Below are 115,567 nucleotides of genomic sequence, written 5' to 3'. Positions count from 1 at the left end.
ATAAGTAGATAGAAAGACAAAGCTTAGAAACATGCCATGCTCCCACAAATTTATTAAGATGCACTATCATATGTGCAGTCTGACACACCATTAAAAGAAAGTTTATGAAGAGCAATTGTGACTTAAGGAACTCTGTCAAAGTAAAAGATGATGTTAAATAGCATGGTTTATCTGCTACTTGCTTTCAAGAGACCTTTGATGCTAGTACATCTAATCCTAACATTGTTCCCTCTACTTTGAGCTTTCCTAGAAGAAAATAGACATTGGATTTCAAAATAATCTTTCCTGCTTCACTTGCCATCTTCTTTCCAATGCTCCAAGTTTCTTGCCCTCCACTGGCTCCAGTTTGCCCTGTGATTTTCTCTGCAATTCAGAACTAAGCAACTCTGATTTTAAACCAGCAGTTTCCACATTGCTGGATGCACACAAGAAAGACTACCTCTAACACACCCCATGCAGGATATATACAACTCTAGAGCGCCTTTCCACAGGCACACACAGTGCCATCAGTTCAAAAAGAAATGAGGAGACTGTTATCCTATGTAAACAATATTTTACTTAGAATCAACCATTAAATGATCTTAGATTTTATAATGGCATTAGCAGAACACTGAAAGAAAGCCAATTTATGTGGCTAAATAATGGTATTTAGTTCATTGTCTATTTCTTTGATATTTAGTAGACCCATCCTGCAATTTTGCAGGAAAAACTTTATATCAACGCACTGAACCACTCAGCAGCGTATATTCTTTTTAAGCCAAAGGAAAAAAAAAATCTCAATACAAATGCTATTTTCCTTCCCTTTTAAAACAGATTAACATCCTTCACAGGATGGATAAAGGTGCTTAAATGTTATGAGCTTTACTGAATTCACAGGTTTGCTAGTCAGAAGGAACATTGACCACGTCATTTTCTGCTGCTTTCTTCATCGGGAGTTCATACTGCAGAGAAGAAAAAAGATGATAATAAAAATAATTTCAGAAGTTTATACAAACATTCATTGCTTAAGGAACAAAACTCTAGAGATCCTAGTGGCACATTCAGATTCAGCTTTAAATTCTCAATCACCCACCCTGGAACAAGGAGCTGCAGGATAAGTAGCTCCCATATGATACGACTGCTCCTTCCTCAACTCAGGCCATCTTTAAAGGAGTCCATCAGGAGCACCTCTGGTAAAAGAAACAACTGAGCATTCATAATGGAAAATTTTCTCTATAGAAAGGCTCAGTATTCCAGCTTTCAGAGCTGAAAGAAACAGGACCCTGGTTTTTAAGCACCTTTTCCAAAAATCCCAGGCCCAGTTTACTGTAGTAACCACAGTCATGGTTGTTCCTTCAACACAGGTAGCTTTCTTTAGCCCCGTGCAGTGCAAACACATGGAAGCGCACCTAGAGTAGTCCATCAGTCTTATTGCAGGAATGCTAAGCCACAAAACTCCTCAGGCCTGCTTTTAAAAAGCATAACAGCAACAGCAGCAAAAATATACAGATCTCACGGAGTAGACAAGATGGAAACTAAGCAGTGTATCAAAGTTAGAGTATTCAGCTTAATCTACAAATTAAAACAAGTGCATAAGCTAGTGATTAGGCTCTGAAGAGTTTAGGAATTTAAGCAGATTCCTGGGATACAAGGTAAATGAATAAACCTGTTTTTCTGAAATCAAATTTGGGGGCATTAAGGCTAGATGTTGCCAGATACAAAATGCAGATGAAAGAAAGCATGCAACATGATGTTAGGTTGCAAAGCTCCTCACCACAGGATATCAAGGATGCACAACTCCAAGGGCAAGTAGGACAAAGTGACAGAAGAGAACTCATTAAGGATTACTAACTACAACAGAAACCAGACTCTGGATGAAGGAATCCCTGAGATATGAACCCAGGAGAAACATCACTACCTGATCGTCTTTGACCTTACCTTCTCTCTTAGGCAAGTGCCCATAGCAGGGCAAACATCACTTCCTCAATGCTTTCCATGCATCAGGACCAGGGGTCTCACAAACAAGAAGCCCCACAGATCAGCTAACCAAAGGTTTCCCATCCCATGACTTAAGTTTCATTTTCTCATTTTCAACAGTTATCAGTCAGGCTGCAGCTCAGAGTCCACCACGTGGACAGAGCTGCTCACTTACTACACGTACCGTTGTATTCTGGAAAGTATCTGCAACACTTGCTGTTTCACCCAGGGCTGAGTCAGAATTAATTCTGGAAGAAAAGTGAGCTTGGCTAGTTTGCCTACAAAGCATTAGCGCGTACTGATGAAAGTTGAACTGATATATTTACCAATAAAAATGAACATGAGCATTATCCCTTTCACAGATTTTTGCCCAGCATTTGCACCAACAGCATCTTTTATATAGGAAATGATTGCCTCCTTCCACCTCCTCTGCCCCTTACAGATATGACCAAAGAGTACACCTTGTTCCAGATTCTGGTACAGGTGTCACACAGCTTCCCATGCAGAGTCCCTCATTGCACCTTAGTCCCAATTCAAAACCCTTACGAGGTAGTGAAAGCTCCATCAATGGACACCAAGTAGAGATGCCATACTGGCATTAGAACGCTTCCCAATACACCATCTAGAATGCCATCATCCTAACTCGTGTCCTCTGATCATTAGAAATCGTGAGCATGCAGGACGGGTGGTGGAGACGTACCTTTGCTTTTGCTGGTTGCAGAAAGAATTCAGTTTGAGCAACTGCACGTTCCAGAAGTCCTAAAAAGAGCCCCAAAGAAATTATTTGAATTATTCCCATTATTTGGGTAGGGGTAGCTCCATGGGGTGGCACACGAAAAGTCATACAAACCACTGCATCTTTTTCCATGTTTGTCAGCATTTGGGTTTCCTTCTCAAGACTGGCAAGCTCTTCAACAACAATCTTGTGGAAGGCCTCCAGCTTATTCAGCCTAGTGGTGGAAAACAAACGAGTTAGGCACTTCAAGGTGCAGTAGCAGAAAGATGACAACCCCTTGAGCACCAAACCTGCCTTTAGGCAGAAGCAAACATCCTTGCTGAAATACATGAGGCAGTTTTGTTCTCAGGTTCCTCACAGAGCACATGAATAGCTGTACCAGGTCACACTGAAGATGACTTTAGCTACATAGCCGTCTAAAATGGCAGCCAGTAACTGAGGCCCAGGGCTGAAGGTGCAACGTGGTTCCCAGTGCAATACTTGCTCTGCATAGTCTCCCAGCCTCCAGGAATTTCAGCAGAGATTTCCCAAGCTGAAGAGAGCATTTTGGCACAAAACCTTTGATGGGTTTTCCTATCATGGGTTTGATACACATGTACAGTGTTACCACATGATGCCAGTGATTTCTAAACCTTAACTAGCGACACATTCGATTGTGTTTGCCACCTTTCCCTTGGAAGTGGGATACCAAGTCTTCATCTGATGGTGACTTTAGAAACTACCCTTCTGGGGTAGGACAGATTTGGCACAGCTCTGTTCCTGCTATCCTGTAGCTCTGGTTGGCTCCAGATTGCTTAGTCAATAACATCAAAGCACGGTAGCAGTTCATCAGCATCAAGTATTTTCCACCCCAAAATCATTCCTTGATTTTGTTTTTTGGAACACAAACTTCCCCATTAACTTTAACAACAAGCAAATTCTGCTCATAGATATCCTTTTGATACCAGGGATTTTGTACTTTAAAGATTATTTAATAGTACACATAATCTAAATCTTGCAAACCAAATGTACAGTATATACAGAGGCCTGATAGGCAATCATATTGGTGGCTGTGCTTGTGATTTGCATGCAACAAATACATAAATATTACAAATATAAACGTGAAAACCTGTAAAGCAAAAGGACCTTCTTAATGTCCCGTATTGTGAGTCCCAGCAGAGTCCACTGACACTAGCTGACACTTAGTTCATGCACATGGAAACAATATACAGAAATGAGTCTATAATATGCCCCTCAATTTTCTTCTCCTCCATTTCATTAATTAAATTGGACTCCGGCTTCTTTCTTAAAAAAAAGTAAAACCAGAACCTACTAAGTTTAACAAGGATTTTTAAACACTGATGACAAGCAGAAGATGGTCTAAGGACTGCATCATCAGCTACTCCTAACTCAAGCTTGTTTTGCTTTAGTTAATCCATCTTCTCTCCTCTTAAAAGAGAAGCAGGATAAGTCACAGAAGCTACACTTACAAAACTCTGCTACAGAAAAGCAAGACTCAAAAGCTGTTTTGCCTTACGAACCAGAAGTACAGTGGCTTACTGTCAGGTTTGCTTACAAAGAGGCATTGCTTTTCATATCAATCAGAACTTACAAAAAGCTGAAGCTGTTTTCAACCAGCAGCAGACAACTTACCTGCACTCGTGTATCTGGTTCAGCAGGGTAGACACATTCTTCTCGGAAGTCCTCAGAGCATTCTCTGCACTGGTCTCCATCCTTTGGTACCGGGACTAGCAAGAGGACACACCATTAGGGATGGTCAATGGCCTAAGCCAAAACTCAGAAGTCTAGTTTGCAAAGCCTTTCCCTGGAATGTAAATCCCTCAGTAAGCTGCCCTTCATCTTAGCAGAAATCATCCTAAGTTAAATTTAAACTGAAGTTTGATGACACATAGGCAGGGTACTGCAAAAATGAACTTTTTTCGTTTAGTCTGACTAGTTATGCCAACACACCTGTGTATGACCCATGCAGCTTCAGGTCATGCTATCCAGCCAGCAAAGAAGAGAACCCACAGTCCATCATACTTAACTGCACAAAAATAGGTCTCCGTTAGCATTGTTTTAATGCTGATCTGAAGCAATCTGTGCACATTTTAAATCATAGCTGACTTGTAAGTGCAACCACTTCCAAGCTTGATTCAAGGGCTTAGTGCTGTAAGTTTAGTGTGAACACCTACCATAAGCTTAAAAAAAATAATCACGATTGCACAATACAATGTGCTGATCCAATATGTCTGCTCTGCAGCATCTGCTTTGTTCAAAGCTTTTAAATGCTACAAGACTTTCAGATACTGTCCTCTCATAATAAACTTTATTTAATGCCCACATTACTTTTTGTGGCTAAATCAACAGTAGCACTTGTTTTCTTACACTGCATCTCAAGTACATCTGTACAGTTGAGTGAACCAAGAATACACAGCTTATATACTACAACTTGTGCAACCAGCACTTCCAGATACCGTTAATTTCAGATACCAGCACGTCCTTATGGATCTACACGTATTCTAGTCAATGGGGGAAGCCTGTATTGCTTTGGTTTACCTTATGAAAAAGTTGCAGTCTTACATCACAGTGAAACTGCTCTGTTCTCCAAGATGGAGTTACTGTATTTCAGATGTGCCCATGAGAACAATGACCTACAGCCACTACATTGGAATACATTTCAAAAACCTTTGATGCCTTCCCTCTGAGGAAAGCATTTGAAATGCCTAACCAAATCTGATGTTCCAACATACAAATAAGACAAAAAAAATTTAAAAAAAAGAAAAAATTAAAACTTCCTTTATGCATTTCTGTAATACTTTGCAGAGCATACAGGTTATGCAAAATATTTCTAAGAGCCCCAGGCTAACAGATGCTGCAACCAAAACCCTGCTCTTGCGCACAAAACACAGACAGATATTTGCACCAACTCCCCTGGTGATAGAGGTAATTTCATGCACTATGAGAAAACACCACACACTATGCACATGTTAAGAGACTGCACATTACCCAGAACAATTTCTTTAGTTGACCAATAAAGCTCTCAAATGCAGTAATCACCCCAGATTCAGTGAAGTCTTCACGCAGCATCTTGGAAGAAAACGCATCATCCACACTATCATGCATTTCCTGACCTAAGAGGAAGCGTATGCCCAGTTAGTACCATGCTGGAAAACATAAGCCCTCCTGCTAAAGGAGGGTTAGTTGTTCACGTGAACAACCGTTTGTTGAAGAACTGGAATTTGAGATTTGCTTTTCTATAAGTCACAAGTAGGAAGGAAAATTGCCACAAAATGCATCAAGAAAGACTAATTAAAAAGCAGAATGCAAGAAGAGACATGATACTAAGAAAACAGAGAGCAATATATCTGCAGGTAATGAGGCAAAAGCACAGCACAAAGAAAGAGTTAGGCCAGTGTTTTCCTGTATTATTCTTGACTGCCAAGAAAACCTACCCCTGCTTCTGTTCAGAGTTAGCCATGTTTTGCAGTTACTTTGTCCATTATCTGCATGCTTTTTTCAGTTTCTTTTTTTTTATTGCTCTGGAAAATTACTATTCAGAAAGACTATGAAGTGCGGACATCACTGAATGGCTTCCCAAGTGGATTGTGGATAGAGGACCTGAATTTCCTTACTCACACCTCTACACAGGTGGCAGTGCACCAATACATGCCTTTTGACTTTTGGAAAAGATATCCTCCCTACAGATATCGCTTTTCAAGCTTCTACATGACTGATTTCTACCATCAAAAAAAGAAAAGCTGAAAGCATTTATACATTCCACCTTAACTGCTGACCTGACTTTACCTGTTTGGAGCTCCATTTCCTTCTCTACTGAATCAAGAGGTTTGCTTGGTTTATAGGAAGTGTCAGAGGACAAATTATTTGTTTCCCCACTGGAAAATTTAGGCTTTTTTATGATAGTGCCACTCAATATATCTGGAAGGAGAAGAGAAAATGTTTCAGAACAGATCTGGGTTTTTTTGCATGAGGTACATGGCAGTTCCTACTGCTACTCAAGCGAAAACCACCACTGGAATTACCAATCCTGCAGAAAAGCATGTAATTTTATTTTATGGTCTGGCATAAACTTACAGGACAGTACAATACTTCACAGCAAGTTTCTTCCCTAACAAAAGTGGTCACCTAGATTACCTACTGTCATGTAGATAACCGGAAAACTACTGTATCTTCACCTTAAAGACAACTCAATTTCTTGGCCCACTATGCTAACCAGAGAGAAAACTCTTGTCTGTTTTTTTCCCCTTCTCTTTTCCAGCCCATTCTCGCAATCTGTTTATGCTCATTCGTTCCTGAGTTAATTTGAGCTGTTGCTTTTAAAAAAAATTGCACAAATACATACGAGAGAGAGAAAAAACAATTGTAACATCACTGCCATAACAGCTGCCTTTTCTGCAGCTTCTAGAACCATAGTTCTGCAACTAGAGTTGCCATACAATTACTTTTAATACAGGAAAACCCTCAGGGACACAGTGAGAGAGGCTGCAGCTCATACTTTAAGGAAAACTTGCCAAAAAAATCATCCCTTTGTCTCACTGTTTTCTGAGCTCACCAAGCTGTCTGACCAACCACCTCTCTGAAGCCTTCATAGGGCAGAAAGCAGGAAGGTGGTGGAGCACACTGGATGACAAAAGGGACAGCTGAGCCACAAGGAGCACGCTGAAGTAGATTTAGGGTTCACAGAGCAAGTATTCAAATGAAACAACAGATCATATCTGAATTTTCTGAACATAACCTTAATTTCTGCTTCACATGGTATCAACCCCTCTCCTAGTATAAGGCTGTACAGTAAGCAGTGATAAAAATTACGTCCTGAGCACATATCTTCCCCCAACATTAAGCAGATGTATTGGTGCAGTGAAGGCATATTCTGCAAACGCTAGACAGGTAAGAGACATATTGGAAATGCTAATGTAGCTAGCTCACAAAACAAAAAAAAGAAAAGGCGTGCCCTTATCTGAGACGAAAGCTACAGTGACTCTGTTCATAGTCAACAACAGCTTTAAGACAGTCTCTCTCAGATCTATATCAGCATCAGGAATATTAGGATGAACATAGCCTATTTCTGCTTGACGTTCTTGAAGTTTAGCTGTTTCCAGTCACAAAGGAACCGTGTTGCAGTTTTGAATCAGATTGTGCAAGTTCTGTTTCATTAAAAAATCTCCTTAAGTACCACTTACCTAAAAAAACCCTATAGCAGTAATAGAGATCATCATATACCAAATACTTATAAGGGTTTATGTCTATATTCTTAGGTATAAGAAAACCAACAATTTTCAGAGATGTTTATTTTTTAAAATGAAGTTGCCCTGCACTTTCAAGCCATTAAAAATTCGTCTGAACTACTACTTTCACTTATTTCATATAATAACTCTCTTAACTACACTAGTAGTTTCCCCATAATCAAGAACAGGATTTAAGAGTTAGTGATGAACTCAGGAATGCATATAAAGGCATCCTACTGGAGTCTATCATAATATACAGAACAGAGAAGTGGAAGATCTCATGCAAGAAGTATCCTTCAAATACCAAAAATGTCAGTGCCTACTTGTCTTTGAAAGAAAAATGGCAATTCCATCAACATGCCTTTCTACTTTTTAAACAGCTCTGCCCTATTATTGAGATGAGCAAACCTGCGTCCTTCCGCTTAGAACTTTCTTCTCTTGCCAAGTTGCTAGATACGTCAGGAAGACTCTAAGGGAAGAAAGAAAACACAATAAGAAGGTACTCACCATGCACTACAGGCAAGCTGTCTGGGCTTGTCTAGTTATAGGAAGCAAAGTGACGTGATGCATTGATTTTAGGTAAGTAGCCTGACAGTAAACTAGAAGGAATTCAAGTGCTGCATACTGCACCTGTGTGACCTTCTCCTCATCATTGGAATAGTCCTTGGCAGAGGCATCAAGTGCTAGTGGACCCCATTCAAGCTCCTCTGAGGACATTTCATCTGCATAAGGTATCAGCCAAATGGTATAGGCAAGAGATTGAATCCTGTGTTGACTAGAAATCTCAATTTAATGACATATGTAGAAAAAAAGAAAACACCAACCTCCTCTGTCTCTTCATGCAAAGAAAACGTAACAGTTTACACACAGTTCAGAGACTATATAACTTCTAAGCTGCGAGTGAATTTCATTCCTTCACCTCTGCAGCTAACGTTCTCCCAGCTCAAGAGGGTATCTACAAACAACACTCAGCCTTCATAGCCATTGCAAGAAATACCACAAGGCAGAACACATGAAAAAAGCATGAAAAGGGCAAAAATTAAAAAATATTACACACCACACGCAAAAAGCGCACACACACACACAGAGAACAACTTTTCTAATGTGCAAAGATGATTAAAAAAAAAATACCAGCATGATTCACTGCAGGTAAGTCCTCTGTCTTGGAGCTGGATATACTACTTTTCCTTAGCATCTCTTTTTGAGCTTTTTGCCTTGGTGCTCCCTGTTAATAGAAAGCCACGTCCACATATCTTATTTAAACATTACTACAGAAGTAGGTGGGTGGGTTGGTTTGTTTGGTTTTTTGAGGGGGAAAGAGGTTGTTTCTTTGGTTTGGTTTTTAAACACACGAAGGGCAGAGATACATTTGAAATACACCTAACATACTAGCGGCGCTTTCCAACACTGAAGATCTATGCCCTGAAGTTCAATGTATGCATAAGTTCTCCCTTAGCCATTACAGTTGTATAGTGGATGAGGCCTTTCATAAGCAGAATAAAAGCATTTTAGTCAAGAGCAAAAAGAAAAGCTTTTAATGCAACTACTGGTTGGAGTGAGCATAGGACTTGAAATAAAAGCCCTGAAAATTGCCAGCAAAACACAGAGGAGAACATTAACTTTCCCAAGGCATTGCCTAGCAGGACAGGGCAGAGGACATCATAGGGACACAATCTGGTAGGACCCAACTGAGATTTCTGCAGGTATTTGGGTAGGTACCCTCTAGCTCTTGACACACCCTCTAAAGCTGAATTCATTCCTGTTGGAGTAACACTTGTGTCAGCCAAGTCAGATGTCACACCAAGCATATCAATTCCTGCCCAATTTTCCATTTATCACAGGAAAATATTGCAGTTTTACGACAACTTGTTTAGGGCTCACGTGGTTGTTTCTTTGAAGTTTCATGTGCGTTCCTAAAAGCGCCATGTTTCCCCAGCCTCTAGCAGACCAGCACTGTCTCAGCAACATTTAGTAGGAAGATTTGCCCATCAGAATATTTGATAAGTTAAATAATATGAACTTAGTTAATTCAACTCATTTGTAAACATTTTGCATATGTTTTTACATCTGAGACACCTAAAGGGGACATCCCTCCTTACCTTCTTTTTCTCGTAATCACTGCTGCTACTTGCAGAAGACATGGGAAGCACTGTGGGGAAAAAAGCTTAGCTGGTTACTGACAATGTAACTGCATGCCTTACCCAGTTAAGGCTTGAATCACAGCTAGAAAATCTTGTTTTGAATTTAGATTTTTAAGTGTCTACAAGAGAAAAATTTCACAGCGCTTGTATTAAGCTTCAAATCCCCTTTCTAACAAAGCTGTTAAACAATGCAAATGTATGCAACTCACTGTATCTAGAGCAGCTACCAAAAAAGAGGCAGGCTCAGCAGCTCATCTGATGGTCCCCAAGCCCCTGCTGGGGTACACAGCCTGGCAATGGAGTGAGAACAATTCCCAGGGAGACACAGTATAAAGCATAACTTCTTCCTCAACTTTTTTCTGCTTTTTCATCCCTACAGAAAGTAACAGCTACCCAAGCGAGGCTTATCTTCCATGCGATGGACAGAAATATTCCAACTCTTTCAGTACAAGTTAGTTTGAATTTGGAGGTCCTGGAAGGTGGCACAGGCATGGGGAATGGCCATGGGGAATGTTAGCTGTTTAGGCCTAAGCCATCCAGAGGTTATCAGGTCTCCTTCTGTAAATCAGAGGACATTCGGTCAGTCAGTATATAAACAGAGGATCAGGGTGCCATGGTCTCTAAATTGCAGAGGTTTTCATGGTTTACTCGCCACATGAACTGTATTTCTGGAGAGACAAAGAACAGAATACTGTAGGGAGGAAGTATAGCAGTTCCAGAGAGATCATCATCCTCTTGCATTCAAGAGCACCGACAGAGCCATCAGCTCAGCACCCATGGGCTCTTCAGCTCCTTTACACAGAGGGCTGCACCCACAGAGACATTTTCATGCCCAGTTTCTACCTGGATATTAAAATTCCAGTACTTTAACTGAAGGGAAGGGGATGGGACTCTAGTTCTTCAAGCACAAGAGTGCACAATGCGCCTCCACCACAGGGCACTGCTGGCCTCGAGAGCCTGTTCTTGCCTACTCAGTTCAGGACTCAGCCAAATCCTTCATCTCAAATCATCATGAGCCTTTTCCTTATCTTCAGTATCGTGTGCCACACATAGCAAAGCATCAACAGGGACCAAGCTTACCTTTTAATCTCCTTCTCACTCTCTGTCTTTTTCTGGTATAGTCAAGAGATTTTGGCAGTGACTGTTTCTGAGAGTCAAGGATCCAGCTCTTCTCACTCTGACCAGGGCTTGTTTCATTGTTGCTTTCAGAGAAAAGATGTTTCCTGTAACTGGACTAAAGACACTATTAAGAATAAGTCCGGCTCCATCAGCTCCCTCTGTCCCCACAGAACCTCCCCAGCTGCTTCCCTTTATTTACTACTAGATTATTCTGTTTCTTCCTCCCTGCAGTGCAAGACCTGAGGTATTTTAAGTTGTGAAATCTGCCAAAATAGCAACGGTTAACTATCAAACCAGCAGCATAAACACGCTAAGAGGCGGGTGCTTGCCCTTTGCAAACTCAGGTTTTACAGCATCCTCTGTCCTCATCTCCCCTTCCTTCCTGCATTCAGATTAAATCGCTTTCACAAGGAGGAAAGGCTTGGAATGCCCAAGTTGCAGCCAAGAGCACAGTAAGGAAAAAAAACTGAACACAGACATTCACTCATTGGTCTGGCAGTCCTGGTAAACCCTGCTTTTTGTAACAACAAGAAGGCCATTTCGAGGCTGTCAGGCTCATCATATTGCTCCACCCCAAGCTGGACAAGCCTTAAACTTCAGCCTTTTTAAGGGTGCAACAAATTTGTACAGGTGAATACACAGAACAAACAAAGATGACATGACCTACCAGCCTTCTCTCAAGCTTGTTTGATTCCTCCTTCTTGTTTGATTCCTCCTCCTTGTTTGATTCCTCCTCCTTGTTTTCCGTTCCTTGGTTGCTGCTAAATAACCCATAAATACCTGAATTAGATGAGCAGATGCTGCAACAGCACATCGCAGTAGAGCAGAAGGTGCATAGCCAAATAGCAATGGCAGGGCTTCTTAACAGCAGGAGGACCTAACTATTAATGCACAGTTATTAGCTAAGTTTCTCATCATTGGTTGTTTTCTGAAAGTAGCAAATCAGAGATACCTGAAATTCAGCACCCTTTAAAAGAAAGGTTAGGCTACGTACTGAGAGGTGGCAAGCCCCTGGCAGCTTGCTGTAGCTGGAGAAGGCCAAGGGAAGGTGGAGGCTTTAAGCATTTTCTCAAAATTAAGTCAGTCATTTAGGCATATGATTAGGGAATAAGGATGCTTAAGAGTTAATCTTGTTATTGCCAGAGTGAACATGAGTTATTCTCTCTAGTAACTTAGATTCTCGTGTACTGTTTAAATATTAGCGCCGATAGCTTTCACAGACAGCGTGGCAGCTATGAAAGGAACTACTTTATTAGAAACACCACACCACACAGCCTTTTTGATCCCAAAACAGTTTAACTGAGACAATTCATTCCTCTTTCACACAGTAAAAAGTTCATAAATGGTGCATGTATAATCCTCTACCTCTGATTTTGCGAAGAAACTTTTTGGCCAAGAATCTTTTCTTTGGCTTCAGCAACCTAAAACAGAAGCAGGTATTTGCCTCAAAGTTCAATTACTCAGTAAAATAATCCACAAAATGAAAACATATTTGGATTCAAGAGGGCTAAAGAAGGAACGGATTACAAATCCAGTATGGAAAATCAACCTTTTAATGGAGTGGGATTTGTAATTTGAAATAGCATCATAAATTATAACAGAAAAACATTTATCATTTTAAATGGCGTTGCTTTCTCTTTTCTTTGCTTTATGAATAATGCTGATTTTAAGCAAGAGCGTCATAAGAAACGCGATTTTAAGCACTAACACCACTACCAGTATGCACAGCACCCGTACTGCTTTTCGACAGGGCTGCTAGAATACTGGGCAGGGTACCATGAAGCAGGGGTTTATGCTGACACCCAGTGGCAGTAGCAAGGACTGGACAGTGTCTGGTTATAACAGACATTTGGGGACGTTTGGTTAAGCACCCACCGTCTCTGTATTAACAGGCAGCAGTAACGGTACCTTCACCAGGGAAAAGGCTGAAAGCCAAAGGGTTTCTTATAGAGGTAGCCATCAGGAGCTAATTTTCAGCTTCCTGGGGAAACCCACACTGGTAAAGTTGCAAAGCAGAGTGACTAGTTTTCATTTAAATTCTCTAACAGTCTGCAAAATATAAGTCAAGTTGAATTTCCAACAAAAGTTTTGCAATGACTGGCTTTAACTAGGGATTCTCAATATGCTAAGCATGGCTTGAGATGGATTTCAGCCTCTTCTGGTATAAAGGAGTATAAACAGAAAGCAATTTGCTTTCAATATTTGGCAAAATGCAAACAAAACTTGAACGTCAATCACAAAACTGAAGTTCACACAGCCTCGCTCAAGCAATCGCTCAGATTCCTATGTTTTATCACACAATACCCACCCACAAGATTCAAGAAGTGATGAGCACTCTCCCCACTCAAAAAAAACATTTCCATGTATCGCACAGTACAGAAATACAGGAACCTCAGATTACCAGTTGTCTGCTTTGCTATAACAGTGCATCCATCTTAACTGCGTTCCTGCCGTACGAGATATCCCCTGCTTCAAGTTACTGTTCTTAGCTGCTGAGCTAGGACCTTAGTACATCTCCTAATAGCTTCTGCCATGACTTTACCTTTTCATGACTTGCAGAGTCTGAGTTTTCAAAGTCATAGATTTCCTTCCTACAAGACAACATTTATGTGGCAGTGACATACAATCGCAAAGAATCTCCCTCTAGAACTTCCCTGAGAAAATAGGGCATAAAAAGGGAGGGCAGGGTGGAAATCATGAGCTCTGCTATACAGTAAATATTCAAATATTTTATACGTCTAAAAAAAGCTGTTTTCTCAGCTTCTAAAAAAAACCTGGTTGTTGTCTGTCTTAAAATTAAAAATTTACACTCGGGAGAAAGTGTAAGAGTTAAGAGAAACATTCAGAAGATAAGCACGTTAGTCGGTCCCTTCTCATGTAGTTGATATTTTGTTCCCACATTACCAATAACTGTAGATGGTAGAACAACTATTAATGAAATTATAATTTCAGACATACTTAAGAGAAAACAATCCATTTATATCCCTTTTGAAAATTCTAATCATGTCTCTGTATGCATGTAGGTTTTGTTTTCTTGTCTTTCAACTTTTAAAAATAACCTTTATTTCTTTCTCTAAATCGTAACTACTAAAAAAAAAATCCTACAGTTATTGCTCAACATACAGTACACGCTCCCCTTCTTAATAGGGAAACAGGAAAACAGAAGAACTGAGCTTTTCTCTTTAAAGCTCCCAGAAGGGAAAAAAAACGCTCCTTTTCAGATGAAGCACTAGAGGGAGCAGAACGACAGAACAAAGAACTTTTCTCCCTCTACACTTCTGTTTCACAACCAGTATTTGCGGCATCCAGTCATTTGATCTTAAAAGCCAGAGCCTGTAATAATGATGAAATTCTGCATTAATTTTCCCCAATTTTACCTACAAGCAATCCAAACAAAACAAAAAAAAAATCAATCGTCTAAACATTCTGTGGTTTTTTAAGCTAAGAGGTATTAGACTGAAGCTGAACACCCAAGGAATCCCTGCAACAGCCAGAACCACAGCAGAAATGCTCGCCTAGAGTTAGTTTGCTCCCCTTTCCAGCAGCAGACATTGACTGCACACAACACCTGGCAGAGAGCTCAGGAGAGTGCAGCAAGACAGGCTTCTAGTGCCGCACACTGCCTGTAGTCCTCAAACCCTTGAGTGCTTCTGCCCACAGTGCCACTAGTTTTGAATGCAGGCAGGCTAACACATGAGAGTGAGGGAAGGGAACAAATGGAGAAAGCCTGTCTTGAAACTCTAGGACACAGATTGTCAAAAATCTGGAACAATATCCCAAAAAGCTTCAGTACCTGTGAATGAAGCTACCACTCATAACTCACTAGAGGGACTACAGCTGGCAGAGGAAAAAATGGTAAAGCCAGCATGGCATAGTATCACAGAAGGTAACAGCATTTTTGGAAGACTAGAATTAGCTTCTGAAATCTTTATTGCTTTGAGGACCCACAGGTTATGACTTTGATACTCTCCTGCTGGTTTTGCTCTCTGTTCTGTTCACATAGCCCACCCCAACAGGCACCCCCTGCCTCCACTGGTGCTAGAAATAGTCTAAATTCATCTGGTACCCTAGTCCCTGCACAGGCAAAGGGCTTGTATGTCATACCTGCCTTCAGTCCTCTGCTTGGTCAAACCTGTTTTTCTGTTTCTCTTTCCCCGGGTAGCATCCTTCTGAAAAGAAAATGGTTACAGGATCTGAAACTGTGATATGCAAAGTCATGTTCTTACCCTAGAGCCTGTTTAAAGCAGAAACTAGGAATGCCAGTAAACATCATTCCTCCTATCACAACAATCATCCATCTCCATTCCCTGCTGTTCTTTCCTACCAGAAATTACGGGAGTCCTGGAGCTGAAATTGGGGAGTGAAGGGGGTGAGGATAGAGAAGGTAGTTCAGAAGCTTTGATTTCATTGTGCAGTGGACAAGTATTACGAAACCTTTGAACTGTCAGTTTAAAAATACTTAAAATCTAAACCTAGTACCTAGAAACATAAACCCAAGAACAACTCTAAAACATTATTTCTTATACAAACTAAGTACCCATTCCAAATTAAAGTTATAGCTTTGGAAATCCAATTTCTCTTGTGCAATGCATATGTATTTTTTATGTACCTAGATGCATTAACAGAAGTTTAAGTGCTCAAGTTACCTAAAGGAATGCAACTACAGATGACTCCCAGTTATTGGCTAAGGTATGCAGGTTGCAAGCTCCTACGCCAGGAGTACAGAGACAATCCAGCACTGGAGGGTCAGGTACAAAAATGAATAAACACATCTTTAAGTTTCCAAGACTCGCTTCCCTTCAGAAAGTAAATCTTTGCACTTGCAGACTGCACATGGGTCTTGTGACATGTGAATGTGTTCCACACAGAGCCAAGCTGGTTCCCACATGCTGTGCTCCTGGACACAGGCACAGCACCGCCAAGGGATATGTACACTGAATAAACTCGTTCAAATTACTTGGTTGGACTGCATTAGAATGAGGTTGGCAGTTGTTGCTTCCACAACATAAGAGCATCTCTTCCCTGCCTCATGTCTCCTCACTCAGGCTCCAAGGCAAACATACCTTTGGTGTTGACCCCTTCATAGATTCTTCTTCTAGGGACTTCTCACTGGGGACAAAGGGACACATGAGGGGAATGTAGTGCTGAAAGGCTGTTCATTTAAAGCCCAAAATATCAGTTTGTGAGGTAATAAGAAGTTGCACCTATTAGCATCAAATCAATGGTTTCAAACATGCATAGTAGCTCTACAAAAGTCCAACTCATTAACTATAAGAAACATTGTCCTGAAAAGTACTGAAAAAGGGTATAAGTAACACAAGGTGAACTCAAATTCACATGCGTTTTCACAAAAGTCACAGCCCTCATTACAGACAGCTACATATCTCGTAAGCTCCAGTTACACAGCTGAAATTAAACTCTAATAAAATTGCATGTTCATATTGTTTCAGATTAAATTGATGAGAGAGTAAAGTCAAAGTAGCATTCAAGCCAGTAATCAAACATCCCCATTCTGCAGCTCCAAAGTGCTGTAACTCTGGGCAATCAGCCTTGCTAGCCAGGATGGCAAAAGAGAATGTTTTTTCCATTTAATAATTGATGGAATAAATCTCACTGACAGGCATTAAAACACCACAGAATGGAAAACAAAAAAAAAAGCAAATCCAGGAAAAAAACCCCAAACAAACAATTCAAGGTTTTGTCCGAAATACTTACCTAGGCTTAACTTTTGCCCCAGGAGACGGAGTTGTGGATTTTTTTGCTGAAGGAGGCAAGGAAACTACAGTTTCACCCTCTGGAGCTATTACTAAACACTAGCTGCTTTTTCTGTAAGGCCCACAAAAGCAGGCTCTTCACCATGTCACCTGGGTGACAACTGGGTTGGACTTAGGAAACTGAAGGGAGTCATGCCTGACCTGAGCCTTGGTTAGCATCTTCCACATCAGTCTGCTGACTCATTGTAATCATGGTGACATCAGAGTTAACCACGTCCTGCTCAGAGACATGAAACCATGAACAGAGCATGCATATGACCAATAAAGAAACAGAGTTTAAGTAACAGAATTTCACTGCTAACCTACAGCAAAAGCTGCATGAGAGATTCATCATTAGCCACATAAAAACATTTTAGGTTGCATGTAAGGGGCTACATACTATCAGCTTCTCACTATCTCGTTATAAGTGGGAGTAAAACATCTTCTGCATTTTAAAGCAGTTTTGCCAGAAGTACAGCTCTGGAGGCAAGGGTTCAGACTGACTTCCCACCCATATTAGGTGAAGTCTGAAAACATTGTCTGACCTGGGTACAAACTAGTTTTCTTTGAAAACAGGTTTAACCACACCTATAAAAAAGCAGGCTTGAGGAGGGAGGAAGAGAGGCATAAGGGCTGTTTCACCATACGCCAATCACTTACTGTTACAGTGTCTGTTAACTGCTGGTTCTGCTGAGACGCTAAACTGCCTGATAGAGCTTCCATGTTTTCAGAGTTTGAAGGATCTTTCCTCCTCTGTGGGTCACTGGACTCTGATATCACTGCAGAACAGCAACAGTGAGAGAACGTCATTACAGTCACTGAATACACACTCCTCTCTTTCTGTTCTCACACAGTTGCATAAAAGCATAACAGTACAACTTATTAGGCAGAAACATCTCTAGTTCATGTTTAATTAAAAAAAAAAAAACAAATCACAAATTACCTAGTGCAGATCTGCAATGCTAAATTAACCGCATCTTGAGTCTACCCATTTCTAAGCCCCTCATACTGAATGAAGATGTAGAAGTTTATAAGCTTGACTACCTTGACTCTTAGCTCTGCAAAAGATGGAGTGACCCTCTGTGTCTGGCTTAAGCAACAGACCAGAAAGACCTTCTACCACCTGTTTCCTTGCATTGAATCTCTACAGACCACTGCAAAAGCTGTTTCACTGAAAATAAACTACCTTTTGCCCTTCGCACTCCTAGATTCTCCAAGTAGTAATGCATGCTTTGTACTTCTGTGTATCCTTCACAGTAGACACTACTGAAGGAACTTCTCCTTCACCTGCACCTCCATAATCTGAAGGACTTCAATCCTAGCTCATTTTGGGCTGCAACTAGGAGGAAATGGGAGGCACTACTGCAGAAGTTACTGTCTCAGGTATCCAGAGCTGGAAGTAGCTCTTTGGGATACTTACCTTGAAGGAACTTGAAATGCACAGTAACTAAAAGCAAAGTAGAAATTTGCTTTTAACACATGTACTGAAAGAATGCTATCTAACCTAAAGGCTCTTCAAACTTGTGATTCCTTTTCTGAGATGCTTAGTGTAACACTAGAAAGAGTTGTAAGTGTATTGTCTTAACAGATCTTTCCAGGTCTTTAAGTAAGTTACACCAAGAAATAACCCACACAAAAAAATGATCGCTAAAAAAAAAAATAATAAGTACAGCCAATTTTGCAGCAAGGGCATATCCCAGCCTTCAAAGAGAAAAGACCATATAGAGAAAAAGCTACCTCCTAAATAATTTGATACTGAAGTTGAGCCCAGGAAGCATTACATGTTTACAAACATTTTTCCATCATGCTGGCCTCTTACTTTTCTCAGCAGTTTTTTGTAAAAATCTGGGTCACAGCCTTGGTGGATATTTAGAGAAGAACTTCAGAGCAGTGTAGAGGAAAAGGAGGGGGCAACTTTCTCTACCCCTTGGACAAATGCTGGGCTTGGACTTCCATCTTGGGTTGGGTACCCAAGCATCACACCTGTACTTTAAACTCTGTGTTCCCTCGACATCTATCATACTTGAAACAAAATTAAACTCAGCCCAACGAGCTTAGAAGTAGACATACTGGAGATATTCATTGGCAGTATGGAAATGACACCATTTGATTACAGAAAATTCAATGAGACAAATTCAAAGAAATTCAAAGCATTGACAGTAGGCTGGTAAGGAGATGTAAATAAAGGCTATTCTGGGTCCAGCTAATATCTTTTCCTGCCAGAAGGCACACAGCTACATTTGTATTTAGGGCAAACAAACAGCCCTATGGCAGGAGGTATTCATGGCAATGCCTACAATGTCCCCCCACACGGCAGCATGTCACCTCCTGAAGAGGAGACCTGTGCTGTTGCTTATCTCTCTCTGCATACAGCGACTGTGGGTAAGCATTTCTGCTCCCCTAGCTGAAATTCCATAACAGCCCCCAAAATCTACAGGGCATCATCTGCTCTGTGTGGGGTAACAAGGCCCAAGTACACCTTTTTCTATCATGTAACACTATTGAAAAGAAACAGAAGTCACCTCCCTGCAGGAAGCCTAGGTAGAGGCTGCATCACCACACGTGCATCCACTGTGCATAAGTGCACGTTAAATGCCAAGTTGGAAGCGCTACTCTGTCAGAGGACTTATGCTTCCATAGACACAGAAATGTCACTGCCCCTTCCTGCAGGATGTCTCTCATTGGCACATACATGGCACAGTGAAACCAGGAAGGGGCAAGCAAAGAGCAAGTGGAGAAACACTGCTACACACTTAGCACATCAGAAATCAGCCAACAGCTGAGATGTGCCTTGACAGCTACCTGCCAGTGCATCTATTCAGCACTGTGAGTGGTTCCCCTGCTCGTGCAATCTCGGCAGCACATGGCCATGGTGCCCCATCCTCACTCCCCAGGCTAGGGGGACTCAGCATTTACCATGAATACCAGTTACCAAACTCATGAGATAAGGACAATAGAGGATGGAGGTGCTGCTTTTTTCAAACGTGGTCAACTGCAAGCTGTAGGCTACAACTGAGGATACTAATATTCAAATTGAACAACTTAAATTTCATGAAATAAAATAATTAAAAACCCACCTGCTTCATTCTGCCTTGTTTGCTTCCCAGCATGGACAGACTCCTCTTCTTCCACATTTATCTGTTGATATGAATTAATCATATGCAAAAGTGACATTAAAAAACATAGACTCTTCATCTAGTAAACTCAGGCACTTAATAGCAAAAGTAACTTAATAGCAAAAGTTGTTAATCATCAGCCACAAATCACTGACAACTCATTGGATGCTAGTTGAACCAACCATTCAAAAATCTCTCAGCTCCTGCAAGCATAAGTGGCAGCCACGATACTGTAACTACTTACTGCCACATAAAGTTTTCTGCCCACTCCAATATCTATGGACAAAGCATGAATATAAACAACAAACCATATTAACATTTATGAAAAAGTGCACAAACCCCCATGTTTTTACATTAGCTTATAAAAAATATGGTTTTAAGAGTATTCTCTTTTTAATCTAGAAGTATTATCTACATAGTCAATCTAATATTTGTGATTTGCAGCACCCCCTTCCTCTTCTCCAGGCTCCCAGTTTGCTCATCTGTGCAAAACAACACTTTGAACTAACGTAAGAACATGCTTACATGTCACGTTATGCATTTAAATGTCAGACTATTTCCTACCTCATGAACTCAGGAAAAGTAACATTACACTGAATTGGTTAACAAACACATTTCCATTTCTAAACCATAAATTTGAGTCTCTTGAAATTTCTTTCCTAAAGTCTCTAATCTCTCTTCCAGGAAAAAGCTGAAAACATCTATACAGCAAGTCACAAATCCTCAAAGGGAAGACAAATATGTAATAAACAGACAAAGAACCCCCCAACCACCACTGAATGTTTTTTCCTATTGTATATCAAATAAAATATACCTTAGAAAGGAAAAAAAAAAACCATCCACATACACTAAGAGCTTACCATCATTTTTTCATCTCCCAGGACCTTTTTAAGTATACTTAAAATGTCAAACTCAGCACTGAAAGATATTTTTATTTTTGTTGCTTCTGTTTGGTTAAAAGCAGCTGGAATCTTCATATAAATTTTAACAATATTTTCTCCATCACTCTCTGTATAAAAACAGACAGTTAATTTTGTTTTAGAGCAAGACATTCAGTATGTTACTCCTAAAATACTTAGGTAAGTGTTTGGGGTTTTTCAAGCCAGACTCTCATGTCTTACCCATACATTTCCAATTACACTGTTCAGTCAATTCTTTCTCAATGGATCTAGATGATTATGCTATTCTCTAGCATATCTATGAAACGACCCCCTCAACTTCTTCTTGAGCAGCAAAGGTAGGTTATTGTGTTAGAAGGGCTCAGACAGTCCAATAGAGTTGGTGCAACCAATGAGCACAACGGCGGGGGGATGGGGGGATGGAGGTTGTGGGGGTGGAAGACACAGGAATTCTCGTGATGGTGAGATTCTAGGTTGGTCCCACATCTTGTGGGCCCACAGGCAATAAGAGGATAACACTAGTCAGACAACCTTACCCTTCAGGCTGTAACTGCTGACTGCTTCTTTCGACAACTTCACAGAGTCCCAAAGAGCACCCTTTGAAAACAAAAGTTGCCACATCAGAAGGGCTGAGCGTGTGCCTGCTCTGTTAGACAGCTAAACCCGAGGCTGTCTGGGCTTTGCCGTTACCTCATCACTGTCTACATAGAACGTCACACTCTGGCTGCCGGTGTTGAAGTCAATCCAGAACTCCTCCAGCCTCTCATCCGACGGCTTCCTCACCTATGGAAGCACAATAGCAGCACTACTGTTCACAGAAAGAAAACCCCATAACTACTATCTCATTCTGCGTTTTCTTTATCAAGGCAACGCCGAAAAAAGTTGCCCTACGTAAGGGTGTACACAATATGCCAGTATACTGCTCACGTGTTTGTGGCAGGAAAGTCTGTGAAAGTTTTGTGTTTCTGAGCACTTGAAATGAACAAAAGCAGTGACAACTAACTTCCATTGACTTTTTTTTTTATTTGATACAACTGTCAGGAATTGTGCCACAAACACCTTTACTTGAAGGCCAGTAAAGGAACCTGCCAGATCTATAACTGTGACTGTGACCTCTCCTACCCAGGCATTAGGCTAATCTTGTTTTCTGGCAGTCTGGGAGCAGCTCTGCTGCAGGAATCAGTATTCCTGTCGTCCTGTTTCTTTTTAGAGATCTCTCTTCTGTCATCACCATGAAGGTAAGTGCTGCCTCTATCATTTGGCTGATACAAAAGCAAAGTCAGCAGCAGTAAGCTGAGAGCTAAGCAACAAACAAACAAACTTCCCAACTAGACTAGAAGGTTACACTTTACACTCCAGAAAATTAAGCCCTTCCATGAAAAAAAAAAAAAAAACATATCACAGGAAGAAACATTTTAACAGCAGTAACACTGTAGGGAAGATATCACAGCGTTAAGGACTTTTACCTCATTCATGTCCGCAAAAGCAGATATGCAAGGAAGTGAATAGACTCTGGAAGAAAAGCAGACTTCACATGACATACAGCATCAGAGTCCAACTTAATAAAAGGTCAAATCATTAAGATTAGTTACTAATCTTATTCTTCAAAAAAAAAAAGGAAAAAAAAAGTTAATAAATTCCTAGAAGTAAATTAAGCTTGGAGAAGCTTGCAGAATATTTTACGTGATGCATCGTCTTCATTGATTCTGCTTTCAATAGAACCACCATTAAAATGAGCAAAATCTTTAAGAACTTAATCATTCAGGTGACATAAATAATACTTCTTTTAGTAACATAACCCAAGTCACTTTATAATCCTAGCTTTTCCTCTCTGCAGTACTGAGAGCACCAGTTTAGTCTGTTGGTTCACAGCTTACCTTCTTCCACTATTCCCAAGCCTTTCATTTAGCCGGTTAAGAAATTTTCTGCAGTCCTTCAAGACAAATGACATCTTATTAAAAAACAGGCTACTCTTCCTTTGCAAAGAGTTATTCTATTGGATTGTGTAACCTCTACTCCAGTTACAAGCTTTAAACTAGCCCGTGTGATGTAAAGGCCACTGGGGAAGAAACACTCAAGTTGCTACAAATGGCTTGACACAACTTGTGGCCTACAAGCCTCCAAACATAACACAAACAAGCAGTAACTTATGCTCGAGAAGTAAAACAACGTATTTTAACGATATGCCATTTTATAGTTGCCGGATTTAAAAAAAGCATCATCCACAGCTAGCTGAATAACTTTATGCATTCACAAAATCAGTAGGAACTACTGATTTTTTTTAAGTAGGGACTTCTTACAAGGACATGCTGGCTGAACTCAGTCCAAACTAGCCCCTATACAAAGTTGTCAAGTATGTTGTTTTCAAAACAAAGACCCTTACCGTCTCAAATTCTCTATCCTTGATCTCTTTGAAAGCTTCAGCAAGATAGCTATCTTCAAACCAGTGGTGAACAAGGTCATCCCTCCATTTTTTTGTCATTAACCTACAAAGTGCTTCTGAAAGGGCAACCTGAAGGTCATAATCTACATGGTAAAAGTAAGCACAGGATAAATATCCACCCGCCAGGCATAAAAGAGGGTTATAGCATTGCCATTCTTGAACTAACATACTATACAATTGTACCACTCGGCTAGCTTCAGTTTCACCTAGGAAAACAGCAAAGGACCACAGCTAAATGTTAGCTCCAGACATCCTCAGCTCTTCCTAGCTCAGCAAGATTGAGGTGCAGAGCACTGCTAAGCACAACACATGTGTATCGGTGTTCTAGGGGATCAGGGAGGAAACAAGAGCAAAGCCTCATCACTAACTCACTATGATCAAGTTACATTTCACATACCACAGTAACAGTCTATAAAGCGTTTTTGCTAGGAGAAATGCTTCAGTCAATAGGCTATAAATGTTAAGTAAAGTTTGTCCCCACTGTGGCCAAGTTGTTAAAATTTATTTTTTAAAGACTACAAGCCAGCATTAGCTTGTGAACATGTAAAGGTGATCTAATTACCTTCCCATATACATCAGTTAATCTTTCCTTATTAGTCAATACAAATTACTAACACTAACCAGAAAGAATATAGTTGCATCTAACAATTTTTTATTAATATTTTCTTAAAGTAACATCTGATTTTCCTTTCCAAAAACCAACTCTTGACAAGGAAGTAATTTAAATTATAATTCATCTATAATAAGTAAGCAGATGAAGTAAAGCTGGAGAAACCAAGATTCATAAGAATAACCACTTAAATAATTCTTACCACCAACCACCAGTATAGTTTTTGCAAGGTCTTTCCTGAAAGAACAGAATGCAATGAGTTAAAGTGGAAATAACTTTAACTCTTATCACAGGGAAGAAAGTGTACAGCTACAGGATTTGGAAGGAAAACCACTCACGTGAGCGAGCACATATCTTCAGACAGAGGAAATCTCTTTCTCTCCTCCCGTGGAACACCATCAAGTATAGAGTTGAGAGTTCTCAAAGCCTTTCCCCCCCCATAGAAGAAGGGGCAAGGAAAAAAAAAAAAGAAAATAATTCAGTAACATTTTTCCATTCAACTACACACTTCTGTGTGCACACATCTGCATTTTCTTATCCTAGCAGGAGTCTTACCTCCTGCCGCAGAGCGCAGCAAATATTTGCTTCTGTCACTAGATGCCCTAGTTCAGGTAAAAATGAATTCACAAGCTCTTTCTTCCCTAGAAAAAATGGTTCAAAAACGTTTACAGCTAGAAATGAGCTGGTCTCCATACAAAAGATGGTTGGAACAACTCCACTTTGTGGTATTGAAAGAATAAAAATAATCCAGCTGGGGATTCATTTGAAAACACAGCTTTCTACCATCTAATCCTAGACAGGAAAGGGAGCTGGTAACCTGCCTATAAAAAAAAAAATGCTCCAGTTATTTTAACTGCTATTCTGGGTAACTTTTTAAATAGGTACAGAAAGGAGAAGATACATTCTAACTGCAACAGATAAATCTGCAATATACACCTTTTGACAGGGTCAGCAAAGCAAACCACTAGAATATTAACCAGAACACACTCGTTCTGCTCCTACTAGAATAAGCTGTAAGGACAAACAAGCTCAAGTTACCCAGCACACAAGTGTAGTTCTTTGGGTTTATGACTTGTGAGCCTGAATGTCTGGGCACACAGATTCTTGCTTTTTCTGAAAGCACCTGCTCCCCTGTCCTAACGGACAGCCAGCTGCAGCCACAGACAAATTGTTGCTGCAGAAACGAATGAGACAGACTTCCCTCTGCTTACTTAGGATGGCAGAAAGAGTTACCATCTTACTCTGTGGAGGTGGTTGACTTCAAGAAAGGAATAATGTTTGAAGTCACTAGCAATAGATGTGCACGAGCAGACTGCCTAGTCTCAAGTCCTTTCAGAAGCACCACATGCTCTGACCAACTGGAATATGTAATGCTGACTATTTAAACAAGATACCACAGCTAGATTATTTTTTTCAGCATATTCAAAACAAACAGTAAAAATATCTATGCTCCAATGGAAATGTTAATGGACATTAACTGGAGGGAAGTTATCAGGAGGATTTAAAGAAAACTTTGCAGAAAGTAGATCGAGGAGATAGAGAGGTGAAGGGGAGAGGAGAAAGAGGATAGAGCTTAAGCAAAATTAAGAAGTGTGCTCCTGAGATGGAGATTCAGGATATCAAGGAATGAAAGGGGGAAAAATACTGACCTTCATTAGTACACTGGCAAATCAGCTGATGGAAAAAAAGTAAAGCAAACCTTCATTAAGACACCACAAGCCAAGAACAGCAGAAGTAAAAAAGCCAAGGTGGTTATGCCCCCACTGTAACACTTTTCAGGGGCTAAAATAGCATGAAAAAATGACTGCACCCTTATCGGAAAAGGTAGTGCCATCCGATAAAGCTACATCACATATGGTCACCCCAATCATACAGATTGGCATTATGCAGGAAGAGTAAAGGGAGCGAAGCACCCACTTCCCTTGGGGATTTCTGACACGGTCAATAGCGCAGTGTCCTCAGGTTCCCTGGAAAACCCACATTGTGGCATCACATTGTCACTTTGATTACACATATGGGCCTACGTAAAAACACATTTTATGTTTATACAATACAGTAGTAGATATTGTAACACTCTTTAGATACCATATGTTAAAGCCACTTGAGGAAAATTAAAATAAAATAAAAACTAAACCACAGCACAAAACCACACTTCACCCTCTACAGTCAAAATATATGGAAGAGAATGGCCAGAAAGAAAAGGCAATCAAATTCTGACAAATAAATAATTTACAGAATACTTCATAAAATTTCTGTGTGGTTAGTGTAGAAATAAAAAGATCTGATTTTGGTTGCTCAAATATCTTTTACTGAGTATTCTAAAAATCACGGAACGGTTGAGTTAGAAGGGACCTTAAAGATCACTTAGTTTCAAACTTCCTGCCATGGGCAGGGACACATTGACTGGATCCAGAAGATGTCATAGGTATTGAAATAAATTCCGACGCACGAAGTGAGAGCATGGGGGAAGAAGCTGAAGGCATTCTTCCTACTGAAAGTTCACATATTAGGCCTTCAACACCTTTGAAGTTATGAATATTTAGGACAGAAACCTGAACAAGACATGCAAGCAGCTCAGATGATTCTTTAAAAGTAAATCAGCTGTTTCAAACACAATAAGAACAAGCTGTCCCAACCATTGTGGTAAAAACAAAGCGTAGCTCAATGTTGCCACCAGCTTCTAGGATTTTCTGTTTTGGCTTTTGTTGTTGTTGCTGTTTGGTTGGTTGGGGTTTTTTTGGTTTTTTTTTTTTTTTTTGCATGTGCATGTGTTGATTTGTTGGTTTGTCTGGGGGGCTTGCGGGAGGGTGTTTTTGGGGGCTGGTTAGTTTGGGTTTGGCTTTGTTGTTGGTTTTGGGTGTTCTTTGGTTTTTTTTGGTCACCAAACTGCATCAGAGCTTTCTCTGCAAAAACAAACAGTTGGCCTTGTATAAATGCTGCAACTCTGTGCAGCCCCACAGTAGTTGCTCCCAGGTGCATCAAACCTCAGCCTAATGCCACATCAGAGCAGGCTCCTGGGCACTGCCCATCCCCACCACCTGAGCTTCATCCCAGGCTCAGTCCTAGAGCACAAAGTCTGCTTAAGTAGTACATTTTTAAGAGAAAAATGTTAAATTTTTTTTCTGTGAAAAATGACATTCTTATCTAATAAAGGGAATCATTCTGCCTTCTTGATGCGCATACATACCAATGCAGAGTCAAAGAAGTCTTCAAGAAGCGGCATCAGAAACTTATTCTCATTTGTGTCAATGATGATCGCAAAAGTTCTTGCCCTTTCAAACCAAGATACCAAGTAAAAGTTAAAAGAATTAGTTAAAACCTGGGAAGAAGAGCTAATAACCCTTAAACTAGATATATCTACAGGAAACCTGACAGATGCAAACAGATTTTTTTTTTATCCCTTGAACTTCAGACTTACATGCAGGGCCAAAAGCTAAACATCATTAAGGAGCTCAAATTCTGCTAGGAGGACATGAGAAGTGCAACTCTCACACCCACTTGGTGCTCAGGACCTCCTTGACATAATGCATGGTGCTAGTAGCATCATAATTCTCATAAAGTCTTCTAGAGGATGTTAACTTACAGTGAAGTGATGTTTTAAAAACTCATCAAGCTTTTTCAAAGTCATTATTTTAGTACTTTATGTTATTAAACATACTGCATAGCACCACACACCTATGGCTAACTAGAAATCTATGCTTCACTGGAAGAGAGAACTCAGATTGGTGAAACCTTATTAATAATCTCTCCATACAGGAACTTTGAGCAACTGTATCCCTGCAAAGCACAATTATGAGGACAGATTTAAACATTTTGGACTGAGGAGTCCTCACTTCTATTACTAAAATTGCATTTTGCTGGAGACCTTAAAGCGTATTTAGAATTCTACATCATTTCACAGATGGGATACACCAAAACTCACCCCCTCCTTCCATTTTCAGCTTAAAACCCACAAACCCTTTAAGTCAGGTAATAACTGAAGTTATGATGTTGGCCACTGTACTGACAACAATGCACTGAAAGTAAACCTTTTTCCCACTCAGCTCACGCAACATATTAAAGAAATACTTTGTTTCTATGTGGCTGACTAGCTATCCTCTAGCTTCCACTTCTTGGAGTTCTTTTCCTGATGCAAGCAACCTTAAACCACATTAGTAACTTGTATACAGCATTATACTCATCTTTTCTACCAGTCCTTGTTCAATAAACAAACTTGTTCCTCTGTGATGATCACTTTTTAAATAGACCTGAATACTTCTCAGCAGCAGGGAGACATTCTGGAATTCATTCTTGTCCAGCTCCTACAGAAACACAGAACACTGTGCTTCATTACTCTGATATCCATAGAGCTGGGCATTAAGATGATTAAGATTATTTATGGTACTCACCTTTCTCAATGCTTTGTCTAGCTGGTTGAAGAGAGACTCGCTGTATTTCTGGGAAGGCTCTATTTCTCTCTCTTGAAGCAGTTCACTTATTTTCTGAAATCCCTTCCCTTTAAAAGCATCAGTAAGAAGCGATTCAAGCTGCAGAGGAAGAAGAAGCAAACAACTAGCGAGTAAAATAAGAGGGCATTTGAATTATTGTGACACTGATTACTAGAAAATACTGGTAGTGCTACTCTAAAAATTGTAGGGTTTTTTTTTATTTGATTTTACTCAATTCTCTACTTTCATTTTGCTGTTACATCTGAAGGTAAACATCAGCCTTAATTTCTGAAAGAGATAGGGCCTTTGAAACTTACTACTCTTAAACGGATACTGAAAAAGGAAAAAAGCAACTCCTTTAGTACACTTAGTTTGCAATTCTTACCCTGTCCACAACCATTACAATCACTTCTTCCTACTTACTAATGAAAACACTAAGGATGTTGCGGCACTTCCTATGTTACTTTAAATTACTAAAACTCCAGGTCATGCTATTTCCATTTAGAATATTCACCTTCAAATATATATATATATGATTATTTGTAAGATAAATTCTGTGATTCTGTGATAAAGCCAAGGATGTACTTAATAGATATTTACATAGCCTTCTGTTCTGACTGCCACGTGTTCATTCATCTCTTTAATCTGTTCTTCAATTTTTTCTTCCTTTAAAAAGAAAGGGGGAAAAAAAAACACAGCATAAAGCAATTCTGCCAAGAAGACAAAAAACATTTTCTCGTCCCCTTTCTCCTAAAGGGCAGTTTTTCCTTCCTCATTTCTAAAGAGGGAAAAACCAGGAAAAGGTAACTGAGGAAAGTTTCAAATTTACGCCACAACTCCAAACCAGAAGTTTGTGGAAACCATGACCCCAAGAAGCCACAGCAACGCCTGGCAGCCATCCCCTGAGGGCCACCACGCTGTATGTCCATTGATCCACCCCATCCCTATCCCACAGCTGGTCCCCACCGCAAGGAGCAGGGTTTACCTCTACCATAGCACAGGAGCAGCAAGATGCTGGGGGTAAAAGGCTTCGGGCTGCTTCACCTACGACCCTTGCAAGAGCCACACAGCCAACTTCTGCTGGATAAACTTACGCTTGGGGTGAAGGGGAGACACTTGGCAGTGTTCCTCACCACTCCCAACACTCACCTTTCCTCACCAAACCTAACTGTATCCCTTAGCTCTAGTAGCAAGGGAAGGGAAGGAGAGAGAAAAGCCAGTTTTCTCACCCACAGTAAAAAGCTGCACCTGTGCAGTAGGCTGGGAAGGGCCCCTCTGCACACAGGTGATGGTATTTGACTCCCTGTCCGAGCAGGTGAGTGCAAAAGAGGAGCTCAAAGACCCCCACCAGGGCTGCTTTCTGTCAGGTGGGAGGGCACAGCTAGTGCTCTTAAGTGCGGGCTGTTTTTTATTTTGTAGAAGGGTAAAGTTCATTAAATTTTTAGAAGGAAGTGAATGAAAAAAAAAACAACTTCCAAATGGGTCGGATTATTTAAAGGATCATAGTAGCACTACATGTTCCACGATTCCCTATCTATTTTATAATGTATACTTTAGGGGGCTTTCTCTTTATTCAGAATCAGAGGAAGTCCTGAGTTGGAAGGGACCCACAAGGATTATCTAGTCCAACTCCTGTTCTGTGCACAGAACAACTCCAACATTCACATTGTGTGGCTGAGAGCATTGTCCAAATGTTTCTTGAATATTGTCAGCCTTGGTGAGAGAGCTAAAAGCAAAATTCGCACCTCCCCAGCCTCGTACACACACATACATATACACATCCCAAAGATCATCGGCTATTTCTTCCCAAAATAAGCTCACAGGAAACGTTACTAGTACTTTCCTAATGAACTAAAATACACTGATCAATAAAATAGCACTGACTCTAGCTTTGTATTTTAACCCTTAAGATGCAGAGCACAGCGTGAAGAGAGGACACGCTTAACAACACTTAATTTGTATCTAAATCTCAACAGCAGGTGTAGGTGTGCATTTAAGGAAAAGCAGGTTATTTGTACAGTCCCTTTGATTCCCTTCAGGGGCTTTTCAAGCCCGAATCTTGCTGGAAATTAAAAATTTAGGGGCACCCCCTGCCTTGCTGCTGCCGGATCAGACTTCCAGCCCGCTTAGGGGGCAGAACCCACCGGGATGGGGTGGTGCCTGCGGGGATGGCTGGGAGCTGCTCCCACCCGGGGACGTCCCTACCGCGTAGAAAAAGCAGGAGTCGAGGGCCACCACCGCGCCCCCCGCTATGAAGCTCACCTGGGATATCAACGACCCCAAGCTGCCGCAGGTACCGGGCAGGGTTGAGTGGCTGCTGGAGGGTGCGGTAGAAGATGCTGGGCCAGCTGGGTGGGATGCCAGGGGCAAGACCTTCCCTCTGAGGAAGGATGGTTTACTTTTCCTGCACCTTTTCAAATATAATTAGATGGATCTTGATGGGCTGTGAGTAGTCTTTACAAAATGACTTGTAATTAAAATATGGATTTGATACATAGCTTTGGCCAGCTGTGTGTGAGCTACTGAAACTATCTTCAGCTCTACTGTTCAGCTGGTTTTCTTCTCCCCTTTTCCTTATTTAAAGAAATGTCAAAAATAAGCTTGGATTGAATATTTTCTGCTAATATAACTAAAGCTACCTAAATATTTGGTCTGTTGATGTGACATTTGATTGTCAATGAGCATTCCACTCTTTTTTCTAGCTGTGAGCTTCAAATGCATTGTTAATTCACAACTTTTTTTTATCTTGGAGTTTATTTAATTTTACAGAGCCCGTCCAATTACAGAATGGCTTAACACTGTAAATGCTGGCAATTTACTTGATTTCAGGTAGATCTCAGAATTGCTCATAAATGAGTTTTGCAGGAACTTTCCCATGCACTATAAATATGTGGAGTTTAAAATCTTTGTAATTCTTTAATTGTTCTGTTACGTTTTGGTAAGGAACTCTAGAAAGCCAGCAACATCCCAAATTGGAATGTTCTTTCTCCAGACTACTATACATATATTGGAAGTATATTTGCAATGCCAATTTATTTTTATTTTTTGGTAGAAGCCTTATTCACCTTACATTAGATGAACTTTAAGATAATATTCCTTATTTAAAACTTCTAGTTTCCAGCCTGTAGATGCACGAACCCACAAGGAGAACTTAATAGCAAATATGTGCAGGGTGGCTTCTGTCCTGTCTGGGCACATTAATAGTAGACCACTCACTATGTTCTGGTAACTAGGCTGACCTTTTATGGCTGGATAGCTGGAAAGAGGCATCTGTGACAACAAACCATGTTATTATGGAACATGATGCAAAAGAGGAAAGGATCCCAACTTTCTTTTGAAACATGGAAGCTCAGACTGCTTTTCCCCTTTTATGGAACATTTCAGAATAAGCTATTCTGTCAATAATTATATTTTCTGCTGCTTGGGTGGTTACAGGAGAAGACCCTTTTTCCCCATTATGTATTTTGTAACAGGTCAAAACCATCAGGTTGCAATATCCTGCTAATATTGTCTTGCTCTCCTCCTTGCTGTCTTGCTCTCTCAATCCTGTTTGCCCTGCTGCAGGAGCCCAAGCACTTTGATGCCTTCCAGGAATGGCCCGATGGCTACGTGCGGTTCATCTACTCCAGCGAGGAAAAGAATGCGCAGAGACACCTCAGTGGTTGGGCCATGCGCAACACCAACAACCACAACTGCCAGATCCTCAAGAAGTCCTGTCTAGGCGTGGTGGTGTGCGCGAGGAGCTGCACTCTGCCTGGGGGAGCCAGGCTGCAGCTTCGCCCTGCCATATGTGACAAGGCTCGGCAAAAGCAACAAAGTGAGAGGGACCCTATTTCTTTCAGCTGGGCTTGATTTCTAAACTGGAATCACCCTCATGTGGCATGTAGACTAAGACATAATTGCAAAGAGTGTGATGAATATATTTAGTTCCAAATTTCATCAACATCTGTCTGTATGTACTTAAGGGGAAATAGATCTACAGTCCTTTAACTCATTAGCATTTACATCAAATATGCAGCTAAACTCCATGCCATGTAGTTCTGCTTTCTAGTCTATGTTGTTTCCTTGAACATCATATTTTAATGTGAATTTCAGTGAAGGCTGATTATATTGCTCTTGAGCTCTGTTTATTTTCAGAGGACGCTCTTGCTTTTAACCAGTGTCTGCAGTAGCTTCTTCATCTCTTCACAGAGAAAGCCTGCCCAAACTGTAACTCAGCCCTTGAGCTGATTCCTTGCCGAGGACACAGTGGCTATCCAGTCACTAACTTCTGGAGGCTTGAAGGCAAAGCAATATTTTTCCAGGTAAAAAGCATGCATACACATGCATGCACACACATATGATAATTATATCTATACAAAAAATTACATTTGTACAAAAAAAAGATACCTACATGTACATAGAGAGAGATTTCTTTCCTCCTTTCCTTTTTTCCTTTTTTGTTTTGTTTTGTTTCAGGCTATTTTGTAAAACACTGAGCATAGTGAGCATGATGGAGCTCTGGTCCATGACCGAATTCCTCTACAGTACAAACTTGGCAAGAACAAGTAAAAGGATAACAATTGTCTGTCTTTTAAAAAGAATTATTTGAGGATTAACTATATTAAATTATAGATATCTGAAATTCTCCTGTTTAGATTACACAAAACCAAACATAAACGCTGTCTGGCACCCTGGTGTGTCTGACAACTGCATCTCACCAAGCACCTAATGTTTATTTCCTATTAAAATAAATAAATGGAGAAAGGAAATCTCTACTTAAATTGCACAAGTTGAAATGTGAAAATTCTATTTCATGTGAAATTAACTTCTAAATTTTAAGATCATTTTAGAACTTGCAAGAAAAAAATAGAGAGCTAAAATTTGAAATTTCATGTTTATTCATTCTTATTTTGCAACATTAGAACAAAAAAATCACAAAAAGCTTCTATGAAATTATAGTCTCTGCTGGATGATTTATTTCTTTTTTCACCTGAACCTCACTGCAGTGAATCCTTTCTCCAGGTAGTAAATAGAAGGAAACTGGCCTCATTCCAGTAGTACTGGCAGTGGTATCCAGAAATTCTATTATAAACATGCAAAACTTTCTATGTGAAAAGGTGCAGGCTGTTTTCTATTTGAAAAGGGACAGCATTTCAAAAGTAATTTTAGGATCCACACGTTGTATTAGGGACTAAATGGGGGTCACATTTAGAGAAATGTAATGTCTAAGGACACGTAGAATTTATTGTTTTACCATATATCAATATAGCTTTGGATACATAGATCTGCATATCCACAGATGTTTCAATAGCAGAGTATCTTTGGATGCCTTTACAGGGAATACATTTTTTTTTCAAGGAAGTGTTTATTATTTTTAGAGTAGAGAATATTTGTCACCTGGTAGTGTGAAACATCTTTAAAACCTATTTACACTGGTTTTGTGATGGCTTTATAAAGCAGAACTGAGATCCTGGACTGCGGAAAATCAATGAACTAATACTTTTTTTCCTTGGTTCTAATCAGCTACTCCTGAATGTCACAAACATAGGTAACATCTTTGCTCCTTCATCATCCAGCCTTGCAACTCTGTAGTCCTTACCGACTTCTCCCTCACTTCTTTTTCTTCTAGCCACCTGTAAATCATTATTTATTTTATTTATTTTTAAATTTAACACCTTCTCGTTGTTTAATTTCTCCTCCCCTTTCTCTTGTCTCAAAACACAGATCATGCTGTGGCTACCTCTCACTCTACTATTGGATTTTCTGTTCTCTTGTCCCCTTCTAGTTCACATCTAATTGATTGTAAAACCTAATTTAGGCTAAAGGAGTCCATGACCACCCCAGGCCAGAAAGCAAACTGGAGGCAGAGGCAAGGCGAAGTGCAATTAAGAAGCAAATGTCCTTTTCTCACCATTCCCAGAAAAAGAGACCTCTAAGCTCAGAGGTAAGTCAAGAATCTTTTTTAGTCAATTAAGAAGGTTTTATAAGCACATACTAGGGATCCCAGGGCAAAACAAAGTTTTACACCACATTGCATCTCTTCATTTGAGGCTGAAATGAGCAATGTCACGAGTGTTGAGGCACAATTTGTATGGACAGTATCAGTTTCCGAATCTCAAAGATCTACTTGTCCTTGTCAGGCAGGAAGGTACCATGACAGCAGTGGTTACACCAATAGCCTACAGAATCTGCCCTGCATGGACAGCCCAGAAAGGGTTGGTATCATCACGGACACCAATTTTTCAATTCCAGCCCAGTCTTACCCTCCACTGCAAAATGCTGACCTCTACAAAGCATCTTATGATTCAGCCAACTTCCAAGAGGATCAGTTATCTCCATATCCAAAGTGTCCCAATCCAAGGATCTACATGCCCAGGCCATGCAGCTATGAGTTTGGAGTTCCTACTTTTATAAGCACCAGCCCTTACCCAGCATTTTATAAAGATCTTACAAGTCCTGCCATTGATGCCGACCCCCTTGGTTTAAATGGATCTCACTACAATGCTGTGACTTCCCATGATATGAGTTTTGACAACCCTGGCAGACCTTATGGACTGAAACCAGCTTGGGGGAAAACTGGCAGCGGAGACCAGAGTGACTATGGACAGATGCAAACAAGCGCTACCCACCCTTACTGTGGTGGAGACTACCCCTGCAGGTATGGTCCCAGCCCCTCTCCAATAGCCCCACCACTGCAAACAGTCATCACAACCACCACCAAGGTGTCCTACCAGGCCTACAAGCCATCCACACTGAAATACAGTGACAACCTCTGCAGTATGAAAAATCTTCAGAGCTACACACACATGGCAGAAAATGTCACAGGTGCTATCTATTCTGGGATGAAGATTCAGGAGGATTTTGGGATGATGAAGTCAGCATTGCTCTACCAGCATGACACAGTCCCCACAAAGTCTGAACCAACTGAAAGCGTGGAGACCTATCGGTATGGGCCACCGCTGGCGAACAGCTATGCTGAGCACGAAGGCGAGACTCTAAGGTTTGATAGTGTTGAGTATTGACTAGAAGTTGCATAAATGGTACATACACATAAAAAGGAAAATACATTTTTGTGCTGACCATGTGTGTGCTAAGCCCAGTTGTTTGTGATTTGAGGAGAGGTGAGGAAGCAGTATGCCACAATAGCTTATTCCCCAGAAGTGCCTTTCTGGGTTTGTGCTGAATGAAGCATATTCCATGGAAATTTTCAAATCAATCCTACCTAATGTCTAAAATGGCAAAAGGATCTGAGCCCTAGACATGCCTGGGAGAAGGCAACATGGAGGCACAGCACCTCTGGAAGTCAACAGCCTCCTCTGATGAAGGGTGTGATGTGCTTATAGTCAAAACTCCTGCCAGATGCATCCAGCTTTGAGAGAAAACACTCCACCTGTAAAAAGGAAAATGCTTGCCAAGTAATGCGAAAAAAAGATGGAGGAAGGTGGGTATTGATTATCATTAACTGAAAGAAATTACAGAAAATTAAGGAAATAAAAGAAATTTTAAAGGTACTTTGCAGAATAATTCACCTGAAGGGACCATTCACCTGCCGTGATCCATGTAATGAATGGAAAGACCAGCTAGATTTTGCCAAAATTGGAATTGAAAAACCTACACGCTAACTTCATGCTGCTCTTTGATCCCCTGCATCAAGAGTACAGGCTGTCCAGCCTGTCTGTGCAAAAGGGAAAGTCCAGGCACAGCAGCACCACCACCACGGGGAAACCAATCCCCTGCAACACTTGACCTGGAGGCAGGAAGGCTCAGGTGACCCCCACCAAGCATACCCAGCATCACACGGGTGTCAGGGTTGCATATATAGAATAATTGGCAGTGACACTTCTTTTTGTCTAAAGGGGTCCAGCAAGCTCATCAGACCACTATTGTGCAGACATTACTGCAGAAAGTTGCTTTGCTTATGAAAACAACTCCATCTGGTCTAAAAATGTAGCATCTTAGCTGCCCAGAAGTACAGGTCAGTGTTGAATAAGCATGACAGAATTCATTATCATCCTCATTATTAAGTAACAAGCATCTTTAACTTTTAGGACACTTGAGTATTTTTTAAAAATCTGGGGCTTGATTTTTGGTACGTTTTGAGTAATGGCATTCTACTATACCCTTTCAATAAACAAGAAATCAAGGTTAAAACCAAAGCACCATGTAAACTAACATGGGCAGCTGGCTAGTTGGCTTCAACACACAAAACTTTGTAATGCTATCATCAGACTGCTAAACAAATCTTACTTGCAAAGCATGGTGTATAAATACCAGATTTTAAAAAAATCTTCCTTTCCAGTGTAGAATATTTTTTTCTTTTTGTATTTTTATGAAAACAATGTGCACAATGTGATAAGTGAAACTGAGCCTACAGGACCTTCGCTAATAGCATCATGTTTCAGTAGTGGATTGTTCAGCATTTTAAAAATTCAAGCCACGAGAAGCTGGAATTTACAAAAAAAAGACTAAATCAATTAATTTGCAGCAAGCTCACCATGTCTTTTAGGGTTATTTGCTATATACCTCACTTGGCAATTCTGCTATCAGGTGTTTTTAATTACAGACAAAAACTGATTTAGGTGAGCAACATCAGTTTGGTAATTGGCCCATCTACTAACCTAAAAATAAATAAATAATTTTTTTTAAAAAAAAAAGACAAAACCCAAGACATCACCCAGAAAGACTGATGCAAAGTTTTAGAGTTTAGGAATTTGTAACACTATGACTGTTTACAGAATTGAGACTTCTTATCTGTACTCCAGATCATGTTATTGCGTTTGGCATGTAGAATAAAAATTAAGATTTCCAGCCTCCAAAGTGTAAAAGAAAAAGAAATGTATTGGAAGGGAATAAAGCCAAACAAAAAGACTGAAAATTCTGGATTCACAGCAGATGTGAAAGCCAAAGAAAATTTTAAAGTTGTAAATTGCTCCATTTTATATTAATTTTAGAGGAGTTAGATAACCACAACTCGGGCTTCGAGTATTAAAACATTAAGACAAGCTTTGGGAAGTTTGGGCTGTTAATATTACTGGTATTAAAGTTGTCATTGTAGCTGCCATTAAATCATTATGCAATGCTCTTAAACATAGCCTTTTAAGCAGAACTTTGTATATCAGTTAAGAAAATGCAGCCAGTTTTGTTAAGATGCTACTTTTTGGGTGTGGACTTATTTCTAATAAACATCACAGCTGTTCAAGCATGGTAAAAAGCTATGGTAGCAATTACCTCGCCACATCATCTGTAGCACTAGAACAAATAAAACCACTCTAGAGGCTATTGCAGTCTCTCTTTACCTTGCTTCCTTTCATACACAAGTATCTGGGACAAGATATCTGTATGTTACCTTTTTTTAATAAAAGATCAAATGGATAAAGTCTAGTGCTGTATGTAGTTTTCTTTCCAAAATATATAAATGTAAAGGCAATACACGCTTCTGTAACAAAAAGGCTGAAATGAAAAGCTTCCTTGCTGGTTTATATAGCTGCAGGATCGACTTTAAAAGCATGTTTCTCTAGCTACCAGCATCCTGAAGAAAGATGCGCTACCTTGGGTCCCTGAGTAAGCAGCTTCTTTTCCATTAATTACCCCCTTCAAGCACGGTTTGTGGTCCTGCCTCAAGCACATGAGAGCAGCCCCTCACCAGCCTGCATCCTGTACTGTGGCAGGTGTCTTCATCTAACAAATTCCAGTTGTTATAGCAAAGCTACAGAGGATGGTCGAAAAGATGCTTTCAAACCTTGGCCACCTGTGGCTCTGGCTTCATATGGACTACAAGGGCCCTACTGAGGTAAAGTACCATCTGTTCCCACGCTGAGGCTGCTCTTTGTACGAAATAGCAGTCTTTTAATGGCAAAGTTTAAAAGCCCAAGTGTGAAACGGATGCTTCCCAGACATAAGAGGTTGCTTGACAATGTTTTTCAACCCGCTGCATGTAGCTGTACATCATGTATCTGACAGGTGCACCTATACACGGGCATCATTTGTGGTCCTGCCAGGAGGAAAAAGCCTGCCATGCCAGTCCGTGCTGTAGCCATGTCTGTCCACCCAGTTCTGTCCAGAGACATGGTTTAGTGCCTGCTCTTCTTCTGAAAGCAGGTTACCTTTTGCCTTTTCAAGTACACTACATGGCATATACAGGGCATGAGGAAACTTGACTGTATTGCACCTACTGATCCTAAAGTAGTTGATATCCTTGTTTGGGGTACAGACTACTGTCTTTAAAGGCAGAGGCAAGCTTTTCTCCAAGCTCTATAGGTGGAACCCAGAGCTGCTCTATCAACACTGATGATGTCACAGAGCAGAGTATGATTTCTGAGCCTGTTTGTTGTTTTCTTTTTCCTGAGGGCTTTCTGGGATTTCTTTTTTTCCTGGATTTCTAGGGGTTTCCTTTGTGTCTTTTTAGGGGAAGCTATATAATACAACCAAGCTACTCTCATTTTCACAAAAGTGGATAGCACGTCCTGAGAGAGATCACTTAGCAGGATGCCCAATGCATTTCTAGAAATGCAGAAAGCCTTCTGAAGAGATGGATTACACATTTTGGAAAATTCAAATCTTCCCTACCCTTATTAATAGAAGTCACATGCAGATAATAAAGGGGAATTACTGGGACTTTCAATATTGAAGTAGTTCCTCTGATCACACAGGGTGAAAAATTAGTCCAGGCCTGTTAAAAGCCCACTGCCTAAGAAGTAATGAAATGAGTGTATGGTGGTGTCTGGAGAACTGCCTTAGGTGTTCTAGATGCGTAAAGTAAATACCTGCTTGGCACTCACAAGCAAAGGAAGGGTTAATCTGTAACTATTTAAGTAGTGCTACAGTTGGGATTGTGTAAAATAGAAAGTGCATTTCAACATGACACCTCCATGAGCTCACAAGAATCCATATGCAACATGAGGATTAGTAGGGTGATACAGGCGTGAATAAGTATCACACAGAAACATTGCTCGTTTGGATTAAACTCATTCAAACAAACAGAAACCAAGTGAAGTTTACACAACTCCTATTAGCTTCACCATGCCTGCTGGCACTTGTGATGGCATTTGGGAGAAGCCAGTTTCGGGTACTTATGCTGGCATTTGAGCAAAGCATTGAGGCCTTTAAAGACCACAGCCAAAGAGGGTTCTTTCAACAGAAAATTAACAGTGGGTCCACTCATTTTGTTGTGTAAGATGAGCAGGGAAGCAGGTGCATGAGGATGTTCTTGGAGGTCCTTTCACAAGGCCCACAAACATCACTGCAGCTCCTAGGCCTCTTTGTTCCAGCCTGTTGCTTTTCCTTCAGTTTCCTGTTTCATAGCAAGAGCAAGCATAGCACTTCTCTCCTGTCTTTATGATAAAATGAAGTGTTAAGTGACTGGGCTGCAGTGCTTGTCCTGCAATTCCACACCATACTGCAGTTTAGCTGAAGCACTGGCAAGTTCTGTCTACAGCCTTTCAGTCTTCATGCGTGTGAAATGTCAGGGAGCATTACAGAAAGTACCAACAATTGACAGACACAAGGTCCTGGTAATAGAATTCAGACTTAAGTGCTGCACCTCTGCAAATCTAATAGAATCATTGAGTCATTAAGGTTAGAGAAGACCTCTATGATCACCCAGTCCAACCACCAGCCAACACTACCATGCCCACTAAACCATGTCCCGAAGTGCCACATCTACACATTTTTTTAATACCTCCAAGGAAGGAGACTCTACTACTTCCCTGGGCAGCCTGTTCCAATGCTACACCACTCTTTTGGTAAATTATTTTTTTCTAAAATACGATCTAAACCTCCTCTAGTGCAACTTAAGATGATTTGCTCTCATCCTATCACTTGTCACTTGGGAGAAGAGACCAGCACCCAGCTCACTACAACCTTCTTTCAGGTAGTTGTAGAGAGCAAGACCTCCCCTCAGCCTCCTTTTCTCCAGTCTAAATAGCCCCAGTTCCCTCAGCTGCTCCTCATAAAACTTGTGCTCCAGACTCTTCACCAGCTTCATTGCCCTCCCCTGGACATGCTCTTGTCTTTCCTGTACTGAGAGGCCCAAAACTGAATGCAATATTCAAGGTGCAGCCCCACCAGCACCAAGTATAGGGACACAATCACTTCCCTGTTCCCAATAGCCACATCATTTCTGACACAAGCCAGGATGCTGTTGGTCTTCCTGGCCACCTGGGCACACTGCTGGCTCATGTTCATGTCCCGCCAGCTGTTGACCAGCAGTATTGAAACTATTGAAACACCAGACCCCTTGCTTGTACCAGATCTCTTATAAGTGACTGTAATCAGACTTGAAATGCCCCAGAAGCAACCAAGAACATTGTTCCAGGGACTTTCCAGATAAAAGCACTAAAGCAGCTGTAACTTCCTTTCCTTCCACAGTCTAATCTCTTTATTAAATGAATTTGTTTCACGAACCAGTCTTAAAGGCCACATCACAATCAGGCACACAAACACAGCAAGATTCCAGGGAGCCTGACATTAGCCCCACACCCCTTCAGGAGAAGACAGCTGAAAGGATATCTGTGGAAAATGGGTGGCAGCACCACAGGATGAGGAGGCAGCCCATCACTGGGAAGGAAGGGCAGCTGTGGGACAATGGTAAACCGAAGAGACAGAAAAGACATGAGCACAGGGAAGGAACATCACAGGGCAACTGCTGCACTGTTGTCACTGATGGCAGAGAAGTACTTAAACACACCTATTGTATACCTGTAATGGTGTTGAAACACACCCTTTCAGGTGAACCCATGGTTAAATGCTTCACTACGTATGGTCAGCTCCTGTTGAATCTTTGCCTGAATTCTGTCCAAATGGGTGAAGGTACCATCTCACATTCAAGTCTTGCCTTTGAACTTCACTTCACCCACCAGGCATCTCTGATGTTTTATTTCAATAACGGAAATGGGTGTATTCTGTTTCAGAAAGTAATGTGTTGTTTTCCTGTACTTTTATTTCAACACACTGTGTGTGAGTGGCCAAATCCTTCAGATTCCAGAAAACCGATTCCCATAGCTCCACGTTCCACACAGTTGACTTGAGGAAGAAGCAATTAATCTCTCAACAGCGCTTAAACCATCACAAAGTTACCACAACAGGTAATGAGGAATGGGGTGAGAGGAGGGGGGGGATATAATTAAGACATCTTCCCGTTTTCGCTTAGCAAGCCTGAGTGGCCAACTTGGTGAAGCAGATATAAATCTGAATTTCTACAACTATTTTCTGCCTTTCCCTGCATGGTGCCACCATCACCTACTGTGTTGAGAAGCTCTCCCCCTTTTCTTACCCTTCTTTCTCAAAATCATTACAAAATAGGAAGTTCAAACTAATGTTGAGAATTCAGCTTAAAATGACATCTCACTGGCAAAACTACTCCCTGACTCAGACACTAAATATGCAGTTTTTATTAACCATGTCTTCTGTACACAGTGGAGAAATGTGGGTCACAAAGGACGAAGAAGAAACTTCATTATTCTTTTTATAACAGAAATATATATTTTAGAATGCATATAGTAAAGTTTCCTCCTGCATCAATATTGGCAATGTGCATTTTAATAAATAGCTTAGAATAAACAATAAAAGAAAAACGTGACAGAAAAAAAACCTTAAGACTTCATTGAAGCCATGAATGTAGCAGACAGAATTTTCTGTAAAAATCCTAAGTACATGGTGGCTTAGCTGGTGACTTTATTTAACATCTAATTACCATTACCATTCACGATGATAGTAAAGGCACTCTCTAAGACGATCTCGTGTAACATGGTGCCACCTTCAGGAAACGTGTGACACGGCTCTGGTTGCCAGACAGAGCCTGTTTTATAGCACTTTCTCACAACGTTTTAGCTTCTCACCGTTTCCCATGCCAGTATTTGCTTATGGCCTGCTATCTTCTCTTCTGCTCTGCTCTGCAAATCCTCCCGAACAACACCTACACCCCAAGACATGTTTGTGTCATCTAGGTGTCCACAGGTGTGCACATGCACACCTCTCCACCCACACAGGCACACGTGTGTGCACACAAACACACCTGTCCACACACACTCCTGCATCCACACTTGCGTGCACATGCCCACCCCTGCATCCATGTGCATGCCAACTCCTGTTGCCCACGCATGCCCGTGCACCCATGCATACGAACACCCCTATGTCCATGCACACCCACCTCTGTGCCATGCACAACTGAGCACACAGACCTGTACCCACACACGCCCCTGCACCCCAGACATGCACATCTGTGCATGCAAACATCTCTGTGGGCATGCACACCCACCCCTGCACCCATGCATGCGCACGTGTGCCTGCAAACACCCCTATGCCCACGCAGGGCCCTGTACCAATGCATGCGCACCTGTGCATGCAAACACCCCTGTGCCCATGCACGCCCACCCCTGTGCCCATGCATACCCCTGCACCAATGCACCCCTGTGCAAAAACCCCTGTGCCCATGAACACCCACCCATGCGCACTCAAACATGCCTGCACCCATGCATGTATGTGTATGCATGCAGAAATCCCAGTGCCCATGCACACCCACCCTGTAGACACAAACACCCCTGAACCTATGCATGCACACTTGTGCATGCAAACTAACCTGATCTTCTATGACAAGGTGACTCACTTAATGGATGAAGGAAAGGCTATTGCTATAATGTACTTGGACTTCAGAAAAGCCTTTGACACCATTACTGACAGTATTCTGCCTGGACAGGCATACCCTCTGCTGGGTAAAAAAATGGTGGGATAGCCAGGCCCAAAAAGTTGTGGTAAAAATGGAGTTAAATCTAGTTGAAGGCTGGTAACAAGTGGCATCTCCCAGGACTCACTGCTGGGTCCAGTCCTGTTCAATGTCTTCATCAATGACCTGGATGAAGGGACTGAATGTACCCTTAGTAAGTTCGTGGATGACACCAAGCTGGGAGGAAGAGTTGATCTTCTTGAGGGTTGGGAGGCTCTGCAAAGGGATCTGAACAGGCTGGACCGCTGGGCTGAGTCCAGCGGCATGAGGTTTAACAAGGCCAAGTGCATTTGGGACACAACAACCCCATGCAGCGTTACAGGCTCGGAGAAGAGTGGCTGGAAAGCTGCCTGGAGAAGGGGTTGTTGGTTGACACCTGGGGGTGTTGGTTGACAGCCGACTGAACATGAGCCAGCAGTGTGCCCAGGTGGCCAAGAAGGCCAATGGCATCTTGGCTTGTATCAGAAACAGTGTGACCAGCAGGTCCAGGGAGGTTATTCTCTCTCTGTACTTGGCACTGGTGAGACCGCTCCTCGAATCCTGTGTTCAGTTCTGGGCCCCTCACCACAAGAAGGATGTTGAGGCTCTGGAGCGAGTCCAGAGAAGAACAATGAAGCTGGTGAAGGGGCTGGAGAACAGGCCTTATGAGGAACGGCTGAGAGAGCTGCGGTTGTTTAGCCTGGAGAAGAGGAGGCTGAGGGGAGACCTCATTGCTCTCTATAACTACCTGAAAGGAGGTTGTGGAGAGGAGGGAGCTGGGCTCTTCTTCCAGGTGACAGGGGACAGGACAAGAGGGAATGGCCTCAAGCTCCGCCAGGGCAGGTTCAGGCTGGACATCAGGAAAAAAATGTTCACGGAAAGGGTCACTGGGCAGTGGAACAGGCTGCCCCGGGAGGTGGTTGAGTCACCTTCCCTGGAGGTGTTTAAAGGACGGGTGGATGAGGTGCTGAGGGGCATGGTTTACTGGCCCCGCCCCGTGCCAGGCACGCCCCCCCCCCGGCGCCGCGCGAGCACGGGGCGCGCGGGGCGGTCCCAGCGTCAGCCCCTCCCGGCCCCGCGGCGTCGTCCCGGCGACCAGGCAGAGCGGCGGGCGGGGGCTCGGATGGAGGCGGCTGCGGCGCCGCAGTGAGTTGTGGGGGGGAGGGAGGCGGGGGGCGGCGGCGCTCGTGTGCCCAGGCCGTGCGGGGAAGGGGCGCTCCCGTCGGGATGGAGTTGCTGCTGGGGCTCGCGGAATCAGCGACACATAGGATGGTTTGGGCTGGAAGGGACCTTAAGGATCATCACGTTCCAACCCCCCTCCTGCCATGGGCAGGGACATGTCCCACTAGACCAGGCTGCCCAAGGCCCCATCCAACCTGGCCTTGAACACCCCCAGGGATGGGGCAGCCACAGCTTCCCTGGGCAACCTGTGCCAGTGCCTCACGACTCTCTTGGTGAAGAACTTCCTCCTTATGTCTAGTCTGAATCTACCCCTCTCCAGTTTATACCCATCGCCTCTAGTCCTATCACTACAAGCCTTTGCAAACAGCCCCTCCCCAGCTTTCTTGTAGCTCTTTCAGGTACTGGAAGGTCGCTATAAGATCTCCTCTGAGCCTTCTCCAGGCTGAACAACCCCAACTCTCTCAGCCTGTTCTCATAGGGAAGGTGCTCCACAGAATCACAGAATCACAGAACAACCAGGTTGGAAGAGACCCACCGGATCATCGAGTCCAACCGTTCCCATCAAACACTAAACCATATCCCTCAGCACCTCATCCACCCGTGCCTTAAACACCTCCAGGGAAGGTGACTCAACCACCTCCATGGGCAGCCTGTTCCAGTGCCCAATGACCCTTTCTGTAAAGAATTTTTTCCTAATGTCTAGCCTGAACCTCCCCTGGCAGAGCTTGAGGCCATTCCCTCTTGTCCTGTCCCCTGTCACTTGGGAGAAGAGGCCAGCACCCTCTTCTCTACAACGTCCTTTCAGGTAGTTGTAGAGAGCAATGAGGTCTCCCCTCAGCCTCCTCTTCTCCAGGCTAAACAACCCCAGCTCTCTCAGCCGCTCCTCATAAGGCCTGTTCTCCAGCCCTTTCACCAGCTTTGTTGCTCTTCTCTGGACTCGCTCCAGAGCCTCAACATCCTTCTTATGGTGAGGGGCCCAGAACTGAACACAGGATTCGAGGAGCGGTCTCACCAGTGCCGAGTACAGAGGGAGGATAACCTCCCTGGACCTGCTGGTCACGCCGTTTCTGATACAAGCCAAGATGCCATTGGCCTTCTTGGCCACCTGGGCACACTGCTGGCTCATGTTCAGTCGGCTGTCAACCAACACACCTCTCCTCCAGGCAGCTTTCTAGACAGACTTCTCCTAGTCTGTAGCACTGCATAGGGTTGTTGTGCCCCAAGTGCAGGACCCGGCATTTGGCCTTGTTAAACCTTATGCCATTGGACTCTGCCCAGCGGTCCAGCCTGTTCAGATCCCTTTGCAGAGCCTCCCGACCCTCCAGCAGATCGACACTTCCACCCAGCTTAGTGTCGTCCACAAACTTGCTAAGGGTGCACTCGATGCCTTCATCCAGGTCATTGATGAAGACATTGAACAGGACTGGACCCAGCACCGAGCCCTGGGGAACCCCACTTGTCACTGGCCTCCAGCTGGATTTCACACCATTTACCACCACTCTCTGGGCCCGGCCATCCAACCAGTTTTCCACCCAGGAGAGTGTGCGCCTGTCCAGGCCAGAGGCTGACAGTTTCTCAAGCAGAACACTGTGAGAAACTGTGTCAAAGGCTTTGCTGAAGTCCAGGAAGACCACATCCACAGCCTTTCCCTCATCCAGCAGCCGAGTCACTTTTTCATAGAAGGCGATCAGGTTAGTCTGGCAAGACCTGCCTTTTGTGAACCCATGTTGACTGGGCCTGATCACCTGGTTCTCTTGCATGTGCTTCATGATAGCACTCAAGATCACCTGCTCCATGACTTTCCCTGGCACTGAGGTCAGACTGACAGGCCTGTAGTTTCCTGGGTCCTCCCTGCGGCCCTTTTTGTAGATGGGCACAACATCAGCCAGCCTCCAGTCCAGTGGGACTTCCCCAGTCTTCCAGGACTGTTGGAAGATGATGGAAAGGGGTTTGGCCAGCACATCCGCCAGCTCCTTCAGTACCCTAGGGTGAATCCCATCCGGCCCCATAGACTTGTAGCTGTCCAGTCGGGCTAGCAAGGCTCTGACCACCTCCTCTTGGATCATGGGAGCCTCATTATGCTCCTCTAGTTCCTGGGTTAGTACACAGACGGAACGACCCTCCTTACGACTAAAGACTGAGGCAAAGAAGGCATTAAGTACCTCGGCCTTTTCCTTATCCCCTGTTACTGTTGTTCCTTCTGTGTCCAATAGGGACTGTATGGTCTCCCTAGTCCGCCTTTTATTATTTATATATTTGTAGAAAGATTTTTTGTTATCTTTCACTGACTTGGCCAATCCAATTTCTAGCTGAGCCTTAGCCCTTCTGATTTTTTCCCTACACAATCTCACTTCCCTCCTGTAGTCCACCCAAGAGGCCTGTCCCTTCTTCCAGAGGCCATAAACATTTCTCTTCTTCTTGATATCACTCAAGATCTCTCTATTCAACCAAGCTGGCTTTCTCCCCTGCTGGCTTTTTTTCCGGAACACGGGGATGGCTTTCTCCTGAGCTGCTAGGACAAGCAGCCCTCTGATCATCTTTGTAGCCCTCCTCTGGACTCATTCCAACAGCCCCATGTCCTTCTTATGTTGAGCATCCCAGAACTGGACACAATACTCCAGATGAGGTCTCAGAAGAGAGGAACAGAGAGTCAGAGTCACTTCTCTCAGCCTGCTGGCCAAGCTTCTTTTGATGCAGCTCAGGATATGGTTGGCCTTCTTGGGTTTTGAGTGCACATTGCTGGCTCATGCCAAGGTTTTCATGAACCAGCATCATCTGTCTCTGAGCGATATGCTCTCTGTCAGCCCCAAAGCTGCTTTGATCCTGGGATGGGTCCCTCAGGGTGCTTCCTTACACATAAAAGGAGCTCACTTGCTCTTCAGTACTGGGCTTGGGAGCAAGAGTTGTGTTTGGATCTGAGCGTATAGAGGTGGGGATCCTGCCTCCTTTGGCTCCAGTGAGGCAGGTTTGGGCCTTGGCAGCCTGGCATGGTCAGCGTTAATGCAAGGAGGAGAATCGTTATTAGAATCAGGGTGAAAATTCCAGGACAGGTGGTCCTGAGTTTCACAGATGGAATAAGTGAGAGGAGACTTGTGCTGCTTTTGCCACCATGAACATATATTAAAGAATGTAACCATGCACACCTGGGAGAGAACTTGGCACTTTATCAGGGGATGCAGTGATAGGAGAAGGGGTAACGGTTTTAAGCTGAAAGAGCGGAAATTTAGATTAGATGTTGGGAAGAAGTTGTTTACTGTGAGGCTCTAGAATGGGTTGCCCAGGTAAGCTGTTGGTGCCCTATCCCTGGAGCTGTTTGAAGACCAGGTTGGACGGGGCCTTGGGCAGCCTGGGCTGGTGGGAGGTGTCACTGCCCATGGCAGAGGGGTTGGAACTGGATGATATTTAAGGTCTCTTCTAACCAGAACCATTCTATAATTCCATGATAAGTGAATGTTGCCCTGTGAAACTAAAATTGGGATGAGAACATGCATTTATTGGATCTTGCAGCAGTGTGGAGGTATTGATAGGTAGTCTGTGTTCGCTCTGGACATGGCCCAAGGTTGGAGACTTGAAAGCCCAGCAGCAGGTCTCACTGAAACCTTTGCTGTCCTGAAACTTGTTCTGCTGCTCATTGCATCTTGGGAAGAGGTTTAGCAGGGGTGGGAAGACCAAAGGTGACTGGCATTGGGCAGCAGCACCCAGGCAGGTCAGTGTTGAAACATCCTGGAAAAGGTTGTGTGGATCATTTTGGTTTGAAAGCAAAGATGGTTTGGAACAAAATGACGGAAACTATTTCCAGCTAATTGGAGTTTCTGCTTTTTCATGTGCTTTGTCCTGAGTGCTCGATACAAATAAGTGAAAAACTTACTAGACCCTTGAAGTGTTGGGTTTTTTTTTTAAAAAAAGAGAAAAAATAATTATTTGAGGCAGTATATTTAAAAGTGTGAAATATTTCTTATCTATGTTATTAACTTCTTGCTTGCAAATGAGCAGTCATGCTTTTAAATAACTGCTGGTCTTTGATTAGAGTAATGGATTTGTAGTTAATCTCCAGAACTGGATCCACCTGTCATGGGATGTGATTACTGTCAGCTTTAGTAATATACAATCAGGACAAAGGAGGTTCTTGTAGCAACAATTTGTCTCTTGGTTTGTGGTTGTTCGTTAACTTCTAAAATATGTGTCAGCAAAATGCTGCCAGTTTTAATTGTTGAGTGTAGTGCCATGCTCTGTGAACAGTTTGGGGGATTTCAGCAGTTACTGTAAACAGGTTGGTGCAATTTTGCTTTATCTGTGTGGGAGGTCTTTATTGGGTCACCTATTCTAGTTGGCATTTAAATTTGTGAGTAGCTTGTTTAGCATGCAAATTTCAAACTTTTGGTAACGTGTAATACTTGTACAGCAGAAATGTAAACGATTTGCTCTAATTCATTACGTTTTGAAACATAATTCAGACATTTCAAATAATTTAAGGTTGTTTCTAGTGCTTGAAATAAAACAGCAGTAATATAGTAAAAGCGAAATGTTGCTTAAATTATGTAATACTTGTTTGGATTTTCTAAATTTATGCAAATAACTAGGTTATTTCAAGTTACTGTATTTTGTCCTCTATTTGTCCCCTGCTTTAATCCTTTAATTCCGTGTGAAGAGATTATGGGCAGTATGTCATTAAGCATATAAAGCAAGCTGTTGTTTACAGTAAGATTTCTCCTTTCAGTTTGGAAACTGACATGACAGTTTTATGTTTTAGAGCCTCATATAACTGAGGAAATAATATCACATAAACTTCATGATGGGAAGGGCCTTTTCAGAGGCTTGTGTTAACCAAAAAAGCTAGATTGAGCCCTTGCTTTTCCCCAGATTGGTACATAAGAGAAAACTGAACTGTAAATTTGAAAAAAATTAGAGACCACAGAAAAAAATTGCACACCTGAGCTGGCTGCTTGTGGTGCAAAGTATGAAATGTGCAAAAGTCTGTTGTGGTAAAATGTGAATCTCCAGAGCATTTATGTTCTACCTCATCATGCTCTGTAATTGCAGTAAGAGCAAAAGAAGCTGCTGACCCTGATACATCATGCTGATAAATGCAAGGACTTGGCAGCCGTGTTTATTCTAATACGGGTGGACGGTAGTAGTTAAGAGTCTTGCAGGATCCAGTGCTGCACTTCTTGATCACGACACACTGTCATCCTCCAGCATTTCTTGCGGACTGCTGCATGCCATAGTGTTGCTGTAAAATGACTGTTCAGTTGTCCACAGAACACTCTAAATTTTTTTAGATACTTCTGTGTGAAGGAGGAATTCTCTGAAAAACTGAAGAAGAGCTTAAAGTCAAGTGTGATATGTGCAGTCCTTTGTTTTCACTGCATTTGATTACTCTTCAGTTGGTTATGTCTCACTATGAGTTCCCTTGTTTGCCTCTTTTGTTAGCTTTGATGTTGACCAAGACGACTCTTTCATGGCATTAGTGGAATGGCCTGGCATGCATCATTGTGGTGGTGAATGTATGCAGTATGTATGGTGGTACATAAATATTGTTGTCAAGGTGTGTAGTTTTCGCACCTGGTTTTATGCATTTCCATAGAACAGTTTTGACAGTCCCATTTGATTATTGAGAGAATGTGCTGACATTTCTGTACTTTACTTGATTAAGTGTTTTCATACCCTAAGAAACACAATGTACAGCAGAAGAGGAGTAAGGCAATAAAATATTTTGCAGAACAGGCAAAATGCACAATTATGTCTGTCATGTGTTACATTACATTGAATTTCTGGAGGGAAAAAACACTTCGTGATGCAGTTTCAAGTGCATGTGCTAAAATAATATAATTGGACAAAAGGAATAATTGCAAAAGTGTGATTAATTTATACTCCAAAAACTACTTAGAAAGCTAAAAGGACCAAGACACTAAAATTAGAGGACCTGAAGTCAAAACTTGAGATTTGAGTCTAGATTTGGGTCTGTTTGTTGCCCGTACAGAGGGGTTTATCTTGATATTTTGATTCACTTCATTAAGAAATCAAAAGGTCAGGTATGAAATGCATGCAAGTTCTCAAATTTTTTTGTGTGGAACTCCCAAGAATTCAGGCTAGGGCCACCTTTGGCAGATACTGCTGAATGCTCCCCCAAAAAAAACATGTCTTCAACAACGTACAATGATATTTGTTGAAACAGAGAAATGCAGGCAACCAAATCCTGTTACACTGAACTTCACTTCATGTTTTATCTCTATATATACACCTATACATAAAATGCCTACACGGTTTATTGTTGCTAGTGGTTTAGATGCATTGCTAGCGGTTTAGATGCTGTTTTAAACTGTGCATTAGAATACTTTCAGGAAATGTTTGTTTGTTTTTTATATATATATATATAAAACTAACAATTGAAAACTTACAAGATATGAGTAGCTAGTATGTATCTTAGCTTGGTGTACACGCTTGATCATTTGCTTGTTACTGGAGTCAACAAATAGCCTCGTTTAAGAAAGGCATTATTCAAGGTATTAGAGGTTAGAGAGCATGCAGGCATTTTGGCAATAAGATATAAAACTGAATTCTGAGGGGAAAAAAGAGGCTTAAATATGTGAATGTCCAATTTAAAGCCTAAAATTAATTTGAATTGTCTGTGACTTACTTTTTGTTAAATCTGGCTTATAGTTTTGTTATAGCTTTGCTATTAATCAGTGATCTTATTTTCCTGTAGCAATGGCTTGGAGGGGGGATGGATAAAAAACTACTTTATATTTCTCACTGTTAAACTGGTGGTTGTATGGTGCAAAGACTAAAAATTGAGATGTCCACTTGGTCACTTGTTGCTGACATCTTGACAGCTGATGCAAGATTCCTCCCTCATAACAGAAGCAACAGTGAGTTACAGGCTGCACATTACACCTTCTACAAGGAAGCAGCATTTCAAGTAATAACAGCTTAAATATGTTGGTGTATTGTCCAGGCAGATGTCTCCTTGATACAGCTGGCTGCTGTACTCAGGAATGCTACCTTCACACTCTTAATAAGAGGCCAATTTTATTGTTGAATTTTGCCAGGTTGTTTTCCAAGTGGCAATTTGGATGTAGTTTCCCGTACCAATGCAGGTGAGTTCTGTACTTCTCTGTGCAGGCCTTGTAAAACTGAAGAATAAATATAAATCTTCAGCTGTTACTGTGCCTAATTCTGCTGCTATAGAATAAGAGTCATGTCAGACCAAGATATCCAAGTACATTCGTAACAACTCCGTTTACCTTGGCGAAGGATGCAGGGTTTATCTCGCTTCTTCGTATCTCTTCCTCACTAACTTTAAACACGGCCAGCCTGCTTGCACTGCCAATCCAAATCACAGCATTCAGACTCTGAGTTTACTATAGCACCCTGTGCAAAATTTAGTTTCTTCTGTTTTACCAAACTTCAGCCCAGCATTCTTTAGAGATTAGGAGCCTGCTGCTGTCAGCAAATTAGGAATAAGGAGTTCCGTGAGAGGACGCCATCCCTAAACATGCTTCTTGGGTTCTAGGGAATTATGACTGTAATCTTGATTTTCCGGTCCATGCTTCCTCTAACCCTAATCCGAGGCTAGGCACCCTCTGTGGTTTGAAGGATTTAAAGGAACCAGTTGTATTGGAGTGTTCTATTTAGAGAACACATACAAATCTGAGGTTTGTTATTGTTAGGTACAAATAATACGAATCCCTTTTCTTAAAACACTGTAAAATTACATGTCTCTCTCTGTAATTTTTTTTTAAGGATCTATCTGACAATGACCACGTTCTCTGTCTCTCAGACTTTTTGTGTGGATCTCAAAGTAGCTGTAATTTGCATGAGACTAGTGAATATCCTCCTATGAGAAGACATTCACTGACATACAACAGCCTGGAAGAAGTTTTAAGGAAGTCAACAAGCATAGAATTCTTTAATAAAACAGAAGACTTTTAGAATTTCACAAACTTTTGGCTATCTGGGTCTTAAAAAAAAAATAAAAATGAACCGTTACACAATAATGAAACAACTAGGTGACGGCACCTACGGCAGCGTGTTGATGGGAAAGAGCAATGAGTCAGGAGAACTTGTGGCTATTAAAAGGTATGTAATGTCTACATTCAGTAGTAAAGGTACTTGCAAAAGCTTGAAGATTTTCACTTTTAACTGTATTGTTGTCTGTCATCTGTGTAGAATAGAAAAAAGGTCCCTTTTATTAACAACAATTTTTTTTTAATTAAGTTGATTAACAGGGCGATCGTGGATCAGACTTCTGCTAACAGATCAATAGGGGCATGGTTTAGTGTTTGATAGGAATGGTTGGACTCGATGATCCGGTGTGTCTCGTCCAGCCTGGTTATTCTATGATTCTATCATTCTATGAATAGTCAGATCAATATGTCAGTCTGTATAAGTTCCTGATTTCTCTTGGCTTATAAAATTGCATGCTGCTTTTGTTAAGTTTGAACATGCTTCTTTGTAAATATGCTAGGCTAAAAACCAAGGAAAAGCAAGGTGAATGTACAATTGATTAATTAGGGTTTTTTTTTTATTTGTATGAATTGTAAGAATACCTATCTTAAGGCGTAGATTTGGAATACCTTCCAAATCCTGCAAATCTTTTTAGGTACAATGATAAATACCAGGCAGCAGTGTGGTAAGGTAAATAAATTGTATCTAATAAAGTTGTGTTGTGCATAATCATTACTGTTGTTGTACTTGCCTAAAATTGTTAAAAAACAATAAGAAATTGTACTAGAGGAGTGGGGAAATTTCCCTTCTATTCCTACAGTATTGCAAGCAGGATATAAAACGTGAGATACCAGAAATTGTGTGTTGCTGAGATTTTTTTTCCTACATTTATGGCTTTACTGCAGAAAGATAATTGTAATATAATTGACTAACTTTTGTTTTAAGAATTTTTAAGAATTTCAGGTTTCTCCATATATTGCTAGACAAAAGGAACAATATTTTGTGGGAAGTGTTTCATTCTCATGATTTCAGGGTATTTGTGTGATTTTTAAGTTGGGGGGGCAGTTTTGTTGAGATGCGTTTATTTTTAAACTAAAATCTTGGGTTTAAATCGCCTCCCTCTAGGTGCTAGAACTTTACAGAAACACAGCAAATAACATGGCATTCACAACCCTGTCCCAAGATCTAAGCAACACCAAATAGTCATGTTTGTATCCATGCAAGACTTAAAAATACATTTATTACACTGTTCTATATAACAAATAGCTTAGAGACTATTGTATATACGTGAGTATTGCCTGAAAAAAAGGAACCCATTTTGTTAACTGTTTAATACCTTGGAAAAGGCTTGTGAAAGTGACTGATTAAGTCAGATGATTGACTATAATGTTAAACAGTTAAGATGCTTTGCAGGTTCCAAAAATGTAAATTTCTTGTTTTCCTAGAATGTCCAATTTAATCACAAAGAGGTGATTTCTCCGATTTCAGATATCCTTGTTCTATGTGCAGTGTTGCTGCCCTTGTTATTAAGGGCATAATTCAAATGATAAACAAGATTTTGTGTCCATGTTGTTTTTAGAAATACCTTGTATTATCATGGCTGTCTGGCTACTACTCCTCTAAAAATATGTTTGCCGTGACTACTCATCAAACATCTAAATTTCTAGCAAATTTAAGAGTTGAGAGTAGTTTTATGTTACTGATGGGTATTCTAGAACATTTTAAATTTAGTTCAAAATACAGCTAATGCTATCCTTGGAAAATAACATGTTTAGAGGCTTGTTCTAGAAGCATTCTGTACTGCTCACTGAAAATACTTTATCTTGTATTTTCATTTCAGAATGAAAAGAAAGTTCTATTCATGGGATGAGTGTATGAATTTGAGAGAAGTCAAGGTAAAGTGATGAACATGTCACACTTGGAAATAAGCGTCTAGTTAGGTTTTCGTGCAGGAAAATTGCATCTGCAATGTCCAAGCATAAGGCCAAACTCTGTGAACTCTTTACGTGGGGGTGACAGGTTCCAAAAAACCATGGGTTGTTGGAACTCCTAAAGTTGTTTCTGCTTTGTGGAATATCTCACTGTTCTCAAGCGATGACCATACCTCATGGCCAAGCCTTGCGCCTTTGAGAGAAGATGGAGACATTTATTTTGTATGTGTGTGTTTCTGTGTTTTATCAGTGTACTCCTGCATTTTACTGGCAGATTTCTAGGTGGATACCTAGTCATATCCTGCATTTGGGGTATTTGTAGAAAGCACTGGGAGTTTTGGCCAGCCAAATGATAGAATTAACATTTGAAAACCTGGGCATAAATTGCAAGTCATTCCATGTTTTGGATGCCTTATTTTCTGTATAAGCAAAGCTCTCTGAAGAAAAGGTTATCCATAATTTAGGTTTAACTTAATGGAGATTGCACTTAATCAGTATTTCCAAAAAGAAGACATTTAAGAGTGTGTCCTTGTTCATGAAAATTTCATAACAAAAAATCGCTGGAGTTTCTTATTCAGTTCTGTGAGCAAGAGCTGTTTACTGCTTCAGAACTGTCTTTCATTATAGGGAATTAGGTTTTTGTGTCAATCTTCGCCCAGCTGTGACATAACCTCTAGAAATAGAAGGTTTAAATGGCTATTAATATCTTTGCTACTTTTATTTTGACGCTAATTTAAAATGATATTTTATTATTCTTAGAAACAGATTACAAGATAAATAGAGATGATAAGATGGACGTGTTTTGTAAATTCTCTGCTAGAAACTTTTACGTGTTAAAAATTTAGCTCTGGTAAGGAATTAAAGTCACCGTTGAGTTATCTGAAACTGTATTTTGCTATTTTACAGTCTCTGAAGAAGCTAAATCATGCCAATGTAATAAAATTGAAAGAAGTCATACGAGAAAATGACCACCTTTACTTTGTATTTGAATACATGAAGGAAAATCTCTATCAGTTAATGAAGGACAGGTATGTCTTTTTCGCAGAACAAAGTGTGCCATCATGCTTTATTTAATGATTCTTACACTATCTTGGCAAACACATTGAACTTTCTGGTTTTGGCTCTTCTTGCAGCCCTGCTGATGTGAACAGGAGTTGCTGCACCTGCTTATCTGAGGGTAGAATTCTGCATTGCTCTGCATTATAATATTGCATATTGTAGTACTTTTGGAAATAACAGATTGTTCAGTTGTTAACACGGTAGTTTGCATGTCTGGTGTGTGTAAAGCCATAAGAAATTCCAAATAATTTTTTTATTAATTTTCACTTTAATATATGAAGGATTGGATAAACACTGTTCATTCTGCTTTTGCTCATGGACGTGGCTTAAGGTGGAGATAGTCATCTGCATATACATGCATGCTTATAAGAAAGACTTGTATGGACTAACTCTGTGATGCTGCAATCTTGGACAAACAATACATACCAAGATTTACACAATGGACTTTGTAATAGGACGTGCCTTTTTTACTAACATTTGTCTTTGCTGAATTCTTTCGCTTTTAATGCGTGCTTCCTTCAGACGTTGTCATGCACATTTATCTCCTAATGTGCAAAAGTTTTATGTTTGCATCCTGAGATAGTTGCTAGCAATATTAGCACAATGTTACCCTACAGCTGAGAAGCATTTCTCTCAATCAGGGTTCTCTTAGGGGTACCACTGGGTAGCACACCTACCACAATACTATGCTGTGCCTTCTCTTCCTTGTTACGTTACTGTTCACTCCATGTTCATCTGGACAAGCACTCTACTAGCCAACCAGCTTCTACAGAGAGATAGGATCATGAACGTCTCTGCAGAGAAGTCCCTCTGCAGCAGTTACTGACTGAAATTAAGGCCTGACAGCAAGCTAGTTTTGAGATGAGGGCCAATCACATATCTCTTACTTTGTGCACAAGGCTTGATGGGTCTGTCTTCATCTGTTCATGATGTTTTACGCAAAATGAAAAAATATATATGTTGTGAAAAAACATTTTTTTTTAATTACATGAAGTTGTTAATCTCTTTCTTCACAGAAACAAGTTGTTCCCCGAGTCAGTGATCAGAAACATGATGTATCAGATATTACAAGGGCTAGCTTTTATCCATAAACATGGTAGGTAACTAGAGCTTAACCATGTAGCACTCTTAGAAAATAAGATAATGCACCATAATATCATGAATAAAAATATCTAGCAAAGGCTTTTATCTCTAATAAAACTTATTCTTATTTGCTTCAAATATGGTGTACTTTTAAGCCATATCTGAAATTACACCTTGTTGTTCTATAATCAAATATTCCTCTTTGTGAAAGCATTGGATAATTTTCATATCCTGTTCAATACTACTTTTCCACCATCATTACCAGACGAAGAAACAAACAAAGAAACCTGTATGCTGTTCTGTATTGTGCATTTCCATTTCCTCAAAAAGTTCTACTTAAGGAACATTGATACTTTACAGATGGCAGTTTCTGTTGTCTTGAGATACTATAACTAATATGATACCCTCCATGTGAAAAAAAAAAAACCATAACCAACTGAAATAACTCCTTCACTAAGAAATTCAATCTCCTTATCAAATGCAAACTTGATTTAAGTACTTAGAGATAAGACTTTTCTAGCAATTACAAGCACAGTCTATATAAGAGGTGTTGTGTTCACAACAATAACAACAAAAGGTTTCACAGCATTTACAAGCTTTTTAATTCTCATGTTTAATATCTGTCTGCAAACTGTTGTAATTTACTGTCTTGCTCCGCTCTCTGATTTTGTACTTGCCCTTGACATCACATTGATGTCCCTAAAACTTTCCAAATGTGAGAATATCTTAGCGGAAAATGAAGTAAACAATGTTCCCAGTGATCTCTGGCTTTCAAGGAAGGCCTCTTGAGGAATTCAAATAATTTGTTGTAGTCAGTATTCAAATATCTCAAAATAGCCATTTTATGTCTTTTCTGCTCAAGAACACATACTGTTCTTTGTTTATTGGCATCCACTTTTCCTCCTTCATTTTTACATGAAATAAATCAGAAAATTAGCATTTAAGAAAACTTGCCATTTCTAAGTTACAGTATTAATATTTGGTTTTGACTGTGAGTATCTGAGAATGAAGGGTATGATAAAATTCAACATTTATGTTCAACTAATAATTTCAAACAATTTCTTAGAGTGGTTGTTGGTTTCTGCATGCAGAAATTGCTTTATTGTAGCAAGTGAATTCCAATCAAATTGATTTATATTGTAACAAATTGTGTAGGCCAGTTAAATAGCAGAACTGATTTACTTAGCGACTTAACCACTGTCTAGGTATACAGGTGATCAAGCCAACAGTAAGCATTAAAGCAACTTTGTTTCTATATTACTAATATTAGCATTCCTGAGTGGAATTTTGGTATCCTTTATATATCTTATTTTGTCACAATGATAAATAAACTAGTTAAATTGTTCAAGAAATTTTATAAATCAGGTCTCAGATGCTCAATTTTCAAATATCCAAAACTGACAGATGAGTTGGAGTTTACGCAGAAGATTTCACTCTGAAATTGGTTTGCTATATGATACTGCTGCAATAGTCAGTTCAGTTTCCTTAGCGTGACAATGATAGTTTACATTTTTTAATTTAAGAACACTTGGTGTAATAATCACTAGAGGGAAATTGAAGCCTCTCCCAACAAGCACACACCATTCATTTATTTTGAATTTAATCGAAAAATGAAATAAAAATTTAAGGAAAAAAAACCCCAACAATATCCTATATAGACTTGAGGTTGTTCAGCCTGGAGAAGAGAAGGCTCCAAGGAGACCTTATAGCGACCTTCCAGTAACTGAAGGGGCTACAAGAAAGCTGGGGAGGGACTGTTTACAAAGTCTTGTAGTGATAGGACTAGGGGCAACTAGGGTATAAACTGGAGAGAGGCAGATTTAGACTAGGCATAAGGAAGAATTTCTTCACCATGAGAGTGGTGAGGAACAGGTTGCCTACGGAAGCTGTGGATGCCCCATCCCTGGAGGTGTTAAAGGCCGGGTTGGATGGGACCTTGGGCAGCCTGATATAGTGGGAGGTGTCCCTGCCCATGGCAGGAGGGGGGTTGGAACTGGATGGTCTTTAAGGTCCCTTCCAACCCAAACTATTCTATGATTCTACGTTCTTCCAAAACATCCCAAAGTAAGTTTTGGATTACTGTATTAGAGGTTGCTGTTTAAGAAGTGGTGACACAATAACTTCCCATTCTTTTCTTTCTGGTATTCTATAGGTTTTTTTCATAGGGATATGAAGCCTGAAAACCTTCTCTGTATTGGACCAGAACTTGTGAAAATAGCAGATTTTGGTTTGGCTAGAGAACTAAGATCTCAGCCGCCTTACACAGATTATGTTTCTACCAGGTGGTAAGTATATTAAAAAATTAATACATTATCTTAACTAGTTACCTTTTTCATACTATTTAAATTTATCTACTGTTTCTTTTCATCCTTATAGGTACCGAGCTCCTGAAGTTTTGCTAAGATCGTCTATTTATAGTTCACCTATTGATATGTGGGCAGTTGGCAGCATAATGGCTGAGTTGTATACACTAAGGCCTCTTTTCCCAGGCACAAGTGAAGTAGATGAAATCTTCAAAATTTGCCAAGTATTAGGGACTCCGAAGAAGGTAAGGCTTCTAGAAAAAAATTACACCATGGTATTTAAAAAAAAAAGGAAATAAAATTGTAAACCCATTGAATTTTATCTCCCTTTCAGAATATACATATAAATCACTACTTTAGTAAGTTTCCAGCAGACTTAAGGTTTTCTCAATTGTATTTCTTTTAAGCTCTCATTAAGCATGTAATGCTAGTCTTCTGCTGTATATTAGCATGCATTGTATATCATACCGTTATGAGTAGACTTGCTGTCCTCTGATGAAAGCCAGACAAAATTGTTTACTTCAGTTATTCAAATCTATTCATATTGGAAAGAAAACCTTCAAGTCTTTCAAGATTTCATTTTGCCAAAGCCGATTTGCTTTCCTTTCCTGAAAGTGTAATTATTCGAGGCCAGTAGCCAGAATTTGGAGCTTATAGAAGGTATTGTAAATAAGACAAATTATGCTTTTCTTATTTTTGAAGCATAAACGAAATATTTTATCTCAAACACAGATCTTATAAAATATTATTAGCAATAAAAGGTAATGGAAGAAAAATATTCAGTATTTTAGAGAGGAAATGGTTATTTTCAGTTATATTCTCGAAGGGCGAAATAGTGTTTAAAATTACAAGGAAGGTTTGTGTAGGACATACGAAAATGTATGTAACTACTTATTTCAGTTAAAAAGTTGTTTTCACCACTGGATATGTGAACATGCAAGAAAAGAATAAGTTTACCTTCAAAATTTTGAATAAACTGAAAAAAGACCATGTAATATAAATATTTTTTGGAGAATAAGAGATGGCAGACGTGTATCAGTACTTTATGGGTCAAACCCAGAACTTTTTGAAATAACTGCTGAGCATAGCGTCTCTAGATCTGGGAAAGCTAAGGGTGATTGAGAAAAGCATTAATTTCATTAGTGTTTTACTGATATAAAATAAAATATAATTCTTGTCCGGTAGCTGTTATCGATACAGAAGTAAGGAATAAAACTTAAAACATAAATAGATTGAGCTTACTTAGGAATATGTAGAGCTTGAAGCGGTGGGAAAACATCCAAGAGAATGTCCTGAGAAACAGGTGCAAACTCATGAAAGAGCAGAGTGGAGAAGGTCAGAGGTGGAGAATTACAGATCATATATTGTGGAAGTGAAAATTTAGTCTAGAGGACTAAGTGAAAATTGTTGTGATGTGTAAAACAGTGCTTGCTATGACAATTATGTGTCAGAAATAATGTGTAATACAAGCAATACTTTAAGATTTGAGTTTTTAAACATAGATGCTAAGCTGCTTAGGCATCTCACAAGTCTAGGATAGCAAGAAGAATGTTTTGATTCTTAAAATAATACGTGTGAAAGAGAGCAACACACTAGCTTCTGTAACATTTCTCGATGTATAACCTAAACAAATTCAGGAAGCACAGAGAGATCTGAGAGAGATTTTCACTGTGCGTAGTAGCAGAGCAGCATTAAGCTGACTGCTATGGTTTTTCCTCTAACCTTGTAGGCAATTGAACAGAAGGATATTATGACTCTAAACTGTCATTCCCTGACTAGCAAGCTGATTGCTTGGGAAAGCAGGGATCATTACCAGCTGAGTATTTCAGAGGGAATTGTAGCCCCTTCTAAAGACCGTAAGGGCTAGAGACACTGTAAATCAGCACTCTACATCAGGGAGCTGTAATTAGTTTCTTTGTGTCCCTGTCACCTGCTGGGCAGACGTGGGGAATTTCGACTCTTTATGACAATGCTGAGGCATTTTTCATGGAGTTCACTGTGTAAGAAGAGTACTTAAATATGATTATAGGAATTACCGCAACAAACGATGAATTTATTACAAGTGAAGTATTGTTCTGCATTCTGAAAAAAACACCAACAGTTATTTTAATAGTGTGGGTTTGCAGTTAGTTTTTCAAATAGTATTCTTTTTCAGACATAAATTTTCATTATTCCATTATCCTGCAATAAGGAATTACAGGAATTATTACACATAAGATTCCAATTTGCCTTTCATTGTTTTAAGTCCCTAATACCATTCTAATGACTTCTGTGAGTTTGGTTTTTTTAACTATTTTGCTTTATTTATAAAGTTGCTTATAAAATTTTATAAATAAATTGCAGTTAGTACTGGCATACTAGGAGTATGCCAATTTAATGAAAAGCTGATGGTGACGTGAAAAGGAGAGATTAGTGAGATGCATTTTCATTAGTTGAAGGTTGGCAATGGCACTTTAAATAATTCAAAATTAATTTTTTCATAAGTTAAAATGTCTTTCATTTTTGTACTTGTACTGTTTTCACTCTTTCCCTCTACGTCACAAGTTTTGACACTCAGCCCTTGCTACTTCATTCTGAATCATTCCTTTATCACTACCTCTGTCAGGCAGAATGTCATCAACTCCGGTGAAGGAGGGAGATGCAGTGGAGAAGAAGAGTCTACCTCCATTAATTTAAATTAACCAATTCTTCTCTGGGGTGGAATAGGAAGTCACTTGAAGTCTTGAGATTTACTTTAACTAGACTTGATTTATAATTATATCTGAGTTCTTTGATTAGCATAGACAGTGTTAACAGAGCTAAAACTGTAAGTTATTGACATACATAAAAAATGAATAATAGCTAACATGGTTTCTTAAGACCAATTTCTATCAAATCAATGCAATTTACTCCTGTAGCAGCGTAACAAGCTTTGTGGACAGAGGAGAAACACTAATCATGCATTGCCTTCAGTAAAGCTTCTAACACTGCCCCTCATAACATTCTCATGAGTATAACTGTGTAAACAAACTGCCTAATAAGTACATACCTGATTTGAAAGGGTTATTTAGAGGGTAAGCTTTACTGGTTCGCATTCAAAATGAAAAATAGATTGTATTATAGGCCTTCTGATGGAATAGATTTTATTTCTAAGTTGTTAGGTAGCAGGCTGGAAAGGACTGAGTACGTTAGAAGACAAGATTAGAATTCAGGGGTTTTTTATACAATTAAAGATGTGGTCTTAAAAGATTTCTTTAGTAGAGTGCCATACTTAGGCAGGAATAATCAGCTGCACAAGTATCTGAGGGTAACTATCCAGCTAGTACATCTGTAGGAGAGCATGTATGAGCTATACAGAGCATTGTATGTCAACCATATTTTGCTGCAACAGACAAATACCATACCTGTGTGTAGAGAAAGGAATATTGTCCACTGATGTACGAACTAATCTTTGTTCTGTTTGCTGTATTATACCCCATTATAAGTTCTGTCATTCAAGAGAGAAAAATCGGAGTCTAGTGAATAAGACAAACTTAAAAAGCCTAGACCCAGGAATTCAATTGTTTGGATTTCTTTGGCCTGTAGAAAGGAAGATTGGAAGAAAGGAGAAGAAATATACCTTCCAAAGTATAAAAAGGCTGTTCTAGAGAAAGAAAAAAATTGTCCTTGGTATCCATGGATGATAACACACTCAGCAAAGCTTTTCTATGGCTCTAAGAAAAACCTAAGTTTTTCTTATCTTGAGAAGAGTTAAGGCTGTTTAGAGTGTTTTTGGAGTCTGGAAAGCTTTTTGAGACTAATACCTGTCAGGAAGGGACAAGGGCATCAACTAGATGATCTCTTGAGACTTTTGATAATCTTGAGACTTTTGTGATTCTGTATTCCAGCAATGCAGTTAGGAAGCAACTAAGGACTTTGCAATTTACTTCTGGAAAACTAAACATTCAATGATCTAGTGCTTCAATAGTGTCCAGTTGTAATTTAATTATAGACCACCTTATGGTGGAATCAGTGATATATTTTATAGACTGCATCATGGTTACACAGCCATGGTATGCTGGGTGGTGGGCCTTTACCTCTACCATAAAGAAGGTATGTTGAATTCTGTTGTTTGAGCTCATTTCTGTGGTAGATGGTATGTTCAGTAGTGCTTCTGGTACTGCTGCAGTCTCTTCTCCTTCAGGTAATATATGTCTAAGTGTGGTATCCACAATGACGGTTCTGCCTTTACCTACAGAGAGCTTGAGAAGGACTGCCACTGGGGATTCATGCTGCATTCACTGGTGTTGTAGTAATTGAAAGGGAAATAGGAATGCCTGTTTTGCACTAAATAGGAAGAAGCTATGCAGACCAAGCCTGACTCAAGTGGCATAAAATTAAATTTGATCTAATACCTCAAAAGTCCTTGTTCTTTTTTTGGTACTCATTTTCTTTCCTTTGAAACAGAGTGACTGGCCAGAAGGATATCATCTTGCCTCTGCCATGAATTTCCGTTTCCCACAATGTGTCCCTATAAGCCTAAAAACTCTCATCCCAAATGCAAGCAATGAAGCAATACAGCTTATGAGTGATACACTGAACTGGAATCCAAAGAAGAGACCTACAGCAAGTCAGGTCTGAGCACCTGAATGATTAAGTATAAGACTGAATTTTCTTGCATTGTTAAAATTGTAGATACAGAAACCAAATGATTTGTCCAATTTGGATACAATCCAAATCACTAGGGAAAAACCTTCCTCATTTTGAACATTTAGTTGGGAATGATACATTCATTTAGTTGGGTGTAGTGAGGAAAGTTCCAAACCTGGCTCAGCAGACATCATAAACACTTCAGTTACTTCTCCAATGTTGTCTTCTGTATTGGCATATTCTAAAGTTTTCTCTTTAGAGAGGACAGAGAAAAATCTGAGATGCAAGTTTCTTGAATTCTAAGTCACTTTTGCTGACGCCATTTTACTGTACGAAGGGGGATATTGAAAATTCAGCTTTGCTTTTTGTGAAGCTGCAGATGGAATACAGTATGGAAGAGATAAGGATTATTTTAACTTGGAGATGGGATGTAAACTGTACTAAGTAGTAAGGAGAGAACTTTGTGAAGAGTGTACCAATAGGTCATGAAGGTCAGTTTTTCTCCAAGTTAATTTTAAGAAACGTATTTCAAGTACTAGAGATGGTCACATTCTACTGGGTTTTTGAGTATTCATACCTATTGCAATCCTATTTAGCAGATGTAAAAGGGGGATACTTTTGGGAAGGAAAAAAGACATACTGCAGGTTATCCTAGGTGGATGTAATATAAATGATTCAGAAGTGGTTAAGCAGATGGTACCAAGTAGAGCAATGTTTCTCTTCACTTTATAAAGCATATCTATTGTTACAGTCCCTGAGATCTAACTATAGTCTGGTGCTATATATCTCTATGCACAATGATGTTTTATGAAAGCAAATAACCGGCTTTTGCCCAAGTCAGTTGTCAAGAAAGCAGCTGCGGCACTTGTGTAATCCACAGCCAAAAGTGAGAGTTTAATGCACATGCATGGAAATGTGTACAAAGGCAGCAATTCTTAAGTGCAGCTGAGGCAAAACATCTCTTTGAGAACTAACAAAGAGTAGGATCCTACCCTAAAGGGGTAGAAGAGTGTATTGTTTGGACACAGGAAGAGCTGCGTTACTAAGGTATCTCCATGCTGTGTGTATAGTGGTGGACGTAAAAAGGTCAGAGAGAAGAATGAAATATGCATCAGCCTGAAGGCAGGCGCTATAGTTTTCTAATAAACACCAGGAAGGCACAGCAAGCACAGTGAGTGTACTTCAAAGGTAAAACAAAATCAGGGAAAGCTGGCAATGATAAGAAAATGAAGGAGAAATTTCGCTTCTTAACATCCTGTAATGGTAAAACCCATACTCTGATATTAAATGGCAATCATCGTATTTCTGGGGGAGGTTCTGTTCTATTTTAAACTTAAAAGCTGTTCATCGTGTTGTTGAAACATAGCAGCAAAAACATGTAATAAAGCATGTGGTAAGGGTAGTGGAGACTGCGTGTTTTAATATTGAAATTTGTTACTGCATAAATACAGAATGGTGTTGAATATAAAATGTACCTCAAAACTCAGGCTCCACAAAACCTAGAAATAAGGAGGAAAAGAAAAGACATAACTGCTGTAACACATACAAGTGACTCATCTTCTTAAACCAGATGATGGGAAGAGTCTGAAATACAGACCTGACAGTTATCAATATGCTTACTTATGATTTCGTTATACATCTATTTTGCATTTGTGCTGTAAATCTTGCTCAAATGTTTCTGAAACCTGCTTAGATCCTTGATGAGGTTACAAAGTCAAATTTTGAAGTAAAACTAGTATGTTATATCTTCTTCCTCAGGCTTTGAAGTACCCTTACTTTCAAGTTGGCCAAGTTTTAGGACCTCCTCCACAGTATCTGGAGAAGCAGACTGCTATTAAACCAGTTCAGCCAACACAGCCAAAGCCAGCTTTACCTAAACTGGAAGCTATATCCAAGCCAGAACCTCTGTCTTCACCTGATGTACCTGACAAAACACAGCCACAGCCCCTGTCAAAGGTTAACAACCAGCCTCTCCAGCAAATACAGTTACCTCAGAATACAGTTAACCAGCAAGTACCAAAACAGCAGCTACCGGCACAACCATTTTTTCCTACCATCAATAAAAACTCATCGCCAGTAAGTTGTCTTCACTGCCTACTCAGGTGGTTTTATTAAAAGTTCTTGCAATATTCAACCAGGGGATCCCTTGAAAGTTGTCATACATTTTAATAGAGGAGAAACAGATAATTAAGGACTAACTAAGGCTATAACTGGCCACTTATTGAAATTTACAGCAAATCAGAAGAATAGATTGCTTGTAACAACAATATATGTTCATTTATAATAGCCTTAACTGACATGCTTATGCAGTAACATAGTTATGACAACTATCGTTTATTGCCTTTCGAGAAACAATTCACAATAGTGTTGTTAGTATACAACAGAGAAGTGGAAAGGGAGAACTTCACTTGCCTCAATTAGGAATATCTGAGAAAGCTCAGTCTTATGACGGTAGCTCTTCAACTGCCACCTGTTGGCTACCAGGAGATAGCTGCAAAGTGAGTAACACTTGTAAGCCCATGGAATTCAACACCTCATCCCATTCCTGAACTTATAAGATTTAGCAAGATTAATATTAAACTTTAATTTACAGTCGTCTTTTTGCTTTCCACTTTACACCCTCTGAACTAGAATAAAAGGTATGTTAACAGGTATTCAGAAAGTACTGGAAAGCAAACTACAATTAGGCGGAAAGACAGCTGTAAAATCTAATAATTTCTTTGGAAGAGAATGTTAAGAGAAGGCCTGACTAACTTCTGTTATTTGCTGTATTTACTTTGGGGCTATAGCAATTTGCACTCAAACCTTGAGCATGACTGCCATGAATGTTCTGAACCACTGTGCCCTAATTTTTGACAGTTCATATGCCACTGTATGAGAGTATGAAGTTCAGCATGATACCAGTAGCAGAGGCTGAGCACTGAACTGGGTCTGCAAGTAGAATGTTAACTTCACTGTTTCAGATCAAGTTGAGCAATTTAAGAATGACAGTACAAAAAAAACTACACTCAAAATACCTGCCAGCACTATTGTTATGTTTTGTGCTTAAAATCACTCTAAGACTATGAACAAAATATAGGCACAACACAAGGAGAAAAATTCCCTCAAAGGTCTTAAATGATAGTTCGGAAGTCGAGTAGATAAAAAAGTATAAAATTTCAGAATTTAATTGAATCTTTTTTCCCTATTTAAAATAGAAACTAGCAGCTAGTGGTCCTCAGAATGGTGCAGTAGGTGCTAAAAGCTACAGAAGACGGTGGGGTCAGACTTTGGTAAAGGCTGTGGATAGCTGGGATGACTTGGATGACAGTGAATTTGGAATGTCATGTTCAAAGAAACCTAGCATTGCACTGTTAAAAGAAAAGAAAAACAAAGAATGTCTTTTTAGGTAAGTCTTATAATCAAAAATAACAGTTTTTTAGGAAACAGTTTCCAGTAGATTTGTAGATTGATTAAGACAACTCTGCTAAAAAAATAAGTCACCAAAAGTCTGAAAGAATGCAAAGAGCTGCATGAGCAGGCGAGTTTGGGGTGTCATGTTGATACAGCTCCAGTAATACCCAAACTGAATCAAGTCTGTTTCCAGACACTGTATGGTTTGGATGTTTGTTGTGTTATTAAGAAACTCTGTGTTTTACTAAAATCAGATATACTAACTTTATTTCCTTTGTCAGTTAAGTTAGGGAAAGTTCTGCTGCAGTTAACCATATTTGCTTTTATTCAGTAGTGCTGGATACACTTTTTTTTCTTTGAAGTCTCACGTCAAATTCTCATGAGTAATGAGATTTAGGTGTTACTTTCTGTAGGAATAAATTCTACTGTTGAAGGCAGGATAGGCAAAGAGCGCTGTACTTCTCAGGCTAGGGTCAGCTTCTGGTATTCTGAGCTAGAGTTGTTGGTCACATTGTTTGAACGTTTTGATTTTTCAGTATGCCAGAACCAAAAGCTTCATGCTGTATCCAGCCAGGAGGGGAAAATAAGGTTCTGATGAGAAATGATTCTGGAAGATCAAACACCTCAGCAAAACAGTACTATCTAAGACAATCAAGATACCTACCTGGTAAGGATAATAGTCAATACATAAGGAAAATACAAGCTGTGAACAATCTGTGTACTGTACATTTAGATTTTGCACTGGATAATTTCACTTTTCATAACCAGGCTAGATTCTCAAGTTTTGGCCTAAATGTCTTTCCCAGAACATATCTCATCACAATTGATGCAGAAGGTCCTGGCTATGTAAACATGGAAGGGAGCTCAAGACTGCTTGTAGACTGTAAAATTTCACCAGGCTCTCTTACAAACAGTAACATATTAAACCCTCAGTAATATGAATCCAAGATCTCTTGCATTCCTAGGCATATATCCTGATTGACCACAAAGAATTATTTTTGAGGACTAAAGAAACCACCCATATATAAGTATATAGTGCATAGTTCTCAGGTTTGCAGTATCAGGAGGTTTGGGTGTTTTTGAACTTAAAGTCTGGTAAGCGCAATCACCATTCCTAGTAGCAAGTGCTTAGAAATACCAGCTGCTTGCACTGGTAGGAATTCACCCACTCACTTCCCGAGGCAGTCATCCTTCTTAAAAATAAATAGATAGCTTAGTCTTAATAACATGAAATTTTGTAATTGCTAGGAATAAAGATGGGAAGAAGAAGAAAGAAAAGGGAAAGTTTCCTTCAGTTAGTATTATGAATATATTCTGTTATTATCTTGGTGTCTCATTTAGTATCTTTTCTTTATTACCATGATTGTTTGCACAATTACAGTACATGTATCATGACTTCTATTGTAATCCACATATAAGAATTTAGGTGGCTTATAGAGGAATTCCTGATTGTCAGACCAAGCAAGTTGTTTTGTTACAATGTATCGCTAATTTATCAGGACTTCCTTAGGCCAGTGATGACTTCTGAATATGAAATCACTTTTTGAATGTTAAATAGGATGCTCAGAGGTTCGAAAGTTTAAGTCCAAAAGGAAAAGGAAAAAACAATGGGGTGGGGGGATCTTCCCTGTCTACAGGTAATATAAATGGAAAGTTCATCTATATGTTTTATCTTCTTTAATCTTTTTTTTTCTAGTGCCTCACTGCTTTTAGTAGAATTTTCAGTGAGAAAGACATAGATGTAAAAAATAATGTGAGCTCTTGAGAGGATAACAGCTCTAAGAATCATATTTGTTATTTATCTATGTTACTTTATTTCTGTTACCACCACATCTTGGAGCTGCTTTCATGCTTTGTAATCTCATTAACTCCTGTAATGCCTGTAACGTGCTGAAGTAACAAATACCTCTTTGTCCTACATTTTAACTTATCCCTTGAAAAAAGTTTATTTTTAGCCTTGCGAACCTTAGTTTTTGATAGGTACTTTTAATTTGTATTAATTGGTTGAGAGTCAAAAATATCAATGAGATTATGGTTTTGTAGAAACCAAGTAACTGTACTAAAAAGGCTTTTGAAAGTACTCTTGAAAGCATGAAGAGAGTTATTCTTAAATAAATGTCTCTAGTTTTCATGGTTTGGCTGAAAAAATATCTAGCCTAATCAGTGGACATCATTCTTTTATGTTAATGGTATTTATGTTATACCACAAATAATTCAGTAGTGTTCTAATGTTCTAGAAATGTCCATTTTTCATTAGTTTTATTAAGTTTGAAAAATGATATTTGTAACATTTTCTGTTGTTTGGTTTCTAAGGTGTGAACCCTAAGAGTGTCTCTTTAGTAGCAGTCAATAAAGAAGGGTCACATGGAACCTGGAACAATCAGTTGTTTTCTAAGCCACTGGCACATACTGGAGGGGGAGTGACTTTCAACAGAAATACTACAGGTAAAAGTGTAATTAAAAGTGATCACATTATATCTCATCATATCTCATCATTCAGTTAATTTAGTTAAGACCATCTGGTTTAACTTCTGTTGTCAGGCTTAGCTTCTAGGCTAAAATTTTTGTTTCTTGTTTTAAAGACAGACTCTTAAAATAACAGCTTCTTTGTATGTGAAAAATATATTTTGCTTTCAGAGCATAAAGGAAGTGTAGACCAGTCTCTCTTATAAACATCTGACAAGATAAACTTTGTCGATAGTCCTCTCAGACCATTATTTTACTGTGTTTAATTTAAGCAAATGGTTTGATCTTATTACTGCCTGGCATGGAACACTATCAAACAGCAGTCTCCCATATGAAAACAAGATGTTAGATGGTGTGTTTATGTAATAAAAGTACTGCCTAGTACGCTGAAGGTGTCTTTTAACAATATACTAGCCTTGTTCTAAATACTTAAGTGCATGACAAGTTCCCTTAATTTCAGCAAGGAACTTGCAGCAAGGTGCCTCTTGGTGCTATGTTCAGTGAAGAACACTATTACCAGCATTTTATAGGGTGAAGGCTGACTAGTCAAGTGGCTTATCTAAGATTTCATTGAGGAAAGCATCAGACTCAAGACTAAAATCTATCTTCTAACACCCAAGCTTTATACTTTTAAGTACACAGTCCCATCGACCTGGTATTGGAGGTTACCTTCTTATTAACTTTGCAGCTATTGTCCAGCTAATGTGAGTCACTACCAAATATTTTAACGGCAAGAAACCACCTACGTGCTTGTACAGAAGAAGCTTTAGAAGGTTTGTTTACATGCAGATGCTGCACCCCTTTTTAATAGAATTGTAGTAGGCACTCTGTAGTGTAAACAAACCTGATTTTCCCTCTGAAAGTCAGGTGAGCTGTAGGTTGTTCATCTGAAATAATGTGAAAGATTTGGGAAGTGGAAAAATAACAGCACCTAACAGAATTTTGATGGAGCAGAACAGACTTCTTAAAGCAATCATCACATGTGCCTTTTTGTTTTCAAAAATGTAGTATCTGGGTGCCTCGGAATTAATATATTCATAAAATAGTCTTGCAGTGAGATTGGACACAAAAAGGCAAGGAGCTGTTTCCAAAAGTGTGCATCAATAAGCTGGACATCTACCTACTGAGTTGCACTGAAAATAAAATTAAGGTGAACCCTAATGGTAAAAATCCTGCTTTTGTCTTACTGGCTTACTTTGGGTATCTACCAAAAGTTTAAAGAAAAAAAAAACACAACTAAACCTGACTGTTGTCTATGTTTCAAAATGCTCGGTATTACTTCCATTGATGTCTTAAATTGCCTGTGATGTTTCATATAACTGGGGAAGCAACAACATTTAAGACAGACACACATGAAACCAGGATAGCTGCAGTACTGATCATGGAAACACAGCACATGTAAATTGGGTATTTTTTTTTCATATTGACAGAATTGGAAAGTTGATAGTGTGCTGTTTAGTGTTAAAATAACTGTTTAGTTTATTTAAGTGCTGGGTTTTTTCCCTTGTCCACAACATTGCCCTAAGATGAAATAAGGTAAAAGCAAATAGTTGTGAATGCTTTGTTCATGAAGAATTGTAAGTCAACTTTGCAGATACGCCTGATTGCTTAAACCTGTGATTTATGTATTTGTGTGACTGGAATGTGATTGCATTGTTCGTAAACCAGCTTTTTATCCCATTATTAGAAAGAACTTTATGAAGTAACTAGTTACAGTAATATTTCCTTCTTGAGGAAACACAGGAGTGAGACATAATAGTTATGAAAAATGTCAGATATTTATTCTTTCTTCTCCTCATTTTTTCCCTCATTTCTTTTACATCACTTATCCAGGTTCCTCATACACTTTTTCTTAACTTCTGTCTTTCCATCTTTTTCTTCCTTTCATTTTCCTTGTCTACAGATGAGAACTTAATTATACCTATTGAAAAGCTATCATGCAAAGAGAGGTTGAATGAAAAATTAGAGGATCCAGAAGGTAATTTATAGCAATTATAGCTTGGTTATTTGTGCATCTCATATTTTGGTTTTACACTTTCTTGTAAAGATTGCATTATGCGCATTCCAGATGGTCATATATTTCATTTTCAGTTGTAATCAGTTGTGTCAAACCTAGCTGTCTTCATTGTGACTTCTTCTGGACTACTGGCACTGTGCTTTAAAAGACAGAATATTTTATTACCCTGATTATAATCCATAGCATGCCACTGCATTATTGCTGGATAGTGGTAAAGAATGTTTCCTAAAGAAGCAGCATATGCATCTTTCCTGAGCAACTACTTGTTTACCTGGGACTTGCACCATTGACAACATTATTATTCTGTTGACGCTGTTCTGCAGCGCTATGATTGCATGGATTTTGGTGGAGTTGCCTTAGCATAAGAGAGTGGAAACTCAGGTTTCCAGGCAGCCTAGTTTGTGTCTAAACACACTGTCCTCTGCGAGTATTGTAAAGCTGCTGGAATGTTTTACCCGTGTCCCAGTTTCTGTCCCCTCTGGTGCATACTGTCTGTGAGATATGCAATTGCAAATATCCATAGGCTTTTTTGAATTCACTACCCAGCTCAAACAATTCAATGACTTTATCCTTTATGAAGGACAAATTTAACATTACTGAATACAGAACCACATCACTAGAGAAAAGTATTTCTCTCTGGATATTGTGCCAGCAGTCTTAACACTGTCCCGAGTGATGACAGACATGGAGAAGGTAAGAATTTTCTTGGAGCAGAGAGATCCCTCTGCTGTTGGACAGTAATGTCTATATAAATGTCACGTGTAGATGCACAACGTTTCTCAGCTTCCAAAAGAGAATGGCAAGTGCTGTCTTCCCAAGATAGCACTGCTTCTAAGAAAGATCTGGACCAAAACTAGGCACAATAAAATTGTAAGAGGGCTTAGAGAAAGAGGGCAACTGTGTCTGACTTTTATAGCAGCCCTTTAACTATGATACCAGCAAAGTCGACTTCAAATGGTGCACTACTTCCCAAAAGAGAAGTTTGGTTCCATTAGTTTAGATTTAGGCTGAACATGTTGAGCACAAGAGCACTGTTGAGAGCTAGTTTTAAGTACTGAAGTGCTCAAACCAGCTTCCAGCTGTAAGTAAAAAATAAGATCCTTCCTGTCTCTAAAACTCAATGTAAACCTTTCTTTGTGGTTTAAGTTTAATGAAGTACTAAAGAAATGTTCATCCTGCTCTGTTGTCTTCATTCCTGCTGAATTGCAGATTAGATGTACTGGATCTGCAACTTAGCAAGTCTTTTAAAGTGCTGTAAAGGGTCAACTAATATACAAAGCAAAGAATGAATATATACCTTTTTCAACGGACAAGCAGTAGGAAGTTTTTAAAGATCACTCATACTTAATACTCTTGTGACACTGCAAATATGTTTTAAAGTTACTATAAAATGTAGGCAAGGTTTTCTGAATGCAGGTAAAAATACTAAAACTCCATAATGTCAACAGGAAATGCTGGCTTTGCAAGTGGTGCTGCTTACAACCCATCAGGAGTATATATCCCTTCCTTTCATAAAAAAGAAGTTGGATCAGCTGGACAACGGATACAGCTAGCTCCTATTGGTGCACCTGTGTCAGGTAAGAAAGATCCTTTTCTCATACATATCTGAGACAAAGTGAAATGTTCGTTTCCCACGGTTCCTGAAAGATAAATTAGCCCTTAGTAAGGTTTTCCTCGAATTTCATAAATAAAATTCTTGGGCATAAATTGTTCTGAACATAAGTGAATTGAATGTAGGCATCCAGAGGCAGTTCTGATAGCTAGAGAAACTACTGCTACTATTATTTGTTATGTGAAAGAGAAAATAAAGGTGCAAACCTTTTGTAATTTTAGAAGGTTTGGGCCATTTGCTCAACTGCTGTTCATAAGTGGTGAAGACCTAAGCAGAATTGTAAAAACACCTAACTCCGCAACTTTATAGTAGGTGGCCGTGGACACAAATAGAAATCCATTATTTATGTAGCTAGCAGGAAATCATACAGCCACCAACTAGTAAGTATGCAAAACAAATTCAGTTTTTTAAAAAGGCCTTATTTTTTAGTGGATTTGGAGGCATTTTCTGGACAGTGACTTTCACATAGCTTGGGGCTGCCTGGGGTGGGTCTTTACTTTAATGTCAATTAATGCAATTGAACAATGCAGATCCGTGCTTACAGTGGCCTCAACAATTTCACATAAAGTAATTCATCAAGTGACTTAGTAAATGCACAAATGATGTTACGGATAAAGTATAAGCAGTAAATTACAATTATTATCTCTCTTATTTACTGGCCTTATCTAGATAGTCTGTGGTTTCTGGGGTGGCCATGTAAGACAGTTTTTCACTGTATCTTCATCTCATTGTGGTAGCTGTGTAAGTCTGTGGATACTGAGATGACACTACTCTTGTACCCATGAAATATCACAAGAGTGCTTTGTGACATGCACCTTGCAATATTGTTATAGAAGGTAAAAGCCAAAAGAGAATGCAAATGACCAGGTTTTTAACAGTTATAATACAGTAACGGCTTAACTGTACATCACATGAACAAAAGGATTAAAGGACTGTTCCATCATCAGCTAAAGACAATATGAAAAGTGTTCTAAATATAACTGTTACCTTGGACCGTCTTAGGGCATGGATGACCTTCTGAGCCCCTTCTTTGCTGGTATGTTTCTGATTCAGAGAAGAGGAACAGAAGTGATTATTGCCCTCTGCTCTGCTCTGGTGAGACTCCACCTGAAGCACTGCATCCAGCTCTGGTCTCCCCAGCATGTTGGAGCAAGTCCAGAGGAGGGCCATGAAAATGATCAGAGGGCTGGAGCTCTTCTATGAAGACAGACAGGCTGAGCGAGTTGTGCTTCTTCAGCCTGGAGAAGATTCCAGGGAGACCATATAGCAGCCTTCCAGTACTCAAAGGGGGTCTACAAGAAAGCTGGGGAGGGACTTGGGGCATGTAGTGACAAGGGGTAATGGCTTTAAACTGAAAGAAGGTAGATTTAGATTAGATATAAGGAGTAAATTCTTCACTGTGAGGTTGGTGAGGCACTGGAACAGGTTGCCCAGAGAAGTTGTGGGTGCCCTTACCCATGGCAGAGGGGTTGGAATGAGATGATCCTTAAGGTCCCTTCCAACCCAAACCATTCTGAGAAGTAGCGACTATGAAATACAGAAAGGAGAAATCTAGGAATGCTGGAAATATAGTAGTGCATTACTACTAGTGCCTGAGACCAGGTGTTATGCCAGTATAAAGGATAAAAAAAACCCAAGGACTTGGAACAGATCCTAAAAAATTGATACAGAAATGGGAAATTGAGATGAAGATGACTCACCACCAGGTACACCAGGACTTTTCAGTTAAGCAGGAGGGGAATAAAGGCATAAAATTGCAGAAGGAACAAAAGGGTCTCCAGAAGCTGACCTTCTGTCTGGGCTGTTTGGGTTTTATTAAGTTCAGAAATGTTATAATTATATGCTTTTTCATATATTTGAGGAAAGAGCACTTTGATTCTGTAGCCAGTTTGCAATAGGACATACAGATTTGTAGACACAGACATCAGTTTTACCACTGTATTTCAGTCTCAGTGTTTCCTCAGGGGACTGTTGCAAAACAAGTATCAAGCAGAAGAGAATTACTAGTAAGATATACATGAACTATAGGAAACATTAAGCTTATCTGAAAACAAACACAGACCACGTATCAGAGACCAAAGCATTCTGCTGTGTTAGCATCCTTGCGTACCACAAGTCATCTTTAAGCTCGCAGTCTTTAATCTGCAAAGGAGTGAAATACCTGTATGAGTCATAACTAATACTGAGTTCTTGTTCCTTTCAGATTATTCCTGGAAAACCAAAGCTGCTCATGCTCAGATACCAGGTTCTACTTTCAGTTCAGCAGCAAAAAACATGACTATTTTAACTCGACCACCAGCAATTCAGCCAGTACATGGAAGAACTGACTGGGTGGCTAAATATGGTGGAAACAGATAGAAAATGCCATCCTATAGATAGTGTGAGCTATGTTCAGTTCTTCAGCACTGGAAACCTGAAAAACGTATTTGCTCTCACTTTTCCTAAGCCTATACAACCGTAAAGAAGAAAAAAAGACCTCATGTTCTATTACCTGTACAATACCTACAATACCACATAAAATACTGGCTATAAAGTAGGATTTATTGAAGTAGTGTATAAAGAATATTGCCAAAGCTACCAAGAGGTAGATTTCATTTGACATTTTTTCTATAGATGGATCTCCTATCCTTATACTTGTAAAACAACTGTTATGGTTGTTTGCCTAATGCAGTGTCCACTATTGGCATATGCTTATTTTCAAGTACAAGAGCAGCTAGAGGCATGGCTAAAACAGAGCAGCACCAAGATTTCAAGCATTCAGCTGGTTCCTTACCAGAAAGAGGAGAGTGAAAGCACAGATCGGGCTTTGTGGAGAACACCATGCTATCATACAAGGATTTCAGAACATGCTTCTACCTAAGAGTTATTTAGGGTCTGTAATATGCAACTATTCAGCAATGAGAACTTAAGTCCTTCTAGCACAACTTCAGCAGTCCGCTGATAAATACTACACAGGGAAGATCAAAAAAAATTAGGCCATAAATGGCTGTAGAATGATATGGCAATATTGGAAAATAGTTTAACAAGTACTGAATGCTAGATTTACCTCACCAGTCTGTAGAGAAGCCTAAAAATAAGATTCTACTATTATAATTAACTTATGACCATTTTTGGTTGAAGATTGAGATTTATATCTGTCCTGTCTCCTGTCGAGGGAGTGGCACAATGACAATTTAAGGAGCCTGAATTACTGCAGACTATCAGTCATTTTCAGACTGAATTAGCCAAAAAAGGTATAAATTGTCAGTAAACTCCTGTTTCTACATGTCTTAGTTTGATCACCCAGTAAAACTACTGAATTTGAATAAGCTATGTGAAGGAGGATACTGGGCTGTTCTTCAAAGTGTCCCAGTTTAGCCTCCCTGGTCCATGTCAGTAACTAAACTGGGTAGTTGTAGTCCGAGTTCTCCCCAACCCCACCAGGGAAGGGGAAATGAGGTAGAGACACTTGTGGGCTGGAAACTAAACCAGCTTTAATTAAACAATTACAATGAAAACAATATTTATAAGAAAATAATAAAATATATACAAATATATATAACACCAAATCAAACTTCCCCAATGACTCTGTCACCCCTGCTGCTGCAGGGCAGGCATGGGGAAAGTCCTCGACTGAATTCAGTGGCAGATGGGAGCTGGATTCAGGAACTGGATTCAGGAACATGCAGATCAGAAGTAGATGGACAGACGAGGACCTCACTGGACACTGGCCATCAAAGAAAAAGTTTGACCCTGATGAACCTTAGGCTTTATACTGACTATGACATATATGGAATAGAATACTCTGTTAGTCAGTTTTGGGTCACCTGTCTGCTCCTCTCTGCAGGTGTTACCCCCCCCGCTTTTCACCCTTTGACTTAAGGCATTCTACCAGTTTGAGGATGGCCTTAGTTTACATAGGAATAATTATAAGCCATGGCCTCTCTACATACCAGTGCCCTCTTACCTTGGTGATAGGCATCAGGTTTTTCACTTCTAGAGGCATACGCTGTCTGAAAAACGTGTTAACTTTCAGAAAATGAAGTTACTTGAAGAGGCTTAGCTGAAAAGTTGGATAATTGGTTCTGCTTTAGCTCAAGCCAGAACCAAACACACTGCTTTCTGGTTTAGATCTTAAAGGCCAACTTAGGTACCTGAAAACACACACCACCTTTAGTAATGCAGTACCTCACCGTTTATATGCTCATTCAGTACTTTCCCTGGCTTCCCTGCTAAGTTTTAAAATAATATCCCACAAAGAACCTTTCAATGTACAATAAGTTTGTTTTAATATATTGAGCTAGGCTACTTTTGTTAGCTGTGTTTGGAATAGATGCCTTGGACTTAGAAGTTACATTAAACCTGCTACTTTAAAGTACAAAACAAGTATGTTCTTTAAAGATGTAAAGCTATTAATGATTACTTTAAGTATTGTAAAAAAGAAATGTATTTGTATGGCTTTTGTAACTGCAAAAATTAAATTCTTGTTGTTGACCTAATGTGCCATAATATATGAGTTATGTTAACTTACTAGAAATCAATTTAATCTGTTACAAAACAGTTGTACCAAAGTCAAGTATTTTGTTATGAAAATTGCACCTAAAAAATGCTACTTTAATACCGGAAGAGCTATACAGGGGTAGGGAATATCTAATTAGTAATGCACTAGAAACTTTAATTCAATGCTGTTGGTCTAGGTTTAAGTATTTGTCATTCTCTTAGTATTAACAGATGCCCCTGTGCTTTTTAAATGCATCTTAAATTATTTGTGGAATATATCTGTAACTGGCTATTGCAATGAAGGACAACCTCAGACTTTCTATAATGGGTGTAAACACACTGATTTTATAATTAAAAAATAAAAACAAACCCATGAAAAATTTATCACTAATCTCTATTCCAAGATGCTAGTGACTTTGTTAAAATTGCAGTCTGGTCAAGGAATTAACCAATAACACGTCCGTAACTCACATGTCCATAAGTCATCTAGAGCAGAAAAAGAGATACTATTTGTGGCATTAAATGTGGCTGGAAGAAACATGCAGTCCTTACCATATGCTACTGAATATTGCAACAGCTTTGATGTAACTTTAACAGCTTTCACTTAAACATAATCAAAGGATGACAAGTGTTAAGAAATTGTTTTTGTAAACAGCAGGAAAAAACAGTAAAAAGAGGTGAATAGGGTTTGTGCAGTCACTTTAACTCCGATTCATTGACATGCATTGAACCGTTAGTGCAGAAATGCCATCTATTGCTTAATAAGTTCCAAGGTGGTAAAAAAATAGCTAAGGCTCAAGCTTTTCTCTCCTCTCTTTGTCTGGATTGCTACTGTTTCTCCTGAACATGAAAAGTGATTACGAGAGTTCTACCAGCAGTCTCAATTCAAGCTACTGCTTTCCCAAGCTCATGAAACAGCAGTCAGCCTTAACACATTGGTCTAAGAGTTTAAAAGCTTACTAGTCCAATCCCTGGATTTCTACTGTTGTTATTCCCTTGAAGGTCAATGGCAGCCCAGATTTGTGAGTTACCTGATTTGAGACCAACATATAATCAGAAGACTGCTGGATCATGGCCACTTTCCATTTACTGCAGGATATGCTTTTACGTTTGCATCTTACTTCCGTAGAAGTTAACTGCTTCAAAAACAATATGAAGAGGCAAATAATCCATTTTAAATTGTGCTGTCTGGCTTATTAACCTGTTCAAGCTAGAGTAGACAGTCGGACACCTGCCCACCAGTGCTGGAGCCACAGCCTCCAATTAGGCACTTAAAAGGATGATTATATTATTAACAAGCCATCTGCTGTCCCGTGCACCTCTTGTTTCAATGCAAGGAGGTTAAGAGAAAAAAGTAAAAATGGGCGAGCACCTGAAGCTGAACTCTGTTGATGAATAAGGGATGTAGGAAGGTGCCCTGAGTACAGTTTCCCCAACAAGAGCTCTTGCTGCCTGCACTGAAGCCAGCTCTGCCCCAGGTTGTGGAACAAGGCTGCTGGCAACAGGGCTGCAAGGAGAGGTCATCATCCATGCTGACACCCTTGCCAGAGCTGTGTGCATGCCTGGTCACGTCCCTTCTGATCTGGAACCTACCTGCAGCCTTGCCTCATCACTGCGACTTGCCTGGCAAATCACTGCACTGCTGGCAGAGCCTGGTTATTGCACCGGATTAGCTTGGCCCCTGCTGGTCACTTGCCCTGCGAGGTCACTGCCCTGCCTGTTTTGCTGCGACAAGGACAACCACAGGATGTCACCCTCCTGCCTGACAGTTAAAGAACCCTGAGCAACTCCAGACTCACCAATCTAATGGATCAACCCCACTGCTTCCATTGCTCCAGGCACCAGAGGTCAAAGAAGAAAGGTTGACATCCAGATCACGTGCAGGAAGGGACACAAATTAAATGAGACCAGAAAAGGGATACATTGCCTGCCATCAGCGTGCAACTCTCAGGATTACTTCTGTATGGCAGGTTTATATTTAGAATGATTTCAGATGTCAAGGCAATCAGCTGAGGACAAAGACTGCTCAACTGAGCCCTTCAGTCTTTAAACTTTCATAGAGAATTTTTCAAATCTAAAATAGGTGATTCTTCTCAGAAAAAAAAAATAACAAAAAACAAACACAATACTTTAATATAAGATTTGCCCGAATACATGGTCTGTATGCTTTTGTTCTCTACCACTCCCCAAGTTCATGGGATTTATTTTTATATTTACAAATCACTAGATTCAAGGAATGGAATAGAGATCATTTATACAGTTCATGTTTGCAAATATATCCAGCTACCCTGTAGGAAAGGCGCTGCACTGTATCAATCCAGATGAACAATTAGAGAACAAAATAGTTGCATAGAGCACACAAAAGTTTGTAATAATAATTTGTTGGTTTATTTAGAATAACATTTTAATTCTTGTGAAATGCAAGAGCTATGCCTACAATTCAGCATTGTCTAATACAGCGTATTTTTGATTTATGTATAATAATTTATAAAAGTGAAACAAGTGACATTTAGCTGGGCACTTCTGCTTACAAGTAATTGCAAGTAACAGGTTTGCATTCACTGCATCACAGCAGAACCTTGACAGCCTCCTCATGATTGTGTTTTGTGGGTTCAGGTTCTAACACACAGTGCTAGAACAAAGTCCCTGACTGACAAACATGATGACCAGATAAACTGGCAAAGAAAAGGAGAAGTAACTTAATAAGCATGTCTGTTATATTAATTACTAGTGAGAAAAATTGGCAACACCTCTCCTTTTGTTTTAGAGGTACAGGTGATTTTAGAATGACAAGCCCAGACGTACATTTAAGCTTCAATCCTCCAACTGTCTGCATTCAGGTGCCAAGAGGCCTTTGTCTACAGTAAGTTGCAGGAACAGGAGCTAAACTAATGCTATATATCCTCGTATTTTCTTGCTTCATACTGCAGAAAACATTAAGAGAAATACCATTTGGGAAGATACAACAAGGGCTCTCAATGTCAGTCCTTTAAAAATACAACCCATATGTGTTAGGATATGCAAATACAATGCACAGAGAGCAGTGGCTTTTCCACTTTTGTCTAGTACATGTAGGCAGTTACATTTTCAGGCTTCTCAATCACATGTCTTCGGGTGACTTGATGCAGACTTACGGCTTAAGAGGCTTTTCCATCATCTGCAATCCAAGCCGTCCAACCATCAGTAAACTGTTGAACAGAATAGTTGTTACAAAATAGAAAAGGTGTGGAGGCAAAAATCCCATGAAGAACAAGAAGGAAGAAAACATTGACATGATTTCATTTAGCTAAACTCCACCAGAAGATTTAATTTTTCACAGAATTTGCCACCTAACATTTTTAAAACAACAACAATCCACAAATAAGTTAAAAAAAATGCCTATTCAAAAATACTGACAAGAACAAAAGACGGGTGGCTACCTGGCACCAGCAATTATCCCCGGCATTGCTTTTTTGGAGTTGTAAAATCTCATTCCCATAACAGCAGACAAGGTTCCAGACGCCACTGTTGAGAAAAAGCCAAGTCAGAAACATTTGAAGCAGAAATACCAGCACAACACTGCAGTGCTTGGATGTTCAGCAGTGCCAACCAAACAGGCCTATGTCTACAGATAGGAACGCCTCCCTCCTTTCTGCAAGAATTGTATGTAAACATTTTACTCTACTTCCATTAAACAGCAGACCTGTTGCAAGCATGCTTCACTGCTCAGTAGAAATTAGTAGATCTCATCAGGGTTGAGATCACTGTCTAATTGCCCATAACCTCCAATTCTCTGGGCAGGTCACTACCTCTCCCTCAGTTTTTCCTTTATTTGCAGAAGAACTATTATTGCCTTGCATACAGATAAGCTCAAAACTGCCAGAAAACCAGGACGGTGACAAAGCTCACTATGTGGGAGGCAAATATTATTACAGTTCTCATTTCCCTGTGACATTGTCATATGCTTTGGGGACACCTTATATCAGCCTTCCAGTACTTAAAGCGACCTGTAGGAAAGCTGGGGAAGGGCTCTTTATCATGGAGTGAAGTGATAGGAGAAAAGGTAATGGTTTTAAGCTGAAAAATGGGAGATTTAGATTAGATATTAGGAAGAATTTTTTTTTACTGTGAGGGTGGTGAGGCACTGGCACAGGTTGCCCAGAGAAGTTGTGGATGCCCCATCCCTGAAAGTGTTCAAGGCCAGGCTGAGTCCCTGCCCATGGCAGGGGGATTGGAACTGGATGATCTTTAAGGTCCCTTCCAACCCAAACCATTCTACGATTCTGTGATTCTGAACTGGAAGGTGGCATTAAATACTACAACTAAAAAGAAAACAACCCCACTTGAAAATATGAACCTGCAAACAGAAAGCAATCTAGCGGGGTCAAACTGAAAGAGCAACCAACATTTTAAACATTATTGCAAATTATTTAATCTTTAGGTCTGGAAGAAAAATCCCAACCATATTCACTTAAGCATTGAAGAAACAATGGCCCTGCGAATAAGAAAAACAGGTGGAAGTGCTGTACACCTTTTTCCAACACTTGAAGTTTGTTTGCACCAGACATGGCAAAAAGTCTTCTAAAGATATTCTGTCACGGTTCTTTTCTTGTATTTCTACCCTTGACGTACTGTGACCTAAGGGCCTGTAACTGCACATTACAGCAGGGCTGAGAAGGAAAGGATATATAAAGGATTCCCCTAGACTGGGACACAATACTGCTTTCAGTAGGTCCACTGAAAGCACTAAATGCATCACATCAGGATATACAGAAGCTGCTCATCTTTGTCACAGTACTGCCTAAAAACTCGTGCTGGAGGTGCATAGCCACTCCCATGCCATTCCAGAAAGGAAGAGAGTTCACAAATGGAAACCTTGCTTCACACTTAGCTGTGATTTACATTTCATGCCTTGCTGACAAGGCAGTTTGGTCCTCTGCAGCATCTACCAGGAGCATCATAAAGCCTTTCAGAACACTGTGTGATCGAGTCCAATTGTTTTTAAATAGTCTTAAATCACTGTAATGCTACAGTATCGTAACACTAATAATACTATGGAATAGTTACAGAACTAGAACAAACCTCAAGAGGTCATCTAGGCTAACCTAGTGCCCCAAAGCATTATCAATTCCTGACGGATACTGGTCTAACCAGTTACTAATGCCCTGTAGTGATGGAAGCCTCTGAGGTTCACCTGATGTCTTCCAGTACTTCAAAATACTTTCTAATGTCATTTATCCTTCTGCTTCACCTGAAGGGTAACTGCAAGCTAAGCTCACTTATTGTCCCATCTACCATAAGCAAGGAGAACAGGTAGTTTCCTTTCTTTCGGAAGTCCTTCAAACTGTTTCTTCCACGGCATACGATGTGTTAAAACATATACTGTTCTTCTTCTGAGATGCCTGTGCAAATCAATATTCCATAAAGCCATGTACTGCCTGTCACACTGCTTTCACCATTACCCAAATGCCGATTCCATGGCCAAAGGCTAAAAACACTGCTTCACAAACCAGTATTTTTCACATGCACTCCACATGCCTAAATTAATTTAATACAGCATCTAGTCTGACAGAGGACACAGGTATTTCTCACCAACAATGGCTTAGAGAAGGACAATTTAGGTCTTAGAACCAGGTACTGGTGCTATTACACAAATACCTCCTGGCTTTGAGCAGGAGGCCTTGCAACCACTTACAACATTTGTATAAATAAAAGGGTGTCACAGATGTAGCTGAAACATGCTAGAAAAAAAAAAAAAAAAAAGGTTAGTATTACCACCTCTACCCCATGGTCCTCCATGGGCTACAGACAGTCAACCTGCTTTACCACAGCGATCACCACAAGCTGCAGGGGAATCTCTGCTCTGTTGCCTCAAACACCTAAGCACAGAATGTAGGTGCCAAGCAAACTTACCAAGAGAAAGCCACACATTCTTTGGATCTTTGGACTGCTGGTAAGCGCCTAGTCCTGCTAAGCCACCAAAGACAAGCCCAGCAGCTAGAGAAGGGACGCTTCCTTGAATAAATGAAAAAAAATCAAGCATTTAGTGAAAGAACAGATAAAGCAAGCCTGCAAACCAAACACAAGTGCTTGCAAGTTCACATTCACTAATAAAAATAATAAAAAAATCACAAACGCAATCTAAGCCAAACAAAAGAAACTGGACCAGGATGAGGTTTTTTTGGCAATAAGATGGGATGTCATCCAGAGGGACCTGGACAAGCTGGCAAAGTGGGCCTGTGTGAACTTCATGAGGTTCAACAAGGGCAAGTGCAAGGTCCTGCACCTGGGTCAGGGCAATCCCTGATTTCAGTACATGATGGGGGATGAAGACTTGGGGGGTGCTAATTGATGAGAAGCTTGATGTGAGCTGGCTTACAGCCCAGGAGGCCAACCGTATCCTGGGCTACATCAAAAGAAGCGTGGCCAGCAGGTCAAGGGAGGTGATTCTGCCCCTCTATTCCTCTCTTGTGAGACCTCATCTGGAGTATTGTGTCCAGCTCTGGAATCCTCAACATAAGGATATAGAACTGTTGGAACGGTTTGAGAGGAGGGCTACAAGGATGATCAGAAGGCTGGAGCACCTCCCATACGAGAACAGGCTGAGAGTTAAGGTTGAGAAGGCTCCAGGGAGAACTTACAGCGACCTTCCAGTATCTGAAGAGGCTACAAGAAGGCTGGGGAGGGACTGTTTACAAGAACATGGAATGACAGAACTAGGGGGAATGGCTTTCAATTGAACGGGGGAAGATTTAGAGTAAACGTTAGAAAGAAATTCATGACGCTGAGGGTGGTGAGGCGCTGGCAGTGCTTGCCCGGGGAAGCTGTGGCTGCCCCATCCCTGGAGGTGTTCAAGGCCAGGTTGGACGGGGCTTTGAGCAGCCTGATCCAGCGGGAGGTGTCCGTGCCCACGGCAGGAGGGGCTGGAACTGGATGACCGTTAAGCTCCCTTCCAGCCCACCCCACCCCAGGCTCCCCCGGCGCCCCGCGGGGCTCAGCCGAGCCGCCCTCCCACGCGAGGAGCAGCGAGCGCGGCGCTGCCCCCCCCGCACACCCACCGGCCTTGGCGTAGCCCACGACGCCGCCCGCCGCCACCAGCGCCGCGTAGCCGAAGCCCAGCCAGTCGTACTCCATCTGCGGGCGCCGCTCCGACCTTGGGCCGCCCTCCGCCGCCGCTCCCGGAGGTCCCGCCCGCCGTGACGGGCACCCGCGCCGGGACGCGGGGCGGGGCGGCTGCGGGGCTGGGGGAGGTGTCCGAGGGTTAAGTTTCCTCTAAGCGTTTGTGTTCCTGGGGAGTTAGAATGTCTGTTCTTTCAGAAAGGTGTTGTGGTTTGGGTTTTGTTGTTTTTTCCAGACACGGTTCATTCTGGTGAGGGGGCTGGAGAGAAAGTCTTACAAGGAGCGGCTGAGAGAGCTGGGGTTGTTTAGCCTGGAGAAGAGGAGGCTGAGGGGAGACCGCATTGCTCTCTACAACTACCTGAAAGGAGGTTGTGGAAAGGAGAGAGCTGGCCTCTTCTCCCAGGTGACAGGGGACAGGACAAGAGGGAATGGCCTCAAGCTCTGCCAGGGGAGGTTCAGGCTGGACATTAGGAAAAAAATTTTCACGGAAAGGGTCATTGGGCACTGGAACAGGCTGCCCAGGGAGGTGGTTGACTCGCCTTCCCTGGAGGTGTTTAAGGGACGGGTGGATGAGGTGCTGAGGGGCATGGTTTAGTGTTTGATAGGAATGGTTGGACTCGATGATCCAGTGGGTCTTTTCCAACATAATGATTCTATGATTCTTTGGGGATGATAGCATATTGTGTGAAGTTTGATTTGTGCTGAGCAGATGTGTCTTCTTCTGTAATCACCTCTGTTTGGAGTTTTCATCGTATCTCAAAGAAGTCATCCAGAGGAGGGCTGCAAGGGTGATCAGAGGCACCTTCCATGGCAGGACAGGCTGAGAGAGTTGGGGTTGTTCAGCCTGGAGAAGACAAGGCTCAGAGCAGACCTTATAGCGACCTGAAGGGGCTATGAAAAAGCTGGGAGGGACTGTTCACAAAGGCTTTTAGTGGTAGGACTGAGGGCAATAGTTATAAACTGGAGAGGGGCAGATTTAGACTAGACATAGGAGGATTTTCTTCTCGATGAGAGTGGTGAGGCACTGGCACAGGTTGCCCATGGAAGCTGTGGATGCCCCATCCCTGGAGGTGTTCCAAGACCAGGTTGGATGGGGCTTTGAGCAGCCTGATCTAGTAGGAGATGTCCCTGCCCATGGCAGGAGGGTTGGAACTGGATGATCTCTAAGGTCCATTCCAACCAAACTATTCTATGATTCTATGATTCAAAGGCAAGGTCAAGCAGAGAGCTGGAGCCAGCTCCAAATTAGCAAGAGTTTTGACTTGTAAAGTTCATAATAACATTAAAATTAGTCCTTGGAAAGTAATAGAATGTGCATAAAATTTCTGTGAAAACTTACGCGTATAAGTGGGAAATATATTCTATACCCAGTTCTTGTCTCATTGTACACGACTAATGGACATGACTCTCTCCTGTTACCCAGGCCTGATGAAGGATGCTTGCTTTCTAAAACTCCAAAATGAGTCTTAGAGAGTTTATTTGCCAGTATTTTCTGTATCGGGGGCAACACAAAGGTGGGTGGGTGCTTGGGGCTACAGTCCTGCAGTCCTGTGGGCGGTAAGATCACTCACCAGTTACCAACACAGGCAAAACAGGCTCGCCTTCAGGAGATTAAGTTGTTGCCAGTTAATAACAGAGTAAGAACTTAATATCAGAATAATTAATAATTCCGTAATTAATAACAGAAACTGAGAAATTAAATAATGTAAAACCACCTCCTACCCTTCTTGCCAAGCTCAACAGCACTCAGACTCCCCCAGGGATGGGTAATGGCGGTTTTGGTCAGTCCATAATGCCTCACCTCTGCTGTTCATCCCTCCTCATGCTCTTCCCTTGCTCCAGTGTGGACTCCCTCCCGCTGGAGACAGTCCATCACAACCTGCTCCAGCGTGGCTTCCTCCCACGGGCTGCAGTTCTTCAAGGACTGCTCCAGCATGGATCGTTTCCACAGGCTGCAGTCCTTCAGGAATAAACTGCTCCAGCATGGATCCTCCCCCAGGCCACAAGTACTGCCAGCAAACCTGATCCCACATTTGCTTCTCTTCACAGGCTGCAGCTTCCTTCAGGTCACATCCACCTTCTGCAGCGTGGGATCCACCAAGTGTGGATGTCTACTCCACTCTGTTCCTTCGCAGGTGGAGGGTGGATGTCTGCTCCCCTGTGGTCCTCCATGGGCTGCAAGGGGACAACCTGCTTCACCCTGGTCCTCTCCAGGGTCTGCAGGGGAATCCCTACTCCAGTGCCTGGAGTATTCCTCCCCTACTTCTGCTCTGAACTGGGTGGCTGCAGGGCAGTTTCTCTCACGTGTTCTCACTCCTCTCTCACAGCTGCTGCCATGCAGTGTTTTTACCCTTTCTTAAACACATTATCACAGAGGCACCACAAGCTTTGCTGATGGGCTCATCTTCGGCCAGCAGTGGGTCCTTCTTGGAGCTGGCTGGAGCTGTCTCTGTTCACCATGGGGGCAGCTCATGCTGTCTTCTCATAGAAGCCACTCCTGTAGACCCCACTACTGCAACCTTGCCTCATAACCCCAATACAAATGTCAAAAAAGAAGGCATCTGGATTCCCTGGCAGCTCTGCTGATGACCGTGTATGTGTACTGAGCAACTGTTGTGGTGCACTACGGGATACCATCTCCAGTACTACGTGCAGCAGCCATCCTGGCACTGCCTCCCAAGCTCTCCTGGTCTGGGTCTGGAGAGATGTCTGGGACTGACCTGATGGAGAGCAGCTTTGCAGGAAAGGCCTTAGGCATCCCAGGGTGTCACATGAAGTTGCCCACGAGGCAGCAACATGCCCTTGCAGCAAAGAAGGTAGACAGCACCCTGAGCTGCATTAGGCAGGTCATGGGATGTAATCCTTACCCTCTTCTCTGTGATGAGACTTCACTGGAGTGTTGTGTTCAGTTCTAGGCTCACTGGTGCAAGGCAGACATGGACACACTGAAGGAAGTCCAGCAAAGGGCTATGAAGATTGCTAACAGCTTGGAGCATCTTTCATACAAGAAGTGGCTGAGAAAGCTCAGACTGTTTAGCCTGGAGAAGAGGAGGCTCGGGGGCATCTTATCAATGTCTATAAATATCTGATGGGGAATAAAGAAGACAGAGCTAAGTTCTCCTAGTGGTACCCAGTGACAAAATAAGGGACAGTGAACACAAGGTGAAATTCTGGAAAATTCCATTTAAACTTAAGTAAGACAATTCTCACTGTGAAAGTGGCCAGACACTGGAAGAGGCACTCAGGAAGGCTGTGGAGCTGCCATCAGTTGAGATATTCAAAATCGAAGTGGACACAGCCCTGAGCAAGCTGACCCTGCTTTGAGAAATGCGTCTTGGATTTGGTGATCTCCAGAGGTCCCTTCCACCTCAGCAGGTCCATGATCCTGTGTGACGCAAGGTCCGTGATGTTTCCTCAGGTTTCCCAGCTGATATCTGCTTCCTTCCTTCCAGCTGGGCTTTGAGAACCGGCCATTGATGTTTGTGCTTGTGAACAGACCTTTTATGTATTTTACAGAAAGGAAAGTATCATGAGGCCCACCTGACACAAGATGCAAATTACCTTTTGACCTCTGGCAGAGCTTTTTCATTAATGTGTACCCAAAGATTTACTGAACTTGGCAAGTTTCAAGGCCCGCCTGTAGGACAATGCAAATGACCTGTTGATCATACTTTCTGCTTTGTCATTTGTTATGTTCCCCCCCCCCATTTGCAGTACTGATGGTAGCTATGCTTGGGCCTGGGTATATTTGCAAGGAAAAAAATCAGCTTATACAAATGAATCTTATACACTGCAAACTATGGTCAGACCAATTCCTAAGCTTTCCTCCACATTTGGTTCCATGAAAGACACAGAAGAAGAGGTGTGCAGGCGGAAGAAGAGGTGTGCAGGCTGCACCTTTATTTTTTGTAAATGAATAGTTAAGGGACTAGCACAATCATATTAAAGAAAGTTAATACAGTTGTCAGACCTTCACTAAACAAAACAAACCAAACCAAACAAGAAGGACCACCTACTGCAGTTTCATGAACTTTCTATCAAACCAGCGGTTTGGCCCAGGTTATCTGGAAAAGAGGGCTTACACTGAACGAATGACACTTAACAAAGCAGTATTTTTGTCCTATTTAGCTTATCAGCTCTTCACATTCTCAGTTCGTTCATTCATGTGCTGTGTTTTCCTTTTCTTTATTTTCTTTCTCCTACCTCCTGTCTTTTTGGTTGCTCTCCTCTTCCCCATATTCTCTGGTCCCTCTTGCTCTGAGCTCCATATATCTTCTTCAGACTTCCTCTGCTGCCCTTAATAGTGGGTGCATGGAAAAGACTAAGACTATGGATAACATGCTAAAGCTTGCCATCTTTTGTGGAGACAGCTTGATTTGCATTTTTGTGCCATCAGGCTGCAAATATTTGTGGTTTGGGCACATAGGATTTGCAGTGGAGCCTGAAGCATCTGGCCAATATAGTGCTAATGACTGTCTGCAGTGACTTGCTGATCAAAACCAGGCTGGATCCTTTGTTTAAAGCAGGACATTTGCTTTAGGTTTGACAAACGTAATCAGATCAGATAATGAGGTTTGCCTGTTACCTACTTGATGCCATTGTTTTGCCTTGAGTGCCTGCTTCCAGGCCTACTTCTAGTGCCTGTTTCCAGCCTCTTCGTGTGCCCTTCCCAAAATAACATTCACACACCAGACAGCTATTTATCATTCCTACAAGTGAACCTTCATGCTCACATAGCAAAGCACCATGGTGGCATCTTAAAATTTCTGCTGGCAGCCACCAGCCATGAGCTGGCAGGCTGTGCAAGGCAAAGACCTTTTCTCAGATGGTCCTCTTTTTGCAGAGGTCTAAATCATCCCTGGCTCTAGTGTGGGGAAGGGAAAGAGGTGGCAAGCAATGCTGTAGCTATAGCGTGGGTGTCACCGAATATGTAACAACAAAAATCCATCTTCTTTCCAATCCATTGGGAATGGATTTGTTTGCAATCAGTGTGTGCTAATGGACAGATCTTGGCATCATCCTCCACAATGTTTGCAGCCCCTGCGGCTTCTACTTCGTTCTTTATTTGGTGTTGCTGATGTCACTGCTGACTTCACAGCTCAAGGAAGTCAGGTTCATCAGAATCTTTGATACTTAACTGATACTTTTCTGACTCAGAAGCCAGTGAGAATGTAGTTCTACTGGCTACTTTAGTTCTATGCCTCCTGTGGCTATAGGATATAAATATTCATGTGCCAAAATGTTGGGTCTGTGGTAGCTGTAGTGCCCAAAAATTAAGTGAGGCAAGGCTTGCAGGGCAAGGCAGGGTGCTTTAAGAGAGGAGTGGGATATTGCAAACCAAACCCATTGAAGTGCGCTTGGCTTTAGCTCTGTTCAGTTACTTCAGTGTTACCTCTCCTTTCCTTTAAACTACTTCTGTTATTTGTTTGGAGAAGGATATCCAGTATTGGACTCATTTTAGTTGGCTACTATATGACCTCTAAGGTCATGCCTAATAGTAGTGGCAAAACTGAAAACATGAATACATCCACATTACTTTCATGCCTTAAGTGAAGTAAATAGGATATCTTCATAAACCTCTCTTTTTTCTTTCTCCTTTTATTTTTCTTTTATTTTTTATTTTTTCTGTTTTTCTTTTTTGTCACTAGACAACTTGAGCAGCTGCTTGGCTCCTAATCCTGGGATCATCTACACCACCTCTTCTTATGGGCTGGCACAAGTACTGCTTGATCTTTTGATTGAGGCCTGGGGAATTGATACAGCTAGATCGTGTACTAACCTAGCTGGAGTGGGAACAGGAGGGCTGGAAGCCTGCTGGTTTAGGCTGGCTTTTGCAGCACTGCTATGAGACATCAAGCCACAAGCTAGACCTAAGACTCACCCTTGCTTTTCTTCAAAAAATCTCGTTCATGGACCTGCTGGCAGGGAATTTAATTCAGGCCTCCAGACCAAAGCCCTAAAGCAGCATTCGTGCAGATGCCCAGTTTGCAATAGCAGGCTTGAGCCCCACTGTGAACGTGAGGAGGCACAGATCTGTGTCTTGCTGTTCTTGGACCCACTCTCATAACTGTGCTCCTGAGGACTCAGTTCCTGCAGCCTGGCACATGCTGCTGGACATTTCTGACTGCTGCACACACTTCTGATGTTGCAGGCACATACAGAATATACATCTTTGGGGTGGGGGATTTTTTGAAGTATTTGGTGTATTCAGCTGGAAAAGAAATGGTGTGAAATCTGCAAGTTATTCACAATGGAACAGCAGACCTGAGGCCATGCACATCGTGTAACTAGAGTTCCTGCTGATGTCAGCTGGTTCTGCAGATTGTATAGTCACAGGGTCTCTGTCTACAGCAGCTCTGCTTGTCACTGCGCACTGAGCACTAGCTGAACCAGCTCAGTATTATCTTCAAACCTTTCTGCAGATTTGGATCAGGCCGTGGGAGCTAACTTGTATCTCATCTCATGTATTAACTTCATGATGCTGCCCTGTAGAGAGGAAAATGAGTACCTGACAGTGCCTCCTTGACCTGAAGAAACAGTGTGTCTTAGAAAGCTAAGAGCTTAGGAAGAAATTCTTAACTCCTACATGCAACAGATATTTTAAAGCTGCTTGAGACTTAGCAAGCAACAGCCCTGTCAGGTCATATGCCCCATTGCAAACCCAAGTACTACACTGTACAGCCACATGGCAGAGTACTCCCATGTCTTGCACAACTACCCACTTGCATTAACAGAATAGTTAAATAAACCCAGATCATGAGTCCAAGATTTGTCCTAGGCTAAGATGATCGCAAATAAGGAGTGAAGCGACGGTGTCATCTCTTCCCTACCACAGAAGATGCAATGCTGCCTCCTCCAAATTTTCTCTACTCCCTACCTCCCAGATGCAGTGACAAAACAAAATGCATGCTGCTTCTGTCACTCATTTTCAATATATTGCACATCTGATATGCTAGGGAATGAAAGAAAAATGTTGCAGTATCTAGAACACACATAGAAGTTTGTAGGGTAACGGAGCTGTTGGTACAGCATCATACAGTATGTAAAAATGTCCTTAAGAATGCACAAAGGCTGAGGAAAGAGGACTGATGATTTTCATTTATGAGCATGAATCCTAACCTTCAGTCCCAAGGTGATGACAGCCTGTACAGATGTACTTGTCATGACTTCAGGGCTTTGTCCAGTGGGATCCTGAGCCCCTCCAAGGACAGAGGCTGCCCAGCCTGTTCCCATGCTCAATTCACTGTCCTTGTAGTCAGAAGACTATATGCCTTAAATCTCAGAGTGAGATTTCAGCTCCTTGAATGGTCCATATAAAAGCCTTTAGGAGCTCAATAAGCAAGCAGAAAGGCATCCAGTGGGTTGTCTAAGGAAGTCAAACTGACTTCGGTGCAAAGACTGACCTGCTGGAAATCCTCTGAGAGAGAGAGAGAGCGTGTTGTTTGCATGCACTGTCCCAGTCAGCTTCTCAGTGAGTGACTGAACAGAACTGAAAACTTTTCCCCGATTTTCGTACTGATTCAGAAAAGCAGCTACAAGTAGCACAAGGTTTACATTTTACCTTGCCATAATTGTATAAAATTAGGAGATACAGACATGAGTTTATTGAGCTAGGCTTTTGGAAGTTGTTCTGTTCTCAGGCACAAAATGAAAACAAATTAATTGACTTCTGGAAAAATGTAACATGGAGCAGCATGCATGAAAAAACCCAACCCTTTAAATCATGGATGGACAGAAATCTAGGTCTCTCAGTAGAGTAACCAGGTGTGATGTTTTTCTGGGTTCTTACCTAAACAGATAATGGTTGGACTTGATGATCTTAAAAGTCTTTGCCAACTTAAATGGTTCTATAATTCTGGGTAATATAACTCAGTTTTAATATCTGGATTTGTTCAGGCTCAGAGTACAATATATCTTTTATATCTGTAGTTTCAAAGCTTATTGCTTCTGCTGCTGGGTGATATTTTACCATTTGCCTGCAGAGTCTGAACAACAAAAAGTAATCTTATCTGTGCTAATTTAAATGTTCGCACAAAATGGTAAAAATGCCTTTATTGTATTTGGAATGTTTCAATTTAGGGTTGGGGTGTGTGTGTGTGGGGGGGGTGTTCCAGATCTCTCAAGCTAGATACCCTGAAACTCCCTCTTTAAAAGAATGACTTTCTGAAATACTTCTCTCTTCAGCTGCCAGCATGGAAGCAAGTTTTGCTAACTTGCTAACTCTCCTACTCCTCTCCCACAGAAACTGAACGAGATTTCCACCAAAATTCTCCTCCGGGGCTAAATTCTTGGTGCCTTTCTGCAAGGATCTGCATTATTAGGGTTTAGCAGCTATGAATGCCAGATAAGCTGACTGAAGCAGATGCTGCTTGTTCAGACCCTTCCCTGGAGGTTATCAGCCCTGCTTCAGGATGTGTGAATATGGTGTGCTGTCATTTCTCAACTGCTGCAGGTTGCAATCCAGTTTGCTAAAAGACCCGAAATTAGTAATGATTTAATGAAGTTGTTGATAAATTGCTGTTATTCAAGAGATACTCTTTAGGCCATCTTCGCTTGTTCAGAAGAGAGATAGGAGAGCAGCACACAGTCTTCTCAGGTTCAAACATCCCAATCTGTACTGCTTCTGTGCTGCTAAGCAGGTCACTCAACAGTGGTGCTCTAATGCCTTGTAAATACAACCATCATAGCTACAGCAAGAAGCATTTACAGCTTTCCTTCCTTGATTGTTTTTTTAGGACACAATGACCGATACCCATAACCTTTACCTTCTATTTCTCATACTAAAATATTCCCAATCACTGATTTTTTGCTCTGCAGCACACCTGGTCTGTTGAGAGTTTTAGGTAGCCTGGGAAGGGAAAATCTGCTCAAATATTTGATGGTCTCCCTCTAGTGGCTGTTATTGGTGAATAAAAATAGGGCTGCAAAGACGTGAACCCCAAGGTTAATCATAGAATCATAGAATCATAGAATAACCAGGTTGGAAGAGACCCACCGGATCATCGAGTCCAACCATTCCTATCAAACGCTAAACCATGCCCCTTAGCACCTCGTCCACCCATGCCTTAAACACCTCCAGGGAAGGTGAATCAACCACCTCCCTGGGCAGCCTGTTCCAGTGCCCAATGACCCTTTCTGTGAAAAATTTTTTCCTAATGTCCAGCCTAAATCTCCCCTGGTGGAGCTTGAGGCCATTTCCTCTTGTCCTGTCACCAGTATGTGTATTTGCCAGTATATTAAGACAAAATGAATTAAACTTGGGAAGAAGGCTCATGCCATATCAAAATATGTCACAGAATTACTGAATTATTGCAAAACCCAGTTACTACTCTTTCAATCCTGACAAAAACTTATCTTGCTACTTCCTTACCTGTTTTCCACCTCTCCCTCTGTGTCCTTACACATGATGATCTAAAGGACAGTGATAAACCAAAATCCATGTGTAGAAAGGGTTTTTTAATTTTGGTTTTTTTCTGTTCTGTTAGTTTACCAAGTAAGATAAGTATGCAAGCCCCATTTTTCAGACATGAAGAAGGGCTCCTGTGCCTGAAAGCCTATCTGATTTTTCTAACCACATCCACTGATCAACTAGAAGATGCTGTTTTCCCTTATAAACCTTGTCCTAACAGATATTTAAGAAACAGGTAAGATCTGGGAAGTGCAGCATCCTTCTTCCATTTCCAGTACTTTCCCATTGGTTCTGTGCAGTGAATACCAGTGTCTTTGACAAAACAGTATCTGTATGTACAGCCACCAGTTGTATTCATGCTTTTAAGATATTGCTGACTGTGAATTGCCATGTTTTTGTTTACCGGTGTGCACACTTGTCTTTTATACACGAGAAATGCCAGGGGTGCATGACTCTGTATATATTTTTACAGAAAATATAGGCATGACAGTGTAGCAAGACAAAAGTTGGGGCTGGAAAACAGCCCACTAGAAAAGGCAAAAGCGCAAAGCTCCTCCAGCTGCAAGAGGAGTTTTGACCTGATGTCTCTTTTCGGATCTCTGATGCTTTGGCCTCCACTTTGGCCTCCACTTAACACCAGTGAAGGTGAGGTTTGCAGACAGTGTGAACCAAGCTGACCGTGGCTGCATCTGCAGAATGTCCTAAAGAAACTCATAAGTTTATGCTTCTGGCACAGCAGAATTAAAATTGCTGCTGCTATTCCCTTGACTGCTTTCATTGACATTATAGTCTGAGGTTTTGCTAGCTAAAAATACCAGTTGGGTTCCACCTGAACCTCACTCTGGGATAAGGTTCTCTGCCGGTGTCTCAGCTCCAGGCACTCCACAGTCAGGGGATATGTTCTGAGCTCAAACTTATTTGCAAACATACAGGTGGAGTTAAAAAGCCACTTGAGGTCACCTCTTCCATAAACACAAATGCCTCTGACGTAATGGCCTTCCAAAAGAAGAAAAGCAATGTCAGTATCAAGGATCCGAATAATTATTTCTTAAGAAGTTTTATCTACAAAGCTGCCATAAATAAAATCCTCACAAAAGAAAACATGCTAAAAGGCCTACTGGATGTGCAATGGGGATGGGCATGAACAACGGGACAAAATGAAGAAAGTTACTGCAGAATAAATAATGAGCTAAATAAGGAGATAGCTCAAAAAAGAAGTGCTACTACTTGAGACTTCCTCAGACAAGGTTTAAACATAGCAAAGGGGGATTTCCTTCTGTCAGTGAAGAGAAAACAATATTATACTAGATTTTTCACTGACTAATTGTGGGTGTTATTGGTGTAATTTCACTGATTTCAATGTAGTTGCACCAATGTGAATCTGCTGTAACTGAGGCTGACTGAAATTCTCAAAATTTTTCTCCTCAACACAAACAACTATGTTATGGATTAAGAATTCTTGAAATAAAATTTAGATCCTTAGCATTTTGGCATTCTCTTTCTCATCCCACTTGAATATGTCAGAAGTAGGAGCAGCATGCAATGCACAAGCCAGTGACTGAAAAATTAAGTGTGCCATACAGATTATCTACTGCTAATGTCATGTCATGAAGTAATGCGACATAGGAAAACTCAAAGCTCAGCCATCGTAAACAGCTTGCAGCTCCTTAGATTCCTCATCAGATGTGTCTCTGGCCCACATTGGTGCCTAGCTGAGAGTTGGGATTTGTCTGAGTTGACACAGGACACCTGCCTTGCACACTGCTGCTGGCTCTGGCATATCTGAGTCCCTGTGTGGGATATACATATGAGCTATTCCCATGCTCCTGCAAGAAAATTCCCCCCAAGGCCTTCAAGAAAGTAGTCAGCTAACTCATGTGAGCCCTAAGTGCTGCCAAATACCCCCCTTTCCAAGGCTGATCTGTTCTATAAAATTCCTGATGAAGAAGTAACTGTTCCAGCTTTCTCACTGTTTATGCCTCTATTATTGTTCACATAAGGACTATGAAGGAGATTACTCCTTTTTAATGTCTTCTTTCTGATGAAGTGCTATCTAAAAAACTGTCTCACATTATGGTTAGAAGCCATAGAACCTCAGGAAAGACAGCCAAGTGTTTTTCTCTATATAAACAAGAAAGGGAGGGAAATGTACACATTACCATGGCAGCCTCCATGTCTCTCTTCCATATCAATCCATTTCACTGCTTTCAGGTCACCTTCCCATGATGCGTTGGGCATGGAGCCTGGGACGCCTGCAATTAGGTAACAGAAAATCAAATAATTAGTCCTTTTAACATCTATGTGTTCAGTTTTATGCCCACTCTCCGGGTCCTTTCTTCACAGAACTGAGATGAAATATCTAGGAATATGCATCAAAAGATACCTGGCTGCTAATCTTGTTGTTACGTTTCTTCATTGAAAGCAGCTTTCATGACGTTAACAAGATGTCAGTTCAAGAGACCTAAATATTTCATTTGAGAAATAAAATTTCTCTTTCGCAACAGCTTCACTATGATACTGTGTGCATGTATAATCAATCATGTCACATTCCCAGCCAGCACTACCCTCCAGGGGCTATCTGAATACTGGGCTACCAACACCTAATACCTTCATATGAAATTAAAGGTAAACGTTTACCATTTTTGTTTGTTTTCAAAGAAAAGAGACTAAAATAACAAGCATAGATGGAGTTACTGAAACTCAATTATAGCCCATAATATAATATAATAATATATGTATAAGTCTAGGCAGATCGCAGGACATATCTAGGAGAAAAACCAGTAAAAGGATCTCTCCCTATCAGTAAACAATCAAGTTCTGCTGTAACCTGGTGAATGTGCTTTTGAAGATTAAGGGAGAAATGCTGAACACTCAGTGTTTGGAATTTGCTGAAGAGTAAACAGGCAGCATGCACGTAATGCATAGCCAACTGCTGTGAGTCAAGGGAGTTTCACTATTTTCAGCACAAGCCAGTAGCTAAACCAGACCATTGTCATGGGATGAAGCCTTGGCCTTTGAAAGCAAGAGCTGATCAATACAGAGAGAGAAACCTCCATGCCTGATCTGTACTTCAGTATTGTATTTAGTTCTGTGAAAGAAGTTTATTGAAGTATTGAAGTACATCCTGAAACTGTCTTAAGAATTAAAAAAAAAGGAAAAAAAGAAAAAAATTATAAAATAATAAAGTTTTCTATGAACTCATCCCTTTAAACAAATTTTGCTTTTCTTACTGGCTTAATTGGTTGTTGAAGAACAAACCAATGATACAGACAGTGTAACTGCCACCCAATGTACAAACCACCTCCCTAAGAAAGCAGGAAAAGCCCCAGATTCTCACTCTAGCACAAACACTTATATATAACCTATTTACCTACTTGGAAAACACTAACCATCTATTATTCTTTCCTGCCCAGTAAGCAATGACCAGTGCAGTACCTGAGCTATCAAAGGACAGAATAGGCAACGTGTGGAGAGCCAACATGCATGCCAGCAGGTACAAGAGTGAAGGTGTTAATTCTGCTTTCTCCCAATGAAACCAAAAGCAAAGGAAAAGACTGACTTGCTCAAAAGCAAAGAATTACTGCAGTGTTACAGATGAGGCGTACTGGGACTCAGGCTTTTTAACAAACACAACAGAAGCACCAGCACTGACTGGTAGCAGTGGCTGGGGAGGAGAGGATTTGTACCAACCCGGCCACTCCCCGGTGCCCTGACACAGCAGGAGGCTGAGGCAAAGTGGTGATGGGGTAAGCTGGGGCACCACCACTCCATGCTGCTCATGCATCGCAGAACCTAAGCCCCTAGCCCCTAGCCCACCATAGCAGATAGTCCTCCTCGCTAGCAAAACTATAACATTTTTGTCACTGTATTGTACACACAGAGGATGGAGAGTCCAGTAGTGATGACAGTATTAAGTATTATTACTATTAATCAATACTAACAAACCCTGAAAATAATCATAGCTTAAGGTGTTAAAACAACTAAACATTTTTAAATGTTTTTCTTCCAGATTTTTAGTAGGGATATTTGAAGGCTGTTATTTCTACTTCTTCTTGTTTTCCTTTCAAAGGAAACAATTGTATCAGTGGCAGGGAGGGAACTATGCAGTTTTTAGGAAAACGTCTTTGTAACTTTTGTATTACTATCTGTCCTTTGTACTAACTCTGTGTGCTGGAAAGACAGCATTTTTCCTCAATGTACAATGAGATGAGAACGAAGCCTTTTAGAGTTTGTACAAAATGCATTATAGCACTAGTTAGGCGTTGTAGGATCTGTGCTTTAAACATAGGGAACTCAAGCTTTTTAGATATGATTTTAAATACACCCTTAAATACACCCTTAACAAGTTTGCAGATGACACTAAGCTGGGTGGAAGTGTCGACCTGCTGGAGGGTAGGGAGGCTCTGCAAAGGGATCTGAACAGGCTGGACCGCTGGGATGAGTCCAGTGGGATGAGGTTTAACAAGGCCAAGTGCCGGGTCCTGCACTTGGGACACAACAACCCTGTGCAGTGCTACAGACTAGGAGAAGTCTGTCTAGAAAGCTGCCTGGAGGAGAGGGACCTGGGGGTGTTGGTTGACAGCGACTGAACATGAGCCAGCAGTGTGCCCAGGTGGCCAAGAAGGCCAATGGCATCTTGGCTTGTATCAGAAACGGCGTGACCAGCAGGTCCAGGGAGGTTATTCTCCCTCTGTACTCGGCACTGGTGAGACCGCTCCTCGAATCCTGTGTTCAGTTCTGGGCCCCTCACCACAAGTAGGATGTTGAGGCTCTGGAGCGAGTCCAGAGAAGAGAAACGAAGCTGGGGAAGGGACTGGAGAACAGGCCTTATGAGGAGCGGCTGAGAGAGCTGGGGTTGTTTAGCCTGGAGAAGAGGAGGCTGAGGGGAGACCTCATTGCTCTCTACAACTACCTGAAAGGAGGTCCTTTCTCCTCTTCTCCCAAGTGACAGGGGACAGGACAAGAGGGAATGGCCTCAAGCTCTGCCAGGGGAGGTTTAGGCTGGACATTAGGAAAAAATTCTTCACAGAAAGGGTCATTGGGCACTGGAACAGGCTGCCCAGGGAGGTGGTTGATTCACCTTCCCTGGAGGTGTTTAAGGCACGGGTGGACGAGGTGCTAAGGGACATGGTTTAGTGTTTGATAGGAATGGTTGGACTCGATGATCCGGTGGGTCTCTTCCAACTTGGTTATTCTATGATTCTATGATTCTATGAAAACAGACATTTTAATCTTGAGGTTTAACCTATCTCTTTCTTTAGAAAAGGCAAATCAGCCCACTTTCCTGATTGTCATAGCTTCTTTTAAAAGCTGTATTACTATAGACTATTTTGCTGGTTAACTACAATCCAAAAAGGGATGATTTGTCAGCAGGTCTGTAAAGCACAATGTCAGCTGGTGACTGCAGAAACCAGAAGAAAACCTCAGTTCCAAAACAATAGGTAAGAGAGTGTCATTGCCCCAGCTTTGGTGTTTTCTAAAAACTAAAGGCGAGAGCAAAGTAAGATTTTGTTACTCTTGTGGGTTTTTTTGTTCCCTTCCTGGATGGTAACATGTGCAGTACCTTTATAGTTACTGTAACCCAACAAATGTTTCTCTTGTAAAGGACAAACCAGAATCTAGATACACTACATAAAGTCCTGGGGGTTTGGTTCAAGGGTTGGATTTTTAAAAAATTTGGATGGGAGAAAGGTTAAACTTTTTTTTTTTTCCTGTTTGCTTGCTTTGCTCTGTGTTTTTAAGGCTAGCCTGTTCCTGGTGAGTAAGGATGGTTATTTGCAAATACATAGTCATGACTTTTGTATCAGATGCAAAAGGACTATACGACCCAACAGCAGAACTGACATAGTACCTTGCCATAAGCAGAGATTCATGGCTGCTCTAACCAAAACTTCAAAACCTTCTTTCTCCCCCTCTATATATTGAGCTGTTATCAAATAAAATAACATGCCAAAAAGCATGGGTTTGTCCTGGGGAAAATTCAGAAAATGTTATTCTTAGCATAGAAAGCATTAAGCTAAACATAACACTTTATAAAAGACAAATAGAGGCAGTGGTGGCAGGGGATATGCATTTTAAATAGCCTGGGAAGTGCATTACCATCCCAAATTAAAAATCTTTTCAGAACAGATGGCAGTAGATGTGGTGTGTAGAAAGACTTGGATAATGCTGACTAGGTGGGAAAGCAGGATACCTAACAAAACAGGAACATCCCCAGGACATCCATAAAAACACTGGAAGGCACTGCCTTCCAGGAATACAAAATTACTGACTTCACATTTTTCACACTCTCACAAATTGAGTAAACCAGGCATTTTTGTAAGTTAATTAACGAGTACGGGGAAGTATAGCTCAGCACTGCAAAAAAAATAATTTACCACAATTTACCTTTAAATATTTGTATGATCAACTGATTTCAGATTCAGAAGCTATGCTGAGGGCCTGTTTTTACATATACAGTTTGTCTGAAAAGTGATGCTGCTGCTGAAAGTTAATACAAGTTTTGGCATGAGTTGTTCATTCTGCTTTTGTCCAGCTCTCATCTCCCACCCCATTGAGGTTAGCAGAGTTTTGTTCCTGAAAACATGGAGGAGGGAAAAGCCACCTTGTAGACAGCAGTACTGAGCAGTGCCCTAGAAACGAGTTTGCCACCACCAGGTCTTAAAAACAACTACTGCCAGAACTGCACTTGACTGTGAAGATAGCCACAAGTTACTGGTAAGAAAGGCCAGCCCCCCAGCGCCTTCAATTTCATTTCCACTAAGCTTTTCCTGCTTTTTTTTTGCCATTGAAATTCCAGTGAGAGCTGATTTGCATGTGTTGGCCCCAAGAGGCAGCCCACTTTTATCCTCCTTGCGTGTGTTATCAAGGCAGACCTACAAAAGATGAATCTCTGAGCTGACATTTTTGTAATGTGCACATAAACTGACATTGAGATGGAAGTGTCACCACATACAATGCTGCCTGATTTGCCTTGAACTTCCCAGTACTACACCTGTGATCCCAGAATCAAATCAATGCAATGGTTAAATCTCACCTAGTCTCCACCAGCCACCTGAAGCAGTCTGCGCTTCCTAATCAGTGTCTCTCTATAGAGAAGGGGACAAATTCTTTACACTTCTGTGCCACCAACTGATCAGAGTTTTTCTCCTGCAACTTATAAGCTGGTGCACTAGAAATTTTACTTCAGAAACCTTCCCAAAATGGCGTACACATCACCCTCAGGGTAGACAGAGAATATTATTATGCAAGGCATGTTGAAATCTACCAGAAATTTTACTGGACTGTGAGGCCGTGTATTCATGTTTTGCAAACAGGCAGGGCTTGGGGTGAGCCAGGTATAGGTGGGCAAATGCGTACTCTCTCTGCTATGACTGAAGACATGCAGCCCACCAGTGTGTGAGAGGGATCTGGAAATTCACAAACCCCTTTGGTGGCTTTTGGAGAAGCAAGATAGTATAAGAAAGTACATGTAGGACTAGTGAGATAGTATGGCTGTAGTGGGTGGAAGCCAAGTGGATGCCAAGCTGAGTCCCCAGGTCTTCATGGGGACAGGGTGTACATGTCCCTGGACCCACCACAATGAAAAGCTCACTGCCTCTGGGGACCACTCTTACCACCTGCCTGATCATGGGTACTCTTTCCACTAGAAGGCAGCTTAACCAAGTGGGTAGATATGCAAGACAGCAAACTCAATACACCTTCCAACTTGGGTTATCACCTGCCTGTTTGTCTGTGTGAAACAAAAGAAGTGGTGGCAACCCACTAGTAGGCACCGCTGAGAGCCACAGATGGGAGCAGCTCCACAGAGAAGTGAGCTGTGCTGACCACCACAAAGAGCTGGCACCACACAACAGTCAAGCAGTGCCAGCTACCGAGACCTTCTATGGAGGCAGCTGGTGCCAGGGCTGGAACACCTGTGTCCTCTCCGGACCAAGCATCCAATCTGGGATTCCGTTGAGCATCACCCAGGAGTGCTCATTGGGGCTGTAGGTGTCCTTAGACCACACCAGCAGAACTGATGGCACATGGGTCCCTCAGCACAAACTCCACAAAGGTTTGGGTGGTGGACACATACATGGTGCTGATATGGAGAGTGATGTTAGTGGGCAGGGGTGTCTTGCACAGCCAGGGGCTGACCAGCCCCAAGGTGCTGTGCACAGATCCCTCACTGTGCACAGAGTGGGTGCAAGTGGGGATGGGGGGGGCAGCACCCCAGGGGTGACATTATTCTCCTCAAGGGGAAGTTCCAGACACAGTGGCCCACCTTGCAGGCAGGGGACCTGCTCTGTCAGCAGTGTGCACAGGCCCATTCCAGTGCCATGGCCTCTGAGAAGACCCCACCGCTCACTTACCCACCATCCCACATGCCTTTAACGTGGCACCACCCAGCAGTGTCATGGTGGCCACCAGCAGTCCCACCACCATAGCTCACACTATCAGCCTCAGCTCATACATGGCTTCCCGGTACTTCCCAGGCAGTTCCGTGCCTAGAAGACACAAATGTGAGACTAACCTGAGAAACACACCGCTTGCAAGCTGCCTCCCACACTTGGGAAGGGTGGCCTCACCACCATCCACAGCTGGCCCAGTGCCCCAGGGTGCTCCCTGCACCCACCACCTTCATGGTACGTTTCCATACAGAGATCCCAGGCTGGTGTTGACAGGACTGGGGGCAAGGGCACATGCGCCCTGCAGGCCAGTCCTGCCTTCTGGTGGTGGACAGTGCACTTGGAACCCTCCTATCTGCAGGAGAAGTCCCAGTGGTGGTCACAGGGCTTCACTCCAAGGTTCATCCACTCTGTTTTAGTCCCTTCCAAATTCTCCAGAAGTAAATTAGGTCGGGTGTGGGGGGATGGGTTCCAACTTTTCTCGTGTTACAGAATTACAATAAGGAGAAATCAAGGAATTAAGCTGTCAGTGTTGGGAAGGTGGAGAGAAGCTGATGAGCAAATGCAGGTAGAATGAAAATGGTCATCTCTTAACTCTGTACAGCAATAAGAACTTGTCTGACTGGATTACTAAGACAGGAGGCAAGAACATTTTGCTCTTAAAAGCTGGTTTGACTGTTTTCTTGCTTGCAAGACAAGTTCTCCCACCTGTCCATGGGAGAGACATGGCTGGAAAAGATATGGGGGAGTCACTAGAGGAAGAGATTTTCTTTCAAAATGAGATTGAAACAACGGAGCGAAAAAAAACCACACCACCCTTCTTAAAAATGTACAAAGGCTCATTTTGCCACCATACATTTTCATTTCAGTGGAGTGTGTGGGGAGTATGTGAATGCATAAATGTGTATGTTTGCAGATGAGGGTATAACTAAAATAAACTCATGAGTGGCAAGCTTTAAAGCAGACCTCAGAACCTGAAGAGAAGGAAATAAAACTCATGGGAAAACAAAGCAGCTTATTTAAAATTACTTCGTTCAAGACAGAGGTCTGAATTAAGGCAATGCATTCCGTTTCCTTGAGCTGTCAGGCTGTTGACAGTCATAAGAGAGCTAAACTGTACCTCCTGTGTTGAATCATGAGATGGATAACAAGGGAAGAGTCTCAAATCTAGTAGCTTCATTTGAGTATATATTTCAAAGGAGGTTTTCTGAGATGTTATCAACCCATAAACTACCTCAGGTGTCTTTGGCAGGGTTGCAGTTCTGCATTAGATGAGCTGAACTCTACAGTGCTGTTCAGAAAACACCTGCTTCTCAGAGCAGGAGAGAACTGGACCTGTGGGGACTTGCTGGGTGCCAAAGACAGCAAATGGGAGAGCCACTCTGCAGCAACCGCTGGTGGCCACCCTGACACCTGTTCAGACATGGCTCTTCCAACTTCCACACTATCTACCCAGGTGGGTGCTGGCATCAGGGTTCATCTCTCAACATGTGTAACGCGGCTTTAGGTGTGGTCTCATTCATTTGCTTGTAGGTAAAAGGTTGGGATGGGTTCTGATGGCCTGACTGGAGTTCCCCCTAACAAAAAGAAGGTCTGTTGGCAGCTTAGAATCTGAGAACATAAATAAAAGTCTCCATTACTGCAGCTGGACTGAAGTTTAGCTGATTACATGCATGAGCTGTGACAGACATTACTTGATGCCAGAATTTAGACAGAAAAACATTTTTCCTTAAGTTACTCTCATCGAATTCTGTTCTTCAAGGGGTTGTGTTGTTTGAAGACTATTACACTGAAGTCTGATAATTGTGATGATGAAGGAGAATCAAGGGAAGGACTGCAAGTCTATTTGTTAGCTGTGGATTGTCAAAAGGACTTCTGGAAGACATACCTTTCCTCATCTCATCATCATTAAGCAGTGTTTTAGGGAGAAGCAAGCAATTGATTGTGAAGCACAGTACTGCTCCTATTGAAAGCAGTACTTAAATTCCAATGATTGGGGATTGCACAGACTAAACCCTATTTTAACATATCTTCTCAGATAAGCCATGGTGTCGGAATGGTGGTAAAGGACAAGAGTGATTTTACAGGAAATTCTGCCATTAATAAGGTGTATTTGTGATTGTTTCAACTGCGCTGACACACCTTCCCTTAAGCAGGTTTTGCAAAAAGAGGTTTTTGATTGTGAGATTACAGCAGCTTTGTGAGCATGAGACTCAATAACAATTGCAGGAAAATCCCTATTTTTTAATAGTTTATTCCTATGAGAAGTTCTTGCTCAATCAGGAAGTCTCAACAAAATAACGGAGGATAGGAACAAGAGAACAAGCATTAGTTATATGAGTAATAACAAAGAGATAGGTAGAAAGCACTCTTCTAGAACAAGGAAAAGAAAAACTTTGGCAGGCAGAACAGAAATGCAGAAGTGTATATTAATATAATGCATGTGCTGCACTCGTCCTGTCACTGCCCTACCTGATAAAGAGCTCCTCCCCAGCTTTCCTGTACACCTCCCTTAAGCATTGAAAGGCTGCTATAAGATGTCCCTTGAGCCTTCTCTTCTCCAGGCTAAACAACCCCAGCTCCTTCAGTCCGTCCTTATATGGGAGGTGTTCCAGCTCTCTGATCGTCTTTGTATCCTTCCTGTGCTGAGGACTCCAGAGCTGAACACAGTACTTCAGGTGAGGTCTCACCAGAGCAGAATATAGGGGGAGAATCACCTCCCTTGACCTGCTGGTCACACTTCTGATGCAGCCCAGGATACAGTTGGCTTTCTGGACTGCAAGCACACATTGCCAGTTCATGTTGAGCTTCTCATCCTCAAACACCCCCAAGTCCTTCTCTGCGGGGCTACTCTCAATCCGGTCCCTGCCCAGCCTGTATTTGTGCTTGGGATTGCCCTGACTCAGGTGCAGGACCTTGCACTTGGCTTTGTTGAACTTCATGAGGTTTGCACAGGCCCACCTTTCAAGTCTGTCAAGGTCCCTCTGGATGGCATCCCTTCCCTCCACCGTGTCGACCAGACCACACAGCTTGGTGGCATCAGCAGACTTGTGGAGAAGGTACTCAAGCCTGCTTTCCATGTTTCTGACAAATATGTTAAGCAACACTGGTCCCAGTATTGACCCTTGAGTAATGCCACTCATTGTGGGCATAAGATTCCAGTATTGCATGTATGCCGGGGCAAGTGGCCGATGCCTTGATGTACCTGCAATACTAGCAGCAAGCACAGAACAAACGGCCAATGTTCTCATGCTTGCCAGCTTGTTGAGACCTTGGAATCTTTATTAAGACCCGTGGGTTAATAGGAAAGGAATGCACGAGGCGGGAAACATGAAGATAAGGGGCACATCTGTGGAAAAGAGGGGGGTTGCACTCTGTTGCTGTATTGCGGGATTCTCACGGGTGGAAATTCACTGGAATAGCTGTTACTGGATACAAAGGCACTATATAAGGTTTGCACCCTCTCAATAAAGTTGATCTCAATTGTTGCCCCCATCGATAAGGTCTGTGCCTTAATTGCTACAACTCATCACCAGTTTCCACTTGGACACTGACCCACTGACCACAACTCTTTGAGTTGTGACCATCCTGCCAATTTCTTATTCACTAAGTTGTCCATCCGTCAAATCCATGTCTCAAATTTAGAGACATTAATGTCATGTGGGACAGTGACTAATGCTTTGCACAAATCCATGTAGGTAATCTCAGCGACTTTTCCCTTATCCAGCAATGTTGTAGCCCCATCATAGAAGGCCACCAAATCTGTCGAAATCCAGGAAGCAAGGTTTCTGGATGAGTGCCAGAACCTGCAGCCTCCTGCACTTACTATGAAACAAGAAAAGCAATAGGAAAGGGGAACATTGGAAAACAAGTAAGAACTGATCAAAGAAGTTAAGCATGGGAGAAATAGCAAAAGACAGAGAGTGAGGAAAAATTTTTGAGGCAGGAGAAATGCTGTAGGGATAAGGAAGAATCAACCACACTAGCGTGCTGGTGGGAGACAATAGCAGTGGAAGACAAGACATCATCTAGTTACTTATGCAACATGAGACGTTGGTATTACGGAGTCTTCTACTGGCACTTTCTTGGCCAGTGCATGCTTTAGGATGAGAACTGTGTTTGGCGGTGGTGCACACTGTTCCTGATCCAGATCCCTGTGTCCCCCTTAGTGTTGCATTGCACCAGATGTACTGCTGTTGCACATCATCTGGTTTGGTTCCACCAGAAAAGGAATCCAGCCCTCACACACTAGGATCATTATCTGAGTAATAAAACTAGTATGCAGTAGGGAGGAACAGTTGGAGGGAAAGTACTTCAGAAGCACACTCCTAGTCCCAACTAAAACATTAATTATGAAACCACAATAAGCAAAGCAAATGCGTCCATACAAAGTCTGAATCCAGTGTGCTCTGTCTGTGCAGCAATGCAGAGACTTTTGGAGGCACACCAGCTAATTGTGTGGCAGTGATTCCTTGTCTGTTTCCCTTAGTGACGATGCCAGCTGAAGCACATTCCAGAAGTTCTCTGTCCTCATGTTCATAGCTCTGCACAGGCCTCTCGGTTGTGCTGATGCAATTTCCATGGAGTCACACAGTGAACCCTGGGAGCACAGCACCCTGCTAGGAATAATCCTTCCCCAAAAGCAACAGAGTGAAGGTGCAAGACCCAGTTTCTCCTGATGATAGCTGGGTTTCTTGTTATGCCTACGTTGCTCGTATTATTTGGCCAGCTTGGATATCACAATGCAACACTCCACTGTGCCTCTCCAGTGTGCTCCCAGAAGAGCCATTCCCAAACTTCTCTGCTTCATCATTCAATTTCTTGACTGCAGTTCACTTCTAAACACAGCTATAGCCATGGTCTCAGCTGTAGCAACTCCTGCTGCTGAGAACGGAGAGGTCTTTCATAGCTGCTAGTGAACAGTGTGAAGGGAACATCAGGGCTAGCTCTGGTCAGGCCCTGTGGAGAAGAGAATGCTCTGCCAGCAACTGTTGATGACTGAATAGTGAAGACTTAATTTGGTTTTCAGTGGTACAGCATCTCCATGCATGTTGGTTACGTTTTGAAGCTAAAGATGGCATCTTTAAACACTGCTGTCCCCATCACAAGGCAGAAGCTGTTGCACATACCCCTATAAAGCAAGTCACCCTGACTACAGCTGCCACCCAAAGTAGCTGGGCAAGGGAAGGAATAGAAGAGTAGAAGAGACGTTGCCTTGTCTGGAGGTCCCAGGTTGCAGTAACAACAGTTCTACTCTCTTGGTAACAGGGCAGAGAGGACAGAGTCCAATTTGACAAGACGTTGTCCAGAGGGACTGCAGGAAAGGCCTCACATAGAAACAGCAGCATGATGAGCCCTCTGGTCTGGATAAAATAGGACCTTCTTGGCTTGTCTGGATTTGGAAGACTTTCCCTAAAACAAAACCTGAACAAGAAACTTAGAAACCAGGTGCAGCAAAGTAGGGAAGAAACTTGCTTTGCAGGTGCACAAGTGCCTTGAGTAGCAGCGTTGAGAGAAGGAATGAGGGTGGTGGCTTTGAGAGATGAGCCTCTTACCTAAATACCTAATGCTGGCCTCTGCAGATTTATTCCCTGTCCCTGAAACAGCCTGGCTATTCATTCCCAGAACAACCAAGCCCCTTCAGTCCTGCCAGTGCAGCCATTTATAGGACTACATAGTGATCCAGGGCAAGGATTGATTGCAAATAAACCCTTTTATGTTTTCCAGGCTAGAGTTAGCCCAGGTCATTTAAGACAGAAGAATTGTCTGTACAGATGAACCCAGTGCTAGCAGCACCAAGCAAAAAGGTTAAACAGATGCTATTTTTACAGGATATTGCAGTAAGCTACCTGTGGCACACAGATGACATTTGTCCTTCAGAATAGTATGGGCTGGCCCTTTTAATGTATTTATTTTGGCTTTGAGGATGCACTTTTGAATATTTCCTTACAGTTTATTTGTTAGTTGGTGTGCATGGTATAATCTTGAAGATTAAAGCAGACAAAGCTATGACTTGTTTCATTGTGATAAATGTGAGAGGACTTCCTATAGGTAAAAGTTTTCACACAAAGTCCTGAGCATGTGAGTTTTAGACAGGCAAGATTTGTAAGAGTGATATAACCCATAGGACTTAAAAGTTTACGTCTCCATGTCATCATTTCCTATAAATATGTCTTAAACAAAATAACAAAACCATGTTCTACTATCACTGTTGGATTCTCCAAATACATCTCTTGTCTGTATTAGGATGAAAAATGTACATACACTGATAAAACATGGGTAATACCTTTAAATAATTATGCCCTGCCCTTCCAAGTTCAGATGTTAAAAAAATGCCTGTATGCATTGTGGCATTGTGGAAGGTGGCTCACGGCTCACCATCACTGAAAGGGGAAGGTCTGGCTCCTGTTCCTCCTCTCATTCCCATTTTCCTCTCCTTTTCACTCACATCTGCATCTTCACAGGAGAGAAAATTTCCTATCTTGGCAGCGATGAGCTTGTAGAGCTCAGCTGTCTTGTGCACCCTCATCCTTAGTGAAGAAATGGGGCTGGTGCAGAAACGACAGTGCAACCATATTCCATTATTCTGCAGGACAGCCAATTCAGAAAAAGCAGTTTGATCCAGTGCATGAGACAGGAAATCAGGTAACAGCAGTCCAGTGCTGTTTGCCCATGGTCTAGTTTAAGACACTGAGAATATAATTCTGCCCCTTTCTGTTGGTGTTTCTGGGTAAGAAGTGCTGCTATTACTTCTCCTGACCTTTATTTTCCTGTTTGAACAATGTATGGGTTACTAGTGGACCAATGTATGAGTATGTGAGTCCACATACTGGTATGTACCCTGTGGGATTATCACCTGAGTTTGCCTGTATCCCAAGTCATACCTATGCTGTAACTCTATTGCATGAAAGCTGGGACAGGACTTTGGCTTGGAAGAGAATTCAGTAAGACTGTTTTGAAGGACTCAGTAGCATGGACTGTAGCACATCTCTCCCATGAGAATCAGAACTTGTTTTCTTCTCTGTGTGAGCAGAGAGGGGAAGGGTGGCACAGTAGTTACACCTCTGGCCTGGGACACAGCCACTAGCCTGCACTGTGGTGGTATGTGCTTTTTGTGCAACCTGGGGGAAGCCGTTTAGAGTCAATCACCTCAGGTCTACATACTTTGCAAATACTTTCTCTTAAATTCCCCATGATTCTCTTCTTTATCTGAAAAGTGGAATTTTCAAGAATTTTCTGTCACACAGGAGTCAGGTGGGAGAAACGTGGCCTGAGATAAATGCCAAAGATAAGTTAATACTGTTATTTGAAAACAAACTGAATGGGAATTGAAAGTCTCTAACCTTCAGGGGATTAAAAAGAATTCTTGTTCTTTACTACGTGGCTCTGGGGAGTAAGGATGCTATTTTAAGATTTGGGGACCAAACAGTCAAATTTTTACTCTTTTATCTGAGCTGAGATTATCATAACTGTCTGAAATTACAAATATCTTTTTGGTTTAGTTCTTTCATGATATGTTGTACATCCAAACTGGTCCTCAAATGATCTCCCTGTTTGCCTGGATGCCTCCAATTATATGTATGCATGAAAAGATAAAAGGAAGTGGCTTGGCCAAACTTGGACAAGAGGTTTACATTAGAGCCAGGAACCAAGGCCCAGACTAAAACCCCATGCACTGAGAGGAATGACTTTTTACTCCAGAGTTGCTCAGAGCTTTGGATCTGACTCAGATGTGTTCAGGCGAGACTACATTTACAAGTTTGGATCCAAAATCTTGGACAAGAGCAGCCCCGAGTCCTGAGAACATCTGTCAGAACTGGATAGCTGCTGTTGTCACCCTAAAGTGATGGTAGGAATAAAGGAAGAGGAAGGAAACATATCTGCTATGGAAATATTTCATCTTTTTTGGACTTCTCTTACAGATGCAAAGAGAACAAGCACAAAAAAAAAAATGTGAGACCAATACACAACACTGGAAAGCATATGGTGACAATCATGGAAATAAACAATGAAATTTGCAGCCTACATAAGCTACACAGTGCAGAATAAAAATGGCAACCACCTAAAGCTTTCTGATTATGGAGAACACATATGGCCCCAGTTTTGATGCTTCTGAGGCAAAGGACTATAATGAGATCACAGGAACCAGCTTCCTGGGAAAGTCAGTTAGCTTTAAATAATATATGCTGAGCATTATAACATAAATATTTTTAACAGTAACCATTTGTGAATCTTGTACATACCAGTTGTAAAATATAGTTATTGGAAGATCAAGCACTATTCTCAGAGGGAGTTATGCAATAATTTGAAATCAGGCTGGCCTGGCAAAGTGGCCCTGTGGTCTGCTGCTTTGGTCAAAGTAGAGATGTTCTGCCTTTCTGTTAATGCTCCCTATTTGCATTTCCTACAAGATACAGTAGGGAGAGGGTGGAAATAATAAAAAAAAGACAGGAGAGGAAATTTGTCCTTGCTTCCATTCCCCATATCCTAGCTTTGGGCTACAGTGAAGCTCTAAGGAGTTGGGAGCAGTAAAGTCCTACTGGGTGCTTCAGTGTGTGTGGGGAGAAGTTCTGTGCATCTTCTGACCCTTTCCCATTTCTATGAATGAGGTATAACTAATTGTAAGAACATAAGGTAAAGATGAAAATACTGGTTCCAATTCTCTTCCTCTGAACAAATCCTTGATCCAGTACAATGGAGTTTAGGTAATAGCTATGAGTACATGTTTTTTTGCAGGTATTTCAGGAGAGCTGATGTGTGTGCATGTCTGTGCGCCCACAAGAAGAGTGCATGAAGACTAGAAACAGACTGTAGCCTGAACTCAATTTTTTTGGTTCTGTAGTAATAGATAGAGAGGGACAAATTGACTTCTATTGTGGAAAAATAAAATTTCCCCTGGAAATATGAATGTGTTATAGAAAACACTTTCACCACAATGCTTACATAGCTTACATATTTTAAACTTCATTTCTTCCCTTTACTTCATCTCAATTTTTACAGGCCAAAAGCTTAAAATCAGCTGAAATGTCCAAGGGTTTCAATTTGAACTTAGATCCCCTAGGCTTCTTTCTGCTCAGCCGCAGAACAGTAATGAACACCTTGCATGATACAGCCACCTCTTCTTCAATGGTCAGAAAAGGTAAGTAAGCTTATTTGATAGATCAGTCTTTTACATCAATTGTGATCTGTAGTGATTGAGGCACGGACATCGTCAATGGGGGCGACAATCAAGATCAACTTTATTGAGAAGGTGCAAACCTTATATAGTGCCTTTGTATCCAGTAACAGCTATTCCAGTGAATTTCCACCCATGAGAATTCCACAATACAGCGACAGAGTGCAACCCCCCTCTTTTCCGCAGATGTGCCCCTTATCTTCATGTTTCCCGCCTCGTGCATTCCTTTCCTATTAACCCATGGGTCTTAATAAAGATTCCAAGGCCTCAACAAGCTGACAAGCATGAGAACATTGGCCATTTGTTCTGTGCTTGCTGCTAGTATTGCAGGTACACCAAGGCATCGGCCACTTGCCCCGGCATACATGCAATACTGGAATTTTTATGCCCACAGTCATCCAATTAAATTTTCCACCTGGGCTTTGTCAAAATCAGCCTCAGATATACATTTCTCTGTGTGTGCATGTGTGTATCTACAGAAAACAAAACTGAACGTGTACTCACCTGGGATCCTGTTGAGCGTCACCCAGAAGTGCTCATCAGGGCTATAGGTGTCCTCAGACCACGCCAGCAGATCGATGGCACGCTGGTCCTGCAGCATGAACTCCACAAAGGGACGGGTGACGGCCACATATGCAGAGCCAAAGTAGATGGTCATATTGTGTGGTGGGGGTGCCTTGCGCACAAATGTCCACAGCATGAAAGAAAACAAAGAGTACAATTGCTCCCTGTGCACATATTTGGTGCGCGCAGTAGCATGAGGGGGTGGCAGCACCCCTGGGGTGACATTCTTCCCCTTGAGGCCCTTCAGCCATCGGACAATCTCCCAGTTGGTCTTCAAGGGGAACTCCTGGCCACAGGTGTTGAGAAGGTAGTGCCAGGGCTTGGCCGAGGCCAGCAGGTCTCTCATGCAGTGAAGGTCAGCCCTCAGGCGGGAGGCACCACCATAGACCACCCGCTCCATGCGGGAGGCAAGGAAGGCATTGGGGAAGCAGCCCACCAGGCGCCGCACCGCCTGCTGGAAGGAGGCCGGAGCCTTGGCATCTATGTGGATGCAGTAGATGTTTTGGGGCATGTACACTGCCCTGAAGAGCCGCTCAAAGGTCTCAAACTCCTTGTGCAGGGTCATGACATAGGCAATTGGGAAGGCAGCTTCTTCAGCCGAGAGAGGACGGGTGATGTAGTGGTTCATTGTGATGTACTCTCTGCAACTAGATTCTCTGAAGGATATCTTTAAAGTGTTTTCCTTCAGAAAGGGAGCCTTATCTTCAATAACAGCTTTACAGGCTTCTGCTAAAGTTGAACTCTCGGAGAAGTTCAGCCTCCTAAGAGGTTTTTGTGCAAACAAATTAGCAGAATAGAAAACAAATGAAAGTGAAACACTGAGAATCAGAACAGCAAAGAAACAATATCTGAGTGTATTCATTGCTGCTCAGAAAAAGGGTCTCACATGAAGTATTGCAAAGAGGTCAGATAAAACACCACAAGCAACTTGTTTTTCTGGCTGAGCTTGCTTCCTCCTGGAGAATGTGTGTGTTCATCTGATGCGTAGCATGCAGCTGCTGTCCTTTCTTTTATAATCATTGTTGATGCGGAAACAGCATAAGTAGCAAACAACTTGCAGATGGAAGCTGCTCCATGGCACCCTGAAGATTAAACAGGCACATTACATTATTACTGGCTTGACAATGAACAGCTGGCACTACGTATTTCAATGTCCCTAAATTCAATTTATGGATATGTTCTTAACTGCTCCCTCTCCACTCCCCCTGTACATATCATATAGCTGTAAAACATCCTGTGTGTCCACCTGTGACAGGAAAACCTCGTATTTACCTCTTGTATAGTTCTTTTTACCTGTAGGAACTTCTTTTGGAACCACTCCAGTGTATCAGTCATTGATGCTTCAGAATTATGAAAGACTTGTTCAGCACACTGTGCTACCATCTAAGGCCACCAACACTCACATGTAAGAAGCAGCAGAATCTTTTCTGCCTCTGTAGAATTACATCAGAGCCAGCAGGTTTTTGCAGCAACGTTTTCTTCATTTGTAAATTTGAAGTCTGCCAAACAGTTTCTGCTAAGTGTCATGGATGAGTTGTGATGAGCTCCAGGCTTACATCCATCACAAGGAACTGGGTTAGTGAAACCTGCTATTTAAAATACTTAAGCTGACCCCAGGCTTTCTGATGAGACATTTTTGTGTCTAAGAGCTGTGCAAGCATTTGGTTTAACAACATGGTTAAGCAATGAGAGCTTGTAGCATGGCTCTGACTGAAGTGAAATACTTGGTAATTCTTCCTTTTCTAACTGTGAATCTTTTTATGTGTATATCCTGCACACTTGGGGCACATAAATGTTTTCCAACAACATGTCCTTTTGCTCCAGCATGAGGTAATGTTGAGGCAGTATCAAATGATCTGAGATTATGCCAACAGTGTTTTGATTGGGCAGTCCAGTGTGCTACAGAGGCAGAAATACCATCACCTACCTTCCAACTCACACAGAGAAGCCACCTCAGGCACTGGCAGGTCCCTCCCAGAAGATGCACTTTCCCCTTATTCTGACCCCAAACAGTCTCCAGTATTCTCTGTTCAAACAGATTGAAGACTGCAGGCTGGATTCAGCCCAACAGGTACAGTCACAAGCTGTGATGAGGAGAGGAGCAGTGGAGAAACTTTCCAAGGACTTGTAGCCCGACTTGTAGCCCCAAGTGAGGTTCTGGTGCAGGATGCAGGACAGACCTGACAGTCAAGCTTGCCTAGTGACAGCAAGCAGCAGAGCAGCTCTTCACCAGTGAGTCAGCAGGGACAGGTAATGATAGCCTGGGTCATGCTGGAGATCCAGTGCAGCCTTCTTTGTGGACACCAGTGACTTTGGGAGGATAACAGCACCAGTGGAGCTGAGGGGCTGGAACGGAGGTGTGCAAAGCCCCAGGGGGTAATGGAGACTCACCTGGTGCTGCTGAGAAGTCATCTGGAAAATGCTGCCTCAGCCCAACAGCACAGCTGTTTAAAAGAGAATTCAAAGAGATGAGCAGATGCTGAGCTGAGACCACTGTCCAAGTCTAGCAAAGGCATGCACAGCAAACACTGCCATGAGGGTAAAGCATTTCCCAGCTCAGTAACCAGTGAATGCTGTCCTAGGGAGAACATACGTGTGCAGAATGCTTCAAAACGCTGCTCCTTCCTAATTTGATGGTTACAGTCAAATATATCCAGGAGCGAGCACCATCCAACTGCCTAACACCTCAGTAACACAAACTTCCATGACCACAGGTGACCATAAGTCCAGCAGCCTCTTCCTTTCCTCTGTGCTCTCCACAGACCATTGAAATCAACATCTTCTCACCTACTCACTGGGCCAGCCGGCTGCAATGCCATTTCTTCCCTTGTCCCATGGTCTTAACATGAGACTTCCATCCAGCTGGAGTTAGGAAAACGTGGAAGGAAGAAAACTAGGGGCAGATGCCAGCATTCCTGCAGGAGCCAGAATTACCTCAGAGAAGTCTCAGCTGGGGGCAGAAAGCACAGGCAGCTTTTCTGAAGTACCAAAGGCTGAGATCCTCCAAGGCATTTAGATACCTTTGAAACTGTCTGCTCAGATGCTTTTAAAACTATTTTAGGCACCATGAAACCTGCTATACAGCTAGGAATGCTTTTAAGATCTTAAATAATATATAATATAATTTATATAATATAAAAGATATATGTATATAACTCCCTATGGAGACTGTTTTGTCTTAGGTGTTGAAATGTCAATTACTAGTGCGGTCCATAGTGAACAAGTAAGCTACATGCAGAAAACAAGAGATAGGCCTGCTCACCGTAGGAGTGAAATGCAAAATTTAAATTTTCTTTGATGGTGTTTTTTACTTTCACAGACATTGCTGCAACACCCTTGCTGCAATCCAGACTAACCTTGATACCTTGGTATTACTAGCATTTGGGAAAAGAAGGCTGCATGCTTGGTATTGCTTCTTAATCCTGATGCCTCAGTTCTCTCGCACAGCTGGTACTTAAAAATCTGAAAACATATATAGAAATGATTGCTGCAAGTTATCAAACCCTTTGGGGTTTTGTGGTTGTTTTTTTTAACTATTTCTACTATTTCTGATCTTTATGAAATAAGATCTGTGGTTTGGACTATAGGTGGAAATCACACACAAAACACGGAGCAGTGAAACAAAGAAGTAGAGTGTACAACTCACATAAGCCACCTCAGTGGAAAAACTCTGTTAGGTATTGCTGAGCTGTCAATTTTACAGACTCATCTGAAGTTCAGATGCAAGGAACTGCCAAATCTAGATG

General features: G+C 41.4%; 5 protein-coding genes across 6 annotated transcripts; 2 read left to right on the top strand and 3 right to left on the bottom strand.

Annotated features, from left to right (window-relative positions):
- Positions 1–847: 847 nt before the first annotated feature.
- SYCP2L (synaptonemal complex protein 2 like) lies at positions 848–27,221 on the bottom strand. The gene is given in 32 exon segments (XM_069853086.1): positions 848–941; positions 2,141–2,204; positions 2,657–2,715; positions 2,807–2,906; positions 4,325–4,419; positions 5,681–5,805; positions 6,479–6,610; positions 8,326–8,386; positions 8,548–8,639; positions 9,049–9,142; positions 10,017–10,066; positions 11,139–11,292; positions 11,845–11,892; positions 12,527–12,598; positions 13,720–13,768; positions 15,282–15,370; positions 16,241–16,286; positions 16,893–16,938; positions 17,099–17,168; positions 17,597–17,709; positions 20,008–20,068; positions 20,907–21,055; positions 21,482–21,542; positions 21,636–21,728; positions 22,412–22,457; positions 22,823–22,878; positions 23,329–23,471; positions 24,201–24,235; positions 24,337–24,425; positions 24,554–24,639; positions 25,648–25,672; positions 27,186–27,221. Coding segments are annotated over 32 exon segments (2,499 nt in total). The 3' UTR covers positions 848–881.
- A 3,455-nt stretch (positions 27,222–30,676) lies between these two features.
- Positions 30,677–35,594, top strand: GCM2 (glial cells missing transcription factor 2). The gene is made up of 5 exons (XM_069853085.1): positions 30,677–30,718; positions 31,990–32,242; positions 32,617–32,729; positions 34,226–34,351; positions 34,548–35,594. Exons 1-5 carry the CDS (start codon positions 30,677–30,679, stop codon positions 35,427–35,429), a joined length of 1,416 nt encoding a protein of 471 aa, XP_069709186.1. The 3' UTR covers positions 35,430–35,594.
- A 12,791-nt stretch (positions 35,595–48,385) lies between these two features.
- MAK (male germ cell associated kinase) lies at positions 48,386–76,274 on the top strand. Its single transcript, XM_069853675.1, has 15 exons — positions 48,386–48,557; positions 52,031–52,366; positions 54,075–54,129; positions 55,072–55,193; positions 56,241–56,320; positions 58,460–58,592; positions 58,684–58,855; positions 63,036–63,203; positions 64,977–65,294; positions 66,416–66,606; positions 67,148–67,278; positions 68,925–69,056; positions 70,981–71,055; positions 72,543–72,671; positions 74,910–76,274. Exons 2-15 carry the CDS (start codon positions 52,266–52,268, stop codon positions 75,062–75,064), a joined length of 1,962 nt encoding a protein of 653 aa, XP_069709776.1. The 5' UTR covers positions 48,386–48,557; positions 52,031–52,265; the 3' UTR covers positions 75,065–76,274.
- A 3,018-nt stretch (positions 76,275–79,292) lies between these two features.
- On the bottom strand, positions 79,293–84,374 carry LOC138718916 (transmembrane protein 14C-like). The gene is made up of 4 exons (XM_069853622.1): positions 84,223–84,374; positions 83,078–83,179; positions 80,605–80,689; positions 79,293–80,373 (listed from the first exon to the last, which is right to left on the bottom strand). The coding sequence occupies exons 1-4, from the start codon at positions 84,296–84,298 to the stop codon at positions 80,316–80,318; spliced, it is 321 nt and encodes a 106-aa protein (XP_069709723.1). The 5' UTR covers positions 84,299–84,374; the 3' UTR covers positions 79,293–80,315.
- Positions 84,375–86,968: 2,594 nt separating this feature from the next.
- Positions 86,969–112,828, bottom strand: GCNT2 (glucosaminyl (N-acetyl) transferase 2 (I blood group)). Of its 2 annotated transcripts, none has more exons than XM_069853682.1 (3): positions 111,762–112,828; positions 95,852–95,944; positions 86,969–87,368 (listed from the first exon to the last, which is right to left on the bottom strand). In XM_069853682.1, exons 1-3 carry the CDS (start codon positions 112,681–112,683, stop codon positions 87,352–87,354), a joined length of 1,032 nt encoding a protein of 343 aa, XP_069709783.1. In that variant the 5' UTR covers positions 112,684–112,828; the 3' UTR covers positions 86,969–87,351. The 2 variants fall into 2 exon arrangements, with proteins under 2 accessions (XP_069709783.1, XP_069709782.1); XM_069853681.1 differs by lacking the exon at positions 86,969–87,368 and adding an exon at positions 93,539–94,688.
- Positions 112,829–115,567: the final 2,739 nt, after the last annotated feature.

Source organism: Phaenicophaeus curvirostris, chromosome 3 (assembly GCF_032191515.1).
Source record: "Phaenicophaeus curvirostris isolate KB17595 chromosome 3, BPBGC_Pcur_1.0, whole genome shotgun sequence".
Lineage (NCBI taxonomy): Eukaryota > Metazoa > Chordata > Aves > Cuculiformes > Cuculidae > Phaenicophaeus > Phaenicophaeus curvirostris.
This window is presented reverse-complemented; position numbering and strand designations above follow the sequence as displayed.

What these genes read in the sequence shown, in the direction of transcription:
- GCM2 (XM_069853085.1), top strand. Translation starts at nt 30,677, where the DNA reads ATGAAGCTCACCTGGGATATCAACGACCCCAAGCTGCCGCAG. An exon ending in GGCTCGGCAAAAGCAACAAA is followed by an intron (nt 32,243 to 32,616) that starts GTGAGAGGGACC and finishes ATCTCTTCACAG; the next exon opens with AGAAAGCCTGCCCAAACTGT. An exon ending in AGAGACCTCTAAGCTCAGAG is followed by an intron (nt 34,352 to 34,547) that starts GTAAGTCAAGAA and finishes TGTCCTTGTCAG; the next exon opens with GCAGGAAGGTACCATGACAG.
- MAK (XM_069853675.1), top strand. Translation starts at nt 52,266, where the DNA reads ATGAACCGTTACACAATAATGAAACAACTAGGTGACGGCACCTACGGC. An exon ending in TCAATAAAAACTCATCGCCA is followed by an intron (nt 65,295 to 66,415) that starts GTAAGTTGTCTT and finishes TATTTAAAATAG; the next exon opens with AAACTAGCAGCTAGTGGTCC. An exon ending in AAAATTAGAGGATCCAGAAG is followed by an intron (nt 71,056 to 72,542) that starts GTAATTTATAGC and finishes TAATGTCAACAG; the next exon opens with GAAATGCTGGCTTTGCAAGT.
- LOC138718916 (XM_069853622.1), bottom strand. Translation starts at nt 84,298, where the DNA reads ATGGAGTACGACTGGCTGGGCTTCGGCTACGCGGCGCTGGTGGCGGCG. An exon ending in CGTGGGCTACGCCAAGGCCG is followed by an intron (nt 83,180 to 84,222) that starts GTGGGTGTGCGG and finishes CATTTATTCAAG; the next exon opens with GAAGCGTCCCTTCTCTAGCT. An exon ending in GGGATAATTGCTGGTGCCAG is followed by an intron (nt 80,374 to 80,604) that starts GTAGCCACCCGT and finishes TCTGTTCAACAG; the next exon opens with TTTACTGATGGTTGGACGGC.
- GCNT2 (XM_069853681.1), bottom strand. Translation starts at nt 112,683, where the DNA reads ATGAATACACTCAGATATTGTTTCTTTGCTGTTCTGATTCTCAGTGTT. An exon ending in GACGCTCAACAGGATCCCAG is followed by an intron (nt 95,945 to 111,761) that starts GTGAGTACACGT and finishes ACCTAATTGCAG; the next exon opens with GCGTCCCAGGCTCCATGCCC. An exon ending in GAGACATGGAGGCTGCCATG is followed by an intron (nt 94,689 to 95,851) that starts GTAATGTGTACA and finishes TTCTTTTGGAAG; the next exon opens with GCCATTACGTCAGAGGCATT.